The sequence below is a fragment of the Aegilops tauschii genome, chromosome 7, assembly GCF_002575655.3.
Source record: "Aegilops tauschii subsp. strangulata cultivar AL8/78 chromosome 7, Aet v6.0, whole genome shotgun sequence".
Classification (NCBI taxonomy): Eukaryota; Viridiplantae; Streptophyta; class Magnoliopsida; order Poales; family Poaceae; genus Aegilops; species Aegilops tauschii.
Genome location: NC_053041.3, coordinates 469,609,416 through 469,753,594, shown reverse-complemented (window position 1 = coordinate 469,753,594; position 144,179 = coordinate 469,609,416). Strand labels below are relative to the sequence as shown.

The window sequence follows — 144,179 nt, the reverse complement described above, 5'->3', positions numbered from 1 at the left end:
ATGTTTAAGTACATGGCTACCATTTTTTTCAAATACTTGTTCTGAACATTTTTTTTGAACATGCATTAAAATAATTTTTTATGATACCAAACATTATTTTTCAACTATGTTAACATTTTTATAAATTGGATAAAAAATCTAAACTAAAAATTCACAAATACTTTGTTTCAAACACATGAATATTGTTTCGAAATTTAACTTTTTTTGAATGGTACGAATATTTTTTTCATTTCACGAACATTTGTTTACATCATATAACGTTATTTTTAAATTTCATGTATATTTTTTGAAACAAGTGATGATTTTTCTAATGTCATATACTTTTTTAATGGCAAACATAGTTTTAAATGTTGAGCGAACGTCATTTGACAATACATCTACATTTTATAATGTGCGATGAATACCTATAAAAAACCAAGAAATATTTTTTTCATAATAAATGTATTTTGTAAAATATTTAATTAATGAAAACAAAAAACAGAAAAAACACGCTTGAGGAGGCCACGTGGTCCTTGGGTCGGCCCTGCTTGCGAACCTCATGTGGGAGTTGCCGCGGGTTGCAAATAGCCCCCTCCCTCCAATGGGCTAGGCAGGGCGGAGCCAGCTGGACTAGGTCGCATTGGATAATGTCGATATAGCCTGCTTGATACGGCCGGACGCGCGATTTTTTTGGAGGAGTGTAACAGGCCGATGCAGATGAGCCAACCGCTTGCTACGACTCAAATTTGGCCGCTGCTGATCTGTTTACAACCTTATTTAGACTAGGTATAAGTTGGTAGGCCATTATTTAGACTAGACATAAGTTGGTAGGTCATCACATGTGGTAGGGGTGGCCGGACCAATCGTGACGAGTGGTCAAAGGCCTGTCTGATGGCCTCGGCGGGCTTGCCGTCGACTGCATTGATTTAGTACATGACGAAGATCGTCCATAGTCATATGCCTCAAAGATATAGCCATGTTGTTGAACCTTGTTAACAAATTTTGATGTCGTTGCTCGTGCTTATGTGATTGCATATTTTCGACGAATTGACCCGCCCACGCTTACACCCACCGGCTTTGGACTCGATCAAACCATGTCTTTGAAGCAATCGTATAAATAAATCACAAATATGGAGAACATATTAGAGCAGTCTGTATTACAGTGGGCATGCACGACAGTATGTCATGAATCATGCGCCTTTGCCCCTTCGGGGCATACATACATGTGAAACGAAAAGCAGGCACCAACCAAAACGAAAGAGATGGGAAGACACGAGACCCTTTTTGGCAATATGCCAACGACCAACGCCTCAACCACCAGCCTAGCTCATGCTCAGCCACAGGCAGGCAGGCAGCAGCGGTAGGGCAGCCACACCCTTTACTCTTTGAGATCCAAACCAAAAAGAAGAAGCAAAGTGTAGGCAGGAGCTCGTAGTAGGAGCACTGTAGCAAGCAAAACACACGACGAAATTAATCAAGACACGCGCGCCACCGTTGGTTCACGGGCTCTTCAGCACTCCGGCGTGAGCGAGCGGTCCCTCCGGAAGTCCTGGCAGTAGTAGTAGACCATGTGGCGCTGCTGCGCCCACCGCATCGCCGCGTACTGCTGCCGCGTGAGCCCCGTGCCGACGGGGGACGCCCGGGCCGGGCGGCAAGAGGGCGGGGCGCCGGGCCCGCACCCGGCGACCACGAAGCGGTCGAAGCGCGCCACGAACGGCTGGTAGCGGTAGTCCGCCCTGTACCTGCCGTGGTCGGTGGCCCAATCGGAGGCGTCCCAGATGGAGCCGTACGCCCACATCGGGCGGTCGGGGAAGGTGAGCTCCGTCTTGCGCTCGTACCGCCGGATGGGCACGTCGTCCACGAAGAAGGTGATGGCGTCCGGGTTCCAGAGGATGGCGTAGTTGTGGAAGCCGGCGGCGGGGTCGAACCAGAGGTGGAACCGCATCTCCCGCCCGATGATCCGCCCGTCGCCGCTGCCGCGGACGTACACGTTGGTCTGCAGCGTGTAGGGCTCGCCGGGGATGGTGCCCAGGAACTCCATGTCGATCTCGTCGTGGAACCCCGGGTGTGCCTCGTTGTTGGACAGCTGTGCGCGCGTATCAATTAACCTGTTACTACTGGTACTAACTAACGCTGCGTTATTTAGAGAATATTTGTAGCAGTGCTTACGTAGAAGGCGGTGTTGGTGCCGGCGGTGTAGCCGGCGGGGAGCTTGATGCGGGTGGCGAAGTAGCCGTTCCTGTACGCATGCTTCGACTTGAACCCGCTCCCTGCATAGATCAGATGTGAGGTGAGGGAATGTGCACCAACATAATCAAGTCCACGGATTAGCATGAGAGTTACCGCATGGGACATGTGGTTAGCAAAATCAAAATTCATATAGATTAGCATGAGAGTTAACAACAGTAATCTATCACTGCTGCCACGTACGTGGGCCCGAACCGCACTGTGTCTATCGCTGCGCGATGCACAGGCCGGGGGCTCCCCCAGTACCAAAAAGAAAAACGCACTGTGTCTGTGTTTCAGATTCGACATAAGTGACACCGACGATTCAACATGGCGCTAGTGATGTCTCTTTCGCTACAACACAAGCCTGAATAGTGAATTCACGTAGTACGTGCGTCGGTGACACTGTTGACAAAAAACAAGAGCCAAGTATATAGGAGTACATGCATATGCATGCACCTAAACTAGAATTAAAAAACAATTCGCAGTCTTTCCAGAGATGCGCAAAGAAAAAAAAATGCACATACCGCAGGTCTTGTCGAGCCAGATGGTGATGGCTGAATGGTCGCCGGAGAGCGTCTGGTGCTGCGGGCCCCACTTGTTGCGGTACCCGCGGTTGAACGCCACTGGCCGGAACCTCGAGCTCGGGTAGTAGCCGGGAGAAGGCTGCGCGTCGGATGAGGCCACCGCCATTGCCAGGAGCAGCAGCGCCATGGCCGGGAGCATGGAGAGGCTGGCCATTGTTGCTCCGCCAAGCAAGCTAGCTAGGACTAGGAGCTAGACTAAATGCTCCCTCCCAATGAGAGGAGATCGAGTGTACACTTGGTAGCCAAGCGAGCTGCTTTGGTGAGAGTGTATGTCCGTGTGGAGACAATATATAGGAGGGCGACAGAGAAAGCAAGTGACCAGATTGGCCCACTCACGCAAGAGGGAGTTGGGTAGTGATGAGGCAGTGTGAGTAAATGATAAATGCGAATGCAGGTCGATCCATGGAAGGTGAATGTACCCACCACGTCTTCTCACCTTAATTTCACCTGACCTGCTGGCGAAGGACGCTGCATTTGGCAAGTGCCAGTACCTAGAGCCAAAGTGCTTTCTAAGGGCAACTCCAACGCCGTGGATCAAAACGCGTAAAAGTCGGAACAACGTGGTTCAAACACTTTTTGTCATGCAATGTCGATCATCGAATGTCCACGGCTTGGTCTAGACCTCCGAATTCCAAAGTTGAGGAGGACTGTGAGCATCCGGACATCACTCATATAGGTGTCCAACACCCTAGACCCAGCCAAACGGAGCCGGAACCCGCACATTCGGACAACTCGAACACCGTCTTCGCGTGAAAGCCTGCCCTTTTCTCACTCTCCTGGCACCGATCGCCGCCGCCCACCGCCCAGTTCTCACCAGTTTCACCGCCCATCAACGCGTTGGAGCCGATCGAGATGTTAGTCATCACGGCAAAGTCAGAAGACCTATTGGTGATGACCACCCGCAAGGCCAACACGGCGTCACACCACGCCCGCTGCCATAAACAGAAGAAGAGGAAGGAAACTTTGGCGGCGGCCAGTCACCTAGTACCTCCTCCGCTGAAGCGTGTGGCCCGGCGGGTCACTGTCATGCAAACATCGACCGCGCAATCGCCGCTGCCTTGGTCGACGTAGCTGTATCCGTCATACTACTACACCACCCAGCATCCCGGTCCACAACTACAGTCCGCATCCACCGTCATCGTCTGCCATCAAGTGTCGTTCATCGTCGACCTCAACGGGGAGTACACCTTCACGGAGCCTCAGTAGTAGTCGTCAGCGCTTGTCCATTTGCGGATGATGGTTGTGCCTCCCTTTCCACTCGATGCGCATTCTCTATTTGCCGGCATCTCTCTGTTGGGGAACGTAGCATGCAATTTCTGAAAATTCCTACGATCACGCAAGATCTATCTAGGAGATGCATAGCAACGAGAGGGGGAGAGTGTCTCCACGTACCCTCGTAGACCGAAACGGAAGTGTTAGCTTAACGCGGTTGATGTAGTCGAACGTCTTCGCGATCCAACCGATCAAGCACCGAACGTACGGCACCTCCGAGTTCTGCACACGTTCAGCTCGATGATGTCCCTCAAATTCTTGATCCAGCAATGTGTCAAGGAAGAGTTTCGTCAGCACGACGGTGTGGTGATGGTGATGGTGATGTGATCTACGCAGGGCTTCGCCTAAGCACTACGACAATATGACCGAAGGAGTAAATGCTGGAGGGGGTCACCGCACACGGCTAAGAAACAATTGATGTGCTTTGGGGTGCCCCCTGCCCCCGTATATAAAGGAGGGAGAGGGAGGGGGCCGGCCTAGGGGAAAGGGGGAAGGAGAGGGAGAGGGAGAAGGAAAGGGGGGCCGCGCCCCTCCCCTTGTCCAATTCGGACTCCCCGTGCGGGGGAGGGGGGGCACCCCCTTGTGGGCTGCCCTCTCTCTCCCCTATGGCCCATGAGGCCCATTACTTTCCCCGGGGGGTTCCGGTAACCCCTCGGTACTCCGATAAATATCCGAAGCACTCCGAAACCATTCCGGTGTCCGAATACTATCGTCCAATATATCAATCTTTACCTCTCGGCCATTTCGAGACTCCTCGTCATGTCCGTGATCTCATCCGGGACTCCGAACAATCTCCAGTCAACAAAACACATAACTCATAATACAAATCATCATGAAACGTTAAGCGTGCGGACCCTACGGGTTCGAGAACTATGTAGACATGACCGAGACACATCTCCGATCAATAACCAACAGCGAAACCTAGATGCTCATATTGGTTCCTACATATTCTACGAAGATCTTTATCGGTCAAACTGTAATGACAACATACGCCATTCCCTTTGTCATCGGTATGTTACTTGCCCGAGATTCGATCGTCGGTATCCTCATACCTAGTTCAATCTCGTTACCGGCAAGTCTCTTTACTCGTTCTGTAATGCGTCATCCCGCAACTAACTCATTAGTCACATCGCTTGCAAGGCTTATCATGATGTGCATTACCGAGAGGACTCAGAGATACCTCTCCGATACTCGGAGTGACAAATCCTAATCTCGATCTATGCCAACCCAACAAACACCTTCAGAGACACCTGTAGAGCATCTTTATAATCACCCAATTACGTTGTGGCGTTTGATAGCACACAAGTTGTTCCTCTGGTATTCGGGAGTTGCATAATCTCATAGTCAAAGGAATGTGTATAAGTCATGAAGAAAGCAATAGCAATAAAACTTAACAATCATTATGCTAAGCTAACAGATGGGTCTTGTCCATCACATCATTCTCCTAATGATGTGATCCCGTTCATCAAATGACAACACATATCTATGGTCAGGAAACTTAACCATCTTTGATTAACGAGCTAGTCAAGTAGAGGCATACTAGGGACACTTTGTTTTGTCTATGTATTCACACATGCATCAAGTTTCCGGTTAATACAATTCTAGCATGAATAATAAACATTTATCATGATATAAGGAAATATAAATAACAACTTTATTATTGCCTCTAAGGCATATTTCCTTCAGTCTCCCACTTGCACTAGAGTCAATAACTAGATTACATAGTAATGATTCTAACACCCATGGAGTCTTGGTGTTGATCATGTTTTGCTCGTGGACGAGGCTTAGTCAACGGGTCTGCAACATTCAGATCCGTATGTATTTTGCAAATCTCTATGTCTCCCTCCTTGACTTGATCACGGATGGAGTTGAAGCGTCTCTTGATGTGTTTGGTTCTCTTGTGAAATCCGGATTCCTTCGCTAAGGCAATAGCTCCATTATTGTCACAAAAGATTTTCACTGGACCTGATGCACTAGGTATTACACCTAGATCGGATATGTACTCATTCATTTGCTGCTTCCGAAGCAGCTATGTACCCTGCTTCACACGTAGATCCCGCCACGACGCTCTGCTTGGAACTGCACCAACTGACAGCTCCACCATTCAATATAAATACGTATCCGGTTTGCGACTTAGATTCATCCGGATCAGTGTCAAAGCTAACCATTTACGACGAGCTCTTTGTCACCCCCATAAACGAGAAACATATCCTTAGTCCTTTTCAGGTACTTTAGGATGTTCTTGACCGTTGTCTAGTGATCCATTCCTGGATTACTTTGGTACCTCCCTGCTAAACTTATAGCAAGGCACACATTAGGTCTGGTACACAGCATTGCATACATGATAGAACCTATGGTTGAGGCATAGGGAATGACTTTCATTTTCTCTCTATCTTCTGCAGTGGTCAGGCATCGAGTCTGACTCAACTTCACAGCTTGTAACACATGCAAGAACCATTTCTTTGACCGACCCATTTTGAACTTCTTCAAAACTTTATCAAGGTATGTGCTTTGTGAAAGTCCAATTAAGAGTCTTGATCTATCTTTATAGATCTTGATGCCCAATATATAAGCAGCTTCACCGAGGTCTTTCATTGAAAAATTCTTATTCAAGTATCCTTTTATGCTATCCAGAAATTCTATATCACTTCCAATCAACAATATGTCATCCACATATAATATTAGAAATGCTACAGAGCTCCCACTCACTTTCTTGTAAATACAGGCTTCTCCGAAAGTCTATATAAAACCATATGCTTTGATCACACTATCAAAGCGTATATTCCAACTCCGAGATGCTTGCACCAGTCCATAAATGGATCGCTGGAGCTTGCACACTTTGTTAGCATCTTTAGGATCGACAAAACCTTCTGGTTGCATCATATACAACTCTTCTTTAAGAAATCCATTAAGGAGTGCAGTTTTGACGTCCATTTGCCAAATTTCATAATCATATAATGCGGCAATTGCTAACATGATTCGGATAGACTTAAGCATCGCTATGGGTGAGAAGGTCTCATCGTAGTCAACTCCTTGAACTTGTCGAAAACCTTTCGCAACACGTCGAGCTTTGTAGACAGTAACATTACCATCAATGTCAGTCTTCTTCTTAAAGATCCATTTATTCTCTATGGCTTGCCGATCATCGGGCAAGTTAACCAATGTCCATACTTTGTTCTCATACATGGATCCCATCTCAGATTTCATGGCCTCAAGCCATTTCGCGGAATCTGGGCTCATCATCTCTTCCTCATAGTTTGAAGGTTTGTCATGGTCTAGTAACATGACTTCCAGAACAGGATTACCATACCACTCTGGCGCGGAACGTACTCTGGTTGACCTACGAGGTTCGGTAGTAACTTGATCTGAAGTTTCATGATCATCATCATTAACTTCCTCACTAATTGGTGTAGGCATCACTGGAATTGATTCCTGTGATGAACTACTTTCCAACTCGAGAGAAGGTACAACTACCTCATCAAGTTCTACTTTCCTCCCACTCACTTCTTTCGAGAGAAACTCCTTCTCTAGAAAGGATCCATTCTTAGCAACAAATATCTTGCCTTCGGATCTGTGATAGAAGGTGTACCCAACAGTTTCTTTTGGGTATCCTATGAAGACGCACTTCTTCGATTTGGGTTCGAGCTTATCAGGTTGAAGCTTTTTCACATAAGCATCGCAACCCCAAACTAAGAAACGACAGCTTACGTTTCTTGCCAAACCACAGTTCATATGGTGTCGTCTCAACAGATTTAGATGGTGCCCTATTTACGTGAATGCAACTGTCTCTAATGCCTAACCCTGAAACGATAGTGGTAAATCGGTAAGAGACATCATAGATCGCACCATATCTAATAAATTACGATTACAACGTTCGGACACACCATTACGCTGTGGTGTTCCAGGTGGCGTGAGCTGCGAACCTATTCCACATTGTTTTAAATGAAGACCAAACTTGTAACTCAAATATTCGCCTCCGCGATCTGATCGTAGAAACTTTATTTTCTTGTTACGATGATTTTCCACTTGACTCTGAAATTCTTTGAACTTTTCAAATGTTACAGACTTGTGTTTCATTAAGTAGATATACCCATATCTGCTCAAATCATCTGTGAAGGTCAGAAAATAACAATACCCGCCGCGAGCCCAACACTCATCGGACCGCATACATCAGTATGTATTATTTCCAGTAAGTCAGTGGCTCGCTCCATTGTTCCGGAGAATGGAGTTTTAGTCATCTTGCCCAAGAGGCATGGTTCACAAGCATCAAGTGAATCATAATCAAGTGATTCCAAAAGTACATCTGCATGGAGTTTCTTCATGCGCTTTACACCAATATGACCTAAACGGTAGTGCCACAAATATGTTGCACTATCATTATTAACTTTGCATCTTTTGGCATCAATATTATGAATATGTGTATCACCACGATCGAGATTCAACAAAAATAGACCACTATGAAGGGTGCATGACCATAAAAGATATTACTCATATAAATAGAACAACCATTATTCTCTGATTTAAATGAATAACCGTCTCGCATCAAACAAGATCCAGATATAATGTTCATGCTCAACGCTGGCACCAAATAACAATTATTCAGGTCTAAAACTAATCCCGAAGGTAGATGTAGAGGTAGCGTGCCGACGGCGATCACATCGACCTTGGAACCATTTCCGACGCGCATCGTCACCTCATCCTTAGCCAATCTTAGTTTAATCCGTAGCCCCTGTTTCGAGTTGCAAATATGAGCAACAGAACCAGTATCGAATACCCAGGCGCTACTACGAGCATTAGTAAGGTACACATCAATAACATGCATATCACATATACCTTTGTTCACCTTGCCATCCTTCTTATTCGCCAAATACTTGGGGCAGTTCCGCTTCCAGTGACCAGTCCCTTTGCAGTAGAAGCACTCAGTTTCAGGCTTAGGTCCAGACTTGGGCTTCTTCCCGGGAGCAGCAACTTGCTTGACATTCTTCTTGTAGTTCCATTTCTTTCCTTTGCCCTTTTTCTTGAAACTAGTGGTCTTGTTAACCATCAACACTTGATGCTCCTTCTTGATTTCTACCTCCGTAGCCTTGAGCATTGTGAAGAGCTTGGGAATTGTCTTGTTCATCCCTTGCATATTATAGTTCATCATGAAGCCTTTATAGCTTGGTGGCAGTGATTGAAGAACTCTGTCAATGACACTATCATCCGGAAGATTAACTCCCAGCTGAGTCAAGTGGTTATGGTACCCTGACATTCCGAGTATTCACTGACGGAACTGTTCTCCTCCATCTTGTAGCTATAGAACTTGTTGGAGACTTCATATCTCTCAACTCAGGCATTTGCTTGAAATATTAACTTCAACTCCTGGAACATCTCATATGCTCCATGACGTTCAAAACGTCTTTGAAGTCCCGATTCTAAGCCGTAAAGCATGGCACACTGAACTATCGAGTAGTCATCAGATTTAGTTGCCAGACGTTCATAACGTCAGCAGTTGCTCCTGCAGCAGGCCTTGCAGCTAGCGGTGCATCAAGGATGTAATTTTTTTTGTGCAGCAATGAGGATAATCCTCAAGTTACGGACCCAGTCCGTGTAGTTGCTACCATCATCTTTCAACTTAGCTTTCTCTAGGAACGCATTAAAATTAAAGGGAACGGTAGCACGGGCCATTGATCTACAACATAGATATGCAAAAACTATCAGGACTAAGTTCATGATAAATTTGAGTTCAATTAATCATATTACTTAAGAACTCCCACTTAGATAGACATCCCTCGAGTCATCTAAATGATCACGTGATCCATATCAACTAAACCATGTCCGATCATCACGTGAGATGGAGTAGTTTTCAATGGTGAACATCTCTATGTTGATCATATATACTATATGATTCACGTTCGACCTTTCGGTCTCAGTGTTCCAAGGCCATGTCTGTACATGCTAGGCTTGTCAAGTTTAACCCGATTGCGCATGTACAAAACTGTCTTGCACCCGTTGTATGTGAACATAGAGCTTATCACACCCGATCATCACGTGGTGTCTCGGCACGATGAACTGTTGCAACGGTGCATACTCAGGGAGAACACTTATACCTTGAAATTTTAGTGAGGGGTCATCTTATAATGCTACCGCCGTACTAAGCAAAATAAGATGCATAAAAGATAAACATCACATGCAATCAAAATATGTGACATGATATGGCCATCATCATCTTGTGCCTTTGATCTCCATCTCCAAAGCACCATCATGATCTCCATCGTCACCGGCTTGACACCTTGATCTCCATTGTAGCGTCGTCGTCGTCTCGCCAACTATTTCTTCTACAAGTATCGCTAATGCATAGTGATAAAGTAAAGCAATTACATGGCGATTGCATTTCATACAATAAAGCGACAACCATAAGGCTCCTACCAGTTGCCGATAACTTTTACAAAACATGATCATCTCATACAATAACGTATATCACATCATGTCTTGACCATATCACATCACAACATGCCCTACAAAAACAAGTTAGACGTCCTCTACTTTGTTGTTGCAAGTTTTACGTGGCTGCTACGGGCTTCTAGTAAGAACCGTTGTTACCTACGCATCAAAACCACAACAATGTTTCGTCAAGTGTGCTGTTTTAACCTTCAACAAGGACCGGACGTAGTAAAATTTGATTCAACTAAAGTTGGAGAAACAGACACCCGCCAGCCACCTTTATGCAAAACAAGTTGCATTTATGTCGGTGAAACCGGTCTCATGAACGTGGTCATGTAACGTTGGTTCAGGCCGCTTCATCCAACAATACCGCCGAATCAAAATAAGACGTTAATGATAAGTAGTATGACTATGATCGCCCACAACTCTTTGTGTTCTACTCATGCATATCATATACGCATAGACCAGGCTCTGATGCCACTGTTGGGGAACGTAGCATGCAATTTCAAAAAAAATTCCTATGATCACGCAAGATCTATCTAGGAGATGCATAGCAACGAGAGCGGGAGGGTGTGTCCATGTACCCTCGTAGACCGAAAGCGGATCCGTTTGCTTAACGCGGCTGATGTAGTCGAACATCTTGGCGATCCAACCGATCAAGCACCGAACGTACGACACCTCCGAGTTCTGCACACGTTCAGCTCGATGAAGTCCCTCGAACTCTTGATCCAGCAAAGTGTCGAGGAAGAGTTTCGTCAGCACGACGGTGTGGTGACGGTGATGGTGATCTGATTCGCACAGGGCTTCGCCTAAGCACTACGACAATATACCGGAGGAGTAAACGGTGGAGGGGGGCACCGCACATGGCTAAGAAACAATTGATGTGCTTTGGGGTGCCCCCTGCCCCCGTATATAAAGGAGGGAGAGGGCCGGCCTAGGGGGCGCGCCAAGTGGGAGGAGTCCCACTTGGACTCCTAGTCCAATTCGCCCCCCTTCCTTCTTTCAAAGGGGGAAAGGGGGAAGGAGAGGGAGAGGGAGAAGGAAAGGGGGCCGTGCCCCCTCCCCTTGTCCAATTCGGACTTCTCATGGGGAGGGGCGCCAACCCCTTGTGGGCTGCCCTCTCTATCCCCTATGGCCCATGAGGCCCATTACTTTCCCCCGGGGGCTCCGGTAACCCCTCGGTACTCCGATAAATATCTGAAGCACTCCGATACCATCCCGGTGTCCGAATACTATCGTCCAATATATCAATCTTTACCTTTCTACCATTTCAAGACTCCTCGTCATGTCCGTGATCTCATCCGGGACTTCGAACAATCTTCGGTCACAAAAACACATAACTCATAATACAAAACCTCATCCAACGTTAAGCGTGCAGACCCTAAGGGTTCGAGAACTATGTAGACATGACCGAGACACATCTCCGATCAATTACCAACAGCAGAACTTGGATGCTCATGTTGGTTCCTGTCGGAGTAAATGGCCACGGGTAGCCTAACCGACTGCCCCTGGTTCTTCTGAAAAATTATCAGGCCTTTGGGCCTCCAAGCACTCCAACTATTGGACCACCTCCCCTGGCCGGCTACCCCCGAAGCCGACTCACGGGAGGCGGCTCAGCCTCAGCAACCTCCCCCCCAGGATATCCGCGGGGTGGCCGACTCCAGGAAGCCGGCCTCGAAGAGCGCCGACTCCAAGAAGCCGACCGAGACCACAACCACCAAAGCTACACCCACATAACGGTGACAAAACGGGGTGTGGCCACAGTGCGGCCCACTACCCCCGAAGCCCGAGGCAGGCATGGCCACAGGAGGCCGTACGGGACGGCCGTCTCCCGTTCGGCTCGGCACTGTAGCCATGCTAGCCTCAACGTCATCCACAACAGACTCCCGTACGGCCCACGGGCGGCGGGTCCCCTCGGCCAGAGAGAAGCGCGGAGGCGGCCCGGCCTCCCCCAGTCGGCCAAGGGCATAGCCGCCCCCAGAGGCCGGCTACTCCCTTCCTCGAAGCAGGAGCCACATTAAGGAGACAAGACGAGGTAAGGCTACAGTGAGAGCCCTCGAGGCGGCACACTGTAGCCACGCTTACCTCGACGAAGCCCTCGTCATCAGAGGCGAGGCTACAGTAAGCAGCCGCCGACAAGACCCTAGGCGGTGGGGCCGGCCTGTCGACCAAGAGGCCGGCAGCCGGCAGGACCCACCAGTCGGTGGGCCCCAACGGCCGGCGGAGAAGCCGGCGAGCTTAGACACTGACGGCTGGGACCAGTGCCCAGCCGGATTACCATTGTACCCCCGGGGGGTAGGCCTATATAAACCCCCCAGGACACCCATGCAAAGGGTTGGCTTCTGAGCATAGCACACACACCATAGAGAGAGAGAGAAGTGAGAGCTAGCCTTGTTCTTCTTCTCCCTTGAACCCAAAACAGCTCTAGGAGCGATTGTAGCTACTTTTACTGATCTAGTGATCATGCGGAGACCCCGCAGAGCAGGACTAGGGGTGTTATCTCCTCGGAGAGCCCCGAACCTGCTAAGATCCGCCGGCGTGCATGTCTTCGCCTCATCCCGTTTCCAGGCACCGGCGACGTCTTATTGGCACCCACAATGATAAGTCACCCGTTGGCATATGTCGCACCAACCACCCGACAGTTCCTATGTATTCTATGAAGATCTTTATTGGTCAAACCGTAATGACAACATACGGCATTCCCTTTGTCATCGGTATGTTACTTGCCCGAGATTCGATCGTCGGTATCCTCATACCTAGATCAATCTCGTTACCGGCAAGTCTCTTTACTCGTTATGTAATGCATCATCCCGCAACTAACTCATTAGTCAGATTGCTTGCAAGGCTTATCATGATGTGCATTACCGAGAGGGCCTAGAGATACCTCTCCGATACTCGGAGGGACAAATCCTAATCTCGATCTATGCCAACCCAACAAACACCTTCAGAGACACCTGCAGAGCATCTTTATAATCACCCAGTTACGTTGTGACGTTTGAGAGCACACAAGGTGTTCCTCCGGTATTCGGGAGTTGCATAATCTCATAGTCAAAGGAATATGTATAAGTCATGAAGAATGCAATAGCAATAAAACTTAACGATCATTATGCTAATCTAACGGATGGGTCTTGCCCATCGCATCATTCTCCTAATGATGTGATCCCGTTCATCAAATGACAACACATGTCTATGGTCAGGAAACTTAACCATTTTTGATTAACGAGCTAGTCAAGTAGAGGTATACTAGGGACACTTTGTTTTGTCTATGTATTCACACATGCATCAAGTTTCCGGTTAATACAATTCTAGCATGAATAATAAACATTTATCATGATATAAGGAAATATAAATAACAACTTTATTATTGCCTCTAGGGCATATTTCCTTCACTCTCAACCAGGAGTGACGACGGATGAGGAGGAGGCACTGATGAACATGACCCACGACGTGGCGGCCATGAAGACGGACAAGTGGAGGAATCCGCTAGGATAATAAAAACCGGGGTACCCCGAGCTCACTGACAGATGGGCCATCCCAAGATCCACATCGGTATACAGATAGGGCACCTCGGAATACTCCTCCCCTCAAAATACTACAACATCTTGTTGGGAATCGTTGCATGGAAAACAATTTTTTTTTCTACGCACACGCAATGATCTATCCATGGAGATGCATAGCAACGAGGGGGAGAGTGTGTCTACGTACCCTCGTAGACCGTAAGCGGAAGCGTTTGACAACGCGGTTGATGTAGTCGAACTTCTTCTAGCTTTGACCGATCAAGTACCGAACGTACGGCACCTCCGAGTTCTGCACACGTTCAGCTCGGTGACGTCCCTCGCCTTCTTGATCCAGCAAGACGTCGAGGTAGTAGATGAGTTCCCTTAGCACGATGGCGTAGTAACGGTGACAGTGAAGTGATCTCCGCAGTGCTTCGCCTAAGCACTATGAAAATATGACCAGAGGCGTAAAAGGTGGAGGGGGCGCCGCACACGGCTAGGCAATTGTCTGGGGTGTGCAAGGGGCACCCCCCTCATATATATATGTGGGAAGGAGAGGGGAGTGATACGTCTCCGTCGTATCTACTTTTCCAAACACTTTTGCCCTTGTTTTGGACTCTAACTTGCATCATTTGAATGGAACTAACCCGGACTGATGCTGTTTTCAGCAGAATTGCCATGGTGTTATTTATGTGCAGAAACAAAATTTCTTGGAATGACCTGAAACTCCACGGAACTTATTTTTGGAAAATATTAAAAATACTGGCGAAAGAATCAAGGCCAGGGGGCCCACACCCTGTCCATGAGGGTGGGGGCGCGCCCCCTGCCTCGTGGGCCCCCTGGAGCTCCACCGACCTCAACTCCAACTCCATATATTCGTGTTCGGGGAGAAAAAAAATCAGAGAGAAAGATTCATCGTGTTTTACGATACGGAGCCGCCGCCAAGCCCTAAACTCTCTCGGGAGGGCTGATGTGGAGTCCGTTCGGGGCTCCGGAGAGGGGAATCCGTCGCCGTCGTCATCATCAACCATCCTCCATCACCAATTTCATGATGCTCCCCGCCGTGCGTGAGTAATTCCATCGTAGGCTTGCTGGACGGTGATGGGTTGGATGAGATTTATCATGTAATCGAGTTAGTTTTGTTAGGGTTTGATCCCTAGTATCCACTATGTTCTGAGATTGATGTTGCTATGACTTTGCTATGCTTAATGCTTGTCACTAGGGCCCGAGTGCCATGATCTCAGATCTGAACCTATTATGTTTTCATGAATATATGTGAGTTCTTGATCCTATCTTGCAAGTCTATAGTCACCTACTATGTGTTATGATCCGGCAACCCCGAAGTGACAATAATCGGGACCACTCCCGGTGATGACCATAGTTTGAGGAGTTCATGTATTCACTATGTGTTAATGCTTTGGTCTGGTACGCTATTAAAAGGAGGCCTTAATATCCCTTAGTTTCAATTAGGACCCCGCTGCCACGGGAGGGTAGGACAAAAGATGTCATGCAAGTTCTTTTCCATAAGCACGTATGACTATATTCGGAATACATGCCTACATTACATTGATGAATTGGAGCTAGTTCTGTGTCACCCTATGTTATGACTGTTACATGATGAACCACATCCGGCATAATTCTCCATCACCGATCCAATGCCTACGAGCTTTTCACATATTGTTCTTCGCTTATTTACTTTTCCGCTGCTATTGTTACAATCATTACAAACCCAAAAATATTACTTTTGCTACCGTTACTTCCATACTACTTTGCTACTAAATACTTTGCTGCAGATACTAAGTTATCCAGGTGTGGTTTAATTAACAACTCAACTGCTAATACTTGAGAATATTCCTTGGCTCCCCTTGTGTCAAATCAATAAATTTGGGTTGAATACTCTACCCTCGAAAACTGTTGTGATCCCCTATACTTGTGGGTTATCAAGACTATTTTCTGGCGCCGTTGCCGGGGAGCATAGCTCTATTCTTTGAGTCACTTGGGATTTATATCTCCTAGTCACTATGAGGAACTTGAAAGACAAGAAACAAAAATTTATCCCTCAACTACGAGGGGAGGTAAGGAACTGCCATCTATCTCTGCACTTGATTCACCTTCTGTTTTGAGTAAGCTTGCGACACCTAAACCTGCTTCTGCTATTAATTCTGATATGTCTCATGTTATTGATGATGCCACTTCTGCTATGCATGATACTTATGATGAAAATGCTTGATACTACTGTGCCACTTGGTGAATTTCTTGATGAACAACTTGCTAGGGCTAGAGAGAATGAAATTACTGAAACTGATAATATTGATGAAAGTGATGATGAAGGCTCTCCCAATAAATATGAATTGCCTGTTGTGCCTGAGGGCTATGTTATGGATGAAGAAACTAAAAGAGACTTTCTTGCTTGCAATGATAGAAGTGATCTTAAGAAATTATTAGCTAAGCTTAAACAAAAAACTCTGAATGCTAGAATGAAATATGATCCTGCTTATGCTACTTCACCTATCTTTGTTACTGATAAGGATTATGAATTCTCTATTGATCCTAATATAATTACTTTGGTTGAATCTGATCCTTTCTATGGCTATGAATCTGAAACTGTTGTGGCACATCTTACTAAATTAAATGATATAGCCACCCTATTCACTAATGATGAGAGAACTCGCTACTTTTATATCCTTAAAATATTTCCGTTCTCATTAAAGGGTGATGCTAAGATATGGTTTAATTCTCTTGATCCTGGTTGTGTGCATAGTCCCCAGGATATGATTTATTACTTCTCTGCTAAATATTTCCCTGCTCATAAGAAACAAGCTGCCTTAAGGGATATATATAATTTTGTGCAAATTGAAGAAGAGAGTCTCCCACAAGCTTGGGGGAGGCTTCTCCAATTACTTAATGCTTTGCCTGATCATCCTCTCAAGAAAAATGAAATACTTGATATCTTTTATAATGGACTAACCGATGCTTCCAGAGACCACCTGGATAGTTGTGCTGGTTCTGTTTTCAGGGAAAGAACACCGGATGAAGCTGAAATTCTATTGAATAATATGTTGACAAATGAAAATAATTGGACACTTCCTGAGCCAGCTCCTGAGCCTATTCCTAAACCAACTCCGAAGAAAACAGGTGTTCTATTTCTCAGTCCTGAAGATATGCAAGAGGCAAAGAAATCTATGAAAGAAAAAGGTATTAAAGCTGAAGATGTTAAGATTTACCTCCTATTGAAGAAATACATGGTCTTAATTTACCGCTTGTTGAAGAAATATATGATCTTAATCCATCACCTATTGAAGAAACACATGGTCTTGATAACCCGACACAGGTAGTAAAGGTAAATTCTCTCTATAGATATGATAAAGCTGAAATCCCTCCTACTAAGTTTGCTAGCCAATGTTTGGATGAGTTTGATAACTTTATGGTTAAGCAAGAAGATTTTAATGCTTATTTTGGTAGACAATTAAAACAAAATGCTTATATGATTGAACACTTGGGTGATTATATGTCTAGAGTTAAAGGTGAACTTAAACTCATTAGTAAACATGCTTCTATGGTTACCACTCAAGTAGAACAAGTACTTAAAGCTCAGAATGATTTGCTCAATGAATTGAATAGTAAGAATAATGATTATGCTGTTAGAGTGGCTACTAGAACTGGTAAAATGACTCAGGAACCTTTGTATCCTGAAGGCCACCCTAAGAGAATTGAGCAGGATTCTTAGAGAAATAATATAGAAGCACCTAGTCCTTCTAAAAAGAAGAAAAAGAAAAATGATAGGACTTTGCATGCTTCTAGTGAACTTGTTGCTGACACACCTGAGAATCCCAATGATATTTCTATTTCTGATGCTGAAACACAATCTGGTAATGAACATGAAACTAGTGAAAATGTTAATGATGATGTTCATGTCGATGCTCAACCTAGCAATGATAGTGATGTAGAAATTGAACCCGCTGTTGATCTTGATAACCCACAATCAAAGAATCAACGTTATGATAGGAGAGACTTTGTTGCTAGGAAGCACGGTAAAGAAAGAGAACCATGGGTTCAGAAACCCATGCCTTTTCCTCCCAAACCATCCAAGAAAAAGGATGATGAGGATTTTGAGCGCTTTGCTAAAATGATTAGACCTATCTTCTTGCGTATGCGATTAACTGATATGCTCAAAATGAATCCTTATGCTAAATATATGAAAGAAATTGTCACTAATAAAAGAAAGATACCGGAAGCTGAAATTTCCACCATGCTTGCTAATTATACTTTCAAGGGTGGAATACCTAAGAAACTGGGAGATCCAGGAGTACCAACTATAGCATGCTCCATTAAAAGAAACTATGTTAAAACTGCTTTATGTGATCTTGGAGCCGGTGTTAGTGTTATGCCTCTCTCTTTATATCGTAGACTTGATTTGAATAAGTTGACACCTACTAAAATATCTTTGCAAATGGCTGATAAATCAACTGCTATACCTGTCGGTATTTGTGAGGATGTGCCTGTTGTGGTTGCAAACGTTACTATTTTAACGAACTTTGTTATTATTGATATTCCCGAGGACGATAGTATGTCTATTATTCTTGGAAGATCCTTTTTGAATACTGCAGGGGCTGTTATTGATTGCAACAAAGGAAATGTCACTTTTCATGTTAATGGTAATGAGCATACGGTACACTTTCCGAGGAAACAACCTCAAGTCCACAGCATCAATTCTATTGGAAAAATTCCATCGATTATTTTTGGAGGTTTTGAATTTCCTCTTCCTACTGTTAAGAAGAAATATGATATTCTTATTATTGGGGATGTGCATATCCCCGTTGAGGTAACATAGTGTTATTTGAAATTTCTCTGGTTTCATGTTACTCGAAATGAGTTTGTTAACAAGACTTGATCAACCTTGTTAGTGGATTCCTTTTGATGAGCATGAGATGGATGAAGTTAGAATGCACAACCTTCTGTACCCTCTCTCTACTTTCTGTTATATAGTTGAAATAAAGTAAAAATAGTATTTTCTGTCTGTTTTCTGAATTATCGGTGCATTATAAAAATACCCCAAAAATAAAAGTTCTCCAAATGCCCCGAAATTGAAATATGATTTTTTTCTGGAATATTTGAGAATATCTGGCACTGAGAACACAGCAGGGGGAGCAAGCACCTGGCCACGAGGGTCCAGGGCGCGCCCCCTGCCTCGTGGGCCCACGGTGGCTCCCCTCCACTTATTCCTGCACCCACACACTTCTTCTTCCTCCCAAAAAAATCACCATCCAGGTCAAGCACGAGTTCTAGCTCATTTTGCTGCGATTTTCGATCTCCTTGCTCAAAGCACCTCTCACAAAACTACTTTGGGGGGATTGTTCCTTGGTATGTGACTCCTCCATTGGTCCAATTAGTTTTTGTTCTAGTGCTTTATTCATTGCAAATTTGTGCTGCCTAGGTGACCATGTTCTTGAGCTTGCATGTCAAATTTATATGGTTCCAAGTAGTTCTAATGCATGATATAGGCTCTAGGCACTTGTAGGAGTAGTTGCTATCAATTTTGTTGAGTTTGGTTTACTTTTATTTGAAGTTACTAAAAATTTCAGAAATTTTTCAGAGGAAGAAATATGTTTAGGAAAATGTACCAAGGTGTCCCTTCAAGGAAGCAAGGACTCAGGCTCGCAATGTGCGATGCCGATGATGAACCACCAAGGGATGCTCTAGTGCGGCCTTGTGAATGGCCTTCAGAAGACTTTATGGATCGAGTGGGAATCAAGGAAGAATTTAACGCATATTTGCGTAACGCTGATCTTGTGAGCTTCGAGGCAGAAAAGTGCCGTCAGTACCACTATCTCACTAGTTCCTTTGTGAGGAGGTTTGAATTTTCATCTTCACGCAATTCTCAAACTGTCCTGTTTGATCTTTATGAAAATTCTTATACTATGGACTTAGATGATTTTACCACTACTTGCAAACTTCCACAATGGGGTAGTACTAGTGAACCTCGCAAATCTGAATTTATAGATTTTCTTGCTAGTATAACTGTGGGGGAATCTAGAGATATAGCACAAGCTACCATAGGGAGCATTCATTTTCCTGCTATACATTATTTTGCTCTTTTTATAGATAGGTGCATAAATGGTAAAGATGAAGCATGTCATATGTGTGTCCCTGACCTCAGTGTTCTCAGGAGCGCTGTGTTAGGAGATAAACGTTATAATTTGGGAGCCATTGTTGCACGTAGGTTGCATAATAATAGATTTAATGGAGATTTCTTTGGTGGAATTTATGCAACCCGCTTAGCTGATTTTCTTGGTGTAACCATACGCGATGATGATATTGAATTGCCTCCTACTTATCTAGACTTTAATGCTATGGTTCACCATCAGGTTGTCGAGAGGAATGAACCACCTCTCCAGTACCGACTAGTCTTTGACAGGCGTCACGCCGTCAATATTGTTCTCCCTGCCCCTACTCTCTTTGACTTTCAGGAAAAGGGGAGACATTTTATAACTAGGGAGGAGGCAAATGAGTACGAAAGGAGGATGAGGGCAGCTCGTCTCCAAGCTGCAGCCCACGATGCGATAGCCGATGCATCTCAGTACGACCCCAGTTATAACTTTGGATATCCGCCAGGCCATCCGTGGCAATAGACCAACTTAGGCCAAAAGCCTAAGCTTGGGGGAGTACGTATTTCCCACCGACATTACATTTATGTTCACACACTCATGCTAGTTGTCGGTGCTCATACTCTTTCATTGTACTATCCATGCTAGTTTATTTTCTTTTTCTTGCTTTCTTCTTGTGTGTTTGAAAAACATTAAGAAAAAAATTAGTTGTAGCTTTTAGTTAGTTTACCTTTCTTGCTGTAGTAATGATTAAAAGAAAACCCAAAAAGATTTCCCGTTCTACTTTTGCTTGTTGGGAGCTTTCCCGTGTAAATAGTTTTATTTCTTTTCTTTTCTTTGGGGGTCGATAGGAGAAGACCATGATTACATTGTTGAAGTGGCTCTTATATGCATTATTGTTGATTTAACCAAGAGCCCATATTGCCTTGTCTTCTCCTGTTTATTGAATGCTCGCAGATTCCAGCTTAGTCCAATGCACGTGCACTATTATTATTATTCACATCGTTCGGTCATGCAAGTGAAAGGCAATTATGACGATATATGATGGACTGATTGAGATGAGAGAAGCTGGTATGAACTCGACCTCTCTTGTTTTTGTAAATATGATTAGTTCATCGTTCCTAATTCAGCCTATTATGAATAAACATGTTTGCAATGACAATTAGATATTATAGTTGCTTATGCCATGCTTAATTAGCTAGGAATTTTTAATGGTTTATCTTGTGTGCCAACATGCTATTAAAATGGTTGTGATGTGGTATGATAAGGTGGTATCCTCCTTTGAATGATTCAAGTGACTTGACTTGGCACATGTTCACACATGTAGTTGAAACAAATCAACATAGCCTTCATGATATTTATGTTCATGGTGGATTATATCCTACTCATGCTTGCACTCAATGTTTATTAATTTTAATGCATGTTCATGACTGTTGTCGCTCTCTAGTTGGTCGCTTCCCAGTCTTTTGCTAGCCTTCACTTGTACTAAGCGGGAATACTACTTGTGCATCCAATTCCTTAAACCCCAAAGTTATTCCATATGAGTCCACTATAGCTTCCTATATGCGGTATCTACCTGCCGTTCCAAGTAAATTTGTATGTGCCAAACTTTAAACCTTCAAATGAAATTCTATTTTGTATGCTCGAATAGCTCATGTATCAACTAGGGCTGTTCGTATCTTCCATGTTAGGCGGGTTATTCTCAAGAGGAGTGGACTCCTCTCCTCACTCATGAGAAAATGGCTGGTCACCGGGATGCCCAGTCCCATGCTTTATGCAAATCAAATCAAAATAATTGCAAACAAAACTCCCCCGGGACTGTTGTTAGTTGGAGGCACTCGTTGTTTCGAGCAAGCCATGGATTGATGCTTGTTGGTGGAGGGGGAGTATAAACTTTACCATTCTGTTTGGGAACCGCCTATAATGTGTGTAGCATGGAAGATATCGCCATCTCTTGGTTGTTATGTTGACAATGAAAGTATGCCGCTCAAAATATTATTTATCTCTACTTTAAAACCGAGCTCTGGCACCTCTACAAATCCCTGCTTCCCTCTGCGACGGGCCTATGTATTTACTTTTATGTTGAGTCATCACCCTCTTATTAAAAAGCACCAGCTAGAGAGCACCGCTGTCATTTGCATCCATTACTATTAATTTATATTGGGTATGACTATGACTGGATCTCTTTTACCATGAATTACAATGTTTAGTCAGTCCTTGATCTTTAAAGGTGCTCTGCATTTATGTTTTGCGGTCTCAGAAAGGGCTAGCAAGATACCATCTTGTTATATCATATTATGATTGTTTTGAGAAAGTGTTGTCATCCGAGATTTATTATTATTGCTCGCTAGTTGATTATGCCATTGATATGAGTAAACATGAGACCTAAGTGTTATTGTGAATATGGTTAGTTGTAATCTTTGCTGAAAACTTGAATGCCGGCTTTACATATTTACAACAACAAGAGCAAACAGAGTTTGTAAAAGTTTTTCTTTATCACTTTCAGTTTGTCAACTGAATTGCTTGAGGACAAGCAAAGGTTTAAGCTTGGGGGAGTTGATACGTCTCCGTCGTATCTACTATTCCAAACACTTTTGCCCTTGTTTTTGACTCTAACCTGCATGATTTGAATGGAACTAACCCGGACTGACGCTGTTTTCAGCAGAATTGCCATGGTGTTATTTATGTGCAGAAACAAAAGTTCTTGGAATGACCTGAAACTCCACGGAACTTATTTTTGGAAAATATTAAAAATACTGGCAAAAGAATCAAGGCCAGGGGGCCCACACCCTATCCACGAGGGTGGGGGGCGCGCCCCTGCCTCGTGGGCCCCCTGGAGCTCTACCGACCTCAACTCCAACTCCATATATTCGTGTTCGGGAAGAAAAAAATCAGAGAGAAAGATTCATCGCGTTTTACGATACGGAGCCGCCGCCAAGCCCTAAACTCTCTCGGAAGGGCTGATCTGGAGTCCGTTCGGGGCTCCGGAGAGGGGAATCCGTCGCCGTCGTCATCATCAACCATCCTCCATCACCAATTTCATGATGCTCCCCGCCGTGTGTGAGTAATTCCATCGTAGGCTTGCTGGACGGTGATGGGTTGGATGAGATTTATCATGTAATCGAGTTAGTTTTGTTAGGGTTTGATCCCTAGTATCCACTATGTTCTGAGATTGATGTTGCTATGACTTTGCTATGCTTAATGCTTGTCACTAGGGCCCGAGTGCCATGATTTCAGATCTGAACCTATTATGTTTTCATGAATATATGTGAGTTCTTGATCCTATCTTGCAAGTCTATAGTCACCTACTATGTGTTATGATCCGGCAACCCCGAAGTGACAATAATCGGGACCACTCCCGGTGATGACCATAGTTTGAGGAGTTCATGTATTCACTATGTGTTAATGCTTTGGTCCGATACTCTATTAAAAGGAGGCCTTAATATCCCTTAGTTTCCACTAGGACCCCGCTGCCACAGGAGGGTAGGACAAAAGATGTCATGCAAGTTCTTTTCCATAAGCACGTATGACTATATTCGGAATACATGCCTGCATTACATTGATGAATTGGAGCTAGTTCTGTGTAACCCTATGTTATGACTGTTACATGATGAACCACATCCGGCATAATTCTCCATCACCGATCCAATGCCTACGAGCTTTTCACATATTGTTCTTTGCTTATTTACTTTTTCGTTGCTACTGTTACAATCATTACAAAACCCAAAAATATTACTTTTGCTACCGTTACCGTTACTTCCATACTACTTTGCTACTAAATACTTTGCTGCAGATACTAAGTTATCCAGGTGTGGTTGAATTGACAACTCAACTGCTAATACTTGAGAATATTCTTTGGCTCCCCTTGTGTCGAATCAATAAATTTGGGTTGAATACTCTACCCTCGAAAACTGTTGCGATCCCCTATACTTGTGGGTTATCAGGGAGGCATACAGAGTGCGCCCCAAGTAGGATCCGAATCCTACTTGGGGTTTCCCCAAGTAGCGCCACCCCCTTCCATAAAACACCAGAGAGAAAAGGGAAGGGGGAAGAGAGAAGAAGGGGGTGGGGAGCCCCCTCTTTTCCTTCTCCCAATCGGCCTCCTGCAATAGGGGAGGCGCGCCTCCCCTTGTGGGATGGGGTGCTCCACACTCATGGCCCATATATTCCCTAGGGGGTGTCCGGTAACCCCTCTGGTACTCCGATAAATACCCGATACCTTCCGGAACGCTTCCGGTGTCCGAATACCATCGTCCTATATATATATATATCAATATTTACCTCTCGACCATTTCGAGACTCCTCGTCATGTCCATGATCTTATCCGGGACTTCGAACAACATTCGGTCACCAAATCACATAACTCATATAATACTATATCGTCAACGAACGTTAAGCGTGCGGACCCTATGAGTTCGAGAACTATGTAGACATGACCGATACACCTCTTAGGTCAATAACCAATAGTGGAACTTGGATGCTCATATTGGCTCCTACATATTCTACGAAGATCTTTATCGGTCGAACTGTTATTACAACATACGTAATTATTGGGGAACGTAGCATGGAATTTTAAAAAAATTCCTACGATCATGCAAGATCTATCTAGGAGATGCATAGCAACGAGAGGGGAGAGTGTGTCCACGTACCCTCGTAGACCGAAAGCGGAAGCGTTAGCTTAACGCGGTTCATGTAGTCGAACGTCTTCGCGATTCAACCGATCAAGCACCGAACGTACGACACCTCCGAGTTCTGCACACGTTCAGCTTGATGACGTCCCTAGAACTCTTGATCCAGCAAAGTGTCGAGGGAGAGTTTCGTCAGCACGGCGGCGTGGTGATGGTGATGGTGATGTGATCCGCGCAGGGCTTCACCTAAGCACTACGACAATATGATCAGAGGAGTAAACGGTGGAGGGGGGCACCGCACACGGCTAAGAAACAATTGATGTGCTTTGGGGTGCCCTCTGCCCCCATATATAAAGGAGGAGAGGGGAGGAGGCCGGCCCTAGGAGGCGCGCCAAGTGGGGGGGGAGGAACCCACTAGGACTCCTAGTCCTAGTCGATTTCCCCCTTCCTTCTTTCGGAAGGGGAAAGGGGAAAGGAGAGGAGAGGGAGAAGGAAAGGGGGGCCGCGCCCCCTCCCCTTGTCCAATTCGGACTACCCATGGGGGGGCGCCACCCCTTGTGGGCTGCCCTCTCTCTCCCCTTATGGCCCATGTGGCCCATTAGTTTCCCCGGGGGGTTCTGGTTACCCCTCGGTACTTCGATAAATATCCGAAACTCTCCGAAACCATTCCGGTGTCCGAATACTATCGTCCAATATATTAATCCTTACCTCTCGACCATTTCGAGACTCCTCGTCATGTCCCTGATCTCATCCGGGACTCCATGAAGGAAATATGCCCTAGAGGCAATAATAAAGTTATTATTTATTTCCTTATTTCATGATAAATGTTTATTATTCATGCTAGAATTGTATTAACCGGAAACTTAGTACATGTGTGAATACATAGACAAAACAAAGAGCCCTAGTATGCCTCTACTTGACTAGCTCGTTTATCAAAGATGGTTATGTTTCCTAACCATATACATGTGTTGTCATTTGATGAACGGGATCACATCATTAGGAGAATGATGTGATCGACAAGACCCATTCGTTAGCTTATCATTATGATCGTTGCAGTTTCATTGCTACTACTTTCTTCATGACTTATACATGTTCCTCAGACTATGAGATTATGCAACTCCCGAATACCGAAGGAACACCTTGTGTGCTATCAAACGTCACAACGTAACTGGGTGATTATAAAGATGCTCTACAGGTGTTTCCGATGGTGTTTGTTGAGTTGGCATAGATAGAGATTAGGATTTGTCACTCCGTGTATGGAGAGGTATCTCTGGGCCCTCTCGGTAATGCACATCACTATAAGCCTTGCAAGCATTGTGACTAATGAGTTAGTTGTAGGATGATGCATTACGGAACGAGTAAAGAGACTTGCCGGTAATGAGATTGAACTAGGTATGAGGATACCGACGATCGAATCTTGGGCAAGTAACATATCGATGACAAAGGGAACAACGTATGTTGTTATGCGGTTTGACCGATAAAGATCTTCGTAGAATATGTAGGAGCCAATATGAGCATCTAGGTTCCGCTATTGGTTATTGACCGGAGATGTGTCTCGGTCATTGATACATCTCCTCATATCTATAATTTTTGATTGTTCCATGCCAATATTCTACAACTTTTACGTACTTTTGGCAACATTTTATACTATTTTTGGGACTAACATATTGATCTAGTGCCCAGTGCCAGTTCCTGTTTGTTGCATTTTTTTGTTTCACAGAAAATCCATATCAAACGGAGTCCAAACGGGATAAAAATTGACGGAGATTTTTTTGGAATATATGTGAATTTTGGGAAGTAGAATGAACGCGAGACGATGCCCGAGGGGTCCACGAGAGTGAGGGGGCGCCCCAGGAGGTCAAGCGCGCCCTGGGCCCTCGTGGCCACCCTGTAAGGCGGTTGGTGCCCTTCTTTCGCCGCAAGAAAGCTAATATCCGTATAAAAATCGTGTCCAAATTTCAATCCAATCGGAGTTACGGATCTCCGGGAATATAAGAAATGGTGAAAGGGCAGAATCAGGGAGGCAGAAACAGAGAGAGACAGAGAGACATATCCAATCTCGGAGGGGCTCTCGCCCCTCCCATGCCATGGAAGCCAAGGACCAAAGGGGAAACCCTTCTCCCATCTAGGGAGAAGGTCAAGGAAGAATAAGAAGGGGGCCCTCTCCCCCTCTCTCCCGGTGGCGCTGGAACGCCGCCGGGGCCATCATCGTCACCGCGATCTACAACAACACCTCTGTCATCTTCACCAACATCTTCATCACCTTCCCCCATCTATCTACAGCGGTCCACTCTCCCGCAACCCGCTGTACCCTCTACTTGAAGATGGTGCTTTATGCTTCATATTATTATCCAATGATGTGTTGCCATCCTGTGATGTCTGAGTAGATTTTCATTGTCCTATCGGTAATTGGTGAATTGCTATGATTGGTTTAATTAGCTTGTGGTTAAATTGCTGTCCTTTGGTGCCCATCATATGAGCGCGCGCGTGGATCACACCATAGGGTTAGTTGTATGTTGATAGGACTATGTATTGGAGGGCAAGAGTGACATAAGCTTCAACCTAGCATAGAAATTGATGCATACGGGATTGAAGGGGGACCAATATATCTTAATGCTATGGTTGGGTTTTACCTTAATGAACGTTAGTAGTTGCGGATGCTTGCTAATAGTTCCAATCATAAGTGCATAGAATTCCAAGTCAGGGATGACATGCTAGCAGTGGCCTCTCCCACATAAAACTTGCTATCAGTCTAGTAAAGTAGTCAATTGCTTAGGGACAGTTTCGCAACTCCTACCACTACTTTTCCACACTCTCTATACTAACTTTATTGCTTCTTTATCTAAACAGCCCCTACTTTTTATTTATGCGCTCTTTATTATCTTGCAAACCTATCCAAAAACACCTACAAAATACTTATAGTTTCATACTTGTTCTAGGTAAAGCGAACGTTAAGCGTGCGTAGAGTTGTATCAGTGGTCGATAGAACTTGAGGGAATATTTGTTCTACCTTTAGCTCCCTTGGGTTCGACAACTTATTGAAAGAGGCTACAATTGATCCCCTATACTTGTGGGTTATCAAGACCTTTTTCTGGCGCCGTTGCCGAGGAGTTATAGCGTGGGGTGAATATTCTCATGTGTGCTTGTTTGCTTTATCACTAAGTAGTTTTAATTTTGTGCTCTTGTTTTCTATCTTTAGTTATGGGTTGGAAACGCAAAATACCAAAAAAATTAGTGGTACCTACTGAACCAATGGTTGAAGAACCACTCAAAATCTATCACACTACTGAAGCTTTTTACTTGGATCATCTTCGATCCCTATGTGCTCGGGCTGAAACCCCAACTAGCTTAGTTGAGGGCAAATCTTTAGATGAGCATGCTTGTTATGTGCGACACCGCATATCTGAAAAAGGGAAACTTTTACTGGATCAAATTCATTGTTTGCAATGCTATGCTTGGAATTTATGTGAAATATATGATTTTACTTGTTGTTCTGAAGACCCTAAGAAACACCTTCCCTACCAATGTGAGTTTAGTGATAATGGAATCGTATCTTCGTATGCTAAGGGTGTTTATAATTACTATGATGTTCAACAAATTGAAGAATTTGTTGCTTTTAAGGGTGCTTATGAAATTGCTTCTTTGATTGGAAAGTATGATGCTACTCTTTATAAATCTGAAAATCTTGAGTTATCACTTTCATATACTAGTGGGAATTTTCATTATAGAACTTGGCTTGTATATTCCGATGATGGGCTTCCTGAAATGCCCGAGGTCTTCATGAGCAAGCAAGTTGGATGCACACCCACTTAGTTTCCAGTTTGAGCTTTCATACACTTATAGCTCTAGTGCATCCATTGCACGGCAATCCCTACTCCTCGCATTGACATCAATTGATGGGCATCTCCATAGCTCGTTGATTAGCCGCGTCAATGTGAGATTTTCTCTTTTTGTCTTCTCACACAACCTCCATCATCATATTCTATTCCACCCATAGTGCTATGTCCATGGCTCGCGCTCATATATTGCGTGAAAGTTGAAAAGGTTTGAAAAGGCTAAGTATGAAACAATTGCTTGGCTTGTCATCGGGGTTGTGCATGATGGGAGCATTTTGTGTGACGAAGATGAAGCATAGCCAAACTATATGATTTTGTAGGGATGAGCTTTCTTTGGCTATGTTATTTTGAGAGGACATAATTGCTTGGTTAGTATGCTTGAAGTATTATTGTCTTAATGTCAAATGATAGACTATTGCTTTGAATCACTCGTGTCTTAATATTCATGCCATGATTAGATTACATGATCAAGATTATGCTAGGTAGCATTCCACATCAAAAAATATCTTTTTTTATGATTTACCTACTCGAGGACGAGCAGGAATTAAGCTTGGGGATGCTGATACGTCTCCGTTGTATCTATAATTTTTGATTGTTCCATGCCAATATTCTACAACTTTTACATACTTTTGGAAACTTTTTATACTATTTTTGGGACTACCATATTGATCCAGTGCCCAGTGCCAGTTCCTGTCTGTTGCATGTTTTTGTTTCGCAGAAAATCCATATCTAATGGAGTCCAAACGGGATAAAAACTGACGGAGATTTTTTTTGGAATATATGTGAATTTTGGGAAGTGGAATCAATGCGAGACGATGCCCGAGGGGCCCACGAGGGTGAGGGGCGCGCCCCAGGGGGTCACGCACGCCTTGGGCCCTCGTGGCCACCCCGTAAGGCGGTTGGTGCCCTTCTTTTGCCGCAAGAAAGCTAATATCCATATAAAAATCGTGTCCAAATTTCAACCCAATCGGAGTTACGGATCTCCGGGAATATAAGAAACGGTGAAAGGGCGGAATCAGGGAGACAGAAACAGAGAGAGATAGAGAGACAGATCCAGTCTCGGAGGGGCTTTCGCCCCTCCCATGCCATGGAAGCCAAGGACCAGAGGGGAAACCCTTCTCCCATCTAGGGAGAAGTTCAAGGAAGAAGAAGAAGGGGGCCCTCTCCCCCTCTCTCCCGGTGGCGCCGGAACGCCGCCAAGGCCATCATCGTCACCGCGATCTACACCAACACCTCCGTCATCTTCACCAACATCTTCATCACCTTCCCCCATCTATCTACAGCGGTCCACTCTCCCGCAACCCGCTGTACCCTCTACTTGAACATGGTGCTTTATGCTTCATATTATTATCCAATGATGTGTTGCCATCCTATGATGTCTGAGTAGATTTTCATTGTCCTATCGGTAATTGGTGAATTTCTATGATTGATTTAATTTGCTTGTGGTTATGTTGTTGTCCTTTGGTGCCCATCATATGAGTGCGGGCGTGGATCACACCATAGGGTTAGTTGTATGTTGATAGGACTATGTATTGGAGGGCAAGAGTGACAGAAGCTTCAACCTAGCATAGAAATTGATGCATACGGGATTGAAGGGGGACCAATATATCTTAATGCTATGGTTGGGTTTTACCTTAATGAATGTTAGTAGTTGCGGATGCTTTCTAATAGTTCCAATCATAAGTGCATAGAATTCCAAGTCAGGGATGACATGCTAGCAGTGGCCTCTCCCACATAAAACTTGCTATCGGTCTAGTAAAGTAGTCAATTGCTTAGGGACAATTTCGCAACTCCTACCACCACTTTTACACACTCTCTATACTAACTTTATTGCTTCTTTATCTAAACAGCCCCTAATTTTTATTTATGCGCTCTTTATTATCTTGCAAACCTATCCAAAAACACCTACAAAGTACTTATAGTTTCATACTTGTTCTAGGTAAAGCGAACGCTAAGCGTGCGTAGAGTTGTATCGGTGGTCGATAGAACTTGAGAGAATATTTGTTCTACCTTTAGCTCCTCATTGGGTTCGACACTCTTACTTTTGGGTTATCAATCATGTCTACATAGTTCTCGAACCTGTAGGGTCCGCACGCTTAACGTTCTGTGACGATTTGTATTATGAGTTATGTGATTTGATGACCGAAATTTGTTCGGAGTCCCATATGAGATCGGGGACATGACGAGGAGTCTCAAAATGGTCGAGATGTAAAGATCGATATATTGGAAGGCTATATTCGGACATCAGAAAGGTTCCGAGTGATTCGGGTATTTTTCGGAGTACCGGAGAGTTACGGGAATTCGTATTGGACCTTAATGGGCCATACGGGAAAGGAGAGGAAGGCCTCAAGGGTGGCCGCGCACCTTCCCCATGGACTGGTCCGAATTGGACTAGGGAAAGGGGGCGCCACCTTCCTTCCTTCTCCTTCTCCCTTCCCTTTTTCCTATTCCGTGTGGGAGGTGGAATCCTACTAGGACTAGGGAGTCCTAGTAGGACTCCACACTTTGGGCGCGCCCTATGAGGGCCGGCCTCCTCCTCCCTCCATCCTTTATATACCTTGCCAGGGGGCACCCCATAGACACAGAAGTTGATCATTGATCTCTTAGCCGTATGCGGTGCCCCGCTCCACCATAAATCCACCTCGGTCATATCGTCGTAGTGCTTAGGCGAAGCCCTGCGCCGGTGGATTCATCATCACCGTCATCACGCCGTCGTGCTGACGAAGCTCTCCCTCGACACTCTGCTAGATCGTGAGTTCGTGGGACGTCACCGAGCTGAACGTGTGCAGATCGCGGAGGTGCCATACGTTCGGTACTAGGATCGGTCGATCGTGAAAACGTACGACTACATCGACCACGTTGTCATAACGCTTCCGCTTTCGGTCTACGAGGGTACGTGGACAACACTCTCCCCTCTCGTTGCGATGCATCACCATGATCTTGCGTGTGCGTAGAATTTTTTTGAAATTACTACGTTCCGCAACAGTGGCATCCGAGCCAGGTTTATGCGTATATGTTATATGCACGAGTAGAACACAAGTGAGTTGTGGGCGATAATAGTCATACTGCTTACCAGCATCTCATAATTTGATTCGGCGGTATTGTTGGATGAAGTGGCCTGAACCGACATTACGCGTACGCTTACGCGAGACTTGTTCTACCGACGTGCTTCACACACAGGTGGCTGGCGGGTGTCAGTTTCTCCAACTTTAGTTGAATCGAGTGTGGCTACGCCCGGTCCTTGTTGAAGGTTAAAACAACACATACTTGACAAAAAATCGTTGTGGTTTTGATGCGTAGGTAAGTTCGGTTCTTGCACAACTCGTAGCAGCCACGTAAAACTTGCAACAACAAAGTAGAGGACGTCTAACTTGTTTTTGCAGGGCTTTTTGTGATGTGATATGGTCAAGACGTGATGAGATATAAGTTTTTGTATGAGATGATCATGTTTTTTTGAAGTTATCGGCAACTGGCAGAAGCCTTATGGTTGTCTCTTTATTGCATAAGATGCAAGTGCCAAATGATTGCTTTACTTTATCGCTATGCGATAGCAATAGTTGCAAGAGCAATAGTTGGGAGACGACCATGTGACGACACGTTGATAGAGATCAAGATGATAGAGATCATGGTGTCATGCTGGTGACGATAGAGATCATGACGGTACTTTGGAGATGGAGATCAAAGGCGCAAGATGATCATGGCCATATCATGTCACATATTTTGATTGCATGTGATGTTTATCCTTTATGCATCTTATTTTGCTTAGTTCGGCGGTAGCATTATAAGAAGATCTCTCACTAAATTTCATGGTATAAGTGTTCTCCCTAAGTATGCACCATTGCGACAGTTCGTCGTGCCGAGACACCACGTGATGATCGGGTGTGATAAGCCCTACATTCACATACAACGGGTGCAAGCCAGTTTTGCACACGCGGAATACTCGGGTTAAACTTGACGAGCCTAGCATATGCAGATATGGCCTCGGAACACTGGAGACCGAAAGGTCGAGCGTGAATCATATAGTAGATATGATCAACAGAGTGATGTTCACCATTGAAAACTACTCCATCTCACGTGATGATCGGACATGGTTTAGTTGTTTTGGATCACGTGATCATTTAGATGACTAGAGGGATGTCTATCTAAGTGGGAGTTCCTAAGTAATATGATTAATTGAACTTTAATTTATCATGAACTTAGTCCTGATAGTATTTGCATAACTATGTTGTAGATCAATAGCTCGCGATGTAGCTCCCCATTTATTTTGATATGTTCCTAGAGAAAAACTATGTTGAAAGATGAGAGTAGCAATGATGCGGACTAGGTCCATGATCTGAGGATTATCCTCATTGCTGCACAGAAGAATTATGTCCTTGATGCACCGCTAGGTGACAGACCTATTGCAGGAGCAGATGCAGATGTTATGAACGTTTGAAAAGCTCGGTATGATGACTACTTGATAGTTTAGTGCACCATGCTTTACGGCTTAGAACTGGGACTTCAAAAATGTTTTGAACACCACGGAGCATATAAGATGTTCCAAGAGTTGAAATTGGTATCTCATACTCATGCCCGTGTGAAGAGGTATGAGACCTCTGACAGTAGTTTGCCTACAAGATGGAGGACAATAGCTCAATGAGTGAGCATGTGCTCAGAATGTCTGAGTACTACAATCACTTGAATCAAGTGGGAGTTAATCTTCCCGATAAGATAGTGATTGACAGAGTTCTCTAGTCACTATCACCAAGTTACTAGAACTCCGTGATTAACTATAATATGCAAGGGATAACGGAAACGATTCCCAAAGCTCTTCGCGATGCTGAAATCAGCGAAGGTAGAAATCAAGAAAAAGCATCAAGTGTTGATGGTTGACAAGACCACTAGTTCCAAGTAAAAGGGCAAGGGAAAGAAAGGGAACTTCAAGAAGAATGGCAAGCAAGTTGCCACTCCCATGAAGAAGCCCAAAGCTAGACCCAAGCCTGAAACTAAGTGCTTCTACTGCAAAGGAAATGGTCACTGGAAGTGGAACTGCCCTAGATACTTGGCGGATAAGAAGGATGGCATAGTGAACAAAGGTATATTGGATATACATGTTATTGATGTATACTTTACTAGTGTTTATAGCAACCCCTCGGTATTTTATACTGGTTCAGTTGCTAAGAGTAGAAACTCGAAATGGGAGTTGCAAAATAAACAGAGACTAGTTAAAGGTGAGGTGATGATGTGTGTTGGAAGTGATTCCAAGGTTGATAATGAAAGTGCTAGTTATCGACTAGAGGGGGGTGAATAGGCGATTTTAATGAAAGTCTTAAAAACATGGGAGATTTGAAGACAAACAATAGAAATGAACCTATTGACATGCAGCGGAAGGTAGACTACACTAGACAAGCCATTGTCAATCAAGTAATGAAGCTAAAGCACGAAGACTATTAGCAACTAGGTAGTATGGATCAAGATGGAAGATAGTATGAAGCCAAACAACAATAGTCGTCACATAGTAAACTCAAACAGATAAGGCAAGCAAGCAGATGACTTCACGAAGACAAACTGTAAATAAGTGAGGGAAGAGACAGAACCAGTTGCTTGGTGAGGAGAAGGATTTGTTGGACCAGTTCCAGTTGCTGTGACAACTGTATGTCTGGTTAGGGAGGCTAAGATTCAACTCAGAAGACCGCGTCTTCACCTTATTCCCCTTGAGCTAAGGACACTTAGTCCTCGCCCAATCACTCTGGTAAGTCTTCAAGGTAGACTTCCAAACCTTCACAGACTTCGTTCACCGGCAATCCACAATGACTCTTGGATGCTCAGAACGCGACGCCTAACCGGCTGGAGGATTCACAGTCCTCAAGTGTAACAAGTCTTCAGGTCACGCAGACAGAAAGACTTCAGTGATGCCTAACACTCTTTGGCTCTGGGTGTTTTGGGCTTTGTCCTCGCAAGAATCTTTCTCTCAAAGGCTTCGAGGTGGGTTGCTCTCAAATGACAAAAGCCGTGCACTAACTCTGAGCAGCCACCAATTTATGGTGTAGGGGGTGGGCTATTTATAGCCACTAGGCAACCCGACCTGATTTGTCCGAAATGACCCTGGGTCACTAAGGAACTGACACGTGTCCAACGGTCAGATTACAAACACACGCGGCAGCTTGACTTGGGCTACAAGTAAAGCTGACTCATCCAGCTCTGGATAAGATTTGCTCTCATTGTCTTCGCTCGAAGATTTAGGATTTGGTTGAACATCACTTTAGTCACTCTGACTTTGTTCACTTGGACCCCACTTAACAGTACGGTGGTTCCTATGATTCAACAATGAAGAAAAGGAAACTACAAAATAGCTATGTCTTCGCACTCCATAGTCTTCACGTGAATGTCTTCTCGAGTCATAATCTTCGTTGTGAATATCTTCACATACCACCATTGTCTTCAATGTCTTCACACATTTTTAGGGGTCATCTCCGGTAGGTAAACCGAATCAATGAGGGACTACTACCTGTGTTATCCTGCAATTCTCACAAACACATTAGTCCCTCAACCAGGTTTGTCGTCAATACTCCAAAACCAACTAGGGGTGGCACTAGATGCACTTACAGATAAGATCACCATTGCACTCTCCCTTTACCTTCGGGATTAGTGTTGAACCTAAAATGAATGTTATTTGGTGTTTGCGTTGAGCATGAATATGATTGGATCATGTTTATTGTAATACGGTTATTCATTTAAGTCAAAGAATAATTGTTGTTCTATTTACATGAATAAAACCTTCTATGGTCATACACTCAATATAAATGGTTTATTGAATCTCGTTCGTAATGATACACATATTCATAATATTGAAGCCAAAAGATGCAAAGTTAATAATGATAGTGCAACTTATTTGTGGCACTGCCGTTTAGGTCATATTGGTGTAAAGCGCATGAAGAAACTCCATGCTGATGGGTTTTTGGAATCACTTGATGCTTGCGATCCATGCCTCATGGCAAGATGACTAAGACTTCGTTCTCCGGAACAATGGAGCGAGCAACTGACTTATTGGAAATAATACATACTGATGTATGCGGTCCGATGAGTGTAGAGGCTCACGGTGGGTATCGTTATTTTCTGACCTTCACAGATGATTTGAGCAGATATGGGTACATCTACTTGATGAAACATAAGTCTGAAACATTTGAAAAGTTCAAAGAATTTTAGAGTGAAGTGTAAAATCATCGTAACAAGAAAATAAAGTTTCTACGATCTGATCGCGGAGACGAATATTGAGTTACGAGTTTGGTCTTCAATTAAAACAATGTGGAATAGTTTCACAAATTCATGCCACCTGGAACACCACAGCATAATGGTGTGTCCGAACGTCATAACTCTACTTTATTGGATATAGTGCAATCTATGATGTCTCTTACCGATTTACCACTATCGTTTTGGGGTTATGCATTAGAGACAGCTGCATTCACGTTAAATAGGGCACCATCTAAATCCGTTGAGACGACACCTTATGAACTGTGGTTTGGCAAGAAACCCAAGTTGTTGTTTCTTAAAGTTTGAGGCTGCGATGCTTATGTGAAAAAGCTTCAACCTGATAAGCTCGAACCCAAATCGGAGCAATGTGTCTTCATAGGATACCCAAAAGAGACTGTTGGGTACACCTTCTATCATAGATCCTAAGGCAAGATCTTTGTTGCTAAAAATGGATCCTTTCTAGAGAAGGAGTTTCTCTCAAAAGAAGTGAGTGGGAGGAAAGTAGAACTTGATGAGGTAACTGTACCTGCTCCCTTATTGGAAAGTAGTTCATCACAGAAATCTGTTCCTGTGACTCCTACACCAATTAGTGAGGAAGCTAATGATGATGATCATGTAACTGCAGATCAAGTTAGTACCAAACCTCGTAGGTCAACCAGAGTGAGATCCGCACCAGAGTGGTACGGTAATCCTGTTCTGGAGGTCATGTTACTTGACCATGACGAACCTACGAACTATGAGGAAGCGATGATGAGCCCAGATTCCACGAAATGGCTTGAGGCCATGAAATCTGAGATGGGATCCATGTATGAGAACAAAGTGTGGACTTTGGTTGACTTGCCCGATGATCGGCAAGCCATAGAAAATAAATGGATCTTCAAGAGGAAGACGGACGCTGATAGTAGTGTTACTATCTACAAATCTAGACTTGTCAAAAAAGGTTTTTGACAAAGTTCAAGGTGTTGACTATGATGAGATTTTCTCACTCGTAACGATGCTTAAGTCTGTCCGAATCATGTTAGCAAATTGCCACACTTTATGAAATATGGCAAATGGATGTCAAAACTACATTCCTTAATGGATTTCTTAAAGAAGAGTTGTATATGATGCAACCAGAAGGTTTTGTCAATCCTAAAGGTGCTAACAAAATGTGCAAGCTCCAGCTATCCATCTATGGACTGGTGCAAGCATCTCGGAGTTGGAATATACGCTTTGATGAGTTGATCAAAGCATATAGTTTTATACAGACTTGCGATGAAGCCTGTATTTACAAGAAAGTGAGTGGGAGCACTACAACATTTCTGATAAGTATATGTGAATGACATATTGTTGATCGGAAATAATGTAGAATTTTCTGGAAAGCATAAAGGAGTATTTGAAAGGATTTTTTCAAAGTAAGACCTCGGTGAAGCTGTTTACATATTGAGCATCAAGATCTATAGAGATAGATCAAGACACTTGATAAGTTTTTTCAATGAGTACATACCTTGACAAGATTTTGAAGTAGTTCAAAATGGAACAGTCAAAGAAAGAGTTCTTGCCTGTGTTACAAGGTGTGAAATTGAGTAAGACTCAAAGCACGACCACGGCAGAAGATAGAAAGACAATGAAAGTCATTCCCTATGCCTCAGCCATAGGTTCTATAAATTATGCCATGTTGTGTACCAGATCTATTGTATACCCTACACTGAGTTTGGCAAGGGAGTACAATAGTGATCTAAGAGTAGATCACTGGACAGCGGTCAAAATTATCCTTAGTGGAATAAGGATATGTTTCTGGATTATGGAGGTGACAAAAGGTTCGTCGTAAAAGGTTACGTCGATGCAAGTTTTGACACTGATCCAGATGACTCTAAGTCTCAATCTGGATACATATTCAAAGAGGGAGCAATTAGCTAGAGTAGCTCCATGCAGAGCATTGTTGACATAGAAATTTACAAAATACATACGGATCTGTATATGCAGACCCATTGACTAAACTGCTCTCACAAGAAAAACATGATCACACCTTAGTACTCTTTGGGTGTTAATCACATGTCAATGTGAACTAAGATTACTGACTGTAGTAAAACCCTTTGAGTGTTGGTCACATGGCGATGTGAACTATGGGTGTTAATCACATGGTGATGTGAACTATTGGTGTTAAATCACATGGCGATGTGAACTAGATTATTGACTCTAGTGCAATGGGAGACTGAAGGAAATATGCCCTAGAGGTAATAATAAAGTTATTATTTATTTCCTTATTTCATGATAAATGTTTATTATTCATGCTAGAATTGTATTAACCGGAAACTTAGTACATGTGTGATAAATAGACAAAACAAAGTGTCCCTAGTATGCCTCTACTTGACTAGCTCATTTATAAAAGATGGTTATGTTTCCTAACCATAGACATGTGTTGTCATTTGGTGAACGGGATCACATCATTAGGAGAATGATGTGATGGACAAGACCCATTCGTTAGCTTAGCATTATGATCGTTGCACTTTCATTGCTACTGCTTTCTTCATGACTTATACATGTTCCTCAGACTATGAGATTATGCAACTCCCGAATATCGGAGGAACACCTTGTGTGCTATCAAATGTCACAACGTAACTGGGTGATTATAAAGATGCTCTATAGGTGTTTTCGATGGTGTTTGTTGAGTTGGCATAGATCGAGATTAGGATTTGTCACTCCATGTATCAGAGAGGTATCTCTGTGCCCTCTCGGTAATGCACATCACTATAAGCCTTGCAAGCATTGTGACTAATGAGTTAGTTGTAGGATGATGCATTACGGAACGAGTAAAGAGACTTGCCGGTAACGAGATTGAACTAGGTATGAGGATACCGACGATCAAATCTCGGGCAAATAACATACCGATGACAAAGGGAACAACGTATGTTGTTATGCGATTTGACCGATAAAGATCTTCGTAGAATATGTAGGAGCCAATATGAGCATTCAGGTTCCGCTATTGGTTATTGACCGGAGATGTGTCTCGGTCATGTCTACATAGTTCTCGAACCTGTAGGGTCCGCACGCTTAACGTTCTGTGACGATTTGTATTATGAGTTATGTGATTTGATGACCGAAGTTTGTTCGGAGTCCCGGATGAGATCGGGGACATGACGAGGAGTCTCGAAATGGTCGAGACGTAAAGATCGATATATTGGAAGGCTATATTCGTACATCGGAAAGGTTCCGAGTGATTCGGGTATTTTTCGGAGTACCGGAGAGTTACGGGAATTCGTATTGGGCCTTAATGGGCCATACAGGAAAGGAGAGAAAGGCCTCAAGGGTGGCCGCCCCTTCCCCATGGACTGGTCCGAATTGGACTAGGGAAAGGGGGCGCCCCTTCCTTCCTTCTCCTTCTCCCTTCCCTTTTTCCTATTCCATGTGGGAGGTGGAATCCTACTAGGACTAGGGAGTCCTAGTAGGACTCCACACTTTGGGCGCGCCCTATGAGGGCCGGCCTCCTCCTCCCTCCATCCTTTACATACGTGGCCAGGGGGCACCCCATAGACACCGAAGTTGATCATTGATCTCTTAGCCGTATGCGGTGCCCCCCTCCACCATAAATCCACCTCTGTCATATCGTCGTAGTGCTTAGGCGAAGCCCTGCGCCGGTGGCTTCATCATCACAGTCATCACGCCGTCGTGCTGACGAAGCTCTCCCTCGACACTCTGCAGGATCTTGAGTTCGTGGGACGTCACCGAGCTGAACGTGTGCAGATCGCGGAGGTGCCGTACGTTCGGTACTAGGATCGGTCGATTGTGAAGACGTACGACTACATCAACCGCGTTGTCATAACGCTTCCGCTTTCGGTCTACGAGGGTACGTGGACAACACTCTCCCCTCTCGTTGCTATGCATCACCATGATCTTGCGTGTACGTAGGAAAATTTTGAAATTACTACGTTCCGCAACAGTGGCATCCGAGCCAGGTTTATGCGTAGATGTTATATGCACGAGTAGAACACAAGTGAGTTGTGGGCGATAATAGTCATACTGCTTACCAGCATGTCATAATTTGATTCGGCGGTATTGTTGGATGAAGCGGCCCGGACCGACATTACGCGTACGCTTGCGCGAGACTGGTTCTACCGACGTGCTTCGCACACAGGTGGCTGGCGGGTGTCAGTTTCTCCAACTTTAGTTGAATCGAGTGTGGCTATGCCCGGTCCTTGTTGAAGGTTAAAACAACACATACTTGACAAAAAATCGTTATGGTTTTGATGCGTAGGTAAGATCGGTTCTTTCACAACCCGTAGCAGCCACGTAAAACTTGCAACAACAAAGTAGAGGACGTCTAACTTGTTTTTGTAGGGTTTGTTGTGATGTGATATGGTCAAGACGTGATGAGATATAAGTTGTTGTATGAGATGATCATGTTTTGTTGAAGTTATCGGCAACTGGCAGAAGCCTTATGGTTGTCTCTTTATTGCATAAGATGCAAGTGCCAAATAATTGCTTTACTTTATCGCTATGCGATAGCAATAGTTGCAAGAGCAATAGTTGGCGAGACGACCATGTGACGACATGTTGATAGAGATCAAGATGATGGAGATCATGGTGTCATGCCGGTGATGATAGAGATCATGACGGTACTTTGGAGATGGAGATCAAAGGCACAAGATGAACATGGCCATATCATGTCACATATTTTGATTGCATGTGATGTTTATCCTTTATGCATCTTATTTTGCTTAGTTCGGCGGTAGCATTATAAGAAGATCTCTCACTAATTTCAAGGTATAAGTGTTCTCCCTGAGTATGCACTGTTGCGACAGTTCGTCGTGCTGAGACACCACGTGATGATCGGGTGTGATAAGCTCTATGTTCACATACAACTGGTGCAAGCCAGTTTTGCACATGCGGAATACTCGGGTTAAACTTGTCGAGCCTAAGAACCAATTCATTATTTGATTCATAGGTACATATGTTCAAACAACCAATGCATTATTTGATTCATAGGTACATATGTTCAAGAATTGCATAAGAACGAAATAAAGAATGATGAACCACAGTTGTATACTTGTACTATTAAAGACGGTAAAGAAAGAGGCGAAATACATTCTGGTTGCTGAACAAGGTGAAGCGGAATGCCCATATTGTGCCCTCCTCCATGCAGAAGGCACGCACGACTCTAATCCAACCCCTTGTGATGGCCGACCGCCCATACTTCACAGTCTTCATGACAACATCTAGATAATCATCGTGTTCTGGTAGAAATACTTTAACCTATGCATGCCCACCAATCATGTAGTTTGAGAGGTAATGTTGAGTAAACTGCTTTGGCAACCACTGCAAAGAAAAAGATTCAGACATTGTCTCTAACACAACTCATTATGGCCGGTAAAAAGAAGGCTGCAGAGTTCTTACTTACCATCCTGTAGTTCACTATTGTCTTGGATAAAGTGTAAACAAATAGTTTAATTGCCATCCTTGGACCCATTTTACTAACAATCTTTATCAGCTTCCTCACTTGATGCTGGTTCATCGATATCTCATTGCCCCATACGCAGAAAGGGTCGAAGCGTGGATCTTTACCAATGACATATGTACCTAAAAGCACCAAGTTAATATTAGAAGCTAAACAGCAATTGCACAATGATGTAGTACAACACTCTTTTATAATAGTCCCTCCATTCCTAAATATTTGTCTTTCAAGCGATTTCAACAAGTGACTACATACGGAGCAAAATGAGTGAATCTACACTCTAAGATATGTCTATATACATCCGTATGTGGTAGTCCATTTGAAATCTCTAAAAAGATAATTTTAGGAACAGAGGGAGTATCTTATAACATCCAATATACTCACATATTAGATGAATTAACATATTATATTATGGGCCGGAAGGAGTTTAGTGCATTCTTACAAATTATCGGCTGATTAACTGCTGCTGTGTCCATGGGTTACAGTTAGTTTGAGCTAGTTCGGGCTCAAATAGCCCTAAAGTATATCTAAACATGAGGGCTAGTTTGAGCTAGTTGCATCTATAACCCACCCAAAAAAACTATCCAACCCAAGAGGTGCTAATTGGAGCTAGTTCTCCTAGTGCATTTATTGTCAATCTAACCCTGCCATCCAAACAACTCTTTGGATGGAGTTAGTTCAGGGTTAGTCATGAGCTAGAAACTAACTCTAACCTCTAGCTAAGTTGAGTATCCAAACATGGTTGTGCTATTGTTGTTGTTGTTGTTGTTGTTGTTGTTGTTGTTGTTGCTGCTCTTCTACATATATCTAGACATCATTAGAACATTAATGTAATACTCTTCCTTGTTGCTATGTAGCCTAGGATTGCATATTTAGACATTAAGTACAGTGCATGTTGCTATGTAGCCTCAGATATATTACATATGGCCCTAGTTAACCCAACGATAAATGGGTTGCAGATATGTATAGTTAAAAGTCCGATTCACCGATTAGTCCCTTATCAGCCCCCGGCCTATATAGTACCAGCTACCGATATCCTGAACAGTGAGTAGATATAAGCCATGGGATGAAACTAACCTCGATGGAAAACAGCAGTCGTTCCCAAAATTGTCCTGTGTAGGTACATCGAGAAGCATGTTAAGCACAACAGGCTAAACATCAACCAAAATTATCCATGGCAGACAAAATAATCTCCAAAAGATAGCTTCAGTGTGCAGGTTTAAGCACGCTAGTAAAGCAAAACAAGTGGAAAGGTGTGTTAACTGCAACAGGCCTAACATTTAACAACAAGCAAACATAGTCATTCAAACTGGTATTGTGCCAGTCTAAGTACACTGGTTATTGTTAAATAAAAATGGAAAGGCGTGTTAACTACAAGATGCAGCAACCAAATGTAGTCATTCATAGTGGTATTGTTGAAACTGGTACTGATGAAATTGAACTGCACAGTTCATACTTGCACATATAGAACATCACGTTGTGAATAACTGGAACAAACAAGGCATACTACGAACAACCAAAGATAGCATTTGAAACTGGACATATGCTAACTACAAACAATCGAACAATCAAAAAACTTTAAAAGAGGCATATGCTAGCTATAACAGGCTTAATGGCAAGCAAATATATGCATTCCAATTGGTATGTTTACAACTGGATTGATGAAATGTACTGCACAGTAAATAATTGCACATATAGAGCATCACATTGTGAACAACTGAAATAAACAAGGCATACTGCAAACAACCAGATATAGCAATTAAAACTGGACATATTCTCATGACACTACAAAAGGGACTCGACAAAACAAATCATGGATTCCCCCTGTGAAGAGGCATGGCAAAACAAACCATGGGTTTCCTCACTTCTCACAGATGGGCTCGTTCCTGTGGGAAGAGCACGGACCCTGGATGCGCTCCATGTTGTCGCAGATGGGCTCCTTCCCCTTGGAAGAGCACAGTTGTAGGGTGCCCTCCCTGATGTCTCAGACGGGTGCTTTCCCCTTGGAAGAGCCGGAGAGGGTGCCCTCCTCGTGGTCGCCGTCGATGAGGTCTGACTTGGAAGCTGTGGATCCCAAGCCAGTGTCGCAGATCGTGTCCTTCAGAAATGACAAAAGGGGCTCGATGGCGATGTAGGCTGGCAAATTGTTGAGAACGAGCCAGAGGAGATCAGCGGCGGGGCCATGGATGAGATCGACGTTGGTTGAACCCGAGGGGTTGGGGGTGGGCCACTTAACCTGTGACATAGTGATACGTCCATTTTGCATCATGTTTCCTTATTGTTATTTATAATGTTTTATCAATAATAAAGCTTTTTGGAGTAATTCTAATGCCTTTTCTCTCATAATTTGCAAGGAACACACCAAGAGGGAGAATTCCGGCAGCTGGAAATCTGGACCTGGAAAAGCTACATCAGGTCACCTATTCTGCACAACCCCAAATTAGCTGGAACTTTACGGAGAATTTTTATGGATTATTTGAGGAATATTTGAGCCAATAAACACCAGAGGGGGGCCACCAGGTGGGCACAACCCACCTGGGCGCGCTAGGCCCCCCAGGCGCGCCCTGGTGGGTTGTGGCCTCCTCGGCCCACCTCCAGTGCCCATCTTCTGGTACACAAGTCATTTGACCTAAAAAAATAAGGGGGAGACTTTCGGGATGGAGTGCCGCCCCCTCGAGGCGGAATTTGGGCAGGAGCACTTTTGCCCTTCGGCAGAGCGATTCCGCCGAGGGAACTTCCCTCCCGGAGGGGGAAATCATCGTCACCATCATCACCAACAAATCTCCCATCTTGGGGAGGGCAATCTCCATAAACATCTTCAATAGCACAATCTCCTCTCAAACCCTAGTTCATCTCTTGTGTTCAATCTTGTTACCGGAACTATAGATTGGTGCTTGTGGGTGACTAGTAGTGTTGATTATATCTTGTAGTTGATTACTATATGGTTTATTTGCTGGAAGATTATACGTTCAGATCCATTATGCCATTTAATACTCCTCTGATCATAAACATGTTTATCATTTGTGAGTAGTTACTTTTGTTCTTGAGGTCACAGGAGAAATCATGTTGCAAGTAATCATGTGAAGTTGATATGTGTTCGATATTTTGATAGTATGTATGTTGTTATTCCCTTAGTGGTGTCATGTGAACGTCGACTACATGACACTTCACAATATTTGGGCCTAAGGGAATGCATTGTGGAGAAGGCATTAGATGGTGAGTTGCGAGAGTGACAGAAGCTTAAACCCCAGTTTATGCGCTATTTCATAAGGGACCGATTGGATCCAAAAGTTTAATGCTATGGTTAGAATTTATACTTAATACTTTTCTCGTAGTTGCGGATGCTTGCGGGAGGGTCAATCATAAGTAGGAGGTTTGTTCAAGTAAGAACAGCACCTAAGCACCGGTCCACCAACATATCAAATTATCGAAGTAGCGAACACAAATCAAACCAACATGATGAAAGTGACTAGATGAAATTCCCGTGTACCCTCAAGAATTTTTGCTTATCATAAGAGACCGTTTTGGCCTGTCCTTTGCCTCAAAAGGATTGGGCTACCTTGCTGAACTTTTGTTCCTACTACCATTACTTGCTCGTTACAAATTGTCTTGCTATCAAACTACTCTGCTACTTACAATTTCAGCACTTGCAGACATTACCTTACTGAAAACTACTTGTCATTTCCTTCTGCTCCTCGTTGGGTTCGACACTCTTACTTATCGAAAAGAGCTAAAATTGAACCCCTATACTTGTGGGTCATCAAGGCTATTTTCTGGCACCGTTGCCGGGGAGTGAAGCGCCTTTGGTAAGGAAACATTTATATAGTGTGCTGAAATTTATTGTCACTTGTTACTATGGAAAACAATCCTTTGAGGGGTTTGTTCGGGGTATCTTCACCTTGTCCGGAACCATAATTAGCTACCCCTCAACCTACTGCACCTACTGAAAATATTGAATATGAAATTCCTTCGAGTATGATAGAACAACTACTAGCTAATCCTTATGCAGGAGATGGAACCGAACATCCTGATATGCACTTGATATATGTGGAAGAAATTTGTGGATTGTTTAAGCTTGCAGGTTTACCCAGGGATGAAGTGATGAAAAAGGTTTTCCCTTTATCTTTGAAGGGAAAAGCATTGGCATGGTATAGGCTATGTGATGATATTGGATCATGGAATTGGAATCGTTTGAAATTGGATTTCCACCAAAAAAATTATCCTATTACTACAAAAAAAAGACACATCCGTGACATTTTGGGCCGAACGAATTTTTTTTCTGTCATACATATGACACTTCTATGACGATAATTGTGACAAAACCCGGTATCATCATAGATGTGGTGGGCTCCTACTTCTATGACAAAAAATCATGACAGAAAATGGGCTTTTCGTCCTGGGCGGGCCGGAGACGCAGCTGCATGACATTCTTTGGGCCGTCCATGACGGAAAAAAACGTGGTAGAAGCAAGGGCGAGGAAAATTTCGGGGAGTTCCCGGTTACGGTGGGAGGTCGGGGGCCGAGCGATGCGCGTTTCTCTCGTACACGTACGCGCGTGTGTGCGAGGCGTTGGATCTAACTGAACCCGAGCGAGGCGTTGGGCTCTAACTGAACCCGAGTGATTGCACTGCAGGCTACGCGTTACTGAACCCGAGCGACCGATCGATGGCTGTTAACTGAACCCGATCAAGCGATTCCTTCGCTACTGCTGCTAACTGAAGCCGATCGATGCTGCCTCTGGATGAACAGTGAGCGTTGCTGGGGGGGGGGGGGGTTTGGATGAACAGTTCCCGGTGGGGGTGGATGAACAGGACCCCGTGGTGTTGCCTCTGGATGAACAGGACCCCGATCGATCGAGCCGGTTGGGGCTGGATGAACAGGACCCCGTGGAGGGCAGGATGAACAGGACCACCCCGTGGAGGGGTGGTTGAACAGGAGCCCGTGGAGAGGGCTGGTTGAACAGTAGCCGGTGGAGTAGCGCGTGGTGGAGGCTAGATGAACAGGAGCCTGTGGATGAACAGTCGTAGGTGGAGGTCGACGGTGGATGAACAGTAGCCCGTGGAGGCTGGAGGGGGTCGACGGTGGAGATGAACAGTGTCCCGTGGAGTCCCGTTTTGCGGTACGCCACACCCCTCCCGATGAACAGGACTCCCGTTTTGACCGTAGCGCTCCAACACAAGTCCGTTTCCTCCGTTTTGCGGTATGCCACACCCCTCCCGATCAACAGGACCCCCGTTTCGACCGTAGGAGGTCCGTTTCCTCCGTTTGCGGTACGCCAGACCCCTCCCGATGAACAGGATCCCGTTTCAAACGTGGCCGGTCGAACACAAGGCCGTTTCCTCCGTTCTGCGGTACACCAGGCCTCGTTTCCATCGGCTGTTCCGTCCAAGCCCTCCCGATGAACACGACGACGCATTCCATTCCGACCCAGCCGGTTGGCTCCCCATGAACACGACGACGACGCTGTTTCTCCGTTCCGACCCAGCCGGTTGGCTCCCCATGAACACGACGACGACGCTGTTTCTCCGTTCCGACCCAGCCATGTACACGAGCCCTGGCCGTACGTATGCGCGAGTAGGCATTCGAGACCCTGCCCGTATGTACGTACGTGGCCGTATTTTCTTTCTTGCACACTGGCCGCTGTACATACGTGTAAATGCTACGTGCGTGCCTCTACTACGACACGTGCGCGCCTCTACATCGACCAATATGTACGTACATGTTCGTGACCAGAATGACAATGCTACGTACGCTTCGACCAGGTGGGTCCCAACTGTCAGGCACTTCCTTGCCTGCGAAGATGTAGCTGGTGGGTCCCAGCAGTCAGGGGGGCAAATCGTTTTTTTGCCCGGACGCACTTCCTTGCGCGCGAAGATGTAGCTGGTGGGTCCCCGCAGTCAGGGGGAAACGTTTTTTCGCGAAATACGGTGGCCCGTCCGATGGGTCCCCGATGTCAGGTGAAGGAACCATTATTTTCCACGTAATAAGGAGGCACTTCCTTGCTGCGGCCGTGGACCCAGCTGTCAGCCTCTCCACGTACACTCCACGTCCGATGGAAGTCGTTCCTTGACCACGTTGACCACGCCGCGCCGAGAGCACCAGGGCTGTGGACGACGACGAGGCCTAGGAAGGGGACGACGGGGAGCCGGGGAAGACGCGACAGTGGAAGCCCGCGCGGAGAGGAGTACGAGGGTTCACTGGTTCGGATGCGCTGTGAGGCTGCCGTCGTCGCAGGGCGTGGCCAGCGGTGGGAATAGTAGGGGGCGGTGACGCCTCCGCGGCAGCACAGCCGGCCACGGGAGGCAGGAGCATGCGGCACGACCGGCGCTGCTTTGGGCGGCTGGAGCAAGAAGACCAGAGGTTGAAGAAGCACTACGGCCGTTGGATGGACATCGTACGGTCACTGGAGCTAGAATCGTTCATATTGACTAAAGTTGACAAAGGCCCCCGTCCCAGTCAACTTAGTAGGCCCACAAGTCAGCCTCCCACCATGGTGGGTCCCAGCTAGCAGGGGGAGTATTCATTTTTTTGTGCGTAATAAGGAGGCACTTCCGGTGGGTCCGAGCTGACAGCGGGGGGAACGTTTTTTTCGCGAAATACGCTGGCCCGTCCGGTGGGTCCCAGCAGTCAGGGGGAAATGTTTTTTCGCAAAATAAGGTGGCCCGTCCGGTGGGTCCCTGCTGTCAGGTGGAGGAATAATTATTTTGCGCGTAATAAGGAGGCACTTCCTTGCGGCCGCCTGGACCCAGCTGTCAGCCTCTCCACGTACAGTACTCTTTCGATGGAAGTCGGTCGTTGACCACGTTGACCACGCCGCGCCGAGAGGACCAGGGCGGTGGTCTGGACGACGGCGAGGCCTAGGAAGGGGATGACACGGAGCCGGGGAAGACGCAGCAGTGGAAGCCCGCGCGGAGAGGAGTATGAGGGTTCACTGGTTCGGCTGTGGTGTGAGGCTGCCGTCGCCACAGAATAACAGGGGTGTGGGTGAGTAGAGGGATGGCCTGGCCAGCGGTGGGAGTAGTACGGGGCGATGAGGCCTCCGCGGCATCACAGCCGGCCACGGGAGGCAGGAGCACGCGACACGACCGGCGCTGCTTTGGGCGGCTGGAGCAAGAAGACCAGAGGTTGAGGAAGCACTACGGCCGTTGGATGGACATCGTATGATCACTGCAGCTAGAATCGTTTATATTGACTAAGTTGACAAAGCCCTTGGTACGCGTCAACTTAGTAGGCCCACAGCTCGGATTTGGCAGAGAACATATAGCCCATTTGCGATTTGTAAGAATGTACAACCCATTTTTAATTCTAATGGAATTTACTACAGCCCATTTACAGTCTGTTAAAAGTACAGCCCAACTTCTAGCTAGGACAACGATTAATAATTTCAAACAACTGCTCAAAACAGAATTAAAAAACAATTCCCACATTTTGATGGGATCCGAAATATGTTTATCCGAAATTTCTAGTCAGGTTAAATATAATTTCAAAATAAAGTTGTATTACGTTAAAATCCAGCGAAATATTGCGCGCGCAACAAGTAATGAAATTAAAAATTTCAAGTTCCAAAAATAATATATTTTTCAAACTAATTACGTGTTTGGTGCATAGTAACTGTCCAGTTATTATAATTACATCCCATTTATTATTTCTTAAAGTCCATATTCTTGTTAAGCCTAATGCATACCTCCTAGGAAAGTTTGCAGCCCAGCGGGGCGGAGAATAACAAGTTGACCCGGATATTGTGTACAACTGTCGGCCCAGTTGCATTGCTGATGTTGAAAAAAGGCCTGTGTAGTAAAGTACAACCTAACATGGTTACTCAGGCCACATTCAGCGACGCCGGAAAGGCCCAAACAAGGCTTCTGTACAACTTTTTGAAGTCACTGAGCTCAATTAATAACTTAAGAAAAAAGTTAGATTACAGTGGAACCTAATTAAAAGCTGTCACGAGCAAATAAATAATTCAACGGGTCCCACTTGTGCGTGTGCGCGCGCGTGTGTGTGTGTGTGTGAGAGAGAGAGAGATAGAGAGAGACCCATCGGTCGATGCTCGTAAATACATCTTTCAGCCATATGCATTGCTGATGCTCAGTAAAAACTTATATAGTTGACACAATCATATAGAACATCATAGCACACTGAACTTGCATACAAAAATTTCACGCAGGCGGCACAATCAGGATGGAAGCAGTGGATCGCTACGGGAAGGGCTATGTTGAAACCAACGAAGTTGTACATAACGGTTCATCGTCTTTATCAATGACGGGGAAATATCTTGAATGTTGTGCAAAGAAAACAGACAGACAACACAATAAGTTCTGCTAGCACATTAAGTTGACGTACAGCCCTTTCTAAAAAAAGTTCAGGTACAAAATTAGAACAGGTCACAATCAAATGTACTGGCATATCAGTGCTTCACAACCATAGCTCGGATTTAACTAGTATCTGACAAGATTCAGTTGTTACCTCAAATTAGAGCACACAGGCAGCCAGCCCTGCCTCTTCTCCCAAAGAAGCAGTGGCCTCCGCCGCGCGATGGAGTAGGCCCTGTGCCATTCATCATTCCGAGCAACACGGGGAAAGTCTGGCGTTGACTCCTGTAATGGACGTCGTCGACGGACCCTGGCACCAGCGGCGGCAGCAGGACTTCGATTGATGGATTGACCACTTCTTCGACATGCATGAACACTCGATATAGGTACATCCCTAACGTGGTCCGCGGCGGCCTTGGTGGCGATGAATAGTACAACCCCGGTTCCTGCACCGGTGTCTCAACACCAATCACCTTCGGTATGGTGGACGGCTTCTTCATCCATGCCATAACCGTCAGAGCCCAGCAGTCTGGAGGAACAAACATACTTACGAGCTCACATCCAAGGTTGTTGATAAGCTCGTTCATGGACTCGCTGTTCCAAGCACGTCGAGGCATGCCGTGGAAGGTAAGCTTTGTTAAAAACTCAAGCTCAGAGGGCACCGAGCCCCATCCTGGGTGCCACCGATCAAAGCTCACCAGCGCGCCATCGCAGAACAAACGCCGGGAAGATTCGAACACACGACTGCATTCGAAAGTTGTCCGGAACCTGACGAAGAAATCAGCCGGTGGCGGACAAACTTCGACGAGCAAGTCACTTATTTGGATGCCGTGCGCAATGCCAAAAGCTTTGACAAGGTCGTCCGGCGAGACGGGAGGCCGGTCGCCGTTGATGGTTACCATCAGCACTTTGCCGGCAAACTGGTCGTCAAGCGCCGCCATGCCACTGTTGAGCGACAACACGCAGCGACCAAAGGCAGGACGGACCTCAGGATCTCCGGCTCGAAGATCCGCGTTGACCGGCGACATGATAGTGCGCTTGAGTACAGGGAGTGCAGGAGGGGGATTTGGGGGAACTGGAGTAGGAATCAAGATTCCAGAGGTGGGGGAGGGGCGGGAGACTGGGGATGAAAAGGTAGCATGAATTTCGAGCACGCGCCAATATGCTCTCGGCGTGCAAGCGCACGAAAACACCGGTGGCGCCCACATGTCGGCCTAAGAGTCCTTATTCTTTCTTTTTTGGAGAGCCTGACCTCTTTTTTTTCAGGATCTTTTGAGAGCCCGGCCTGAGAGTCACAATTGACCTGTTTGGCATTGCGTTACTACTCGGCCCATATTCAACGACACCTCACTGGCCCAAACCAGTGTACATCATCGAAAAGACACCGAGCTCAAATTATATAACTTGAAAAAAGGAGATATACTCTGAACACTGGAGAATGGTGATGCCCTCATTTAGCCCACCAGTAGTTCGAGACAATAAACAGTTCGAAACAACGATATATACAACATTCAAACACTGACTAGTGACTACTACTGACATAAACAACAAGACATGATAGTTCATAAGAAGTCTTGCTACATGATCGGAGGCGACGGAAAGGAACGCGCGGGAGGCGCGGGAGGAGCAGGAAGCGCGGGAGGCGGAGGTACGAAGGGCAGCCGCCGCCCAGGCAGCTCGGGAGGAGGAGGCGGCGAAGGCGCTCGCCGAGGCCGCAGCCAAGGCCCAGGCAGAGGCCGAGGCCGAAGCGGCGGCAGGGGAGGCTTTGATGGTCACCCCCCTGCGCACCATGGCGCCCGGGGACGTGGATCCCTCGCCAGGGGGAGCCAGCGGTTCCCAGCCGGGGCTGGGAGGAAGCGGCGACGACGTCGTCATCTTGGGGGAGGCGCCGGGGGCGACTCCTCCGACTAGGGCGACCCAAGGCCGCCAGCCTGAGCCTGCGCCCGCACAGTCGGCGGAGGGCGAGCCGGCCGAGGGGGCTGAGGTGGCGGTCCGGGTTCCGCCAAGCCGGCGTGCAGGGAAGGCCGCGTCTGAACCGCAGAAGGCTGCGTCGGAGCCACAGCCGGCCGTGGGCTCCAGCTCGTCGGCCCGAGACGCGGAGGCGGCCAGCGCTACCTCGGGGTGGACACCAGGCGGAGGGACAGCCGTGGTGAACGTCGCTGCACAAGACGTCCGGACCCGGCTCCAAAGCCAAGCCGCGGCGCTGAGGCAGTTCACCGACGAATTCCTCGCCACGCGGGCAGCCATCCGGGTTAGTATTCTCATCTTGTTCTTTCTTGATCTTGATTTCTCTCGTGGGGGCGCGTCAACGCACCCACTGGGTGTAGTCCCCGAGTTCCGAGTCGGCTGATGAGCAGGCGGCTTGGAACTTCTTGGAGATTTTGTTTTTGCTGCTTTTGTTCTCACTTCGGTCTTCTGTCCGTCTTGCAGGACTACCACAACCTCCGAGCGGCCGCCTTCAACTCCCAGGCTCGGGAGCTGACTCAGAAGACCGCCGATCTCACTGAAAGCCGAGGTATGTGACTTGATCTTTATCTCATGTGGGGGCGCGTCAGCGCACCCACTGGGTGTAGTCCCCGAGATTCGGGTCGACTGCTGAGCAGTCGGCTCGGATCTTCCTTGATGATTTCTCATTGTTCTTCTTCTTCTTCTTCTTCTTCTATCTCTGCAGCGGCCAACGCCAGTCTGAGGGCACAGCTGGGGGAGTCCCAGACTGCTCTTCGTGCCAAGGAGGCGGAGCTCGCCGCCTTGGTGCAGGAGCGCGACCGCCTGGTCAAGAAGTTGGCCGACCAGGAGGAAGACCACCAGGCGGCGCAGGATTGCGAAGCCACCCTCCAGGCCGAGTTCGAGACGGAGGCAGCCGGCTGGGCAGAGGCCAGGCAGACTCTGGTCTCCGGCTATGGCCAGATCAAGGATCTGGTTGCCGGTAAGTCGTCTACCCCTTCGTCCTTTCTTGCCATCTGCCATTTTGACTCGTTTTTCTGATTTTGGTGTTTTTCTTTCCTTTTCTTCTTCGCGCAGAGTACTTCCCGGCTATTCCACTGCCGCCAGCCAGGCCATCAAAGCCCGTCGCCAGGCGAAGAGGCAAGCCGGCTTCGAGATCTCTCCAACCGCCGGCCGCTCGCTGGAGGAACAGCTTCTGGCGATCCAGGCTCGCATCCAGCCGGCTCACAGGCTGCTCCGCCGGCTTCAGCGCGCGGGATCGCAGGTCTTGGCCGCCCTCTGGCCCGGCCAAGTGGTCCCTCGCACCCCCAGTCGGACCGCCGACTGGCTGGAGGTGGCAGTCGGCCGCTTCGAGGCTTGGAAGGCGTCAGTGGCTCGCTCCGGCGCCAGGGCCTGGTATCCCGGCCTGAACCTGGACCAGCTGGCGACCTGGCGGCAGCAAGCCGACACGAAGCTGGAGCCGGCGCGGCCGGCCATCATTCGGCGGGCTTCAGCGATCGCCGACTACACCGACACCAACGTCTTCGCCCCCGAGGTGGACGACAATGGAGTCGCCCAGCCGGAAGATTGGTTCGGGCTGGACCCGGCGTACGGCGAGGACTCGGCGGAGGAGATCGACTCCAGCGACGAGGGCGAAGAGGAGGAGGAGAAGGGTGAAGACGCCGAACCGGCTTGTGGAGTAGCCGGCCAGCCTGACAACGCCTCCAGCACTACGTCGCGTGCGAGTGCGTCTCCTGCCGCGGGAGGTGGTCAAGCCGGGACCAGCTAGGCGGCCACTCCTTCAGCCGGCGAGCTGCCTTCACCGACCAGCTCGGCCTCCAAGTCGCGCCTTAGTCTTCTTTCTTTTGTTTTCCTGTCTTGTTACTTTTGAACAATGTTTGGTTAAGTCTGCACAATTCCACCCACTGGGTGTATTCAAACTTAAGTCTGTTGCCGGCCTGTGGGCGGCTTTATGTATATAAGTTATGCAATCGGTCTTTCCTTGTACTTTTGCTTTTTGTCCTTCTGCTTTTTTTCCTTTGCCGCCCTCCCTTGGTTGCCGCCTCCCTAGTCAAACAGTTGCTCTACAATCTGTAGCCGGGGAGTGCCTGGCCGATTGGGGAGGGGGAAGTACTTTTAGCTCTGCCGGACTTAAGCTAAGTTTTTTAGGAAGCCGGCCAGCCGGCTGCTGTGACAGCCGGCAGGCATATATGGAGGCCGTCTTTTTGCCATATAGGTTAGTTGTTCCTTAGCCGTTTTTCGTGTGGGCGTCCTTTCTGTCTTCTCTCTTGCTAGTCGGACAGTCAGTTCTTTGAGCTGCGACTTTCAACAAGAGAGGACTTGGGAGCCGGCGCACTACTTTGCTGACTTCGGGAAGAACTTAGAATATAGCTCAAGGCGGCCAGTCCCCGGGCCGACTAGTCGGACCCGGTGCCGGACAAGAATTCAAAATGTAATAATACATTCATGGATATGACACTCGTCATTCATAGATAAATAAAAGGCAGTCCTCGAGTACTGTTCGGGGGGCCTGTTGGTTTGTAACTTAATACAAAAGGGGTAGCGTGATACATACTGCTTTTCAGCTGTAAAATCGTCTTAGGAGGTTTGTGTTCCATGGTCGCTCCGACTCCTTGCCGGAGTCGTCTCTCTTGCGTGCTCTTGGCTTTTGCGCGTCGATCAAGTAGTAGGAGTCGTTGCCGAGTGCCTTGCTGACGACGAAGGGGCCTTCCCAAGGGGCCGAGAGCTTGTGCTGGCCGGCTGTTCGCTGGATCAGTTGGAGCACAAGGTCGCCCTCTTGGAAGGATCTTGGCTTGACCTTGCAGTTGTAGTAGCGGCGCAGGCCTTGCTGGTAGATGGCGGACCGGCTGAGGGCTAACAGCCGGCCTTCTTCCAGTAGGTCGACGCCGTCTTCTCTTTCTTCTTTGGCTTCCTCCTCCGTGTACATGGTGATCCGAGGCGAGTCAAACTCGATGTCTGTTGGGATGACAGCCTCGGCACCGTACACAAGGAAGAATGGAGTGAAGCCGGTTGACTTGTTGGGTGTAGTGCGCAGACTCCAGAGGACAGCCGGCAGCTCTTCGAGCCAGCAACCGGCCGATCGCTCCAGTGGTACAACCAGTCGGGGCTTGATGCTGGAGAGGATAAGTCCATTTGCTCGCTCGACCTGGCCGTTTGACTGCGGGTGGGCAACGGACGCTAAGTCCAGTCGGATGCCCTGTGTCGCGCAGAAACGTGCCAGTGCGCCTTTGGCGAAGTTCGTGCCGTTGTCGGTGATGATGCTGTGCGGCACGCCGTACCGAGTAGTGATGTCGGTGATGAATGTCACGGCAGTAGGCCCGTTCAGCTTCTTAATTGGCTTGGCTTCAATCCACTTTGTGAACTTGTCCACAGCAACGAGTAGATGTGTCAAGCCACCGCGGGCTGTCTTGAAAGGGCCCACCATGTCCAGTCCCCAGACGGCAAAAGGCCAGGTGAGGGGAATGGTGTTGAGGGCAGAAGCCGGCAGGTGTTGTTTGGAACTGAAGACTTGACATCCTCTGCAGCTCTTGACTATTTCTTTAGCATCCTCCAAGGCAGTCGGCCAGAAGAACCCATGGCGGAAAGCCTTGGCCACGAGGGATCTTGAGGCGGCGTGATGGCCGTATTCACCTTGGTGGATGTCTTTGAGGATTGCCACTCCTTTTTCTGGCTCGACGCAATGCTGGAAGACTCCAATGATGCTGCGCTTCACAAGCTCCCTGTTGATTATTGTGTATGCTGCGGCTCGTCGTTGCACTAGTCTTGCTGCGATCTCATCAGCCGGCAGCTCTCTACTGACTAGGAACTTGAGGATGGGCTGGGCCCATGAGGGAGCTGTGACTTCTTCTGCTGTTAATGTGGCCACCATGACTCGGGTGGGTGGGTTGGGTGTTGCATTGGAGTCGACCACCGCTTCTTGTGTCGTTGCAGTCCCCGGGCCAACTGCTGCAGTCCCCGGGCCGGGTTCTGAAGTCCCTGGGCCGGGTGCGACTATGTTAGTCCCCGGGGCAGTCGTCGAAGTCCCCGTGCCGCCTGCGGGATTTCTTGAGCCGGATCCGGCTGTTTCTGGCGCAGGCGGTACGAAGATGGAATCCGACTCTGGAGACGGCTTGATGGACGGCTTGAGGAGGCGCTGGAGGGAGACGCCAGTCGGTATGGCTTGTCGGGTGGAGCCGATCCGTGCTAGGGCATCTGCTTGGTCGTTGTCGGCCCTTGGCTCGTGAAGGAACTCGCACCCTTCGAAGTATCCGCTCATCTGCTGGACGAGGAAACGGTAGCTTGCCATGTTTGCGTCCTTGGCGTCCCAGTCGCCAGATGATTGCTGGACCACCAAGTCTGAGTCTCCGTAGCACAGGATCCGGCGTATGCCAAGATCTTTGGCTAGCTGGAGCCCATGTACGAGCGCCTCGTACTCGGCCACATTGTTGGAGGCGGCGAAGTGGATCTGCAGCGTGTACTTGAGCTTGTCGCCTTTGGGAGAGGTGAGGACGATGCCGGCTCCCAAGCCGGTGCGCATCTTGGACCCGTCAAAGTGCATCCGCCAATGGGTGGAGTCGGGAGCCGGCGGTAAGTACTGGGTCTCGGCCCAGTCGACGAGGAAGTCGGCCAATGCTTGCGACTTGATGGCGGTGCGGGGTTGATAGAAAATCATGTAGGGCGCCAAGGCAATGGCCCATTTGGCCACCCGGCCGGATGCATCCCGGCTGCCTATGATCTCGGCGAGCGGGGCAGTGCACACGACCGTGATGGGGTGCTCTTGGAAGTAGGGCTTCAATTTCTTGGCAGCGAAGTACACCCCATAGCACATCTTCTGGTAGTGCGGGTAGTTTTGCTTTGAGCTGGACAGTACTTCACTGAGATAGTAGACCGGCCTCTGGACCAGCTGGGCTCGGCCTTCCTCCGGGCGCTGGACCACAACAACAGTGCTGACGACTCGGCTTGTCGCGGCGATGTAGAGGAGCATGGGCTCCTTCTCAGTCGGCGCAACCAGGACAGGCGGAGTGGTCAACATTTTCTTCAACTCATGGAAGGCTTGGTCGGCTTGATCATTCCACTCAAAGTGAGTGGACTTCTTCATGAGTCGGTACAGGGGGAGAGCCTTCTCTCCTAGTCGGCTGATAAAACGGTTCAGGGAGGCTAAGCAGCCAGTGAACTTCTGCACATCTCGCAGCTTGGTGGGAATCTCCATCCTCTCGATGGCCTTGATCTTGACAGGGTTGCACTCAATGCCGCGTTCGGAGACCAAGAAGCCTAGCAGCTGGCCGGCTGGCACTCCGAACACGCACTTCTCGGGGTTGAGCTTGATCTGGAATCGGCGCAAGTTGGCAAATGTTTCCTTCAGGTCTTCCAGCAAGGTACCGCGCTTCTCTGTCTTCACCACAATGTCGTCTACGTAGACGTGAGCATTTCTGCCGAGTTGTTTCAAGAGACATTTCTGCATGCAACGCTGAAAAGTGGCACCGGCGTTTCTCAAGCCGAATGTCATTGTCAGGTAGCAGAAAGCTCCAAAGGGTGTGATGAAGGCAGTCTTCAGGCGGTCAGCCGGGTCCAACTTGATCTGATGATACCCTGAGTATGCATCCAAAAAACTTAACAGCTCGCATCCGGCTGTGGAGTCTATCACTTGGTCAATCCGTGGCAAAGCAAACAGATCCTTTGGGCATGCCTTGTTCAAACTTGTGTAGTCTATACACATGCGCCACTTGTTATTCTTCTTCAAAACCAGAACTGGATTGGCAAGCCATTCTGGAAAGAACACTTCCATGATGAAGCCGGCTGCAAGGAGCCGGGCTATCGCTTCTCCCATGATTCTTCGCTTCTCTTCTGATAGTCGGCGGAGGGGTTGCTTGACCAGCTTCGCATCAGCTCGGACATGTAATTTGTGCTCGGCGAAATCCTTCGGGACACCCGGCATGTCCTTTGGGGACCATGCAAAGATGTCTCGATTCTCACGGAGGAAGTCGACGAGCTTGCCTTCCTATTTACTGTCCAAGTTCGCCCCAATCACAGCGAACCTCTCCGGGTGCTCCGGGTCTAGAGGTATCTTCTTGGTCTCTTTGGCAGGCTGGAAGGAGCCCTGCGCATCACAGTCCTTGGGGTTGGGGGACAAGGCCGGCTGCTTGCCGGCCATGGCCACAACCCGTTCCAACATATTCTTCTCTTGTGCCACCACGAGGGACTCGGCCAGCCGGCTGCTGGCCATGGCACACTCGATGGACTTCTTGTAGTCGCCGGCTACCGTGATGATCCCCTTCGAGCTCGGCATCTTCATCTTCAGGTAGGCATAGTGGGGCACAGCCATGAACTTGGCCAAAGCAGGTCGGCCAAGTAGTGCATGATAGGGGCTCTCCAAATCCACCACCTCGAACCATATTGCTTCTCGGCGAAAGTGATCTTTGTCTCCGAAGAGAACATCCATTTTGATCTTGCCGATTGGAGAGCAAGATAGGCCGGGTACGATACCATGGAAGACGGTGCGGCTCGGCATGAGCTGCTTTGCTTTGATGTTCAGCTTGTACATGGTATCGCGGTACAGTATGTTGATACTGCTTCCGCCGTCTATCAGGACGCGGGAAAATCTGGCAGCTCGCCTCTCCGTCGCAAGGGTGACGTCCAAGACCGTAGCATAGGAGCCAGGCGAAGGCATCACCTCTGGGTGGTCGGCCTGGCTCCAGCTGATGGGCTTTTCCGACCAGTGCATGAACTCTGCGGTGCTAGAGGCGACTGCGTTTACTTCTTGGTGCTGCCGGCGTCGGCTGCGCTTGTCGTCGACTTGACTTGTGAAGACGACGTAGGCGTCGTGCGCTTCGGGGAACTCGTCTTGGATGGCGCCGACTGCCGGCCGGGCCGCCGGCTGCTGGGGAGCTGGAGGCGGCGGGCCGGGAGGCGGAGGCGGCACCATCCCTTCGCCCTTGGTGATGCGGGTGAGCCAGTGGCATTTCCGTGTCGTATGGTTGGATGGCTTCGCGCCGCTGTGGAACTTGAAGGGAGCATCGAGTGCTTGTTCGTAGGAGAAAGACGGCTGCCAAGGCGGCCGGCCACCCTTCTTCTTGGGAGCGGGCCGCTCTTCGGGCTGCTCGTCTTCAATGGTGGCCACCTGCCGACTGGAGGAAGTCGGCATGGGGCCCTTGCGCTTGTGGTCGTTCTGGTAGGGGCGCCGGTTAGGGTCGCCAGGCGGCGTCTTGGGAGCCGGAGCAACTACTTTCCCCGAGGCGTCCACTCGGAGCTCGGTCTTCATGGAGGAGTCGGCAGTGGCATACTTGTCGGCGGTGATCAGCAACTCATCGAGGGTAGCCGGCTCGTCGCAGAGGAGTCGGTGCTTGAGGAGGGTGCCCTCTCGGCACCCGGCGGTGAAATACTCGATGGCCTGGACCTCGCGCACTCCCTCGCAGGAGTTGCGGAGCTCGGCCCATCGCGTGAGGTAGTCGCGGGTCGACTCGTTGGGCCCTTGGATGCAGAGGGAGAGCTGGCGAGGCTTGGGAGGCCGCTTGTAGGTGCTGGTGAAGTTGTGGACGAAAGCTTCGGTGAAGTCCAGCCAGCTGTTGATGCTGTAGGGCTTGAGGCTGTTGAGCCACGTGCGCGCCGTGCCTTGCAGCATCAAGGGGACGTACTTCACGGTGACGCGCCGATTGCCGTTGGCGATGCTGACGGCTGTGGAGTAGTCGATGAGCCAATCTTCCGGCTTCACTGAGCCGTTGTACTTGGGCGTGTCTCTGGGGAGCGAGAACCCCTTGGGGAAGGGCTCGTCGCGGATGCGGGGGCCAAAGCATGGCGGGCCGACATCGTCTTCTTCTTCTAACGCCAAGGATCGAGTAAGGCGGTCGATCCTGTGGCGGGCGTCATTCTCGCCGACTCCTTCTCGGCGGCCGAGTCGGTCGCCAAGAGTCGGATGGGTGACAGGCGGTGGAGTGAGGCGTCTTTCTCTTCGAGGCGGGGGAGGAGGCAGGTTTCCCTGGTGCTCTACAGCTCGAGGGCGGCCATCCGCGTCGCGCTTGATGGTAATGCGAGTCCGGCTGCGGCTGGCAGCCGGCTCCTTGTCTTTCTTCTGGCGCGCACCGCTCGCAGTCGGCGAGCGGGACGTCGCAGCGTGCTCCCGGCGCGGGGGATGGCTATCAGCTCGGGCGCCGGCTTCGTGCCGTTCTGCAGCCGCGTCGATCAGCTGCTGGATCCGTCTTGTCATGTAAGGGAGCTCGTCGGCTCCCAGCACATTGAGCTCCTCTGCAGCCGCCTGAGCAGCTCGCAGGTTCTCAAGCGGGGTGGCGTAGACGGGGCGATCCGCGCCCAGCATGCTGGCAACGGCTGCGCCGCGCTTCTGGACGAAGCCGGCTCGGCTCGGGCCGCTAGGCGGCGGCGTCCCGAAGGCAGCGCGGTCGACTTCGTGCTGGTGGGCCTCGGTGAGGCGTCTCATCGAGGCTATCTTCTTGCTCTCCGCGATGAGGGCAAGGCGGCGTGCCTCCAGGGTCTCGGCGTCGGTGTCGGTCGGGATGGGGACGGAGAGTTCGTGCATCGCCGCTTGCTGAGCGTCGCGGGCGTTCTCGCCCGAGTTGGAGACGTGGCTGATGACCAGCACTTCGGTGATAGCGCTGCTGCCGCTGTCAGCTCGAGGGAGGGGGTCGTCGAAGACCACCACGTCGGAGGGGTAGGCGTCGAGCGACGCGGTGTCGGAGTCGACGAGCATCGGGTCGGTGGAGCCGACCGACTCCATGTCCGCAGCGGGCTCGCTGGAGACGTGAAGTTGGTCGAGGAGGCTGACGAGGCGGCTCTCAGGGTAGTCGGTGCCTGCGTCGGACGCAGGCTCGTCGGAGATGCGAGTCGGGGCAAACGCCATCGGGCGCAGCAGGCTGGCTGCGCTCGCGGGGAAGGAAGAGGGTTCCCGTCCAGAACAGGTCTCCGGATGACGGTGCACCTCGCCCCACGGTGGGCGCCAAATGTCGGGTGGTTGGTGCGACATATGCCAAGGGATGGCTTATCATTGTGGGGGCCAATAAAACGTCGCCGGTGCCTGGAAACGGGATGAGGCGAAGACATGCACGCCGGCGGATCTTACCCAGGTTCGGGGCTCTCCGAGGAGATAACACCCCTAGTCCTACTCTGCGGGGTCTCCGCATGATCACTAGATCGGTAAAGGGTAGCTACAATCGCTCCTAGAGCTGTTGGGATCAAGGGAGAAGTAGAACAAGGCTAGCTCTTGCTTCTCTCTATCTATGGTGTGTGTGCTATGTGTGGGTGTTAACCTAGAATCCAACTATGCTCAGTGGCCAACCTAGAAGCGAACCCTTTGCATGGGTGCTCCGGGGGGTTTATATAGGCCTACCCCCCGGGGGTACAATGGTAATCCGACTGGGAACGGGTCCGAGCCGTCAGTGTCTACGCTCGTCGGCTTCTCCGCCGGCTGCTGGGTCCCGCCGGCTGGTGGGTCCTGCCGGCTGCCGGCTACTTGGTCGACAGGCCGGTCCCACCGCCTAGGGTTTTGTCGGCGGCTGCTTACTGTAGCCGCGCCTCTGATGATGAGGGCTTTGTCGAGGTGAGCGTGGCTACAGTGGGCCGCCTCGGGGGCTATCACTGTAGCCTCACCTCGTCTTGTCTCCTTAATGGGGCTCCTGCTTCGAGGAAGGGAGTAGCCGGCTTCTAGAGGCCGGCTATGCTCTTGGCCAACTAGGAAAAGCCGGGCCGCCTTCACGCCTCTCTCTGGCTGAAGGGGCCCGCAGTCCTTGGGCCGTACAGGAGTGGGTCGTGGACGACGTCGAGGCTAGCGTGGCTACAGTGCCGAGCCGCACGGGAGACGTCCCTCCCGTACGGCCTCCTGTAGCCATGCCCGCATCGGGCTTCGGGGGTCGTGGGCCGCACTGTGGCCACACCCCGTCACGTCGCCGTCATGTAGGAGTGGTTGTGGTCTTGGCTGGCTCCTACGAGTCGGCGTCCTTCTTGGCCAGCTTCTTGGAGTCGGTGAGGCTGGGTCGCCTTCTGGGAGTCGGCTTTAGTGGTAGCCGGCCGGGGAAGGCGGCCCAAATGCTTGGAGTGCTTGAAGGCCCAAAGGCCTGATAAATTTTCTGAAGAGCCAGGGGTAGTCGGCTAGGCTACCCGTGGCCATTTACTCCGACACTACACCACCAAAACGTACCCATCTGCAGCGCTCAGACTCTCGTGATCCAGACGAGAATGACATTCTAAACAGAAGCAACTATTACATAGTAAGAGTGACATAGACGAGGATGACCAAATGACAAGGAATATGCATAACAAAAGAAAGAACTACCCATCCAGAACCAGCAGCAAAGACAACAAAGTCATTCGAAGAGATGATCCAACACCATCATAATTTGCAGCCCCGCTTCAGCGACTAGTGATCCGGAGACACCAGTACTCCACCCTTTCGATGCAACAACCCAATTACCTATCAACTTGAAGGCTTGAACCACATCACTGTCTGTCGTAATTGAGACATCCAAGGATCAAAGTTAATCTGGATGCCTTTGTCATTCTCACCTTCTTTTGGCTGCAGGCTGTATCGTTGACAATCAGGGGAGTTTGCTCCCGAACTCCTAGGGCTCGCCGTGTAGACACAGTTTTCCATAGCAAACAGAGCCTCTCTGCCATCAAGGTCCTTGCCAATGGTGATCTCCTGGTTAATCGGATAATTGAGTTCGAGAAACAGAGAGTGTGAACCAAGGCTGTTTACCCGCCTCCAACTAAAAAAATCCTAAAGGCCCCAACAAGCTGGTATCCTACTCATAGACGTAACAGCCACTGTCCGGATACTCACGTATTACACGGTGCTTGTATACAGTGGGGTTTTTTCAATATAACTTTTCCAGCTCATGTGTTTGAATGATCATCAGTCTTTTGCCATCGTCTCATCGAGCGAGGAACCAGTTGTGCTTCCCTGTTTTTGGCAAAGGTGGTGTGATTACAAAGGGCAGTAACTATAGGGACACTGCATCATATCAAAAAGGACAGGATTGTTAATGTAAGATCAGCATTGTTCAGAGTATGAGTAGGATAATGCAAGAAACAACATTGATATGTCCCTGTTAGAACTGGGAGGAAAATACAGGGAAATGTATACTGGGTTCGAAAATATAGAAGTGCCATGCATGGTTATACTCATGTTATCTCGCAATCGATTCTTCACAGGAAACTACCATGTCACGCATGTTATGTACTCCCTCCGTTCCTAAATATTTGTCTTTCTAGGCATTTCAAATAGACACAACATACAGATGTATGTAGACATATTTTAGAGTGTAGATTCACTCATTTTGCTCCGTATGTAGTCACTTGTTAAAATATCTAGAAAGACAAATATTTGGGAACGGAGGGAGTAATCATGTTCTGTCCTCACAAACAAATTCTTCAAGGTAACTAACAGACCATGCATTGTTATATACTCGTGTTCTGTGGGCAAAAATTTTGTGAGGATATTATTCTAGTGCTGAAGGGCGAATATAGGTATGTACACATGGTAAGCATTGCAGGATTTCACTACTTCCAAATATAGAGTTCTCCATATGCACATTTACTTCCCTAATGTATGGTTAGATGAAACCAACAGTGTGGTGCATGTTTCTACATCATGAAAATGAGGAAACCAACATGGCCATTGATACACACTCATATTTAGTAGTAGTATATAGATTACTGTAAAACAAGGATAATATCCATATATTCCTAACCGTTTGAGTATTCAAGGTACAAATTGGCTGTAATGACATGCTCACAATCGCATGAATTAACTCATTCCAAATATAGCTGATTTACGGCGTCTCTAATACATTGCCATAGTTCTACTCAAATTCTGCTCAAACAGGGATATGCCAATCATCACAAAAAGTTCAAACAGTGTCATGGCATCATCATTAACATGAGACGGAAACAACTTACACGCGCCGTCCCAACAATACGTGGTGCCATCTGCTTTGTCGATCGCGTAGATGATGCCATTGTGTTCAATAGCATCACAGAAGTGTGTATCAGCTTTGACGATGATCCACTACGAGCCGAGTTGTCTCCAGCTAAAGAAGGCACCGGCATAAAGATAGGCGAGTCCGCGGTCGAACAAGGCAATTAGCTTGAAGTCTGCGTAATGCGCATGTCGTGTGGGCACTTGGCAGATTACAATCTTCTGCAAAACAAGGTCCGTCCAACTGACGTAGTAATCTAGATGACTTGGACCGCGATGGTAATACTCTATATAATCCAACGGAGGAAGGATAATCACATGGGAGGCCTGGAAGTTTACGAGTACCAACTTTTTACCGTCTTCTCTGAAGGCAGCCATCCAGTGGGAGTTCATGCCGACCCAGTACATACCTGCCAAGAAGTTTCGGGCGATGGTGATCAGATCGATGTCGAGGGAAATGATGTACGGTGACCCACTACATACCTGCAAAGAAGTTTCAGCTAATGGAGATCGGATTGAAGTCGAGGGGCATCATGCACGCCTCCGTATCATGGTGAGCCAATCTCGCAAGACCAGATAGCAACAAGCAGGGTGTCTTGAAAAGCTTAGGCCTCGCTTCGACGATGGTCGCGTGCATGTCCCTCGAGCATGCAGCCAGCCGCAGGGCACTCAACATATCCATACACGAACAACGGAGGTCGAGGATGTCACTGGGGAGATTGCTCCAATCGCGGCTCATATGGATGCTGCACGGTTCGCGTTCGGCCATGGTGGAGTTTGGAAGGGGGCTTGATTTACGGGGGAGAAGGATGTCGGTGCTGGAGCGGCTAGCGAGGGAATAGTGGTACTGGGGGAGGCGAGTGAGGCGACGGTACACGGGTGCACAGTGAGATGGAGACGGGGACGGAGACGGAGAAGGAGATGGAGATGGAGTGGTGCTATGGGAGCGGAGAGGGAGACGAGGCGAGGCGCCAATGTGCTGTACAGCGGCGGTGACAGACTGCACAGTGCACAGGGTGAGGCTGACTTTGGTAACCCGAACACGCCGCTTGGACTAGTGTGAGGCGCAGGGTGTTGTCACTTCACTGTGAGGACCGGATGAATAGTATTTTGACCATCAAGTGTACCACAGTTGTACTACTACTACTACTACTACTACTACTACTACTACTACTACTACTACTACTACTACTACTAGTAGGAACATGAGTACTCCAGTATTGTATAGCGGAAATAGGTCTCCTGTGCTAGCATGCCTGTTCACTTCATCGTTCAGGTATCATCCATATTGCGAGCAGAACCAAATTCTCGTGCATGCCCAATCAACGCCCTACCGTGATGCATGCAGTGGTCGTTCTGGTGCATCAAGGACGGCATGCAGATCGTTCCACACTTGAGAAGAGGAAAAATGGAAAGGTAGAACACGGCAGCAGAGGAAGAGAATGCTGGCTAACGAGGCTGGGAGGGGATCGAGCAGGATGTTAATGCTCCACGCCTAAAGGTTTTGGGAAAACCTGATTTTCATAAGGTGACTTATACTCACCTAAACGGAGGGAGTATTCCTTAACCAGAGAATGTTGTGTCTCCCACTCACGCGCTCAAAAAAAACTACGACACATTTTTTATCTGTTTGCATAGGTCCCACCTATCAGGAATGATGGGCACGTACACGAACAGGTACGACTCATCAGTCTACCCACATAGCCTTTTCGTTTAGTCTACCTAGCCGTCTAATCAACTGCCTGCACGCCACTTCTCCCATTTACTTCTCCATCGGGAACCAATTCTCCTCGGCTTCTTCACCTCCCCTTCGTCTTCATTTGCATCCAAACCCCACTGTGTTCACATTGTTTTAACCTCTTTAAATAATCATCTACTACTTCAGTTAGACTAGCCATCTAATCCTAATTCTCCAAACCATAGCCCTCCGTTCCAGCGGTTCCAAATGGTGAAAGAGATCGAGATGCAGGTTTTTAGCGTCCAACATGTCCTCGTCGAAGGCTCGATGCGCATCGTTGCCACCATCACCGTCCACCCAAGGGTTGTTCGGCAGTGGATCAACAATGTATCCAACTCCCTCAAAAAGGTAGAGACGAGGGTCATCGGTCTCGACACAGAGTACACGGAGCGTGCCCCTGGGAAGATCCAGCGCGCCGCCGTCCTTCAGTTGTGCCTCGAAGATGATGTTTTGGTGTACCACATCATACACTCGACCTCCATACCAGGTGAGCTTCACGATTTCTTGTCTCGGGAGGATGTATACTTCTGTGGGGCAGCCATCGAAGGGGACAAACAGAAGCTGGAGCCGTACAACCTTGATTTGAAAAGCATCGCTGACCTACAAACCAGAATCAAAATTCCTGTAGAAGATTGTGATAAACAGACACCATCCCTATTCGACATAGCAAATTTTGTGCTCGGTACAAATCTTCAGAAGGGTGACGAGACGGTGGCATTAAGGTCGTCTGGATGGGAGAATTATCCCTTGATGTACGAGCGGATAAAATATGCTGCCCTCGATGCCCGTGTGAGTTTCGAGATAGCTGCAAGGTCCAAAGAGCTTGTTGCGAAGCCGTCTCCCATAGAGAATGAGAACAAGAAGAAGAAGAAGAAGAAGAAGAAGAAGAAGAAGAAGAAGAAGAAAAGGCTGCACCAGCAGGAGGGCATTATGGATGGATGAACTATTTCCTCTCTTGTAAAAAAATTTATTCCCTCTCGGTGTATATTGATATAGATGGACTATTTCGATGGTGTGCATGTCTTTGGAACAGAGTAGTAGCATGGGTCCGCTTGACTATAAGGAACTATTTATCTGCATATATAGCTTTCTCTGCTACTCCTTCCAGTGATCGGTATGCAGTGCATGTGTCCGCAGACATGACAGCTTGTCCATGGAAGTTCAACTACGACGACCATCACATTTCATCTCGCGATTCCCACGACGCCTCTCCAACCCACGACACCACGCCCCCCAACGTGCGCCTCACCCCTCTCGGCCGCACCGCCCCTCTGCCTTTGTGTGCATGACATGTGGGCCACCTAAAATGCGGCAGGCATCAATTTTCTACCACAGCCACCCGCGATTCCCACGACGCCGCTCGAACCCATGAAACCACACGTCCCCCGACCTGCGGCTCACCCCTCTTGGCCCCACTGCCCCTCTGCCTACGGGAGCATTACATGTGGACCAGTCACCTATCGGGTCCACATGTTATTGACTCAAAGGTAGGTGTAGTAAGGCGCTGAAGCTCAGTCCCGACGGCCCTGAGAGGGAAATGTAACTCCTGCGCCAGGGCTTGTGGTGCTCCCGCAGCACGAACTCGTGCCAAACTCGAGATTTGTATATTTACTATACATGCACGCAACGATTTAATGGACATTGTAATCTCAACATGGGATGGGGAGCTCTAAATTTGAATTTGAAACTTATAAAACAAAAAGATTCAAAACAAATAAACTGGGAGAGAGGGAGTATATCGTAGGATGTGTCCCATACAAAATAAGTCCCCTAGTTTGTCACCGCGAAGATGCGGTTAGAAAGGAGCACAACGTCTTCCTACTCGTACGACAACAAATCAGCCGCAGACAGCATGGTCCGCCTTTGACCGCCATGTGTAAGGTTCATGCTATCTTATTCAATCTCACCGTGGTTCCATCGTACCAATTCATGCGGTGGCCCGTTGCATGGATGATCCCAATGTTGGACAAAGGTTCTACGGGAACGGTGTCACTGTTGTAAATGTTGTGCAAATTGATGTTGGTACCCTCCCATACATGTGCAAGCCAATCTCCACTCGCACCGAGCCTAACCTGTGAAACAGTGGGCAGGGGGAGAATTAGGAAATGGACACGGAAGTAGTCTTTAGAATGCATTTACTACGTGATCAAACTCAACTTACCTGCTCATCGGAGGAAATCCGAGTGCCCCTCAACGTCGGCATCTCAAGGGGCGTCAACTTGCAACTACGGCCACGCTGCGCTGGAGAGACCCCCAAGGAAACATCCTCGTGTGTTCCATGGAACGTCAAGATGCATTTGTATGAGTAGTTTATCTTGTGAGAGAAAAGGATGAACGAGGGAAGGCCTCTAGAGATAGAGATGGACACTACTACTACCAATGTGCTGGCCAGTGCGTTGCAATGGATCCAAAGTAGTAGAATAATACTTGTTCACGTGCTTGAAATATAAACACTCTAGTTTTGATATACATGTGTCAGCAGACATGACAGCTTGTCCATGGAAGTTGAACCACGGCGACCATCACGTTTCTTGTTTCTACCACTGCCACACCCACACGCGATTCCCACGACGCCGCTCCAACCCACGGCACGATGTCCCCCGACGTGGACATGGATCCTCTGACATGGCTATCACTGCCTTGCCCTGCCTTTCCTTCGCTGACAGGTGGGACCCACGCTTATGGGTCCCACATGTCAGTGACAGAATGGTAGGATTGTTCGCGTCAGGGGATCCTCATCCCCCCGACGTGCCCCTCATCCCTCTCGGCCCCACCGCTCCTCTGCCTTTGTGTGCATGACATGCGGGCCAGCTGAACTGCGGCGACCATCAACTTTCTACCACAGACACACCTGATTGGACGCGGTTTGCCTGCTCCGCTGCTGTGCTCCGATCCGTACTCCCGCGCCATCGAATTTTCATCCAGCGGCTGTGACACATTTCGTCCCGGTCATCAATCCTCAGCTGGAGTACTTATGTACTACAGGTAGTACCTGCCAGTGTGGCCATCTACGCCTCGTAACGCCCCGACGCCTAGCTGTGGCACCCTCGCCACGGCCACGCCACCACCGGCCGGTTCATCTCGAACGAGTGAGTCTCGAACCATGCCACCACCATGAGAATGACATGTGGGCCAGCCGCATTTAAGGTCCGCATGTCATTGACTCATAGGCCGGGCACTAAGCCACTGAAGTTCGGTCCCGTGGGCCCCGAGAGGGAAATTTAACTCCTGCAGCAGGCCTTGTGGTGCTCCCGCAGTACGAGCTCGTGCCAAAACTGGAATTTGTTTCTTACTACTACCAACTAGAACTAGTAAGGTACACGTGCATTGCACGCATGAGATTCTGGTGGTTTGTGCATTATGCTTCTACATGTGGAGCTTTCTGGATTCTAACATGTGGCAAAATCCGGTGGAATGTAAGGTTAGGCAAGTTTGATTAACTTAGGTGAGTGTTTGGTTCAAGCCACACCTTAGGCAAGCCACACTAAGGCCCCACATGAGATACACACACAAAATGTGGCAAGATTCCCTTAGGCTTGCCAACTTGTGGCTCTCATTTTGAAGAACTAATAACTTTGCCTAAGCTTAGTTGTGGCAAAGTTAGTCATGAATTAAGTTCAACCATGGAGTCTTCTAGATTATACATGTGGCAGAATCTGGTGGATGATATCCAACGGCCAGTAGTGCTCGGATTTGCCATCTTTGTACCGTCGGATTGGCTTCATCCAACGACCAACTTTCAAAGTTTTTCACACACTATATAGGGGGTATAGATATAGATGTGCCGGTCCGTTGCAATGGATCCAAAGTATATCTATTTAGTGGAGTGCACTCTAAACACATTATCTATTTATTTTTCTCTAACCTTCCGTAGCCATGCAACCAAGCCACATAAGCTTCATGGGTGCCCCCCACATCATATTATTCATACTACGTTGATTGAAAAAAAGATAAATCACCCAAAACAAGATCTTCCCGTTTTTTGTTCCTACGATGTTGTGCCGTGCATGTACCTACTAGTTGTATAGTGGTAGTACTAGTAATATAGTATTAGGAGTACAAACTTGGTACTAGTAGGAGTAGTACTAGTAGGGAATGCTCCTACTCTATCAACGAGCCCCGTCTGACACCAAATTTCCTGGCTTTCGTGCTACAGCTAGATCTTCCCCTCGTTTCTGTTTTCCAACCTGGCGGCGGGCGGGGTGTTGGTTTGCTCAACGGCGATCCCACATGAAAGTGAAAATGCTAGGCAACACGCCTTCCCTAAGCTATGTGTCGTGCCGGACGGGCCGTGTTGTACTCCCGATTCCCGGGCGTGTGGGGGTGCGACGCGAATGCGGCATGCCTTTTCCTTTTACCAGCAATGTGCCCGTGCATTGCGACGGATCCAAAGTAGTAGAATAGTAGTATTTGTTCACAAACTTGAAAGAAATCACTATTGTTTTGATATACTCCTAATATATTACTCCCTCCGTACCTAAATATTTGTCTTTTTTGAGATTTCAAATGGACTATCACATACGGATTATATAGACATATTCTAGTGTTTCTAGCAAGATGCCCGCGCTTGCACGAAGTTGATGGAAAAGGTAAGCACAACTTATAAATTGACGGATGGAGTACTAGTTACAGTGATGCATATAATTAAGCAAAGGGAACGCACATGTCGGTATTGACTGGAACGAGAATGCAACAACACAATAAGAATTAAGGCCACGATGATGCGATCGCAGTGGTGGTTACAGAAGGCAAGAAGAAAGATGGATCCACGAACGTACGACCTCCTCCTCCTCAACTTAGTGCGCCGGGCCACCGACCGGCGGCTAAGGAGCGGCGACTTTTGTGGCGAGGTCGAGGTGCTTCTCAGCAAAGGCATCCAAGGCTTCCAGCCAGTTGAGGAAGGCCAACGTCGTAGCGTCCTCACTGGCCTTGTAGATACCTATGTACATGATTTGCTCGTACACGTGGATGTGTAGGTCGACGAATTCTTGCAGGGCGAGGTGCCTCGCGGCGAGCGCGACCTCCAGGTGGACATTCTTCGTGGCATCGGCGGGCAGTCGTAGGGCCACCAGTGCTTGAAAGAGGTTCCGGCCATGGAGGCCGATTAGGGTGGCAGACAATGAGGAGCCCGGGCGCGCGGGCTGGAGGAGTACGGCGATGTCGTCCGCGAGCTTCTTGAGGATGGTGAACTTGTTGCTGGTGGCAACGATCATCTGGTCCAACTGAGAGTCGTAGTTGGCGTCGACGGCGGCCATCCACCAGCCGGTCTCCAACACCGTCTGGAGACGATCCTCGGCGGCATGCAGCAGGCCGGCGTCATGGACCATCTGGTGCAGCCGCTGGCTGCTCACGCGCATCGCCGCCATGGGTCTGGAGTGAGCTCTTTTGCGCTTAGTGTAGGTGCTTAGGCAAATGCTTAGGTGCGTACGATGTGGTAGATGCATTGGAATGGAGGGGCGCCTTTATATGAGGGCAATGAGGGCAAACTGCGTTGCATTCACATCGTGCAGCCTCTTTTCCCGGACATCCTCCCATTACTTCCCTCATGCATTAATTGAAGGAGGATGCATTGGCCGTTCAACATATCGGGAACCGCTACTCCCTCCCTCGTCTGCATTAAAGTCGTATCGGGAACTACGCCGCCCGCTGTCAAATCGAATACTCCCTCCGTCTAGGTGAGTATTAAGTCATCTTACGAAAACCAAATAGTAAACACATAGGCGTGGTGCATTAACTCTCACGTTGTTTCTTATTTTTTGACATAAATAGAGGAATCAACCAAGAAGAGATGTGGGGCTTGTATGCTTTTAATGACTTGAGACTATCAAACATGACATGCAGTGGTCAGTTCGTTGCACAAGAACAAATACAACCCACGTCAGCACACACGCATCTTATATAGCATCACATCCAATGGCTATAAAAGATAAATGAGACCAAATTATATCTCATCTAGATGAGTTCTAGAAAAACTGTATTAATAATACTTAGTACTCCTGCGCCATGTATCATATATTAGTATCATGTAGTACTTTATTTATTGCCATGTATGACACATAGTACTCAACTCTCTCTCATTCTTCATTTAATTCTATGATACCTCATCAAAATTGCTAAGGCTAGTACCATTACAACCAGCCTTAGCAAATACTAAACATTAAGTTCTCTCGTTTTCCTCTCCACCTTGGTCACCTAGATGGAGAGAGTATACTGCGCGGGCTTTTCCTGCGCGGTAGGCGGGGCAGTTCCGCCTAGTCGGTTCGACAGAGACGCGAGAAGACGAGGGAGTAGGCTGCTGCAAACGTAGGGCTGTGTGATTTGACAGCGAGTTACTGCTGGACAGGTGGGGACCCGTGATTTGACTTGCCATTATCATTTTAACTGCGGTGCTACGACCGGCGTGAGTCTCCTGATTCCTGACCACCTCCATACAGGTGCCTCTCCCAATGCTCCACCATGTAGTAGAGGCTGGCTCTTGCATGAGAGCCCACTTCTCCACTTTTTCCTTGCCTCTCTTTCCTCCACATATGCAAAAATGCCATGTAAAGCGCACTATTGTACTTACTTGCTCCTACAGGTGCATAAGCTTGCCACATAGGCATAAAGTCTGATGTGGCAAGTTAATCAAGAAGAGAGAGACTAGTTTGGTGACCCAAGGAAGAAACGGTGCTAAGCGCGTGTACCTAGGTGAAAAGACAATTTTGAGTCTATAGCTAATTAAATGAAGCAAACATAGCAACACCATTTCATTGGAAGAGGTCACTCCTTGGCAATGAAATAAATACTAGTACTCCCTGTGTCCCATAATATAAGAACGTTTTTGGCACTACACTAGTGTCAAAAACGTTCTTATATTATGGGACGGAGGGAGTATATAGAAAGAGATAGAGAGAAGTAAAAAAAAATACACTTATAGCCAACCTTATAGCCAAAACCTTGTTGTAGTATGAGTGACTAAGTGATGACTATGTATGACATGCCAACATCAGATAGCCTAACGCACCGTGTTAAATCTCCAAGGGCGCGACCGCACGAGCGACGCGACGGTCGTGGTAGGCGCGACCACGATACGGGCTGCTGGCAGCCCTTGGATCTGAGATCAAACGGTCGCATGCTAAGTTGCTGAAAATTTGCAGAATAACCCTCCAGGATAGGATATTCACCCATAGGACTAGAATCACGCCATGCAACCGTTCGATCTCAGATCCAAGGGCTCTCGGAAGCCGTATCATGGGAGAATGAAAAGCCACTACCCTGCCGTTCGCACGCTGGCAGTTCGCTCCTACTCGTCCCCGCACGTCCTTCAATACTACGACGATTCGCTCCTAGTCGTCCCGTCCATTCACATTACGGCAGTTCCACTAATCCTAACCCTCCTCCCAAATCCATGGCGTCCCAAATATCCCCGACCGGCGGTGAGTACAAGGTTAGAACCATCACCAGCGATGAGTTCGACGTCATCTACACCCATTCTTCCGCGACGGTGAAAGGATGCCTTTCTCGCTTCAGACGCATGTTTGAAGACTCAGATGATGAGTGGGTCGCTGGGCTAGATGTTGAGTACACCACAGTCCTGGGACGAGAGAAGGATCTAAAGGACGAAGAGAGGAAGAAGCCCGCCGTGATCCAGGTTTGCGTGCATGACTTATGCTTGGTCTACCACATATGCCATGCCGACGTTGAGTGCCAGGATTTTAAGGACTTCCTCGAGAGCAACCTTGTCAAATTCGTTACTGTAGACTTTGGTAACGACAAAGAAGTCCTGCATCGGATAGGCCTCGTTGTAGGCAACACCTTCGACCTCCAGAAGAATCGCCTGGTGTCCTCTCGTCAGCCTTCAATGCTGACCCTGGCAGGAGCCATGGTTCATCCTTCGTACGGTAAACTGGAGAAACCTCCATACATGTTTCATCGTCATGCATGGCAGCGGAATGTACTAGATATAGACCACATCCACTACGCTGCAATGGATGGCTACCTTTGCTTCAATATCTACAAGGGTTGGATGAAGAGCAACAGCCAAGTGTGCGGTTCAAGCAATGAAGTATCAGCCAAGAGGAAGAGGGACAAGCACGAAGTCGAGGACGTGGACGAGGACTCCGAGTAAGGTGGCAGTGTCGTTGCTCATGGTGGTTCTAATGCAGTGTCTACCGGAATAGTTGCAAAGTTTAATTTCAGGCGTGCTTAATTTAATTCGAGGGGTGTGTTGTGCTGAGCCCCCAGCAGAACTATGTTATGTTTCTTCTTGTTACTTTAGCTCTTCAGTACGTACATACTAGTATTTCTTACATTTCATCTTTTAGTTGGTATAGTACTACCACTCGTTTCTTCACATTATATACGTACAATATATATGGCCAACATCATATAGCCAGCAGTTTAGTTGTCAAAGAATTTTAGGGTGCTTAGTTTTGTCAAAGAATACCAGGGTGCTTAGTTTTATTTGAGGGGTGGGTTGTGCACTTGTGCTGGACACCATTATTGTGACAAGCCTTTTTAATAGTACTATATGCATAATTTGGCGACGAGCGCTCTCTATATGTACCACCTTTTTTGTAATTTCAAGTTTTGCTCCATGGCGCAATCCATCGATACTACTACTGTACAAAGTGGAGTATATACATTTTTTTAAAGGCTAGAGGGCGGGGCAGTCTAGCTCGGTCGGTTTCATGAGAGGCGAGGGCCTTTGCGATTTGACGGCTCATTACTGCTGTCAAATCGAATAGTACTGCGCCGCCCGCTGCACGCCCGGTGCCTCCATTAAACCCCTCCGTTAAACCCGCATGCAAACCGAGAATCCTACTCCTGCCACACGTCTGTTCATGAGCAGGCCGGAATTAAGCGCAACACCGGCCGAGCTCCTCCCGTCCGCCCTCAGTTTAAACGAGGCCAGACGCCGGCCAAGCTCCTACCGTCCGCCCTCTATTTACACGAGGCCAGACAGACGGCAGGCAAGAATCGCACCCCTCTGCCGCTCCCCCATCTCCTCCTTCACCATTTTCTCCACTCTTCCGATGGCTTCCGATGAGCCGTTCTCCGGCATATTACCCGGCTGGGTGGCCCGCCGAGCCCTCCGGATACGGGCGAGGCAGCTCGGTGCTTCACCAACCTCGCTTGGCCCGACGGAGCCAGTTGCCGCCCCAAGCAGGCGCGTGGTTCAGCAACTCCCGCTCCAGTTCAGCTCGATGAGGAGTGGCGAGTTGCTCCACGCCGGCACGGCGGCTAGCACGCCGGTACGGGCGTCGTCGCTGCCGCGTCATACCGCGCCACCTGTGTCAGCGGTGGCCCTGCCTCCCGTGTCTGTGGGCGCGGCTCCCGTGCCTACGGCAGCGCCATGCAGGCAGATACAGAAGCCGGGTGCGTGGAGAGCAATGAGTCGGTGGCCAGCTTCTCCATGTCCGCCGCCATCATCGAGGAGAAGTAGAACACGGGAGGCCGCCGCCACTTGGGACCCATGAAGGCCACCGCCGAGGCGACGACCGCGGATTCAGGTGGTTTCTTTGCTGCTTCGTCTCTTCCGAGGACCTTCGTCGACCTCGCAAGTGTCTGACGGACATGAGGAAGACAAAGGGATCCGCGGGCGGTCATTTAGAACTAAAATAAGTCTAGATACATCCATTTCTAGGACAAGTATTTCCGGACGGAGGGAGTATTAATTATACAAGAGAGCCGGATTGGCACCTCTTAGTTCATGTAAATGTAATGAAATCCATCATGTTTATATGAAGATCCGGCTTTTTTATACGAAATCCTTCATGCTTATATGAAATCAGTCCGTGTTTGCACGAATTTCATCTGGTTGGTTAGAGTTGTAAAAATGTATGCCGCTGGCGTTTGATGTCGTCCTCCGCTTAAGGAAGCGGGAGGAAATTTGCTGGCTGCCATTGGAGATGCTCTTTATGCTAGAAATAATAGAGTGACATCCAATCCATTTGAGTTAATTGCCTGTATGATTGTCCCTCTATAAAAAGTTAATTGCATGTACAGTGTACACATGACTTGCAGGGTGGCTACAGCTTCGTACAGAAAGTTTAAAAGAAACAAGTCCATCCTTAATCTTGTATTCTAAGTACTCTGTGGGTTCCACTATCAGTACAGTAGCGAAAGAAGTATATATTAAATAAGTAGAGTAATATATAATATAAAAATATAAAGTTAAAAGACATAATTCGAACTCATGTCATCGCGTTGCGAGCATCCGGCGCTAACCAGCCCAGCACATTTTTGTTGTAGACCATGCTGGAGATATATCTCCATGTCTACTCTTATATATACTCCATTCATTCCTAAATATTTGTCTTTTTCAGATTTCAAATGGACTACCACATACGGATGTGTATGTAGACATATTTTAGAGTGTAGATTCACTCATTTTGCTCCGTATGTCTTTTCAGGAAGGGGTCAGATTTGTCCTTGATTTATTTATGAGGTATCCAGATGGCACTTCACCGCCAAGAAAAGAGGGTAACATCAAAATTATGGACTACTTTTTTGAGTATGTTGGTAAGGTCCGGTCATAGTCACTTGTTGAGATCTCTAAAAAGACAAATACTCCCTCTGTCCGGAAATACTTGTCATCAAAATGGATAAAAGGAAATGTATCTAGACGTATTTTAGTTTTAGATACATCTCTTTTTATCCATTTTGATGACAAGTATTTTCAGACGGAGGGAGTAGAAAACAGAGTTGGTGATGATGGTGTGCGTGCCATCCTGCAATATAGGCCGTCGGATTTATATCTAACGGATAGGAAAGAAACTATGGCAATTTTGCAAAAATATACCCACACGTCTCTCCACGTTCGCAAATAAGGCCTTCCCTCGTTCAACCTTTTCTCTCACAAGATAAACTACTCATACAAATGAAGGAAATATGCCCTAGAGGCAATAATAAAGTATTATATATTTCCTTATATCATGATAAATGTTTATTATTCATGCTAGAATTGTATTAACCGGAAACGTAATACATGTGTGAATACATAGACAAACAGAGTGTCACTAGTATGCCTCTACTTGACTAGCTCGTTAATCAAAGATGGTTATGTTTCCTAGCCATAGACATGAGTTGTCATTTGATTAACGGGATCACCTCATTAGGAGAATGACGTGATTGACTTGACCCATTTCGTTAGCTTAGCACCCGATCGTTTAGTATGTTGCTATTGCTTTCTTCATGACTTATACATGTTCCTATGACTATGAGATTATGCAACTCCCGTTTACCGGAGGAACACTTTGCGTGCTACCAAACGTCACAACGTAACTGGGTGATTATAAAGGTGCTCTACAGTGTCTCCAAAGGTACTTGTTGGGTTGGCGTATTTCGAGATTAGGATTTGTCACTCCGATTGTCGGAGAGGTATCTCTGGGCCCACTCGGTAATGCACATCACTATAAGCCTTGCAAGCATTGTGACTAATGAGTTAGTTGCGGGATGATGTATTACGGAACGAGTAAAGAGACTTGCCGGTAACGAGATTGAACTAGGTATCGAGATACCGACGGTCGAATCTCGGGCAAGTAACATACCGATGACAAAGGGAACAACGTATGTTGTTATGCGGTCCGACCGATAAAGATCTTCGTAGAATATGTGGGAGCCAATATGGGCATCCAGGTCCCGCTATTGGTTATTGACCGGAGAGGTGTCTCGGTCATGTCTACATAGTTCTCGAACCCAAAGGGTCCGCACGCTTAAAGTTACGATGATAGTTATCTTATGAGTTTATGTGATTTGATGTACCGAAGGTTGTTCGGAGTCCCGGATGTGATCACGGACATGACGAGGAGTCTCGAAATGGTCGAGACGTAAATATTGATATATTGGACGACTATATTCGGACACCGGAAGTGTTCCGGAGAAGTTTCGGATTAAACCGGAGTGCCGGAGGGTTACCGGAACCCCCCGGGGAAGTATTGGGCCTTGGTGGGCCTTGAGGGGAGAGAGAGGGCAGCAGCCAGGAGGTGGCGCGCCCCCTCCCAAGGGGAGTCCTAGTTGGACTAGGAGAGGGGGGCGCAGCCCCCTTTCCCTTTCCCTCTCCCTCTCTTTCCTTCCCCCCTTCTTTCCTAGTAGGACTAGGAAAGGGGAGTCCTACTCCTACTAGGAGGAGGACTCCCCCTCTCTCCTTGGCGCGCCTAGGGCATTCGGCCTCCCCCTTGCTCCTTTATATATGGGGGCAGGGGGGCACCTAAGAACACACTTGATATACGATATTTTAGCCGTGTGCGGTGCCCCCCTCCACCAGATTACACCTCGATAATACCGTTGCGGAGCTTAGGCGAAGCCCTGCATCGGTGGAACATCATCATCGTCACCACGCCGTCATGCTGACGAAACTCTCCCTCAACACTCGGCTGGATCGGAGTTCGAGGGACGTCATCGAGCTGAACGTGTGTAGAACTTGGAGGTGCCGTACGTTCGGTACTTGATCGGTTGGATCGTGAAGACGTACGACTACATCAATCGCGTTGTGATAACGCTTCCGCTGTCGGTCTACGAGGGTACGTGGACAACACTCTCTCCTCTCGTTGCTATGCATCACCATGATCTTGCGTGTGCGTAGGAATTTTTTTGAAATTACTACGTTCCCCAACAGTGGCATCCGAGCCTGGTTTTATGCGTTGATGCTATGCATGAGTAGAACACAAGTGAGTTGTGGGCGATATAAGTCATACTGCTTACCAGCATGTCATACTTTGGTTCAGCGGTATTGTGAGATGAAGCGGCCCGGACCGACATTACGCGTACGCTTACGCGAGACTGGTTTCACCGTTGCGAGCACTCGTTGCTTAAAGGTGACTGGCGGGTGTCTGTCTCTCTCACTTTAGTTGAACCGAGTGTGGCTACGCTCGGTCCTTGCGAAGGTTAAAACAGCACCAACTTGACAAACTATCGTTGTGGTTTTGATGCATAGGTAAGAACGGTTCTTGCTAAGCCCGTAGCAGCCACGTAAAACATGCAACAACAAAGTAGAGGACGTCTAACTTGTTTTTGCAGGGTATGTTGTGATGTGATATGGTCAAGACATGATGTGATATAATGTGTTGTATGAGATGATCATGTTTTGTAACCGAGTTATCGGCAACTGGCAGGAGCCATATGGTTGTCGCTTTATTGTATGAGATGCAATCGCCATGTAATAGTTTTACTTTATCACTAAGCGGTAGCGATAGTCGTAAAAGCAATAAGTTGGCGAGACGACAACGATACTACGATGGAGATCAAGGTGTCGAGCCGGTGACGATGGTGATCATGACGGTGCTTCGGAGATGGAGATCACGAGCACGGTGCTTCGGAGATGGAGATCACAAGCACAAGATAATGATGGCCATATCATATCACTTATATTGATTGCATGTGATGTTAATCCTTTATGCATCTTATCTTGCTTTGATTGACGGTAGCATTACAAGATGATCTCTCACTAAAATTTCAAGACAAAAGTGTTCTCCCTGAGTATGCACCGTTGCGAAAGTTCTTCGTGCTGAGACACCACGTGTAAATCGGGTGTGATAGGCTCTACGTTCAAATACAACGGGTGCAAAACATTTGCACACGCGGAATACTCAGGTTAAACTTGACGAGCCTAGCATATATACAGATATGGCCTCGGAACACAGAGACCGAAAGGTCGAGCGTGAATCATATAGTAGATATGATCAACATAGTGATGTTCACCATTGAAACTACTCCATCTCACGTGTTAATCGGACATGGTTTAGTTGCTTTGGATCACGTAATCACTTAGATGATTAGAGAGATGTCTATATAAGTGGGAGTTCTTAAGTAATATGATTAATTGAACGTAAATTTATCATGAACTTAGTACCTGATAGTATCTTGCTTGTCTATGTTAATTGTAGATAAATGGCCCGTGCTGTTGTATCGTTGAATTTTAATGCGTTCCTTGAGAAAGCTAAGTTGAAAGATGATGGTAGTAATTACACGGACTGGGTCCATAACTTGAGGATTATCCTCATTGCTGCACAGAAGAATTACGTCCTGGAAGCACCGCTAGGTGCCAGGCTTCCTGCAAGAGCTACGCCAGAAGTTATGAACGTCTGGCAAAGCAAAGCTGATGACTACTCAATAGTTCAGTGTGCCATGCTTTACGGCTTAGAACCGGGACTTCAACGACGTTTTGAACGTCATGGAGCATATGAGATGTTCCAGGAGTTGAAGTTAATATTTCAAGCAAATTCCCGGATTGAGAGATATGAAGTCTCCAATAAGTTCTATAGCTGCAAGATGGAAGAGAACAGTTCTGTCAGTGAGCATATACTCAGAATGTCTGGGTATAATAATCACTTGATTCAACTGGGAGTCCAACTTCCGGATGATTGCGTCATTGACAGAATTCTTCAATCACTGCCACCAAGCTACAAGAGCTTCATGATGAACTATAACATGCAAGGGATGGATAAGACGATTCCCGAGCTCTTCGCAATGCTAAAGGCAGCGGAGGTAGAAATCAAAAAGGAGCATCAAGTGTTGATGGTCAGTAAAACCACTAGTTTCAAGAAAAAGGGCAAAGGGAAGAAGAAAGGGAACTTCAAGAAGAACAGCAAGCAAGTTGCTGTTCAGGAGAAGAAATCCAAGTCTGGACCTAAGCCTGAAACTGAGTGCTTCTACTGTAAGCAGACTGGCCACTGGAAGCGGAACTGCCCCAAGTATTTGGCGGATAAGAAGGATGGCAAGGTTAACAAAGGTATATGTGATATACATGTTATTGATGTGTACCTTACTAATACTCGCAGTAGCACCTGGGTATTTGATACTGGTTCTGTTGCTAATATTTGCAAGTCGAAGCAGGGGCTACGGATTAAGCGAAGTTTGGCTAAGGACGAGGTGACGATGCGCGTGGGAAATGGTTCCAAAGTCGATGTGATCGCCGTCGGCACGCTACCTCTACATCTACCTTCGGGATTAGTTTTAGACATAAATAATTGTTATTTGGTGCCAGCGTTGAGCATGAACATTATATCTGGATCTTGTTTAATGCGAGACGGTTATTCATTTAAATCAGAGAATAATGGTTGTTCTATTTATATGAATAATATCTTTTATGGCCATGCACCCTTGAAGAGTGGTCTATTTTTAATGAATCTCGATAGTAGTGATACACATATTCATAATGTTGAAGCCAAAAGAAGCAGAGTTAATACTGACAGTGCAACTTATTTGTGGCACTGTCGTTTGGGTCATATCGATATAAAGCGCATGAAGAAACTCCATACTGATGGAATTTTGGAATCACTTGATTTTGAATCACTTGGTACTTGCGAACCGTGCCTTATGGGCAAGATGACCAAAACACCGTTCTCCGGAACTATGGAGAGAGCAACAGATTTGTTGGAAATCATACATACAGATGTATGTGGTCCGATGAATATTGAGGCTCGTGGCGGATATCGTTATTTTCTCACCTTCACAGATGATTTGAGCAGATATGGGTATATCTACTTAATGAAACTTAAGTCTGAAACATTTGAAAAGTTCAAAGAATTTTAGAGTGAAGTTGAAAATCATCGTAACAAGAAAATAAAATTCCTACGATCTGATCGTGGAGGAGAATATTTGAGTTACGAGTTTGGCTACATTTGAAACAATGCGGAATAGTTTCGCAACTCACCCCACCCGGAACACCACAGCGTAATGGTGTGTCCGAACGTCGTAATCGTACTTTATTAGATATGGTGCGAACTATGATGTCTCTTACTGATTTACCGCTATCGTTTTGGGGTTATGCTTTAGAGACGGCTGCATTCACTCTAAATAGGACACCATCGAAATCCGTTGAGACGACGCCTTTTGAACTATGGTTTGGCAAGAAACCAAAGTTGCCGTATCTTAAAGTTTGGGGTTGCGATGCTTATGTGAAGAAACTTCAACCTGATAAGCTCAAACCTAAATCGGAGAAATGTGTCTTCATAGGAAACCCAAAGGAGACCGTTGGGTACACCTTCTATCACAGATCCGAAGGCAAGATATTCGTTGCTAGGAATGGATCCTTTCTAGAGAAAGAGTTTCTCTCGAAAAATGTGAGTGGGAGGAAAGTAGAACTTGATGAGGTAACTGTACCTGCTCCCTTATTGGAAAGTAGATCATCGCAGAAATCAGTTTCTGCGACACCTACACCAAGAAGTGAGGAAGTTAATGATAATGATCATGAAACTTCAGATCAAGTTATTACTGAACTTCGTAGGTCAACTAGATCAAGATCCACACCAGAGTGGTACGGTAATCCTGTTCTGGAGGTCATGTTACTAGATCATGGCGAACCTACGAACTATGAAGAAGCGATGGTGAGCCCAGATTCCGCAAAATGGCTTGAAGCCATGAAATCCGAGATGGGATCCATATATGAGAACAAAGTATGGACTTTGGTTGACTTGCCCGATGGTCGGCAAGCCATTGAAAACAAATGGATCTTCAAGAAGAAGACAGACGCTGATGGTAATGTTACTGTCTATAAAGCTCGACTTGTTGCAAAAGGTTTTCGACAAGTTCAAGGGATTGACTACGATGAGACCTTCTCACCCGTAGCGATGCTTAAGTTTGTCCGAATCATGTTAGCAATTGCCGCATTTTATGATTATGAAATTTGGCAAATGGATGACAAAACTGCGTTCCTGAATGGATTTCTGGAAGAAGAGTTGTATATGATGGAACCGGAAGGTTTTGTCGATCCAAAGGGAGCTAACAAAGTGTGCAAGCTCCAGCGATCCATTTATGGACTAGTGCAAGCCTCTCGGAGTTGGAATAAACGCTTTGATAGTGTGATCAAAGCATTTGGTTTTATACAGACTTTTGGAGAAGCCTGTATTTACAAGAAAGTGAGTGGGAGCTCGATAGCATTTCTGATATTATATGTGGATGACATATTACTGATTGGAAATGATATAGAATTTCTGGATAGCATAAAGGGATACTTGAATAAGAGTTTTTCAATGAAAGACCTCGGTGAAGCTGCATATATATTAGGCATTAGGATCTATAGAGATAGATCAAGACGCTTAATTGGACTTTCACAAAGCACATACCTTGACAAAGTTTTGAAGAAGTTCAAAATGGATCAAGCAAAGAAAGGGTTCTTGACTGTACTACAAGGTGTGAGATTGAGTAAGACTCAATGCCCGACCACTGCAGAAGATAGAGAAAGATGAAAGATGTTCCCTATGCTTCAGCCATAGGCTCTATCATGTATGCAATGCCGTGTACCAGACCTAATGTGTCCCTTGCTATAAGTTTAGCAGGGAGGTACCAAAGTAATCCAGGAGTGGATCACTGGACAGCGGTCAAGAACATCCTGAAATACCTGAAAAGGACTAAGGATATGTTTCTCGTTTATGAAGGTGACAAAGAGCTCATCGTAAGGGGTTACGTTGATGCAAGCTTTGACACTGATCCGGACAATTCGAAATCGCAAACCGGATACGTATTTACATTGAACGGTGGAGCTGTCAGTTGGTGCAGTTCCAAGCAAAGTGTCGTGGCGGGATCTACGTGTGAAGCGGAATACATAGCTGCTTCGGAAGCAGCGAATGAAGGAGTCTGGATGAAAGAGTTCATATCCGATCTAGGTGTCATACCTAGTACATCGGGACCAATGAAAATATTTTGTGATAATACTGGTGCAATTGCCTTAGCACAGGAATCCAGATTTCACAAGAGAACCAAGCACATCAGAAGACGCTTCAATTCCATCCGGGATTTAGTCCAGGTGGGAGACATAGAAATTTGCATGATACATACGGATCTGAATGTAGCAGACCCGTTGACTAAGCCTCTTCCACGAGCAAAACATGATCAGCACCAAGACTCCATGGGTGTAAGAATCATTACTATGTAATCTAGATTATTGACTCTAGTGCAAGTGGGAGACTGAAGGAAATATGCCCTAGAGGCAATAATAAAGTATTATATATTTCCTTATATCATGATAAATGTTTATTATTCATGCTATAATTGTATTAACCGGAAACGTAATACATGTGTGAATACATAGACAAACAGAGTGTCACTAGTATGCCTCTACTTGACTAGCTCGTCAATCAAAGATGGTTATGTTTCCTAGCCATAGACATGAGTTGTCATTTGATTAACGGGATCACCTCATTAGGAGAATGACGTGATTGACTTGACCCATTTCGTTAGCTTAGCACCCGATCGTTTAGTATGTTGCTATTGCTTTCTTCATGACTTATACATGTTCCTATGACTATGAGATTATGCAACTCCCGTTTACCGGAGGAACACTTTGTGTGCTACCAAACGTCACAACATAACTGGGTGATTATAAAGGTGCTCTACAGGTGTCTCCAAAGGTACTTGTTGGGTTGGCGTATTTCGAGATTAGGATTTGTCACTCCGATTGTCGGAGAGGTATCTCTGGGCCCACTCGGTAATGCACATCACTATAAGCCTTGCAAGCATTGTGACTAATGAGTTAGTTGCGGGATGATGTATTACGGAACGAGTAAAGAGACTTGCCGGTAACGAGATTGAACTAGGTATCGAGATACCGACGATCGAATCTCGGGCAAGTAACATACCGATGACAAAGGGAACAACGTATGTTGTTATGCGGTCCGACCGATAAAGATCTTCGTAGAATATGTGGGAGCCAATATGGGCATCCAGGTCCCGCTATTGGTTATTGACCGGAGAGGTGTCTCGGTCATGTCTACATAGTTCTCGAACCCAAAGGGTCCGCACGCTTAAAGTTACGATGACAGTTATATTATGAGTTTATGTGATTTGATGTACCGAAGGTTGTTTGGAGTCCCGGATGTGATCACGGACATGACGAGGAGTCTCGAAATGGTCGAGACGTAAAGATTGATATATTGGACGACTATATTCGGACACCGGAAGTGTTCCGGAGAAGTTTCGGATTAAACCGGAGTGCCGGAGGGTTACCGGAACCCCCAGGGAAGTATTGGGCCTTGGTGGGCCTTGAGGGGAGAGAGAGGGCAGCAGCCAGGAGGTGGCGCGCCCCCTCCCAAGGGGAGTCCTAGTTGGATTAGGAGAGGGGGGCGCAGCCCCCTTTCCCTCTCCCTCTCCCTCTCTTTCCTTCCCCCCTTCTTTCCTAGTAGGACTAGGAAAGGGGAGTCCTACTCCTAATAGCAGGAGGACTCCGCCTCTCTCCTTGGCGCGCCTAGGGAAGCCGGCCTCCCCCTTGCTCCTTTATATACGGGGGCGGGGGGGGGGGCACCTAAGAACACACTTGATATACGATATTTTAGCCGTGTGCGGTGCCCCCCTCCACCACATTACACCTCGATAATACCGTCGCGGAGCTTAGGCGAAGCCCTGCGTCGGTGGAACATCATCATCGTCACCACGCCGTCGTGCTGACGAAACTCTCCCTCAACACTCGGCTGGATCGGAGTTCGTGGGACGTCATCGAGCTGAACGTGTGTAGAACTTGGAGATGCCGTACGTTCGGTACTTGATCGGTTGGATCGTGAAGACGTACGACTACATCAACCGCGTTGTGATAATGCTTCCGCTGTCGGTCCACGAGGGTACGTGGACAACACTCTCTCCTCTCGTTGCTATGCATCACCATGATCTTGTGTGTGCGTAGGAATTTTTTTGAAATTACTACGTTCCCCAACAACAAATGCATCTTGATGTTCCGTGCAACGCACGGGCAGCTAGCTAATTTCTTTTAAAATAGTTGCTGCGATAATTGGGTTGAAGTGATATATTTTATGTCTGCCCCGAATGATTTCAGATTCACTAGTAGTAACAAAGAAAAGGTTGCCTTGTTAACTAACAGAAAACAGGGTGAAAACTATCACATGAGGCCGGTAAAAACAAGGCACACCGGGTTCAGCGTCATCGTCACTACAACTGTGCGCGTGCGAGAAGTCTACATATCGAGGGGGCTACCGAGCGAGGCACCGAGACACAATGTTTGAGAGAGAAACCAATTGACAGATTATGATCAGATCGAGTTGTCACCCTTCTGCTGTCATTGTTGGGGGGGGAGAGAAAGACGTATCGAGAGTGTGCGCGGTAGGCACAGAGGCACAACTAGCGAGTGTGTGTGTGTGTGTGTGTGTTTGAAAGAGGAGTAGATAGATTATTATCAAGATCGATGTGCCACCCTACTCCTTCGGTGCCGGGTAGTGTGTGTGTGTGTTTGAGAGAGAAGCCAGTCGATAGATTAGTATCAAGATCGAGGTGTCACCCTACTCCTTCGGTGTTGGGAAGTGTGGGTGTGTGTGTGTGGGGGGGGGGGCAGTGACACTCACATATCTCTACTCTTATAAAAAAACAGAGTTGGTGATGATGGTGTTCCTGCCATCCTGCAATATAGGCCATCCGATTTATATCCGACGGACAGGAAGGAAACTATGGCAATTTTGCAAAAAGATACCCACACCCCTCTCCGCATTTGCAAATAAGGCATTCCCTCGTTCATCCTTTTCTCCCACAAGATAAACTTCTCATACAAATGCATCTTGATGTTCCGTGCAACGCATGGGCATCTTGCTAGTAGGGAGAAGGAGTTTGTGTGACACATATCTAGCTATATTAAGGGATAGGTAGATAGCATATGTGTGAGAGACGTTATTATACTTTGAGACATTAGTGGCTGTGGGTGGGCGGAATTAAAGGGGTGGGCATGTTAGACATAGAGAGCGTGTGTGTTTCTGTGTGAGAGACTTGTAGGATGGGGTAGAAAGACGAATTTAACCCTGACGGAGGGAGAGAAATACACGAAGTGCGCGTGTGTGATTCCGATGCCCACGGGGAAATGAGATATGTATGCGTGTGAGAGAGATTGCACAATTCATTCACGTATCACTATCTAGCGACCGTGGACGTGCATCGCTTGAACATAAGTCAATATCTACTTCGTATCGTGGCCAAAGGTACAATATCGATTCAACGCTATAAAGATTGGACACTCACATATCACATTTTTTTTCTATTTAAATAAACCTTTTCAGTTGTGCATGCCAAAGTTACAGTGATGTTTCTTCAAACAACCAATGTACCTATCATGTATATGCACCATTGTTACTCTTGCATTCAAATTCATTAGTCTTGGATGATTTAAGTTTCTATTTTGAAGTAATATATGTAATATTCATATATGAATTCAACGGGTACGCAATTTATGAAATGGAGGCTATGTAATCATATGAGGTAACACTTTTAAGTAGCTGACTACAATATCCATTTCTTTTTGTACGCCTCTACACTAACACGTCAATGCATTATGTTTAAAGTAAATAACCAATGGCACTAAATTATCTATTTACACGAGAAATACATAGGCTGAGCGTTTGATCCCTTTTTTGTGAACGCGCCACTACACCCGTACGATTGGCCGCGCCCGTGTGAACGTCCAAGTTATCGGCGCATCATCCCGAGTTATTGTCTTTTTTTTCTGGGGTGGACTTCACACCAGTTATTAACTGCTGACGCGTGCCCCGTGTACACAGTCTAGCATGACCTTCCCGCTAGCACGGTCCAAAATTAGTTGAAACTGGATACGACGATCCCGCGGGTGGCAAAATCTCCCGCCTCCTTCTAAAATTTCTGCCACCTTAGTCTTTAGCATGCGAAATGCCCCTTTTGTCCTTGGTGCACGGAGACCAACAGTTACAATACCGCTCTCATCTACATGATAGGTCGGGGCTGCTTTGGTAACTTTCGGTTCCCCCACTACACGGCACCCCCATTTCCTCTCCCCCTCCCGCAAAAACGACTAACTGCACAGCACCAGAGCATCTTACATCACGCCGTCCGTACTTCATCGCCCTTTCTCCCCTCCCCTCTCGAAACCCTAGACCGCTCATCCACCGACGTACCATAGCCCATTCACTGCCAGCGGCGTCCACCTCGCCGGATCTGCTTCTGCGGCCGCATCTACCCCTCCCACCTCCCCTAGAAACAATTAGACTGCTCATCCACCACTGTACCACAGCCCATTCAGTGCCGGCCTTGTCCACGGTGCCGGATCTGCTCCGCCGGTACTCTCGTCAACCGTCGCGCATCTGCAGCGGCTCATTCGTACTCCCCACCGAAGACGCTTCGTCCACACCCCCCGGAGCCGCCCCACCGACGCCCCAGTGGATGGCCTCTGATCCTCTTCGCCGACACCTTCCTCAACCCTACCGGAGCCGCTTCGCCGACACCTTCCTCAACCCTACCGGAGCCGCTTCGCTGACACCATCGTCAACCCTACCGGAGTAGCTTCGCCTATACCAGTCTCAACCCTACCGGGGCCGCTTTGCCAACTCACAAGTCCACGACCTCAGCACCGCTTCCTCGCACCCTCATCCAACCTACTGGAGCAGCTTCTGACGCCCCGTCCACGGCCGCAGATCCGCATCGTCGACACCACCCTTAACCCAACCACCGGAGCAGCTTCTGACGCTCCGTCCACGGCCGCAGATCCGCATCGTCGACACCACCCTTAACCCAACGACCAGAGCAGCTTCTGACGCCCCGTCCAGGGCCGTAGAACCGCATCGTCGAGACCATCCTTAACCCAACAACCGGAGCAGCTTCTGACGCCCCGTGCACGGCCGCAGATCCGCGTCGTCGACACCATCCTTAACCCAACCACCGGAGCAGCTTCTGACGCCCTGTCCACGGCCGCAGATCCGCGTCGTCGACACCATCCTTAACCCAACCACCGGAGCAGCTTCACCTACGCCCTCGTCCACGGCCACAGATCCGCTTCGCCCACACCATAGTCCACCCTACCGGAGCCGCTCCACAAACACCCTACTCGACGGTTCTAGATCTCCTTACCGGACCCCGACAGCCAGTGCAACATCATCATCCTCAACGTTTCTAACCTGATTCCCACCGTCTGGAGAGGTGCCAAGCACCCGCCACGGCCTAGGTACTTGTCACCTTTAAACCCGTCCAGCATCACCTGCCCGATGTACTTCAAATATACTAACCGGTCGCTGTTACCTGTTATGCAGCTGGCAAAAACTACAAGGACGATGTTTCTTCTGGATCTAACCGCTTGGCCAACCAAGATCCTGGACTGAGGCATTGCTATGATCTTGTAAGCGCGTCTCTCTCTCTCTTGTATTGTTCTGTGCCTGCCAGCGTGCTTTGCTAGGATTTTCGACCAGTAATCCCTTTGTGCAGACAATGATTTCTACTACTGGCTGCTAAATTAGATATGTAGATGTCATACATGATACTACCTCGTACCTCCGTTCCTAAATATAAGTCTTTCTAGAGATTCCACTATAGGCTACATACGGAGCAAAATGAGTGAATCTACACTCGAAAATGCATCTATATACATCTGTATGTGGTCCATACTGGAATCTCTACAAAGACATATATTTAGGAACAGGGGCAGTACATTACACAAAATCGTAGGTGGCATGTAGGAATTCCAGTGCACTACATTAGGCTCCCTTAGAGTGCCTGCTAGTCCAGCATACAAAGTCATGGCTAGTTTATGGTACACACACAATCGTTAATTGGTGGTTTAAATATGCGCAAGGGATATGCAATGTAGTATCATGTAGAGATGTCTGAAATTAGCCGTGTCAACTTGCAGATAGGGTTACACAATGAAAAAGTACAAGATGTATGTGGCAATTTCATGGAACATCGCAAAAAAAAGGAGAGGCAGCGGTGAGCCTATACAGTGTGCTATGGTACGTCACTCCTCCATTGCAATCATCGTGACATGTTATTTGTATGCCAGTTCTATTAGCCAAGTTTCTTAGGGACAGTTATTACGAGTTATCCTAAGAAAATAAGCACCTGTGAATATAAGCTCCATGTAATAAGCCAACCAGTTCTTTTCATTGTGTTTTCAGCTTATCTTTGGTATGATCAGTGGAAAGTCTAGATTGCATTATATTTTTTTCATTTTGCTGCCCATATGGAAATTAATTTGACTTGTAAACATCACAAATTGAACCCAGTGCAGTAATTAATATGATAGGAAAACAGACCATCACTATTTGCTCAAAATGCAAATACAAAGATACCATCTACTTGGCACAATCTACTTTGGTCAATGTTTTCCATAGAGATCCCATTGCCTAATTTAAACGAAGAACGCATGACCCACATTTAAATGAAGAACAATTATTTATTGAAATTCGATGGTCCAAGTGGCTGGTTATTATCGTATAGCAGCACCACCTGAAAGCATCATATAGCAACAGCAGCAGCTCATCGCAACTCATCATACAGCAGCAACAGTCTGCAATTCATCATATACCAGCAGCAGCTCATAGCAATTCATCATATAGCAGCAGCAGGAGCAGCTCATAGCAATTCATCATATAGCAGCAGCAGGAGCAGCTTGTAGCAACTCATCATATAGCAGCAGCAGCTCATAACAATTCATCATATAGCAGCAGTAGCAGCTCATAGCAACTCATCATATAGCAGCAGCAGCTCATAGCAATTCATCATATAGCAGCAGCAGGAGCAGCTCATAGCAATGCATCATATAGCAGCAGCAGAAGCAGCTCATAGCAATTCATCGTATAGTGGATCAGAATGAAAATTTGGCAAAAAATCAGAGGAGATCCTCACCTTGTTGGATGAGCTCATCCTTCAATAGCACCTCAAGGCCATGGCCTGGGAGGAGGGGAGGGGAATAAGGTGCCTTCTGCTGCAGTGTGGCATCAGCCGTAGTTGTGCAGTGCCCGCTGGAGTAGTGCGTTGGACGAACCACAGTGGAGCAGCTGCTGGAGACCATGAGAATGAGGGGCAGCGCCAGAGGGAGGAGCAGCCAGGGAGATTTGCCCCTACCCGCCGGCCATGTAGCCTAGCTGGACATAGCATCGTCCAGGACCAGGCCAGATGGGACCAGTGGCAACGGCTCGCTGGAGGAACCCTAGTGCTGCAGGCAGGGGGTCGAGGTAGAGGGAAAGGGGAGAGGAGATGCAAGCGGGCAGGGCAATGAATGCTTGCTTATTTGTTTTTACTTGAGGGTAAAGTGTGACACGGGCGTCAGCAGTTGCACTTTGAGTGTAATATAGGCAGACAACAGAGTCATTTCACTAGTCCCCTTCCCTTCAATTTTTAGTGAGGTTCTACCCGAAACACCCCCCTCCAAAGCAAAATTAGTTAAGCCCAAGCCCATAACTCAAAAATGACTTCTTTACATCTTTTATGGCTTATTTTGACAATATGCCCTGAAAAGGCGGAATCGAACTGGCCCTTAACCTGCAATTCAATTGTGCGTGCAATGATGAATCACTCCTGCCTGCTATCTGTACATTTAGGCATCATCATACATGGCATAACCTAATACATGTGCATTCCATTGTAGAATCTGGAATATGCAATGTTTATGTTAGTTCATACGTTGCACATGATGTTTAAATGCCCCTTAAATCTGGTCAGTCAAGTGATGGTCTTTAAGCCTCCTTCTTTGCTTCTTTTCTTGATATGTAAGATTTGCTCACACATCTGTTCAATTGCTTGTTTGCATCAGCCAGCCATACCAGGACTGTTTGCTTTGATTACTTGTTGTTCTTGACCTAACACTCTAACAGAGCTTGTCAACGATTTAAACACTAAGGGCTGCTGTAGTGGGGCCTTGTCTAACTCATAGGTGACATAAAGGTTTGGCTGTACACTACAGTAGGCTCTCCAAGAGTACCTAGAGATCCAGTTCGAAAGTATCCCTAGTTTTTACATAGTGCAGACATAGTAAATGCTCATTTCATTGTGTGCAAGTGCAAGAGATGCGGCATGTTTCATTATGTGGTGTTGTTTTGTTATAATCTCTTCCTTTTGTGTTCACAGACTGGAAAGTATGCATATTTATCTTCCAAGGAGACGAGTAACTAGTCTGTGTCACCTTGCAGAGGGGGTGCAATGAAGATAAGATTGAGGATTTCCAAGTACAAGATGTTAGGAAGGAGCCTTGCAAGAGAAGTAGGAGCTGCGCTGAGCCTCTTCAACGTGCTAAGGTAAGTCACTGTATGCAACTCAACAGTTCAATTCCTTGTTTGTTTCAGGCATAGTTAATTTTCTCTTTTCAATTGCTTTATTTGTCCTCAATTGATGAGATGCCCAAATAATCATGCCTGATGTTTGGTACTTGTATCACTATTAGTTGACATAATTAAAGGCCTTACCATTTAATTACTCTGCCGAAGTGTGCCTGAAGCTTTGAAGTCTATTAACCAACTATTATTGCATGAGGCTCACAATCTAGTTTATACTACGCTAATGATTGCATAGTTTTGCCTGCTGTAGTATGTTTGTATGAAACCCTCTGCTGTTCATTATGCTCCCTAAGACTTTAATTGAGGCACAGAGTGGCCAACTGCTTGCTTACTTATACGCAACGTGCTGTCTAAATTTGTAACTTGTCTGTGTTTTCGATTGGGCCCCAACATCATGCTCCTCTGGTGAGCTAAGAGGGATTTCTGTATGCAGGCTGCACAGACTATCTTTTTTATAATTTTTAAAATATCACCTGCTTATGCTTCATGACGTGTAACATTTTTTTTGAAAGTGACGTGTAACATTATTGTTAGTCCTGTTTTGCCATGCAGTACAAAATAGTGTCTTGTTCGCTTCACTGTTGTAACTATACTTTTGCCCTAGCCATGTGTACTTACAGAAACATTTCAGGATGAAGTGACATCAACACAAAGATCTGCGAGCAGTGCGGCATGGCCGTTACCAAATGATTATGGATTGGAATTGGAATGTGCTGATGTTCTCGAGCATCAACTAGAGGTGGCAAGACAACGTGTACATGATTGTCAACGTATAATCAACAAGTTGAGACTGGACATGCAGGTATTAGATGCAGGAGTAAAAAAATGAAACAAGACACTGAGGTAACCATGAAGGAATTGGAGATTTTGCAGACTGAAATTTGTGCTATCTGAATCCGGCCAATCCTATTTTCTGAAGAGATTATAGTTCAAATGGAGTGAAGTTGATGCGCGTCCATGATGTATGAGCTGTATTTGCCTAGTGTATGTAATTTGCTGTTTGTGTATGCTTTATTATCACCTGTGCCGAACCATAATGCCCAGTGGGTATAATCGGCTATAATTTCTTTATTGTATAGTGTAGGATTATTCTACCTTTCTATTCCTTGATCTCTTTGTTGTATAGTATTGAGTAGGATAATTCTTTGAATATGCTATATCGTTCAAACGGGGGCCAACTCGCCCGACCATGGCCCTTCACGGGCAGTCGGATCCATGGGCCTTCTACGTCTCGTAGGATCCATGGGCCTTCTACGTCTCGTAGGATCCATGGGCCGTCGACTCATTTATGGGTCTTGTACGGGCCTTTAATGGGCCGTAGATGGGCCTTTAATGGAAATCGTACGTTTTATGGGCTGACCATAACAGGCCGTTAATAGGCTGTATTTGGTGATGCTATGAAAATGGCCCAATAGACTAACGGTCCACAAACGGGCCGACTGTAACGACGGGCTGAATTTGGCCCACAAGTGGAAAATGACAGTAACAGGCCGTAAGTAACCGAATGCTGCAAATGAGCCCAAGAATAAATGGGCCCTCAGAAGGCCGAAAGTTAACTTGGGCTAGAAACGGCCCAACGGAATAACGGGCCGTTAATGGGTATAAAGTGATACACTGTTCATTACGGGCCAGTTTCACCACGGGCCGTTAATGGGTGTAAAGTAATACAATGTTCATTACGGGCCAGTTTCAGCACGGGCCGCTAATGGGCCAAGAGTTACAAAGGGCCTCATATGGGCCGAAAGACGTCATGGGCTATACATGGGCCATAAGTGAAAACGGGCTAGAATCATATTGGATGGCCCAGATGACGCTACTGGGCCTAATTCGGATAGGGCGTAACGGGCCTTGGGTTAGCGGGCTGTAAATGGGCTATATGCGAACATGCCGTTAACAGGCTTTCCATGGGCTGGGCCGCCAGCTTTTGACCAAGTCAAACGGGCCGGCCTTTACACAGGAATGGGCCACTGTTGGGTTGTGCCACGTGTCGACGTATCATAGGCGCCTTCTGTCCAGTGAGTGGATGACATCTGTCCCAACGATGAGCCGACACGTGTTTCCTCTAGCCAATGATGATTTTACACGTGGAAAATCCCCATTGGTCGGGGCTGCTAACGGGTTATCGGAACCAAAACCCGACCCGATAGCTTAACGGCGTTCCGTTACGGTGGATGCCACGTGTCGGTCACTCTTGACGAAAGCACTTCTGTGACGCGCGATTTATCGTCATGGAAGTGGACACTTCCGTGATGATAATTTTGGTAATGTCATGGAACACTTCTACGACAGCACAGGTATGACTATCTTGATTCTGTCATAAATTTGTCATGGATGTACATGCATGACAAAAAATGCGACCTACTGTGACAAACACGTATCATCACGGAAGTGCATTTTTTTCTAGTGATATGCATCTAGTTCATCGTGATCAGAATTATATATATAATTTTTGGCCTCGTGATGGAGAAAGTATCGCTCTAGCTTGGGGGAGGCTTAAGTCAATGTTATATTCATGCCCCAATCATGAGCTCTCAAGAGAAATTATTATCCAGAATTTTTATGCTCGGCTTTCTCGTAATGATCAAACCATGCTTGATACTTCTTGTGCTGGTTCATTTATGAAGAAGACTATTGAATTTCGGTGGGATCTTTTGGAAAGAATTAAAGGCAACTCTGAAGACTGGGAACTCGACGAAGGTAAAGAGTCACGTATTAAGCTTAAATATGATTGTGTTAAATCTTTTATGGATACCGATGCTTTTCAAAAGTTTAGCACTAAATATGGACATGACTCTAAGATAGTAGCCTCCTTTTGTGAATCATTTGCTACTCATGTTGAACTCCTTAAGGAGAAGTGGTTTAAATATCACCCACCTATTAAAGAAGAAATTAAAGAACCAGTACCAGTTAAAGAAGAAACAATACTTTATAATGTTGATCCAGTTGTTCCTTCTGCTTATATTGAGAAACCACCTTTCCCTGCTAGGATTAAGGAACATGCTAAAGTTTCAACTGTGGTTAACAAAAGCTATATTAGAACACCTAAACCTGATGAATTAAAGTAGAACCTAGTATTGCCATTGTTAAAGATCTCTTGGAAGAAGATATGGATGGGCATGTTATTTACTTCTGTGAAGAAGCTGCTAGAATTGTTAAACCTGATAAAAGAGATAAACATAGACCTGTTTTTTGCATGCATGTTATTTCAGTTAAAATAGGAGATCACTGTTACCATGGTTTATGTGACATGGGTGCTAGTGTGAGTGCTATTCCTTACACTTTATATGAAGAAATTATGAAAGACATAGCACCTGCTGAGATAGAAGAAATAGATGTTACTATTAAACTTGCTAATAGAGACACCATATCACCAGTTGGGTTTATTAGAGATGTTGATGTCTTGTGTGGGAAAATTAAATACCCTACTGATTTTCTTGTCCTTGGTTCCCCACAATATGACTTTTATCCCATTACCTCGGGTAGACCTTTCTTGAATAAAGTTAATGCTAAGATAGATTTTAAGAAACAAACTATTGGTGTTAGCTTTGGTGATGAGTCTCATGAGTTTAATTTTTCCAATTTTAGTAGAAATCATCATGAAAAAGAATTGCCTAGTAAGGATGAATTAATTGGTCTTGCTTCTATTGCTATTCCACCTACTGATCCCTTGGAACAATATTTGCTAGACCATGACAATGATTTACATATGCATGAAAGTAATGAAATAGATAAGGTTTTCTTTGAACAACGTCCTCTGTTTAAACACAATTTGCCTATTGAAACTCTAGGAGGTCCTCCTCCACCTAAAGGTGATCCTGTGTTTGAATTAAAACAATTGCCAGACACTTTGAAATATGCTTATCATGATGAAAATAAAATATATCCTGTTAATATTAGTGCTAACCTTTTAGAACATGAAGAAGAAAGATTATTGAAAGTTCTAAGGAAGCACCGGGCAGCTATTGGATATACTCTTGATGATTTAAAGGGCATTAGTCCCACTCTATGTCAGCACAAAGTTAATATGAAACCTGATGCTAAACCCGTTGTTGATCACCAATGTCGGTTGAATCCAAAAATGAAGGAAGTGGTAAGAACGGAAATCTTAAAACTTCTGGAAGTAGGTATAATCTATCCTATAGCCGACAGTAGATGGGTAAGTCATGTTCATTGTGTCCCTAAGAAAGGAGGTATTACTGTTGTTCCTAATGATAAGAATGAACTTATTCCACAAAGAATTGTTACAGGCTATAGAATGGTGATTGATTACAGAAAATTAAACAAAGCAACTAGAAAAGATCATTACCCTTTGCCTTTTATTGATCAAATGCTTGAAAGATTATCTAATCACACACACTTTTGCTTCCTAGATGGATACTCTGGCTTTTCACAAATACCTATTTCTCAACCTGATCAAGAAAAGACTACTTTTACTTGTCCCTTTGCAACTTATGCTTATAGACGTATGCCTTTTGGTTTATGTAATGCACCTGCTACCTTTCAAAGATGTATGACTGCTATCTTCTCTAAATTTTGTGAAAAGATTGTTGAGGTTTTCATGGATGATTTTCTGTTTATGGGAAGTCTTTTGATGATTGTTTAAGTAATCTTGAGCGAGTTTTGCAGAGATGTGAACAAACAAACCTTGTCTTGTATTGGGAGAAGTGCCATTTATGGTTAATGAAGGCATTGTCTTGGGTCATAAAATTTCTGAAAGAGGTATTGAAGTGGACCAAGCTAAGGTTGATGCTATTGAGAAAATGCCATGTCCTAAGGACATCAAAGGTATTCGTAGTTTCCTAGGTCATGCTGGTTTCTATAGGAGATTTATGTAAGACTTTTCTAAAATTTCTAGGCCTCTTACTAATCTTTTGCAAAAGGATAATCCTTTTGTTTTTATGATGATTGTCTTGAAGCCTTTAAAACACTCAAGAAAGCCTTAATATCTGCACCTATTGTTCAACCACCTGATTGGAACTTGCCTTTTGAAATTATGTGTGATGCTACTGATTATGCTGTTGGTGCTGTTCTAGGACAAAGAGTTGATAAGAAATTGAATGTTATTCATTATGCTAGTAAAACTCTAGACAGTGCTCAAAGAAATTATGCTACTACTGAAAAAGAATTCTTAGCAGTGGTGTTTGCTTGTGATAAATTTAGACCTTATATTGTTGATTCCAAAGTAACTGTTCACACAGGCCATGTTGCTATTAAATATCTTATGGAAAAGAAAGATGCTAAACCTTGACTTATTCGTTGGGTTCTCTTGTTACAAGAATTTGATTTATATATCATTGATAGAAAAGTAGCCGAGAACCCAGTAGCTGATAACTTGTCTAGGCTTGAAAATGTGCTTGATGACCCACTACCTATTGATGATAGTTTTCCTACTGAGCAGTTAGCTGCAAATGTTGCTAATAGTACTCCTTGGTATGCTGACTATGCTAATTACATTGTTGCTAAATATTTACCACCTAGCTTTACATACCAGCAAAAGAAAAAATTCTTCTATCATTTAAGACATTACTTTTGGGATGACCCACATCTTTATAAAGAAGGAGTAGATGGTATTATTAGACGTTGTGTACCTGAGCATGAACAGGGACAAAGCCTACAGAAATGTCACTCCGAAGTTTATGGAGGGCATCATGCTGGAGATAGAACTGCTCACAAGGTATTGCAATCTGGATTTTATTGGCCTACTCTCTTCAAGGATGCTCGTAAGTTTGTCTCTTCTTGTGATGAATGTCAAAGAATAGGTAATATCGGTAAGCGTCAAGAAATGCCTATGAATTATTCACTTGCTGTTGAACCATTTGATGTTTGGGGATTTGATTACATGGGACCTTTTCCTTCCTCTAATAGGTATACACGTATTTTGGTTGTTGTTGATTATGTTACTAAATAGGTAGAAGCTATTCCAACTAGTAGTGCTGCTCACAACACCTCTATTAAAATGCTTAAGGAAGTTATTTTACCAAGGTTTGGAGTCCCTAGATATTTAATGACTGATGGTGGTTCACACTTTACTCATGGTGCTTTCCGTAAGATGCTTGCTAAGTATGATGTTAACCATAGAATTGCATCACCCTATCATCCTCAGTCTAGTGGTCAAGTTGCACTTAGCAATAGGGAAATAAAATTAATTTTGCAAAAGACTGTTAATAGGTCCAGGAAGAATTGGTCTAAGAAATTAGATGATGCACTTTGGGCTTATAGAACAGCTTATAAAAATCCTATGGGTATGTCTCCTTATAAAATGGTTTATGGAAAAGCTAGTCATTTGCCTCTTGAGTTAGAACATAAAGCATATTGGGCAGTTAAAGAACTCAACTATGATTTCAAACTTACTGGTGAAAAGAGGTTATTTGATATAAGCTCTTTAGATGAATGGAGAACCCAAGCTTATGAAAATGCAAATTTATTCAAAGAAAAAGTTAAAAGATGGCATGACAAAATAATTCAAAAGCGTGAGTATAATTCTGGAGAATTTGTTCTTTTGTACAACTCTCGTTTTAGATTTTTTGCAGGAAAGCTCCTCTCAAAATGGGAAGGCCCATACATCATCGAGTAGGTTTACCGGTCTGGAGCCATCAAAATAAATAACTCCGAAGGTACTAACCCGAAGGTTGTCAATGGGCAACGAATAAAGCATTATATCTCAGGTACGCCTATTAATGTTGAAAGTAATATTATCCAAACTTTAACGCCGGAAGAGCACATTAAAGAGTCCTTCCAGAACACTCAAGAATCATGAAAATAAAGAGGTATGTGATACGGTAAGTAAACGGACTCCGAAAAGTCCGCAAAAATATTTTTTATCAGTTTTGGAATATTTTAAAATTTAGGAAATAAAGAAACTTCCACGAAGCGTCCCCTTGTGGGCACAAGACACCAGGGCGCGCCAGGCTTGCCTGGCGTGCCCAGGTGGGTTGTGCCCACCTGGGACACCTTCCGCACTCTGTTTTTCTTCCGTATGCTTGTCCTTCAAGATAAAAAATATATATATACTTCCCGAACCTGTTAACCACCATATCGCGAAGAAATCCTCTATTCTCTTTTCTTATTGTTTTCTGACAGATTCAACGAGACCAACGTCATGTCTTCCTCACCCTTCAACAATGGAGAAGGAGACATAGGGTTGGTTCAGGAAGATCTAAGGAGGGATGAAGCTGGAGAGGTTGCCATGGAAGAAGAGGAAAGTCCCTTTGGGATTCACCTTCCGACCTCTGAGAGGGGTACACTAGCTGGCATCTCCACTCATCCTAATCCTCATCAAGCCATGGGATCATCAAACAATCAAGCGAGCCTAGATGCACAAGAAGAGCTCCAACCAAGGAGGCCCTTACACAGGTTACATCGCAACAATTTTCATAATTTGATTCATAATTATGGGTTCGAGAACACTCCTCGTAGGTACATACCGTCCAACTAGGACATACCTAGGTAGAGAGAAAACAGTATAGGAACCAAACCGTGGGGCCCTGAGAATAAACACATAATGGCTGAGGTGAAGAAAAACAATGAATTAATTCATCAAGCCCTTCAGGAGATTCAAGGGTTGAAGGACCTACTTATGGTTATATTGGAGAATACTTCATCACCACCATCATTCTCTTCACCACCAAAGGAGAATTGAGTATCGGGTATGGGCACTCCCCTTGGCTTCCGCCAAGCTTGGGGGAGGTGCCCCGGTATCATATCATCCCACTATCTTTTTGCTTTTACTTATCCTAGTTCGATCATTTGCTTTTAGATGAAATAAAGTTTAGTTCGATCTTTTCTTCTTTGAGAGTTTGCTTAGTGATCTATCCTTGTAATCGTGTGCGAGTTATATAATAAAGTTAGTTTGAGTTTTTGCTTTCTTTACTTTCATGTTGCAAATAAAGAAAAGAAAGAAAAAGAAAGAAAATAAATCAATAAGATTATATACTAATCCTATGGTAGGTGATAGCACCACATAAAGAAATTTTTATTAGAGATTGACAAACATAGCATTAGTCAATGATGCAACTCATGAAAGAATTAATAAGGGAAGAGAAGATTCACATATAGATATACTATCCTAGAAATCTTTTGTGATTGTGAGCCCTCATCAAAATATTATATGCCAAAATTGCTGACGCTGGATAAGGAAGACAACTTAAGGGTTTATGTTTTTTTATATTCACATAGAAGTCATATTGTCATAGATCCTTTAACATGTGGTGCTTGCCCCTATCTTTGCTAGCCAAAAACTCTGCACTAAGTAGAGATACTACCTGTACATCCAAAAACCCTTAAACCCAAATCTTTTTCAAGTGTCCACCATACCTACCTAGGGATTGAGCAAGATCCCTCAAGTAAGTTGTCATCGGTGCAAAAAGGCAATAAAAATTGCTTCTAAAAGTGTAAGCTCATTTAGTGTAAGAGAAAATTGAGCGTTGTACGAACTTGGATGACAAAGAATAAAAGCGACAGACTGCATAATAAAGGTTGTCATCTTAAGGGACAATACAACGTGACGTTCTCTTGCACTAAGGGATTGAGCATACAAACAAATAAGCGCATGGCAACCTCTGCTTCCCTCTGTGAAGGGCCCTTCCATTATTTTTATGCACTTACTTTTATGCAAAGAGTCAAAGTTTTCCTTCTATTCCTTTTATTCTTCTCCTTTGCCAAGCATCATGTGGCGAGGAAAGATCTAGGCACATATGTCCTGTTGAATATAGATAGCATGAGTTATTATTGTTGACATCACCCTCGAGGTGAGTATGTTGGGAGGCGAAACTATAAGCCCCTATCTTTCTATGTGTCCGGTTGAAACGTTTTGCTCATGGGTAAGAGGTGAGTGTTAGCAATCATAGAAGAATATATGATGGTTGAGTATGTGGACTTGCCTAAAGGCTCCGGCACGTGACCCTTCCTGAAAAGATGATAAATTGCAGTTGCAAAGTTGACTAAGAACATAGTTTGTTGGTTTCTAACAGATTTTTTGCTTTATACTTCGATTTATGAAGAACTATTACTTATTCATGAGAAGTATATGATAAAAGCTCTATGATAAAAGTCCTATATTTAATTTTGTTGTTGTTACAATAATCAACATGATGCTTCTATGTCCATATTTTGTTTTTATCGACACCTCTCTCTCAAAGCACGTGGACATGTTTTTCGATTTCGGTTTTCGCTTGAGGACAAGCGAGGTCTAAGCTTGGGGGAGTTGATACGTCCATTTGGCATCATGTTTCCTTACTGTTGTTTATAATGTTTTTATCCATAATAATGCTTTTTGGAGTAATTCTAATGCCTTTTCTCTCATAATTTGCAAGGAACACACCAAGAGGGAAAATTCCGGCAGCTGGAAATCTGGACCTAGAAAAGCTACGTCAGGCCACCTATTCTGCACAACTCCAAATGAGCTGAAACTTTACGGAGAAATTTTTATGGATTATTTGAGGAATATTGGAGCCAATAAACACTAGAGGTGGGCCACCACGTGGACACAACCCACCTGGGCACGCCAGGCCAACCAGGCACGCCCTGGTGGGTTGTGGCCTCCTTGGCCCACCTCTGGTGCCCATCCTCTGGTATATAAGTTATTTTGACCTAGAAAAAAAATAAGGGGAGACTTTCGGGACGGAGCGCCACCGCCTCGAGGCGGAACTTGGGTAGGAGCACTTTTGCCCTCCGGCGGAGCGATTCCGCCGGGGGAACTTCCCTCCCGGAGGGGGAAATCATCGTCATCCGCCGGTTACGACATTGAGGTCATCGACAGCGACGGCCTGAGGCGGGCTATGTGATGACCCACAAGTATAGGGGGTCAATTGTAGCTCTTTTCGATAAGTAAGAGTGTCGAACCCAACGAGGAGCAGAAGGAAATGACAAGTAGTTTTCAGTAAGGTAATGTCTGCAAGTGCTGAAATTGTAAGTATCGGAGTAGTTTGATAGCAAGATAATTTGTAACAAGCAAGTAACAATAATAGTAATAAAGTGCAGCAAGGTATCCCAATCCTTTTGAGGCAAAGCACAGGCCAAAACGGTCTCTTATGATAAGCAAAACGTTCTTGAGGGTACACAGGAATTTCATCTAGTCACTTCCATCATGTTGGTTTTATTTGTGTTCGCTACTTTGATAATTTGATATGTGGGTGGACCAGTGCTTTGGTGTTGTTCTTACTTGAACAAACCTCCTACTTATGATTAACCCTCCCGCAAGCATCCGCAACTACGAGAAAACTATTAAGAATAAATTCTAACCATAGCATTAAACTTTTGGATCCAATCGGTCCCTTACGAAATAGCGCATAAACTGGGGTTTAAGCTTCTGCCACTCTGGCAACCCACCATGTAATTGCTACTCCACAATGCATTCCCTTAGGCCCAAATATGGTGAAGTGTCATGTAGTCGACGTTCACATGGCACCACTAAGGGAATAACAACACACATACTATCAAAATATCGAACACATATCAAGTTCACATGATTACTTGTAACATGATTTCTCCCGTGAGCTCAAGAACAAAAGTAACTACTCACAAATGATGAACATGTTCATGATCAGAGGAGTATTAAATAGCATAATGGATCTAAACATATAATCTTCCACCAAATAAACCATATAGTGATCAACTACAAGATGTAATCAACACTACTAGTCACCCACAAGCACCAATCTATAGTTCCGGTAACAAGACTGAACACAAGAGATGAACTAGGGTTTGAGAGGAGATGGTGCTGTTGAAGATGTTGATGGAGATTGCCCTCCCCAAGATGGGAGAGTGGTTGGTGGTGATGATGACGATGATTTCCCCCTTCGGGAGGGAAGTTCCCCCGGTGGAATCGCTCCGCCGGAGGGCAAAAGTGCTCCTGCCCTAGTTCTGCCTCGAGACGGCGGCGCTCCATCCCGAAAGTCTCCTCCTTATTTTTTCTAGGTCAAAATGACTTATATACCAGAAGATGGGCACCGGAGGTGGGCCGAGGAGGCCACACCCACCAGGGCGCGCCTAGGGGGCCTGGCGCGCCCAGGTGGGTTGTGCCCACCTGGTGGCCCCCTCTGGTGTTTATTGGCTCCAGTATTTCTTAAATAATCCATAAAAAATCGCCATGAAGTTTCAGCTAATTTGGAGTGTGCAGAATAGGCGGCCTGACGTAGCTTTTCCAGGTCTAGATTTCCAGCTGCCGTAATTCTCCCTCTTGGTGTGTTCCATGCAAATTATGAGAGAAAAGGCATTAGAATTACTCCAAAAAGCATTATTATTGATAAAAACATTATAAATAACAGTAAGAAAGCATGATGCAAAATGGACGTATCAGGCTAGCTCGCCAATAATCACGCAAGTAGCTAGTCCCCAAAGACAACCACTACATGCGTGTGGCCCAAACATATGTATGAAGAGGTGTGTTTTTGAGTAACAATGGAACAACTTTGATGTGGCACCATGATTTCGAACTAGATATCCCCACACCGAGTGAGGGTTAGGTTGACGATGCATATGTATGTTACACCACACTTCAATCCAACGACGGGGATTCACGCATGCATGCGTGCATAGTATATGCGCTCAAACTTAAGGTCTGAATCTCACCGTGACCTATACTACGATAACACGAACCAAATGAAGAATCCGCCATGGTAACCTATCTTGTTGTTGGTCAAGGTGATCATGGATGTCGACGCGGGCCCATGAATATATAGGCTTGTCGCCGATAACCACGCGAGGGAGTGTATCGTTCGAAGGCAACCACTACATGCATATGTATGGAGGTGATGCGTGCATGCATGTTTGAATACCATTTCACAACATTGATGTGGCGCGTGCGTCAAAAATCGTACATTAGCTCCCCACACAGAGCGAGATCGGTTCATGATGTGTCATTGTACTAGCCACTTCGACTCGATGGGAGGGATTCATGCGTACACATGCATTTGTGTGTGCTCAAACTGTATCATGCATGTCATCCCAGAGCATGACCCATATATATATACCGTATTACAAGCAAAAATAATAATCCCCTCCTAAGTCAAATTAACCTCACTTGTTGTCAGGCAAAAAGTAGTGGTGGACCAAGCGGGCCGACAGATGGAAAGCATCGATATCGCTGATAACCGCTTAAGTGGGTGCGAGAGGACAACCACCACCGCTTTGCATGTGGGCCAAACTTATATATGTTGAATACCCAAAATGCACAACTTTGATATGCCACATGCCTCAAAAACCGTAAACCATGCACCCACACAGAGCAAGGTTCATGAAGCGTACTACATATGACGGTCCCCTTCCCCCCTCTTCACTGCATACTATATGCTCCTGCCGTAATATGTACAACCCAAAAGAATCCTCATCGATGGTGAAATTAATTAACCTCTCCCGATGTAGGTCAAAGTGATGCATGCATGCATCGACGATGGCCTCGTGGGCCCATAGATGGAAGCGTCACACGTGAGTGTCCTAGCTAGGATAACCACCGCGTGCATGCATGTGGCCCAAAGAGGTGTTGTGTGATGTTTGAATAGCCAATTTCACAATTTTGATGTGGCACGTGCCTCGGAAACCAAAAAGTCCCGACACTGAGTGAGGTGTACTTGTTCACGGACGCGTATGCATAGTATATATGCTAGTCCCCTCCTACCTCTTCGACGCGTACTATATACCACCATAACATAAACAAAAAAGATTCCACCGGGCTAGTCAAATTAACCTCACTGGCGGCTGTTCATCAAAGTGATGGACGACGACCTCGCGGGCCCACAGAAAGCGTCACACGCGAGTATCGAGTGACGTGTTGGACAACCACCGACTGCATGTGGCCAAAACATGTATGTATGAAAGGGTTGTGTAATGTTTTAAATAACGATTTCACGACTCTGATGTGGCATCGGCCTGCCTAACAAAATGGCCAACCCACACGGTGGCTCACAACTCGTAGTGTACTGTGAGCCACCCGCCACCCGCAGACGCACACACCCACACACACACCGCGAATCCACCGCAACTACGATGCATGTTAAATTAATTATCCCGCGGTGAACATATATTACCAAAGGAGGGACACTTTAATTTCAAAAATATCACAGAGATCATTAAGACGTTTTAGTACATTAATTGATTGATTTTCTATGGGTATAATGTGCAAAAATCAAATTTGAGCTACATGCACACGTGACAGTGCACCTAAATGGATTGCAAAAACACATGTGTCTCACTGGGTCCATGTTTACTCCCCGTGCAACAAATTTCAAACATTGAGAATCTTGATTTTTAAATTCTAGTACATCAAAAACTTATTTGAACTTCATGTAAGTTATCATGTTGTCATATGGACACCAATACAAAGTGGCATTGTACTTTTTTGGGTCAAATTTGAGACCAGTTTTGATGTAATCTTTATCTAATTACAAACGGGAGATTATTAATAATTGGGAACCAATATCCCAAATGGATTATTTATTCGAACCGTGAGCATTAGACAACAATGGATACGTGCCATGCTTCGGTTAAGCAATAAAGCGGCAGCATTAATAATCCAAATAGAAAAACAATATACGTGCCGCCGCGTGACCCGTGTGCCGTGCGAGCAGGCGTGAGTTGACGGGACGCATTCGAGCAGTTCGCTGCACAGGGAGACGGGGAGGCATGCGTGAAGGTGTGTGAATTGACGGAGGCGTGCTCGCTGCGTAGTGTCATCGGGAGGCATGCGAGTAGCTGTGTGAAACTTTGGTAGGCATGCCAGCAGTCCGGTGCCCAGGCTCACCGGGAGGGGAGCCATCGGTTTGACCGCCGCCGGCCTCTCTCCTACAACTCCAACTACTCCATATTAATGGTGCGCCCGAGCGGCCGCACCCCCATCCTCGCCACACACACAATCCGCTCTCTCCGCTTGCATCCTCGACGCCGCTCTCAGTCCTCAAAGCCGTCAGTGTATGAGGATGACACGGAAGCGCTCCATCGGAGGGAGTGGTGACACTGGGGCTGCTAAAGCACCCGAGCACGGCATGGAGATGGAGACAGAGGTTGCCGTCACCGCCGGTGAGTTATCGCTGCACCCTAACGTCGTCGACGGCGTCGAGCTTCCACAGCCGGAGGCGGAGTTCCAGACCGACTCTGGTGACGACCCCGAGATGACTCCGACGACCACTCCGGCGACGGCTCCAACGATGACGGACAACTGGTTAGTCATCTATACCCATTTATGTGTCAAGTAGATCATAGGGTTTCTCTAGTTACTCCTGCCTCCCCCTTTTTGGAATATAAATCCTATGGTTATGTTTTTCCCAATCCATGAAATCTGAGTAAGTTTCGTTAGATCCGTGCAGTGTATTGATTGTTTGAATGGTACAAGTGATAAGTGATTAGTTGTTTCATTTGTGCAAATGATTTCTGCTAGTAATCCGACTAGGGTTAGTGTTCGTGCTAATAATTCCTAGCCAGGACTTGACAATTGATTTTGAATGACCTACATATGTTTGTGCCATTATTTTCTTCAATATTGGTCTGTACATAGACGATTGTGCTTAAAAATGGATATGTATAAATAAATAGCCATAAATTCCTAATCCTACTTCACGGCATGTAATAATTGATTTGATGCCAAATTTCTTTTACTATTTGTATAGGTGCTGTCTGATGATGTGGACAGCGAGGATGAAGATGGCCAGAGGAGGTACAAGAGGCAAATCCTAAGGGAGCTTTATGCGGGAATGCATAACAGGCGTATTAGGACCTGGAACGGGGACTATCGATGCCCATTTTGCAACCACAAGCTTCATGACGTGTATCTAAGTGTTCGGGCACATGCAAGAGGATGGGCCGTTGGCTCCTTCAAGCAGAATTATTCTCGCAGGGTGGTGCACAGTGCGTACGCCGAGTACCTGGAGAAGCTTCAGGATCGTGCCGGCATGTGAGATGAGATGTGGGATGGATCGAACTATGTATGCTTGACGGCTTGAGTATGCTTAATGACGGTTCAACTATGTACTTATGGTTGAACTATGCTTATGTACGTGTATGCATATTATCTATGTCTGAGTATGTTAAATATTTGGTCAAAATTTGGTAAAAATTACAAAGGGGGGACCAATAAACCAGGACGGAGGTAGTACGTCAATCACACATGGTTCCCAAAATTGGAACCGTGTGCAATGACTTTCATTTTGCCTGTTGTGTCAATCACACATGGTTTGCTCTAGCAAACCGTCGCCTCCAAAATTCTTTGTGGGACAGAAAAACCTCACCACCCATTTCAAAAAAGAAAAAAGAAAACCCTCACCATCCCCACGTCACAAAAACCCTCACCCGCCCGCCACCCCCTCCGGTCCCCATTCACACATGCACAAGCTCCTCCGCGTCTATGCCATGGCACTGCCTATCGCGGCGGTAAACACTTAGCTCGACGCCTGCCGCTGCCGCAAGGCTGCCAGCAAAGCCCACCACATTTCGCCACTTCCGCTTGCCGACGCCTATCGCCATCGACTTTCTTGACGCTGCTCGCAGTCGACCTAGCTCCGCTCAGTTGGGGAATCTGCCGTACTGAGGGTTCTTTCTCATGGACGACAAGGTAACTAATTGAATGAGATATTATCTCATCTATTATCCCAGTTCTTCTGCCTCCTTTAATCACCAGGCGGAAATCGCCGTGAATTCATTTTTATTCGAGCTGATTTGAGGGTTTTCTTTCATTCATAGAATGTATAGTGTGCCGACACATCAGGACTTCGCGATCTCCGCCAGAGATTCCATCTCACCGTACCAAATCACTTGAGGACGCGCGCGGTATGTTCAATCTCACCCTAAATCGATTGGCATGGCCTACTTTCCTGAACATATTCTAAATATTGCTACATTTGGATAAAAGGTGCCACATGCACCATGTACGTCAAAGGGGATTTTCCCCTCTTCTTTCTATATTAGGCAAATTAATGATGTATTGTTCTTTCGATTACTCTCATATTTCCATGACATCATGTTTACCCTATCTATTTAATTATATACTTTTGTCCTTCGATTTCAACTGTTGTACAGTTCTTTCAATTTGGGCCCATATTTGCATGTTACCATATTTTCTTTAACAATCCTACCATTTTCTGCAGCGCATCCCTTGCTACGCAACAGATTATGTAGTGCACAATCTTTCCCTTTAAATAGATCAAGACTACACGGATGTCATACTGCACACAAACCATGGATTTACAATCGTTGCTACTATAAGACTTGATGAACATGGTGACTCCTATTTTGACACTAGCATTTGGAAAGAAATTTCTAAGTTTTATGTATTGAAAGCTGGCACTAAAATTGCACTGCCCATAAAAGGGCCTAGTCATGAGATATATGCTAACTTCCCAGACAAAATCATCCGTCTAGACTTTGTTCGAAGTAAGTTTTGTTTTCAACTATCTGCATGTTGACTTACCCATCAATGTCAAATGAATTGTGTAGTATTTAAGCAACCAATTGTTATTCCCTTTTCTTACTATATTCCTACCTAATAACTTCTACTTACCAACACACTTTTCTATTGCCTTGTTTTAACTAAATATTCCCTGTACTCCCATTTCTATCAGAAAGCGCCGCTGACAAGGAGACTCCGGAGGTGGAGAACGGGTTGCCAACAAGAGGAGGCGGGGCAATCTAGAACCACAAGCGACTCCAGCAGGCCTAGACTTCATCAGCAACCTCCCCGATGATATGTTGACAGTCATCATCTCCCTCCTCCCAATCAAATATGGGGCGCACACAACCGTCCTTTCTCGACGGTGGCGCCCCCTATGGAACTCCAGCCGTCTCGACCTCATTGTCGGTGTCAAAATTGGCGGATCTCGGGTAGGGGGTCCCAAACTATGCGTCTAAGGTTGATGGTAACAGGAGACAGGGGACACGATGTTTACCCAGGTTCGGGTCCTCTCTATGGAGGTAATACCCTATTTCCTGCTTGATTGATCTTGATGAATATGAGTATTACAAGAGTTGATCTACCACGAGATCATAATGGCTAAACCCTAGAAGTCTAGCCTCTATGACTATGGTAATGAGTCTCCTCCCTTCCGGACTAAGTCCTCCGATTTATATAAACACCGGGAGGATCTAGGGTTACACAAGGTCGGTTACAAAGGAAAAGAATCTACATATTTGGTCGCCAAGCTTGCCTTCCACGCCAAGGAGAGTCCTATCCGGACACGGGTGCAGTCTTTGGTCTTCGTATCTTCACAGCCCATCAGTCCAGCCCATGGCTAACAGACCGGACGCCCGAGGACCCCTTATTCCAGGACTCCCTTAGTAGCCCCTGAACCTGACTTCAATGACGAGGAGTCCGGCTCGCAGATTTGTCCTCGGCATTGCAAGGCGGGTTCCCTTCTTTCCGAAGTCTTCGGATGTGATGATTGTATCCGGACCTGTAACACACACCACACATAACCGCAGAGAGAATATAATATTCCACGGGTCCAACCCGCTGACAACTTTTTACTACGTGACATCACGCCTGCCCGGTCATAATTTCGGACCGTTTTGCTCTGCTGTTCCTCGTTCCAAAAGGTGGTTGTCATTGACACGTCTTATCCAAGCAGAGATCGTGTCCCCTTATTAAGGGATTCTTTTATCGAACGGACGTGGGTAATCCAACCGCCCGTAAGGTACAACTCCTCGGGAATAGTCTAATTTTAAGGCCCGGGAGGAGGCGTTCGATATTCTTGGCCTTTATAAAGGGGCATAGACCCGCCTTTCCTCTCCACGCTTGCTTCTTCCTCGACTCTTACTACCTCGAGTTCCAACACCCAGGTTTCACCCTCCGTAAGCCTCAGTCATGTCCGGATCCAGCCGTCAAGGCCGGTGGGTGGCTTCTTCCGTTACAGAGGAGGATATCGCAAAGCTTCAGGCGGCAAGATATCTGACCGCAGAAATCCTCCATCGGCTTCCGGCGGAGGGGCAGGTTATCCCTACCCCTACATCCGGCGAGAGGATCATGTTCGTTTCTCACTTCCTCCAAGGATTAGGGTTTGCCCTCAATCCGTTTATTCGGGGGCTCATGTTCTATTACGAATTAGATTTTCACGACCTCGCCCGAACTCTATTCTTCTCATCTCGGCATTTATCGTTACGTGCGAAGCCTTCCTCCGAACTCCTCCACACTTCGGCTTGTGGCTCAAGACCTTCAATGTGAAGCCGCAAATGATAGAGGGGGAGCAAGCGGAGTGCGGTGGCGCCTTAGTGAGCAAGCTTGCCAACGCTGTCTGGATAAAAGGATCTTTCAAAGAATCTCCCGACTTATGGCAGCAGGAGTGGTTCTATATCACCGAGCCCCGCGGTTCCAAGTGGGCAGCTGCGCCTGCGTTTCGATCCAGCCCCCCAATTCAGCTTGCGTCGTGGATTAATAAGGGGTTGGACTGGGGATCAGTTGATGAGGTGCGGACTCTGCAAAGTCGCATCGAAGCCTCATTGAAAAGGACATCAATATTGTCAACGTTATTCAGGTAGTGTTGGTCCGCCGGACCCTGCCGTGCCAGCGACGGCCTCTCCGCCTGTGGGAGTTTAACCCAGAAGGGCCGCGGACTCTTCAACACTTCTTCGGCCTACGCACGAAGGAATGTGGAAATTATTCTTCGGGAGGCGAAAACAGTGGCCGGACGCCACCGAAGATACTGGCCTAGACTGTAACCATCCAGACACCTTGGTAAGTACTCATCCACCGAACACCTCATAGTTAGATATTCTGTGGTAAGATGCTAAGCCAACCATCTTCTTCCAGGGCTGGATAAAGAAAGCGGAACGGATTAGGTGTCCGGCCCCTCTTCCCGAAGACTCAGCGGATTCCTTGTTAACAAGGATGCTGGCACCGACAGCGCATCAGGCACCAGCAGGGGAGGGCCAGGTGGAGAGTGTGAAGACTCAGGATGACCTTCGTTCTGGAGGTAAATCAGATACTGAGTCCGGAGAAATCAACATTTCCTCGCCCGAAGACGAAGGCGAAAGAGAAGCCAGTATCCCTTCTCCATTCAGGAGGAAAAGGGCCGCCTCCGAAAGTTGGGAGGGGCGGTCTCCTAAGAGAGGCAAGATGCCACCGTCGAGCGGCTCGGGATCGAAAGGCGACGCCGGTGAACGGCTCCATCATGAGGACAAGCCCTCAACCAAACCGTAAGTGAATCCGGGATACTTTGATAGCGTCCCGCTTCTTTCTTGTTACCGAAGAGATATGTAACGTGCCTGTGTATTTTTTACAGCCCAGCACAGAGTTTTTCTAGGCAATCCTCTTCTTCGGGAGATCTCCTCCTCGAGATGATGGAAAGCGAGATGCCTCCCCCGACCTCCTCGCCCAATAAGGCGGATGACTCCGAAGTGTCATCTCGGAGGGTTGTTTTTGATCAACAAGCTGTGCAGGGGATGAAAGAGGCAGTACCCAAAGGCGGACCTCCGATCGTCCGAGATTCGGGGGCCAATAATGAAGGCCCCGGACTGTCCGGCTTTCAGCCAATGATGATTCCGAAGACGGGTGAACGGGTTCCTTCAAAGGATGGACGTGCTCCCAGAGCGACTTTCGGAGACCCGGCGACGCTGGATATATTGCGGGATAAGCTGCGAAACACATCTGTCTCGGAGGAACATCGTACCTTGATGGGTACGGTGGTTGAGAAGATTCTGTCCGCGAAGAGCGGGTTGAATGAAGCCTTAATGAGCCTGCTAAAAGGCTTCGAGGTTTGTGATGTAGTTTTTTAAACTATATTTTATTTGCAAAGATGCACCTGTGTATAGGTAGTAGCCCCCAAGACTCGGGTTGGCTTCCCATGGGAGGCGAACAGAGGATCGAGAAGAAACATTCAAGGACTAATCTAATTAACTTGAACACAGGCTGCTTCCCCCTGGCTACTTCCCAGACTACGGAAATTGCCGAGCTGCAGCGGAAGCTTGATGTGGCAGGGGATGACATTGCGTTAATCAATATGCGTCTTGATGAGTCGCAAGGTATGTATCCGGGGCAGTCCCTTCACATACTTTTTGTGATATAAGCATGACGCAGAATGTTATATACTGGAATATGCATGACTGCAGATGGTGCCGCCGCCGTTGAAATTCTTCGGGCGGAGCTGGCTCGGGCCAAGGAGCAGGCCCGGTTTAGTAATGCGGCTGCCGAGAAGGCATCGGCTGAGTTAGAAGCGGAACAAGCTGCTCGGCGCCAAGACGAAGGGAAGATATCCACGATGGCGCTCGAATTAAAAAAAGCTGCTAGCCGCTGTGAACTTCTTGCGAAGGAAAATGAAGCCAAAACGGCTGAACTTGACAAAGCCTTACGAGAGGCGAGAGAAGCGCGGTCTGAATCCAGGGCAGCCCGTGAGGAGATCCGGCAAGCTGGGGAGATTGCGGCTGGTAAGCCCTTTTTGCTGCAGACTAAGTTCGGCGATCCGAACTATGCTCAGCTTAACCAAGTGTGGAGTTCTCCGGATGAGTTTTTAGACTTGCCGAAGAGTTCTTCCGATGCGGCGTAGTTTTATCAAGCGCGAGAGGGATACGCAACGGAGAAGCTTTTCTGGTCACAATTTGGTGCGTCAAAGCGCCCTCTGTTGCTGAATGAACAAATGTCTCAATGGGCCGAGCTTCATAGGATATCCGGTGCGGCCATGTAGAACGTCATAATCCAGCTGTGGCCGACTAAGCCTGTTCCGAATAGCTACTTCGGCTTGGTGCAGCGGCTCATTGATGCGGTGCAACATATCGACGATGTGAAGCGGTCGGCGTGCATTGAGGGTGCACGGATGGCCTTCGCCCGAGTCAAGACATTCTGGGAGAAGATGAAGGCCATCGAAGTTGCGGCGAAGAGTCCACCCAAGGGCAAGGACCGTTATGCACCGGAGCATTATTTTGAAAACATCTTAGAGGCCGCCCGCTTAATAGAGGGTCAATGCTCGAAAGACATAATATTCGAGTGAGGTGTATGAGAATTGTAAAACATAATTTTATAGTAAATCTATTTTTATGTTTTGCCCGAAAGCTTATGTTCCTCTTGTGCGTCCGTTTTAATATAATCTGAAAGTTTTCCAGTCGTCGGCTTCAGCCCCCTCGTAGGAAGTACGGGGGTGTTCATGAAAGCATTTAACCACTCTTGATCCAACGTCTTGGTCCATGAAGGAGGTGATGATGCGGCTAACCAGGCAATCAGACTATAGGGCGTTAACACTTTCACTTAGCCATAGGAGTTTTACAGGGGGACTACGATATAGCCCCTAGTATATGTACAGCTTATTCCAATATGGTGCGCTACATATATGACCTGAAAAAAGGTCCTTCGTGTAATACGGAGGGAATCGCGACAGATTCTGATAAGTCATCGAGTGGTTGACCAGCTCTCGCAGCATCATGACAGTCGGTTTTCGGCTTTCTCTACTGAGGTGCTTGACCAGACGAGCTGGAAGCACGATGGCAGTAGTTCTCCCTTTACTACCCTAGTCGATAGAGCGGAACGTAAGGTAGCAAGCACAGGAGCCGGGCAACCCAACCATTGACCCAAGACATGATTCGGAGCTGATGCATATAAGGCCAAACTCGCGACGCCGAAGTACGTTGTGAAAGCTGTTCGGACTTTTTTGCCAACTCATTTGTTCCCATACCGAGCCCCTAGCAGGTTATGCCGAGGTATATCTGTGAGACAACCATGAGAGCCACGTTCATTGGCGAAAAGACACGAATGATTAATTCGGATAATGTTTACTGGGACCCGAGCGATATGCCGATGATTACTTTATATATATATAAACCACAACCCCGGCTATTTGACATGCCCGGGGTCGAAGGCGGAGGAAAAAGGCATATTACAGGCTCAAAATATAGAGTGCGGTCTACAAAAAGTTATTTTGGACCTCCCGTCGCACGTCTGCGCTGCCTATCCTCGGCGAGAGGGAATCCTTGACGGAAGTAACCCCTGAGGTGAGTGTACGGATCCGAACTCCGATAGAGTCGGTTTGGATTTTTGTCCTTTGTATCACGTGTTTTTAAGAGATAAAAAAGAAAGAAAAAAGATAGTAGATAAAAATGTTACGGGAATACTTGCAGGCTTGTCCGTATTGTGCTTCCGCCTATGCCCATGGTATCTTGGGTGCGTAGTGATGTATGCGCGGTACACTTTCTGCAGGTATACGCAGTGGGCGGCGGAAGCCGAACTGCTATTTCTGCTCCGGGATGGGTTGATCCTCTCCGTCGTCCCTATCGCTTGGTGGCCTCCTCCCCTTGTGTTCGGCATTGAGCTTGCCGGCCTGCTTGAAGACCCAACAGTTTCTGTTGGTATGATTAGCTGGTTTATCGGGGTGGCCGTGAATCTGGCAGGGTCAGTCCAATATCTTGTCTAGGTTGGATGGTCCATCTTGGTTTTCCTTAAGTGGCTTTTTCCGTTGACCGGGTTTGGGATTGCTAAATCCGGCGTTGACTGCTGTGTCGCGTGATCTGTCATTGCGACTGTTGTGTTTGCTTCGTTGTGGCTTGCCATTGCCGTCCCAGGTTTCGGAAGTGCCCGAGTCGCTGGCGCTGTTGCTTCTACGAGTGAGCCAGCTACCTTCTCCCGCGCAAAAGCGGGTCATTAGAGCAGTAAGGGCTGTCATGGATTTAGGTCCTTCTTGACCGAGGTGGCGTGCAAGCCATTCATCCCGGACGCTGTGTTTGAAGGCCGCGAGGGCTTCCGCGTCCGGACAGTCGACGATTTGGTTCTTTTTAACTAAGAACCTAGTCCAGAGTTCCCTGGCTGACTCTCTGGGCTGCTGGACAATATGACTTAAGTCATCGGCATCCGGTGGCCGGACGTATGTTCCTTGGAAGTTGTCGCGGAAGGCGTTTTCCAAATCTTCCCAGCTGCCAATAGAATTTTTGGGCAGACTGTTTAACCAGTGCCGAGCTGGTCCTTTGAGTTTTAATGGTAGGTATTTGATGGCATGAAGGTCGTCTCCACAGGCCATGTGGATATGGAGGAGGAAGTCCTCGATCCATACCGCGGGATCCGTTGTTCCGTTGTATGATTCGATATTTATGGGTTTGAACCAGTCTGGGAATTCATGCTCCATTACTTTGTCTGTGAAGCAAAGAGGGTGTACGGCGCCTCTATGTTGGGCCACAATGCGACGTACCTCCGATGGAGTCCATTTGTGGTTTTCGGCCCGGGTGTGGCTAGGTTTACCACGTCCAAATAGGTAGCCATCGTTGCGTGTCGAGGCATGTCCTCGCGATCCGTAGAGCGATCTTGCGTGTCCTGCTCTACTGTCCAAGTCCTGTCGAAGGTCGTATGTACGACCCCGACCTGTTTTATTCTTGCTTTTACAGCGGGGTGGGGTGGTCTAGTGTTCGGCCTGAGTTGCCGCTTTATCCGGACCAAGTTGTGGTCGGCCTGCCGCATTGTGCGATGATGGTACGGGCTCCAGCGCCTCGCCATCGAACTGGGGTAGCAATCTACGCTTCGGGTAGCTTTTGGTTGGGCCACTAAGGCCGTATTCTTCGGCGGTCAGGACTTCGGTCCACCTATCATTGAGCATATCTTGGTCCGCTTGAAGCTGCAGCTGCTTCTTTTTCAGGCTTCTTGCGGTGGCTATTAGTCGGTGTTTGAAGCGCTCCTGCTCGAGAGGTTCCTCGGGCACGATGAAATCCTCGTTGCCAAGGCTTTCCTCCTCCTCGGAGAGCGGAAGATAGTTACTGTCCTCCAAGTCTTCGTGTATGGCTTGTTCATCCTGTTCGGAGGTTGTTCCCACAGGGTCTTCATTGTCTTCGGCGTCGTCCGGAGTATTATTTTCTCCGGTGGCGGTGTTGTTGTCTTTTGTACGACGTGACTTAGAGCGGCGCCGCTGACGTCGGCGACCGAGCTTTGTCTCAGTAGGTTTGTCTTCAACTGGGTCCTCTTTGTCATCGTTGTTAGTTTCTTTAGGCGTATTCACCATGTATACGTCGTAGGAAGAAGTGGCCGTCCATCGCCCGATGAATGGCGGGTTGTGGCCCTGCTCCTCGTCGGCATCGTCGTCCGTACTGACGATGTCTTTGGAGCCGTAATCAAGCATGTCGGTTAAGTCCTCGACTGTGCCTATGGAGTGGGTCGCGGGTGGGGAGCAAAAATCCCCATCATCAGCCCCTAGTTCGAACCGTACGTAGTTCAGCTATGAGTCCCCCGACAAGGACAAGTTCTTTACTGAGTTCAGCGCATCGCCCAAAGGCGAGTGCTGGAAGATGTCTGCGGCGCTGAACTCGAAGATCGATAAACGATCATGCTCGGTATCCGCGGACTCACGTGGTTCGGAACTTATACCTGGAGAAGAGTCCGGAGTTCCGGTGACACATGCATTATGTGAGGTTAAGTCCATGTGCGGCTCCAACGTCGGGGAATCCGTGGCCTCCATGGTGGGGTCCAGCCTCCCATCCTTGGATGCCGCGGTGTGTTCTGGATCTAAGGCCAGAGTTGTTGCAGGCGCTATCTCCTGGATGCGGTCTGACGACAGATTTATGTCATGCTCGTCAAGGTGACCAGGAGCGGTTGCCGCGGTCTCGAATCCGGCGAAGATCAAATATCCATGGATGTACGCAACGTAATTCAAGCTCCCGAACCTGACCTGATGGCCAAGGGCATAGCTGTCAATCTGCTCCAGGTGGCCAAGCGAGTTGGCCCGCAGTGCGAAGCCACCGAACACGAAGATCTGTCCGGGAAGGAAGGTTTCTCCTTGGACAGCGGCACTATCGATGATTGAAGGGGCCATCGAACCTTTTTGTCGACGGCACAGTGGAACTCTCAATGAAAGCACCAATGTTGGTGTCAAAACTGGCGGATCTCGGGTAGGGGGTCCCGAACTTTGCGTCTAAGGTCGATGGTAACAGGAGACACGGGACACGATGTTTACCCAGGTTTGGGCCCTGTCTATGGAGGTAATACCCTACTTCCTACTTGATTGATCTTGATGAATATGAGTATTACAAGAGTTGATCTACCACAAGATCGTAGTGGCTAAACCCTAGTAGTCTAGCCTGTATGACTATGGTAATGAGTCTCCTCCCTTCCGGACTAAGTCCTCCGGTTTATATAGACACCGGGAGGATCTAGGGTTACACAAGGTCGGTTACAAAGGAAAAGAATCTACATATTTAGTCGCCAAGCTTGCCTTCCACGCCAAGGAGAGTCCTATCCGGACACGGGTGCAGTCTTCGGTCTTCGTATCTTCACAACCCATCAGTCCGGCCCATGGCTAACAGACCGGACGCCTGAGGACCCCTTAGTCCAGGACTCCCTCACTCATCGACACCCACGAGCTCTGCCATGGCTATCGCAAAAGCATGGATGCGTTCTCCAAGATCCTCGGCAGTCACCTTGGCCCAAGCAGAGGCCTTAGAATGGGCAAGTTCCTTTCCTATGGCAAGGACCGAGCCAAGCTTGACGACTGGTTCCGATCCCCCACCCTAGATCAGCTCGAGGAACTCACTTTTGATGATGGCATATGCGGTCGCTGCCAACGTTTGCACTCCGCCTCGCGCCCACGCTGCACGTCGCCAAGTTCAGGAACTACCACCCCCCCTTAATGACGCGCCCGCGCTTATTCTACCACGACTGAAGCACCTCGAGCTTGTCACCATCTGCCTCTCAACGGTGACATGGAGCGCCTGCTCCGTGGTTGTACTGCACTCGAGTACCTTCGTCTTTCGGCGATCAATGGGTTGAGTACCTTCCACATCACCTCCATGACTCTCTGGACCATTTACGTGTGTTGCTATTACGGCAGGAAGACATCACAAGATGTGTACCATGGTATGGTCATTGAGGATACACCTGCACTTGAGATATTACTTGTAGTTGATAAAGAAGGTCAAACAAGAATCAATGTACTGAACTTGTTTGACAAATACTCCGAACTTGTTATTGGATCCACACCCGTTCAGGTACAACAGCCGCCTTCTACATCTCCTTCTACACATTAACATTATTTCTAATTTTGAAGATGTTTGTTCATCTGTCTTTCAAAAAATGATTCCGACAAGCTTGACCCCGAAACTGCGCACAGTGAAGGTCTTGGCACTAGAATCTATCGGCCCCAACCTGGAGCAAGTTGTCAGTTTACCGAGATGCTTTCCGTGCCTGGAGAAGCTATATATCGTGGTGATGTTCCTTTCCTGTTAAATGTTAACCGTAAGGGAGTTCAATTTGTGACACCTTTTTCCAAGTTTACAATGACAATGTACTATGATTTCTGAAGGATTCTTTTGGAGGATTTCAATACATACATGTTCCACCCCCCCATATTGGTTGCTTGATCCATATGGTTACAATCAATAAGCACTTCTCCTTTGGATTCATCTGTACTAGTTTTCTTAGGGAAATTTTCATCCACTCCAACCTCTTGTGAAGAAGGCTACATTTTTCTAGAATGTAATCAAATGCCCATGTTAATCATATCAGATCGAAGATGGCATGTTAGTGCATTTTACAAATCCTGCAAACCAAATAGGTCTGTAGTAATGTTCAAAACTGCATGTAGGCACTAACACGTTTTCTTGTTTTGCAGATAAGATTAGGCCAGTGGTGGATAATGTGATACAATATAACAATCACGTCAAATGCCTAGATCTGCATCTCTCAGAAATTACTTTGAACTCCTACCGAGGGATCTCACCGGAGATTATATTCGCCAGGTTCCTTGTTCTCAGAGCAAGGGTGCTAAAGGAAATGAGGTTTGCCCTACATTTTTTCGCAAAAATGAATGGTTTGTTGATCAGCGCCGGCGCCTGTGGCAAAATGGAATAGGCTCCAAAAATACTGAATTTCATTTTGGAGCTTCAGATGACAGAGTAATCGGAAGTCATCGTGTCAACCCCATACATGACTTCTCAGTGGCTGACCCCTTTGCAAAAATTGTGAGGTTTCGAAACCACACTTAGAAGTGGTAATATTAGTTTGAACCTCTCTGATATCCATGTTCAGCGGATCAACGTGAGTGTTTGCAGCTAATTAGCTGAATTTCATTCTAATATCAGTTTTGAACCTTGTAATCTTCGAATTTGAGCCATATAACTCTGGAATTTGAACCTTGTAATATTTCAAGCTTTTGTGGTACAATCGTTGAAATGGCATCGTATGAGACTCGCATACTGGTAGCTAATGGTCTTAGATTTTATTAACCATTCTCGAATCTGTTTACCTTGTCGATCTCACAACACATGATCTGTATAGCTAACTCGACTGCGATCTTCGACATTATTGCACACAGTTGGTTTCTTCCATCGTGTGCCCTGTAGAGCGCAGAATTAATTATCGCACTCGAGTGTCCATCATCACCCTTCTGTGTAACTTTGACCTTATCACCCACGGGTAAACTTATGACCGAAGTCATTCCACACACTTCGTTTTTACAAAGATTTTTGCCAATAAATGCCCATGATTTGTCCCTCTTCTAGCCGACGCGTGGCCAAACTAGCCGGGCGGGAACCTTGCGCGGTAGCGCGGGAACAGGCTCACTGATGATACATTTGGCGCCTCTTCGAGCCCACGCGTGCGGTGCGGTGTTGTCAAGCATGCACTGGAATCCTCCGCTATGAATGCCGTGACAAGACGTGACGATTACAGGCCGGCCGGCCCCCATTAATTATAGCGGGCAACCTTTCGATCGCGCCTCACCATTGCAAGAAGCACACCCACCACGAGAAAATCTTAGAGGGTATCCTGCGCGGCTCCAATGGCGCTCCGAGCGGCTGCCGACGACAAGCAACAGTTCACCATGCGTGCCGTGGTGGACAACCACAGAAGGTGCATGGACCTCTCGGTGGTGTACACGAACGACCCGGTGTGGGTGGAGCACTCCATCCACATCATGGAGCTGTTGCTTGCCGAGAAGTACAAGGTGGTCGGGTTCGACCTCGAGTACACCCGAGCTCATGCCGGGTCTCGTCCCAAGGTCGCCGTCGCCTAGATGTGCGTGCCCCACCACGTCCTCATCTACCACTACTGCCTGGCCAGAAGGCCTTGTGAGTGTTTCGCCAGGTTTGTCAACAGCCCCCACTACATGTTCGTTCTGGTGGACATCACCAACGATGTAAAGGCGCTCGAGAATCCGGGCATCGCCTGCCAGAATCTTGTCGACATCTAGGGCCAATACAAGATCTGGGGCAGCAAGAGCATCAGAAGGACTCACTGGTTCACCTCGCCGAGGCCATCATCGACCCCTACTACAGAGACATGAAGGATTCGTGCAACAAGGACAAGCATGCCTGGCACTCGGCCTGGATGGAGAAACTCGACAAAGCTCACGTCGTGTACGCGGCCAAGGAGGCGTACACGAGCTACGACATGTACAGGGGATCGTTGACATGAGGAAGTGCCTCCTTCCCCAAAACAGCCAGGGATCCAGCCGGAAGCAGAGCAATGGCAAGCATCATCGCAACCAGAAGTAGATGATTAGATCCTCGTTTCTCCTACTTTCGTATGCATGTAATTGCTTACTTTGGTGTGCGGAAATGTTATGTGTGTAGTCACTTGTGTAATTGTATGCTTAATTTGGTTACCCAATGCAATCTTTTTAAGTATATATATGTTGATGCTTTGTAGACAAAGCGTAGATGTTGTGCGGACAAAGAAAATCACATTGCACATGGACTAAACAATGGAGCCCGTCGGTGATGTTTTCATCAATCACTCACAATTGTATACCAACAATCGTTTGCTCACAACACACACGGCTTGTTAGCAGCAATTGTCTGTGTTGTTATCGGTCTTCGCACACGTTTCCGATTATAGACCTGTTTGCCCCGTATCACACACATCTTGTTAACTTGAACCATTTCTGTTCTCATGTCTCAAGGCGAACAGTTCATCCGAGTGAACCGCATGCCATATATCGCACACACCTTGATCTGGCTGACCATTTCTTTTGAGTTGCCTAATCACAAACAGTTCATCCGAGTGAACCGTATGCTGTATATCGCACACACCTTCATCTGGCTGCCCGTTTCTTTTGTTCCTCCTCATCGCAAACATTTAATTGAGTTGAACCGTATGCCCTGCATCGCACACACAACTAAAATCTTAACTATGTTTGATGCATCCTCCATCGCAAACGTTTTGCACATTTCTTGACAGGTTTTTTACACCACCATTTGCGATTATGGCATCGCACACAGTTTCGTTGAAGGGTCTCTGATCGTAGTGTCGCGTTTGCAGCATCCTGCAGTAGTGATGTATAAGTCATGAAGAAAGCAATAGCAATAAAACTTAACGATCATTATGCTAAGCTAACGGATGGGTCTTGTCCATCACATCATTCCCCTAATGATGTGACCCCGTTCATCAAATGACAACACATGTCTATGGTCAGGAAACTTAACCATCTTTGATTAACGAGCTAGTCAAGTAGAGGCATACTAGGGATACTTTGTTTTTGTCAATGTATTCACACATGCATCAAGTTTCCGGTTAATACAATTCTAGCATGAATAATAAACATTTATCATGACATAAGGAAATAGAAATAACAACTTTATTATTGCCTCTAGGGCATATTTCCTTCAGTCTCCCACTTGCACTAGAGTCAATAATCTAGATTACATTGTAATGATTCTAACACCCATGGAGTCTTGGTGCTGATCATGTTTTACTCGTGGAAGAGGCTTAGTCAACGGGTCTGCAACATTCAGATCTGTATGTATTTTGCAAATCTCTATGTCTCCCTCCTTGACTTGATCGTGGATGGAGTTGAAGCGTCTCTTGATGTGTTTGGTTCTCTTGTGAAATCTGGATACCTTCACTAAGGCAATTGCTCCAGTATTGTCACAAAAGATTTTCATTGGACCCGATGCACTAGGTATTACACCTAGATCAAATATGAACTCCTTCATCCAGACTCCTTCATTTGCTGCTTCCGAAGCAGCTATGTACTCCGCTTCACACGTAGATCCCGCCACGACGTTTTGCTTGGAACTGCACCAACTGATATCTCCACCATTCAATATAAATATGTATCCCGTTTGCGATTTAGAGTCATCCGGAGCAGTGTCAAAGCTAGCATTGACGTAACCCTTTACGACAAGCTCTTTGTCACCCCCATAAATGAGAAACATATCCTTAGTCCTTTTCAGGTATTTAAGGATGTTCTTGACCGCTGTCCAGTGATCCACTCCTGGATTACTTTGGTACCTCCCTGCTAAACTTATAGCAAGGCACACATGAAGTCTGGTACACAACATTGCATACATGATAGAACCTATGGCTGAGGCATAGGGAATCACTTTCATTTTTCTCTATCTTCTGCAGTGGTCGGGCATTGAGTCTGACTCAACTTTACACCTTGTAACACAGGCAAGAACCCTTTCTTTGACTGATCCATTTTGAACTTCTTCAAAACTTTATCAAGGTATGTGCTTTGTGAAAGTCCAATTAAGCGTCTTGATCTATATCTATAGATCTTGATGCCCAATATATAAGCAACTTCACCGAGGTCTTTCATTAAAAATTCTTATTCAAATATCCTTTTATGCTATCTAGAAATTATATATCATTTCCAATCAACAATCACCACAGGAAACAGCTACTTTGCCGTCTGCCACAGCGGACGGCAAAGGCTCGAACGGCGGACGGCAAAAGGCTCCGGCAAAGAAGGCTACGGTAAACAGCTGCTTTGCCGTCTGCTTCCTGGCGGCGGACGGCAAAGGCTCTTTGCCGTCTGCTGCGGACGGCAAAGAGGGCGGACGGCAATAATTGCGCTGTCAGTCTGTTAAGTGGCTAACGGCAGACCTTTGCCGTCCGCCGCTGACGGCAAAATTTCTCTGGTCTTTGCCGTCCGCCGTATGATGTCATCTACACGTCACTAGATGGCAGGTTCTTTGCCGTCTGCCGCTGATGGCAAAGTGTAGGTTCTTTGCCGTCTGCCACGGATGGCAAAGACTTTGCCGTCTGCCACTGTAGGCAAACTGACCAAATGGGTCAGCTCCCAGGAAGCACAGTTGGCTGCCACGTGGCTTCTTTGCCGTCCGCGGCAGACGGCAAAGAGGCCGTTGCCGTCTGTGGCAGACGGCAAAGAGCCTGCATATTGGGTTTTTTTCTTCTGTTTTTTTATTAAATCCCACAATTTTCACAGAAAATATATATGACATATAGATATATTTGACAGGCATTCATAAGCAAGTTCATGTATTTCACAGGCATTCATAAGCAAGTCCATAAGCAAGTTCCATCCGTACATATTACATAAGCAAGTTCCATCCATCATTTCATACATAAACAAGTTCCATCCATACATAAACAAGCACTCCATAGCTAAGGTGACTAGAATGAGAAGACAAGAGTGAGAAGACAAGAACAAGAAGAGTAGAACAAGCACTCCATCCAGCACATAATGAAATCTGCAAAATGGCAAAATAAGAAAGTTAGAAATGGATCATTTTTAGCTCACTGAGGTGAAATGGATCGTTTTTTAGGTAACTAAGGTGAAATGGATCGTTTTTTAGCTCACTTAGGTCAAATGGATCGTTTTTGAGCTAACTTAGTTGAAATGGATCGTTTTTGAGCTAACTTTGTTGAAATGGATCATTTTTGAGCTAATTTAGTTGAAATGGATCGTTTTTGAGCTAACTTAGGTGAAATGGATCATTTATGAGCTAATTTAGTTGAAATGGATCTTTTTGAGCTAACTTAGGTAAAATGGATCATTTAAGAGCTAATTTAGGTGAAATGGATCGTTTTTAGCTCACTTAGGTCAAATGGATCGTTTATGAGCTAAATTAGTTGAAATGGATCGTTTATGAGATAACCTAGGTAAGATGGGTCATTTTGGAGTTAACCTAGGTGAAATGGGCCATTTTAAAGCTAACGTATGTAAAATGGATCATTTAGGAGCTAATCTAGGTAAAATGGGTCATTTTTGAGCTAACTTGGATGAACTGCATCATTTATAAGCTAACCTAGGCAAAATGGGTCATTTTGGAGGAAAAGAAGCTAACTCTAGGTCATTATGGTAAGCATATTGGAGGAAATAAAGCTAAGTCTTGGTCTTTATGCATTTGTTAAGCAAAACACTAGAGAAACTTACCGTGATCAGGGAGGTGTAGGAGCGGGGTGGCTAGTGCCGCTACCTGGAGAAGGATCGTGCGATGCGTTTCTGGAGTTAAGCTGCACCAAAGATCATTTCCAATGTCTCGTTAGCATTACGACACTCAAATGTTAAGACTAGCAAGTAATGTCCATTCAAATTAAACTCACCGTGCTCCCAGGAGCAATCACTGGCATCGGCGGAGCGGGCTGACCGGACTTCTCGCACACAGACTGCACATTTGGTTTTCAGAACAGAGTCATACTAGTTAGTAATGAGACTCAAATGTTAAGACTAGCAAGTAATCTGCAGAAGAAACTTACCACATGTCGGGTGGTTGGTGCGACATATGCCAAGGGATGGCTTATCATTGTGGGAGCCAATAGAATGTCGCCGGTGCCTGGAAACGGGATGAGGCGAAGACATGCACGCCGGCGAATCTTACCCAGGTTCGGGGCTCTCCGAGGAGATAACACCCCTAGTCCTGCTCTGCGGGGTCTCCGCATGATCACTAGATTGACAAAGGGTAGCTACAATCGCTCCTAGAGCTGTTGGGGTCAAGGGAGAAGAAGAACAAGGCTAGCTCTTGCTTCTCTCTATCTACGGTGTGTGTGCTATGCGTGGGTGTTAACCTAGAAGCCAACTAAGCTCAGAGGCCAACCTAGAAGCGAACCCTTTGCATGGGTGCCCCGGGGGGTTTATATAGGCCTACCCCCCGGGGGTACAACGGTAATCCGACTAGGAACTGGTCCCAGCCGTCAGTGTCTACGCTCGCCGGCTTCTCCGCCGGCTGCTGGGTCCCGCCGGCTGCCGGCTAGTTGGTCGACAGGCCGGCCCCACTGCCTAGGGTCTTGTCGGCGGCTGCTTACTGTAGCCGCGCCTCTGATGATGAGGGCTTTGTCGAGGTGAGCATGGCTACAGTGGGCCGCCTCGGGGGCTATCACTGTAGCCTCACCTCGTCTTGTCTCCTTAATGGGGCTCCCGCTTTGAGGAAGGGAGTAGCCGGCTTCTGGAGGCCGGCTATAATCTTGGCCGACTAGGAAAAGCCGGGCCCCCCTCGCGCCTCTCTCTGGCTGAAGGGGCCCGCAGTCCTCAGGCCGTACAGGAGTGGGTCGCGGATGACGTCGAGGCTAGCGTGGCTACAGTGCCGAGCCGCACGGGAGACGTCCCTCCAGTACGGCCTCCTGTAGCCATGCCCGCCTCGGGCTTCGGGGGTCGTGGGCCGCACTGTGGCCACACCCCGTCAGGTCGCCGTTATGTAGGAGTGGTTGTGGTCTTGGCCGGCTCCTAGGAGTCGGCGTCCTTCTTGGCTGGCTTCTTGGAGTCGGCCACCCCGTAGTCGTCCTGGGGAGGAGTCGGTGAGGCTGGGTCGCCTTCCGGGAGTCGGATTTAGTGGTAGCCGGCCAGGGAAGGCGGCCCAAATGCTTGGAGTGCTTGAAGGCCCAAAGGCCTGATAAATTTTCCGAAGAGCCAGGGGTAGTTGGTTAGGCTACCCGTGGCCATTTCCTCCGACAGTAGTCCCCGAAGCTGATTGGGCTTCGAGGTGGAGTGGGGTTCAAGAAGCTCGATCAGCTTCCTATCGTGACAAGCCGGCAGCTGGGAGCCGGCCTTGGTCAGGCGCGCCGCCTTAGTCGAAATCCTCTGGAGTCGGGGGCCGGGAACCCGCGGGCACGTGCACCGGGCCGCGGGCCGGCCTCGGGCCGTTGGCGTGCCACGTGGCCGGAAAGCCTACCAGCCCACGCGCGTGACGGGACGTCGCCGTAGGGAGGGGGCCCGCCACGTCCGTGCCCGGGCCCAGGCGCGGATCCTTTGTATCCCGAAACCGCCCGCACGTTCCGTTCGGCAGTTTCGGCTCGCACTTATGCGTAATAAACGCGAGACGTGGGGGGAGTGGGCGCAGTTAATCCCACGTCTCCCCCCCACGTCCAGCCTCTTCGGCCGCGTGAGGCTATAAGTAGGGGGAGGTGGAGGGCGGCAGGCCCTCGCACGCTCCTCCTACTTCCACCGTCTTCTTGCCTTGCTCGTTCTCGCGACAGCTCTTCGCCGCCGCGCTCTTCCTCCGCACGCTCCTCCGCCGCCGTGCTAGCTTCCGCTATGCCTCCCCACGTAGAGCAGCTTGGCGGGGATTGGGACGGCTCCATCGTCCATAACGATCACATCGACTTCCTCCGCGACACCCGGCGTCTGCCTAGCGCGGACAAAGTGGAGGTCCGCCTCGCGCCGGAGAAGGAAATCAGGCCGGCGCCGCGGGAGGGCGAGCGGGTGGTCTTCCGCTCGCACTTCCTGCGCGGCTTCGGCCTGCCAGTGAGCGCCTTCTTCCGCTCCTGGCTGGAATTCTATCAGCTCCAGCCGCACCACCTCACCCCCAACGCGGTGGTGCTGTTGTCGGCCTTCGTCACCCTGTGCGAGGGCTATCTTGGCGTCCTCCCCACCCTCGAGCTCTGGGGGGAGTTCTTCCAGTCGAAGCTGGGCACGCGCGTGCGGGGCGTGCCCGCTCAGACCGGCGCCTTCATCGTGTCGCGGAGATCAGGCGCCGACAACCCCTTCCCCATCATCACACTGATCTAATCGGTGAAGAAGTGGCAGAAGTCATACTTCTACGTGCGGAGCATCGCTCCCCGGGGCGACTATCTCAACTTGCTGGCCTACGTGGCCGGCCCACCGGCGGGCAGGCTGTCCCAGTGGTCCTTCCGGGCCGTGACGCTGTCGCAGGGAGGGAACGCCGCCATCGCCCGCCTGCGGGTGATGGTCCAGTCGGAGGGCCTGACGGGGCCCGACCTCCTGGCCGCGTTTGTCACGCGCCGGGTCCTTCCGCTCCAGAGCCGGCCTCATCTGATCTGTCAGATGAGCGGCCAGCTCGATCCAAGCTGAATGTGCACCAAGGAGATGCCGCAGCCCGACGCCGCCGACATGGTGAATTACCTCGCCAACTGCCAACTTTCCGAAGACTAGCAATTCGGCAAGGAGCCATACAGCCGCGCCAATCCTCCGCCTACGGTACGCTCCCCTCGTCTCTTTTTCTCTCTCTCTCTCTCAGCTTTGTCGCCGAGTTCCTCTGGGCTGACTCTAACTCAGTCGGCTTGCTCTTTTGACAGAGTCCTCTGCTTCGGCCGGCCGGCGGGGCAGACGTGGAGCGCCGCTTCGTCCCCGACCGGACCGAACACAACCAGGAGGACCCCGACCTGGGGGCGGTCCATATGGAGGATGCCGTCGAGCCGGCCGGCGGCCAAGCCGGCGGCGAAGCAGGCGGCTCCGGGTTCACCGCTACCTTCGACGACTGGCCGGACGAGGACGAAGCCGAAGCCGTCCCGCATCGCCAGCCGGCATCCGGACGTGGCGCGGGCTCCTCCGGCGCGCAGCCTGCTCGGGGTAGAGGCCAGAAACGTCGCGCCACCCAGGGCATGTTCGGTAGCCGGACGAAGAAGCCCAGGGGTGGGGCGGCAGCCACCAGGCGGGAAGAGGCGGCCGCGAAGGCGGCTCGCTTCCACAAAGTGGTGAAGCAGCCGCAGACTGTGTCAGCATAAGTTCTCTCTTTCTATGTACTGTCCTTCTTTCTTTTGGTGGTTCTTGAATCTTCGTCTTCTTTTTCAATGGTCAGAGCTCCGCTGTCACTTGAGCGGGCGGCCGCCGGCTCCGTCGTCGAGTCGCCAGGGGCTCTGGGAGCACCACCCGCCGCGTAGATCCCCGCGCCGCCCTCCTGGAGGCGACGGAAAGGAATGCGCGGGAGGTGCGGGAGGAGCAGGAAGCGCGGGAGGCGGAGGCACGGAGGGCAGCCGCCGCCCAGGCAGCTCGGGAGGAGGAGGCGGCGAAGGCGCTCGCCGATGCCGCAGCCAAGGCTCAGGCAGAGGCCGAGGCCAAAGCGGCGGCAGGGGAGGCTTTGATGGTCACCCCCTGCGCACCATGGCGCCCGGGGACGTGGATCCCTCGCCAGGGGGAGCCAGCGGTTCCCAGCCGGGGCTGGGAGGAAGCGGTGACGACGTCGTCATTTGGGGGAGGCGCCGGGGCCGACTCCTCCGACTAGGGTGACCCAAGGCCGCCAGCCTGAGCCTGCGCCCGCACAGTCAGCGGAGGGCGAGCCGGCCGCGGGGGCTGAGGTGGCGGTCCGGGTTCCGCCAAGCCAGCGTGCAGGAAAGGCCGCGTCTGAGCCGCAGAAGGCTGCGTCGGAGCCACAGCCGGCCGTAGGCTCCAGCTCGTCGGCCCGAGACGCGGAGGCGGCCAGCACTACCTCGGGGTGGACGCCGGGCGGAGGGACAGCCGTGGTGAACGTCGCTGCACAAGACGTCCGGACCCGGCTGCAAAGCCAAGCCACGGCGCTGAGGCAGTTCACCGACGAATTCCTCGCCACGCGGGCAGCCATCCGGGTTAGTATTCCTATCTTGTTCTTTCTTGATCTTGATTTCTCTCGTGGGGGCGCGTCAGCGCACCCACTGGGTGTAGTCCCCGAGTTCCGAGTCGGCTGTTGAGCAGGCGGCTTGGAACTTCTTGGAGATTTTGTCTTTGCTGCTTTTGTTCTCACTTCGGTCTTCTGTCCGTCTTGCAGGACTACCACAACCTCCGAGCGGCCGCCTTCAACTCCCAGGCTCGGGAGCTGACTCAGAAGACCGCCGATCTCACTGAAAGCCGAGGTATGTGACTTGATCTTTATCTCATGTGGGGGCGCGTCAGCGCACCCACTGGGTGTAGTCCCCGAGATTCGGGCCGACTGCTGAGCAGTCGGCTCGGATCTTCCTTGATGATTTCTCATTGTTCTTCTTCTTCTTCTATCTCTGCAGCGGCCAACGCCAGTCTGAGGGCACAGCTGGGGGAGTCCCAGACTGCTCTTCGTGCCAAGGACGCGGAGCTCGCCACCTTGGTGCAAGAGCGCGACCGCCTGGTCAAGAAGCTGGCCGACCAGGAGGAAGGCCACAAGGCGGCGCTGAAGGCTGCGCAGGATCGCGAAGCCACCCTCCAGGCCGAGTTCGAGACGGAGGCGGCCGGCTGGGCAGAGGCCAGGCAGACTCTGGTCTCCGGCTATGGCCAGATTGAGGACCTGGTTGACGGTAAGTTGTCTACCCCTTCATTCTTTCTTGCCATCTGCCATTTCGGCTTATTTTTCTGATTTCGGTGTTTCTCTTTTGTTTTCTCCTGCGCACAGAGTACTTCCCTGGCTACTCAACTGCCGCCAAACCAGGCCATCGAAGCCCGTCGCCAGGCGAAGAGGCAAGCCGGCTTCGAGATCTCGCCAACCGCCGGCCGCTCGCTGGAAGAACAGCTCCTGGCGATCCAGGCTCGCATCCAGCCGGCTCACAGGCTGCTCCGCCGGCTTCAGCGCGCGGGATCGCAGGTCTTGGCCGCCCTCTGGCCCGGCCAAGTGGTCCCTCGCACCCCTAGTCGGACCGCCGACTGGCTGGAGGTGGCAGTCGGCCGCTTCGAGGCTTGGAAAGCGTCAGCAGCTCGCTCCGGCGCCAGGCGGGCGCTGGAGTTCGTCAAGGCCTGGTATCCCGGCCTGAACCTGAACCAGCTGGCTACCTGGCGGCAGCAAGCCGACACGGAGCTGGAGCCGGCGCGGCCGGCCATCATTCGGCGGGCTTCAGCGATCGCCGACTACACCGACACCAACGTCTTCGCCCCCGAGGTGGACGACAATGGAGTAGCCCAGCCGGAAGATTGGTTCGGGCTGGACCCGGCGTACGGCGAGGACTCGGCGGAGGAGATCGACTCCAGTGATGAGGGCGAAGAGGAGGAGGAGGAGGGTGAAGACGCCGAGCCGGCTGGTGGAGTAGCCGGCCAGCCTGACCGCGCCTCCAGCACTACGTCGCGTGCGAGTGCGTCTCCTGCCGCGGGAGGTGGTCAAGCCGGGACCAGCTAGGCTGCCACTTCTTCAGCCGGCGAGCCGCCTTCACCGACCAGCTCGGCCTCCATGTCGTGCCTTAGTCTTCTTTCTTTTGTTTTCCTGTCTTGTTACTTTTGAACAATGTTTGGTTAAGTCTGCACAATTCCACCCACTGGGTGTATTCAAACTTAAGTCTGTTGCCGGCCTATGGGCGGCTTTATGTATATAAGTTATGCAATCGGTCTTTCCTTGTACTTTCGCTTTTTGTCCTTCTGCTTTTTTCCTTTGCCGCCCTCCCTTGGCTGCCGCCTCCCTAGTCAAACAGTTGCTCTGCAATCTGTAGCCGGGGAGTGCCTGGCCGATTGGGGAGGGGGAAGTACTTTTAGCTCTGCCGGACTTAAGCTAAGTTTTTTAGGAAGCCAGCCAGCCGGCTGCTTTGACAGCCGGAGGCATATTTGGAGGCCGTCTCTTCGCTATATAGGTTAGTTGTTCCTTAGCCGTTTTTCGTGTGGGCGTCCTTTCTGTCTTCTCTCTTGCTAGTCGGACAGTCAGTTCTTTGAGCTGCGACTTTCAACAAGAGAGGACTTGGGAGCCGGCGCACTACTTTGCTGACTTCGGGAAGAACTTTGAATATAGCTCAAGGCGGCCAGTCCCCGGGCCGACTAGTCGGACCCGGTGCCGGACAGGAATTCAGAATGTAATAATACATTCATGGGTATGATACTCATCATTCATAGATATATAAAAGGCAGTCCCCGAGTACTGTTCGGGGGGCCTGTTGGTGTGTACTTAATACAAAAGGGGAGCGTGATACATACTGCTTTTCAGCTGTAAAATCGTCTGAGGAGGTTTGCGTTCCATGGTCGCTCCGACTCCTTGCCGGAGTCGTCTCTCTTGCGTGCTCTTGGCTTTTGCGCGTCGATCAAGTAGTAGGAGTCGTTGCCGAGTGCCTTGCTGACGACGAAGGGGCCCTCCCAAGGGGCCGAGAGCTTGTGCTGGCCGGCTGTTCGCTGGATCAGCCGGAGCACAAGGTCGCCCTCTTGGAAGGATCTTGGCTTGACCTTGCGGTTGTAGTAGCGGCGCAGGCCTTGCTGGTAGATGGCGGACCGGCTGAGGGCTAACAGCCGGCCTTCTTCCAGTAGGTCGACGCCGTCTTCTCTTGCTTCTTTGGCTTCCTCCTCCGTGTACATGGTGATCCGAGGTGAGTCGAACTCGATGTCTGTTGGGATGATAGCCTCGGCACCGTACACAAGGAAGAATGGAGTGAAGCCGGTTGACTTGTTGGGTATAGTGCGCAGACTCCAGAGGACAGCCGGCAGCTCTTCGAGCCAACAGCCGGCCGATCGCTCCAATGGTACAACCAGCCGGGGCTTGATGCCGCAGAGGATAAGTCCATTTGCTCGCTCGACCTAGCCGTTTGACTGCGGGTGGGCAACGGACGCTAAGTCCAGTCGGATGCCCTGCGTCGCGCAGAAACGTGCCAGTGCGCCTTTGGCGAAGTTCGTGCCGTTGTCGGTGATGATGCTGTGCGGCACGCCGTACCGAGTAGTGATGTCGGTGATGAATGTCACGGCAGTCGGCCCGTTCAGCTTCTTGATGGGCTTGGCTTCGATCCACTTTGTGAACTTGTCCACCGCAACGAGTAGATGTGTCATGCCACCGCGGGCTGTCTTGAAAGGGCCCACCATGTCCAGTCCCAAACGGCAAAAGGCCAGGTGAGGGGAATGGTCTTGAGGGCAGAAGCCGGCAGGTGTTGTTTGGAACTGAAGACTTGACATCCTCTGCAGCTCTTGACTATTTCTTTAGCATCCTCCAAGGCAGTCGGCCAGAAGAACCCACGGCGGAAAGCCTTGGCCACGAGGGATCTTGAGGCGGCGTGATGGCCGCATTCGCCTTGGTGGATGTCTTTGAGGACTGCCACTCCTTTTTCTGGCTCGACGCAACGCTGGAAGACTCCAGTGATGCTGCGCTTCACGAGCTCCCTGTTGATTATTGTGTATGCTGGGGCTCGTCGTTGCACTAGTCTTGCTGCGATCTCATCAGCCGGCAGCTCTCTGCTGACTAGGAACTTGAGGATGGGCTGGACCCATGAGGGAGCTGTGACTTCTTCTGCTGTTAATGTGGGCACCATGACTCGGGTGGGTGGGTTGGGTGTTGCATTGGAGTCGACCACCGCTTTTTGTGTCGTTGCAGTCCCGGGGCCGACTGCTGCAGTCCCCGGGCCGGGTTCTGAAGTCCCTGGGCCGGGTTCTGAAGTCCCTGGGCCGGGTGCGACTACGTCAGTCCCCGGGGCAGTCGTCGAAGTCCCCGTGCCGCCTGCGGGATTTCTTGAGCCGGATTCGGCTGTTTCTGGCACAGGCGGTACGAAGATGGAATCCGACTCTGGAGACGGCTTGATGGACGGCTTGAGGAGGCGCTGGAGGGAGACGCCAGTCGGTATGGCTTGTCGGGTGGAGCCGATCCGTGCTAGGGCATCTGCTTGGTCGTTGTCGGCCCTTGGCACGTGAAGGAACTCGCACCCTTCGAAGTATCCGCTCATCTGCTGAACGAAGAAACGGTAGCTCGCCATGTTTGTGTCCTTGGCGTCCCAGTCGCCAGATGATTGCTGGACCACCAAGTCTGAGTCGCCGTAGCACAGGATCCGGCGTATGCCGAGTTCTTTGGCTAGCCGGAGCCCATGTACGAGCGCCTCATACTCGGCCACGTTGTTGGAGGCGGCGAAGTGGATCTGCAGCGTGTACTTGAGCTTGTCGCCTTTGGGAGAGGTGAGGACGATGCCGGCTCCCAAGCCGGTGCGCATCTTGGACCCGTCAAAGTGCATCCACCAATGGGTAGAGTCGGGAGCCAGCGGTAAGTACTGGGTCTCGGCCCAGTCGACGAGGAAGTCGGCCAATGCTTGCGACTTGATGGCGGTGCGGGGTTGATAGAAAATCATGTAGGGCGTCAAGGCAAAGGCCCATTTGGCCACCCGACCGGATGCATCCCGGCTGCCTATGATCTCAGCGAGCGGGGCAGTGCACACGACCGTGATGGGGTGCTCTTGGAAGTAGGGCTTCAATTTCTTGGCAGCGAAGTACACCCCATAGCACATCTTCTGATAGTGCGGGTAGTTTTGCTTTGAGCTAGACAGTACTTCGCTGAGATAGTAGACCGGCCTCTGGACCAGCTGGGCTCGGCCTTCCTCCGGGCGCTGGACCACAACAACAGTGCTGACGACTCGGCTTGTCGCGGCGATGTAGAGGAGCATGGGCTCCTTCTCAGTCGGCACAGCCAGGACAGGCGGAGTGGTCAACATCTTCTTCAACTCATGGAAGGCTTGGTCGGCTTGATCATTCCACTCAAAGTGAGTGGACTTCTTCATGAGTCGGTACAGGGGGAGAGCCTTCTCTCCTAGTCGGCTGATAAAACGGTTCAGGGAGGCTAAGCAGCCAGTGAACTTCTGCACATCTCGCAGCTTGGTGGGAATCTCCATCCTCTCGATGGCCTTGATCTTGACAGGGTTGCACTCAATGCCGCGTTCAGAGACCAAGAAGCCTAGCAGCTGGCCGGCTGGCACTCCGAACACGCACTTCTCGGGGTTGAGCTTGATCTGGAATCGGCGCAAGTTGGCAAATGTTTCCTTCAGGTCTTCCAGCAAGGTACCGCGCTTCTCTGTCTTCACCACAATGTCGTCTACGTAGACGTGGGCATTTCTGCCGGGTTGTTTCAAGAGACATTTCTGCATGCAACGCTAAAAAGTGGCACCGGCGTTTCTCAAGCCGAATGTCATCGTCAGGTAGCAGAAAGCTCCAAAGGGTGTGATGAAGGCAGTCTTCAGGCGGTCAGCCGGGTCCAACTTGATCTGATGATACCCTGAGAATGCATCCAAAAAACTTAACAACTCGCATCCGGCTGTGGAGTCTATCACTTGGTCAATCCGTGGCAAAGCAAACGGATCCTTTGGGCAGGCCTTGTTCAAACTTGTGTAGTCTATACACATGCGCCACTTGTTATTCTTCTTCAAAACCAGAACTGGATTGGCAAGCCATTCTGGAAAGAACACTTCCATGATGAAGCCGGCTGCAAGGGGCCGGGCTATCTCTTCTCCCACGATTCTTCGCTTCTCTTCTGATAGTCGGCGGAGGGGTTGCTTGACCGGCTTCGCATCATCTCGGACATGTAATTTGTGCTCGGCGAAATCCTTCGGGACACCTGGCATGTCCTTTGGGGACCATGCAAAGATGTCTCGATTCTCACGGAGGAAGTCGGCGAGCTCGCCTTCCTATTTACTGTCCAAGTTCGCCCCAATTACAGCGAACCTCTCCGGGTGCTCCGGGTCTAGAGGTATCTTCTTTGTCTCTTTTGCAGGCTGGAAGGAGCCCTGCGCATCACAGTCCTCGGGGTTGGGGGACAAGGCCGGCTGCTTGCTGGCCAGGGCCACAACCCGCTCCAACATCTTCTTCTCTTCGGCCACCACGAGGGACTCGGCCAGCCAGCTGCTGGCCATGGCACACTCGATGGATTTCTTGTAGTCGCCGGCTACCGTGATGATCCCCTTCGAGCTCGGCATCTTCATCTTCAGGTAGGCATAGTGGGGCACAGCCATGAACTTGGCCAAAGCAGGTCGGCCAAGTAGTGCAAGATAGGGGCTCTCCAAATCCACCACCTCGAACCATATTGCTTCCTGGCGAAAGTGATCTTTGTCTCCGAAGAGAACATCCATCTTGATCTTGCCGATTGGAGAGCAAGATAGGCCGGGTACGATACCATGGAAGATGGTGCGGCTTGGCATGAGCTGCTTCGCTTTGATGTTCAGCTTGTCCATGGTATCGCGGTATAGTATGTTGATACTGCTTCCGCCGTCTATCAGGACGCGGGAAAATCTGGCAGCTCGCCTCTCCGTCGCAAGGTTGACGTCCAAGACCATAGCATAGGAGCCAGGAGAAGGCATCACCTCTGGGTGGTCAGCCTGGCTCCAGCTGATGGGCTTTTCCGACCAGTGCATGAACTCGGCGGTGCTAGAGGCGACTGCGTTTACTTCTTGGTGCTGCCGGCGTCGGCTGCGCTTATCGTCCACTTGACTTGTGAAGACGACGTAGGCGTCGTGCGCTTCGGGGAACTCGTCTTGGATGGCGCCGACTGCCGGCCGGGCCGCCGGCTGCTGGGGAGCTGGAGGCGGCGGGCCGGGAGGCGGAGGCGGCACCATCCCTTCGCCCTTGGTGATGCGGGCGAGCCAGTGGCATTTCCTTGTTGTATGGTTGGACGGCTTCGCGCCGCTATGGAACTTGCAGGGAGCATCGAGTGCTTGTTCGTAAGAGAAGGACGGCTGCCAGGGCGGCCGGCCACCCTTCTTCTTGGGAGCGGGCCGCTCTTCGGGCTGCTCGTCTTCAATTGTGGCTACCTGCCGACTGGAGGAAGTCGGCATGGGGCCCTTGCGCTTGTGGTCGTTCTGGTAGGGGCGCCAGTTAGGGTCGCCAGCCGGTGTCTTGGGAGCCGGAACAATTACTTTCCCTGAGGCATCTACTCGGAGCTCGGTCTTCATGGAGGAGTCGGCAGTGGCGTACATGTCAGCGATGACTAGTAGCTCGTCGAGGGTAGCCGGCTCGTCGCAGAGGAGTCGGTGCTTGAGGAGGGTGCCTTCTCGGCACCCGGCAGTGAAGTACTCGATGGCCTGGACCTCGTGCACTCCCTCGCAGGAGTTGCGGAGCTCGGCCCATCGCGTGAGGTAGTCGCGGGTCGACTCGTTGGGCCCCTGGACGCAGAGGGAGAGCTGGCGAGGCTTGGGAGGCCGCTTGTAGGTGCTGGTGAAGTTGCGGACGAAAACTTCGGTGAAATCCAGCCAGCTGTTGATGCTGTAGGGCTTGAGGCTGTTGAGCCATGTGCGCGCCGTGCCTTGCAGCATCAAGGGGACGTACTTCACGGCGACGCGCCGATTGCCGTTGGCGATGCTGACGGCTGTGGAGTAGTCGATGAGCCAATCTTCCGGCTTCACCGAGCCGTTGTACTTGGGTGTGTCTCTGGGGAGCGAGAACCCTTTGGGGAAGGGCTCGTCGCGGATGCGGGGGCCAAAGCATGGCGGGCCGACATCGTCTTCTTCTTCTAGCGCCAAGGATCGAGCAAGGCGGTCGATCCTGTGGCGGGCGTCGTTTTCGCCGACTCCTTCTCGGCGGCCGAGTCGGTCGCCAAGAGTCGGATGGGTGACATGCGGTGGAGTGAGGCGTCTTTCTCATCGAGGCGGGGGAGGAGACAGGTTTCCCTGGTGCTCTACAGCTCGAGGGCGGCCATCCGCGTCGCGCTCGATGGTAATGCGAGTCCGGCTGCGGCTGGCGGCCGGCTCCTTGTCTTTCTTCTGGCGCGCACCGCTTGCAGTCGGCGAGCGGGACGTCGCGGCGTGCTCCCGGCGCGGGGGATGGCTATCAGCTCGGGCGCCGGCTTCATGCCGTTCTGCAGCCGCGTCGATCAGCTGCTGGATCCGTCTTGTCATGTAAGGGAGCTCATCGGCTCCCAGCACATTGAGCTCCTCTGCTGCCGCCTGAGCGGCTCGCAGGTTCTCGAGCGGGGTGGCGTAGACGGGGCGATCCGCGCCCAGCATGCCGTCAACGGCTGCGCCGCGCTTCTGGACGAAGCCGGCTCGGCTCGGGCCGCTAGGCGGCGGCGTCCCGAAGGCAGCGCGGTCGACTTCGCGCCGGTGGGCCTCGGTGAGGCGTCTCATCGAGGCTATCTTCTTGCTCTCCGCGATGAGGGCAAGGCGGCGTGCCTCCAGGGTCTCGGTGTCGGCGTCGGCCGGGATAGGGACGGAGAGGTCGTGCATCGCCGCTTGCTGAGCGTCGCGGGCGTTCTCGCCCGAATTGGAGACGTGGCTGATGACTAGCACTTCGGTGACAGCGCTGCTGCCGCTGTCAGCTCGAGGGAGGGAGTCGTCGAAGACCACCACGTCGGAGGGGTAGGCGTCGAGCGACGCGGTGTCGGAGTCGACGAGCATCGGGTCGGTGGAGCCGACCGACTCCATGTCCGCAGCAGGCTTGCTGGAGACATGAAGTTGGTCGAGGAGGCTGACGAGGCGGCTCTCGGGGTAGTCGGTGCCTGCGTCGGACGCAGGCTCGTCGGAGATGCGAGTCTCGCCGAGCATATCGGCGAGGCGGCTCGCTGCGCAGGCGTCGTCGACGCCTTGCAGCGCGTCGAGGCAAACGCCATCGGGCGCAGCAGGCTGGCTGCGCTCGCGGGGGAAGAAGAGGGTTCCCGTCCAGAACAGGTCTCCGGACGACGGTGCACCTAGCCCCATGGTGGGCGCCAAATGTCGGGCGGTTGGTGCGACATATGCCAAGGGATGGATTATCATTGTGGGAGCCAATAGAACGTCGCCGGTGCCTGGAAACGGGATGAGGCGAAGACATGCACGCCGGCGAATCTTACCCAGGTTCGGGGCTCTCCGAGGAGATAACACCCCTAGTCCTGCTCTGCGGGGTCTCCGCATGATCACTAGATTGATAAAGGGTAGCTACAATCGCTCCTAGAGCTGTTGGGGTCAAGGGAGAAGAAGAACAAGGCTAGCTCTTGCTTCTCTCTATCTACGGTGTGTGTGCTATGCGTGGGTGTTAACCTAGAAGCCAACTAAGCTCAGAGGCCAACCTAGAAGCGAACCCTTTGCATGGGTGCCCCGGGGGTTTATATAGGCCTACCCCCCGGGGGTACAACGGTAATCCGACTGGGAACTGGTCCCAGCCGTCAGTGTCTACGCTCGCCAGCTACTCCGCCGGCTGCTGGGTCCCGCCGGCTAGTGGGTCCCGCCGGCTGCCGGCTACTTGGTCGACAGGCCGGCCCCACCGCCTAGGGTCTTGTCGGCGGCTCCTTACTGTAGCCGCGCCTCTGATGATGAGGGCTTTGTCGAGGTGAGCATGGCTACAGTGGGCCGCCTTGGGGGCTATCACTGTAGCCTCACCTCGTCTTGTCTCCTTAATGGGGCTCCCGCTTTGAGGAAGGGAGTAGCCGGCTTCTGGAGGCCGGCTATAATCTTGGCCGACTAGGAAAAGCCGGGCCCCCCTCGCGCCTCTCTCTGGCTGAAGGGGCCCGCAGTCCTCAGGCCGTACAGGAGTGGGTCGCGGATGACGTCGAGGCTAGCGTGGCTACAGTGCCGAGCCGCACGGGAGACGTCCCTCCCGTACGGCCTCCTGTAGCCATGCCCGCCTCGGGCTTCGGGGGTCGTGGGCCGCACTGTGGCCACACCCCGTCAGGTCGCCGTTATGTAGGAGTGGTTGTGGTCTTGGCCGGCTCCTAGGAGTCGGCGTCCTTCTTGGCCGGCTTCTTGGAGTCGGCCACCCCGTAGTCGTCCTGGGGAGGAGTCGGTGAGGCTGGGTCGCCTTCCGAGAGTCGGCTTTAGTGGTAGCCGGCCAGGGAAGGCGGCCCAAATGCTTGGAGTGCTTGAAGGCCCAAAGGCCTGATAAATTTTCCGAAGAGCCAGGGGTAGTCGGTTAGGCTATCCGTGGCCATTTCCTCCGACACCACAAGGAGCTCGTACATGGCCCTTGCCTGCATGTCATTCCGTGCCCTCTCCTCCTCCATCATCTTTCTCGTCCTCTCCTCCATCTCGCGCTGCCTCTCCGCCGCCTCCGCCAGAAGTTTCTCCGTTCTATCTCTCTCAGTCTGTATAGTAGCCTGCAACACCACTCACATGACCATTTGTAATCATTGATGGAAGCGCACACAATGTAATGGAGAAAGATAACTGAGTACGTATCACTAACCTTGATGGCGAGTTGCACTGGCCGTTCACGAGGCCTTATCTCAGGAGCGGAGCTCGACTGGCGCGCCTTGATCTCCGGGAGAGTGCTAGGACAACGGATAAGTCCATCTCCAATGGCTATGGAGCCATGGGACCTCCCGCCACCAGATATCATCACCAGCTCTGGATCAATGGGACCCTGGCTCGGGTTAAAGTCCTCCCCTTTCCTCGCCTTCCCCTCATCTCTATATCTCACGAGCTTGTTGTGGGAGGAGATGTTGGTGAAGTTGTTTGCATCATCGAGGTTAGACTGAGAGAAAGCCTTGACTTTCTTGAAAGAGCCAGTGTGGGCCATGGCATACAGGTCGTACACCTCTGGCACCTTATCCGCCTTATTGTAGCGTGCCTGAAAGAGAGAAACAATGAAAATTAGTAATTAAAGGGCTCAAGCTAGCATGATGAATGAATTGCATGAATCATGAAGCAAACCACATACCCAGTTGCGCCCGAACTGATATAAGTTGGAGCTGCCTTGATGGTGTGGCACACCTTCCATTTGGGCACGTTTGTCCTTGGCCTGGTTGTGGAGGGCTAGCCATTCTTTTGAGCACCACTCATCGACCAACACCTCCCAACAATCCATCCGATCCGCACACCATCTCGGAGACGCCTAAGTTAGCAAATAGAAACTTGAGCACTACGGCTAAGAATTACTAAATGAAGGAACTTAAGTAGAAGGCCTTAAGAATTACCTTCATGTACTGCTCCTTACTCAGGAACTTATCGCGGCACGCCGGCTTGGTCTTCTTGATACCACGCAAGGCGTAGTAGTCTCGAACAGCCTGCACCCGAGCCTCGTGCCGTAAGTTCTGGAGTAGGCGCTTGCAGACGTTCTGGATAACATTTGCGCTGTCCTCCTCGTATCCCTCTTCACACCTGTAGAATGTCTGCAATCAAATGAGACAATATTGATTAGTACAATTAATAACTAGCTAGTTGAAGATTGTGAAATGTGTAAAGGAGAAATTACCCAGAACGTCCTGATCACCATGTCTGCCCTCGTGTCGCACACGACACTGTCGATAATGACATCCGGCGGGGCCGGGGCAGCCACGTAGTGCTCCCAGCTCAACCCAAGCTCTGGAAGCCGACCCTCACCAGGCAACGTGACAAACCCCGGGAAGTTTTGCCGGCAAAGAACTCCAAGGACGGAGTTGGGCCGGCGGACACTATGATGGTGGTCCCAACCCCTGCAGCATGACAAGGCCAACGCATTAGTTATTTGAAGAAACGTGAGTGCAGAAGGTACAAAAATATTAAATGCACTTACGTACCTCTCCCCATCAGGGAAGATCAACCACCTCTGCTCGCGGGTCGCCGGCACGGACGGGAGCCGTGTAGCACCACGCTGGTAGACGGTGCCACCCTCCTCCTCAAGATCAGTCGGCTCCCCGCCATTATCAGCATGGCCACTCGGCTCCTCGGGCTGATCCGGCCAGTGTAACACCCAAAGATTTTTTGGCCTTGTTTTATTTATTAAAATGATGCCAGGAAATAAAAACTTTTCCAATTGTCAAGCTTTACCCTTTTGTGATTTTGGATTTATGCCTCTTGTGGGAAAAATCTTCAAAGTGTATCTTTGACTTGTGTGCCCTCTTTATAAAATCAATCCTTTATCAGTGGGTTTATTTGCATAATTGTTTTTCATAAGTTTTAATTCTTTTAAAGTGATCTTTCTTAAATTTGGAGCTCCTTTTTGCACTATAACCATTTGATAAATGCTTCTAAAAATTCCACCAAAATTTGGGGATGTCATGTGATGGTTCCACATCACTTTTATGCAAAAATACCTTCTGGCCAATGGAGATTTTGAGCTTTTCAGCAACTTTTCCAATCTGGTCCAGTAGGCACTTTTGCACTACAACCCATTTAAATATTCTTCTAAAAATTCTTCCAAGTGTTTGGAGATGTCAATGGATGTATACAATTCATCTTCAAGCAAAAACCCAGTGATGTTCCTTGAAAAATTTGAGTGAATCAACCTCTTTTGCTTTCTGGTCCAAATTGGTGATTTGTACTGCAAACATGTTTTCCTTTGCTCTAATAACCCTGAGCTTTCTCCTACTTGTAGCCCCCCTACCAAACTCTTAAGTCCAGGAGATTGGGCTCATTGGAGATTTTGAAGTGCATGTTCTAAACCCCTTTTCTTTCTGCCCAAAACTGGAGTTTTGCAAAACTTGCACTATCAACTTTCTGTTTTTGCCAAACTGACCCTACCACCATCTCCTGTGTCTAAGGAGGCACTGATCTGGAGTTTTTGGCCACTCCAAGAGTTGCCTATGTGCATCTGGCATTCTGTCGAACACCTGGTGTGCACAGCCACTTTTGGCAAGCTGTCTGGTTTGCACTGTGGACTTGAACCCCTGACCTATCCACCTTGTCCACTAAGTGTCTTGCTTCCCCCACCGTCATCCTGTGCAGTGCCAGCTCCACCCTCAAGCTCTAGAGCGCGCTGGCATTGCGTCGAACAGGTGCCGTGCGTGCTCTGGGCGCGCCCAGAGCGCACGTTTTGCACGCGCGCGCACTACGCCGACACGCCGCACTGCCGCACGCGACGCGACCCGACCCTGGCCCCCTCTGCATCGCTGAGCCGCGCACTAGTCGCCCCCTGCTCCACGATCTCTCTGGCGCCCTGCTACGCCGCTGGCCGCGCCCTTGGCGGCACGCCGGCGTCGGCAGCGGATTCCGCCGCGGACGGCGCCGCCCAAGCCACCAGCGCACGACAGCTGCCCCGGAGCACAGGCCGTGCTTATCCTCCCGCTCGTCGAAACGCGTTCGTCGCCGCCACGATGCCCTGCAACTACAGGAAAGCGGTCGCTGGCGATCTTATCTGCTGCCATCACGGAGCCAGCCTCGTCACGCTATATAAAGGGTCCCCGAGCCCCTCCGAGCACTCATGCGACTTCAGACACTCCTCGTAGAGCTTCCCGCGTAGTGAATCGAACTGTAGTGGCCGTCTCCCTCAACTCCGGCCAGCCCGGCCGCCGCCAAGCTCCGGTGCGATTTGTCGCAACCGGCCACCCTCTCGCCCAACCAGCAGCACCAGTCGCTCCCTCTGGTCCTTGCGGAGCTGCCCAGCTACTCATCTTCGATCAGAGACCACCGGAGCACAAAAAGCACTTCACCACCGTAGCTTTCCCCCGCCGCGGAGCTCGCCGCCGGCGATTCCTTCCACCTCCAACGACCCTTCAACCACCCAAAGGACCGCCTCGGTCTAGCCGTTCCATCCCCGCCCGCAGATGCCCTCGAGGAGCCGCCGTCCGTCGCCGGCGATCGCCGGAGCCCCGCTCCCGTCGGGCAGAAGAGAAGAGAAAGAGGGAGACCAGTCAAATCCGACTAGTGGGCCCTCTGGACCCACTGTCAGTGACCCACGCAGCGCCCTCTCTCTGTTTAAGTGGAGGCGCAAACTCCCGAGTGCGTTTCTCTGCCGCGTAAGCGTATTTCCCTCAAAACGTTTTCCTTTTTTCTGGTTTTATTTAAAAACAGAGTTGACCAAACTTTGACTGGCTATAACTTTTAAAATAAAACTCCAAATGAGTTGATTCTTTTTCCTAACTCTCTCAAATTTTATCTAGTTTATTTTAAGATTTATTTCAAAAATATTTGAGACAGGTTTTGGTACTGTGTTTGAAATATTTGTATTTGTGCGTTTTGCAAAATAGGATTTTTGGAGGAAAAGGAAAGCTTCCAATAAGTGCATCCTTTGCATACTCTTGAAGGCAAGCATTTCTGAACTCTGGCATAATATTTGTTGTGGTGTTTGGATACGATCACAGCACCTTTTGTCTTGGAGTATGTGATAGCTTTATGTATCGATATAGTCTCGTGCATGAGTGCACTTTGGAGTTGTTTTGGGGTCAGCAATGGATACACTAATGATTTGGATCAACCTCGTGAGCTTCTCTTGCACACCGGTAGGAAGCCGGGAAAGTCATGGTCTTGGGTAGACACGAGCTTGTCCCTAATCCCTCGTCGAGATGAGTATGCCCGGCATAGCATGGTGAGGCTCGAGGAGTGGTGATTTATTTCACTAGTGGTAATATTGTTGGTGGATACTTGGACCACCTGAGTCGGTTGTAGACCGAGTCTTGATCAATAGCTTCCTTCTTTGTCGGTACCACCACTTGTCCCTGCAGGGGACAGGGTATGGTTCAGTAGGTTGTCAACCCCTTTCCAAAGCACACACCGTACAGAGAGGCCGTGATGAGGGTCCCATGGCCATGGATTAAAGCCAGTCATCCGGTCCGAGGGCATGGGTGTTTTCGGTTGTAGCCGAAGGGGATAGCTTCCCCAGTTTGCGCGCGGTATAAATTTTGTGATCCCATGCTACGTCGAGGTTGTAGCCTCCCCACTTAGAGTTTTGCTTGGCAGGTGTCGTGGGTGATTCCAGGCACTGGTGAGTTAAGCTGGTGTGTGCAGGTCAGGCGTGTTTTCAATCAAAAGACCGTAGACGGAATTAGTCCCGAGGGACTGAGTAATCCCGTTACTCGTGGAAAATGGTACTCCCTCTGCAGAGGATACATCCTGTTGGATAGTCATGTTCTTGAGTAAGGACCACAGTCTGGGTTAAATCTTGATAACGGTATTCGGATGGAGAACGATTTAACTAGAACTCTGCAACGGTATTCGGATGGAGATACGACTTGACTGATTTATCGATTTTCGGATGGAGGAACGACTGTACTTTAATATTATTTATGAATGTGGCACGTATTGGATTGTGATCTTTATTATTCTAGACTAACCTTTATTTTATGTATATGATTGAGTATCCCTGGGACGGTTCTACCCCCTGGATATTCACCGTGATTATTCTCTTATAAGCCCTTTCTGTGGTGTCGCTCAGACGCCCGACTGCGGCATGCCTGTTGTTCTTTTATCTTTTATAAGCCCTTTATGTGGTGTCGCCCCGACGCCCGACCGCGGCATTATTATATTCTGCATTTTCCGCTCGAGGAGTCTTTCAGACACTCGTTTGGCACCTGTATTACTATTCCGCATTTTCCGCTCGAGGAGTCTTTCAGACACTCGTTTGGTACCAGTATTACTATTCTGCAGTTTCCGCTCGAGGCGTCATTCAGACCCTCGCTCGGCACCCAGTATTTTACTTTGAATCATTTTAACCACACGTGTGCGTTATGGTTTTTGGTATCTTTTCGTGACAGACGTGTGATGACATAATATTCTGGAGCATGTTTGATATTTATTATACCCGTGTTCTTAATGTTTGCGAGTACATTCAAACGTACTCACTGGCTTGTCCCTGGCTATTGTCTTGGCCAGATTCCTTGCTTGGAGATAAGCATCGCGGTGACAACCTCAGAATCCACGCGTTGACGTTTGCAGCCTCGCGAAGATAGGAGTTATCCTGGTCAGCTGTTCTTGTGGGAAATGGAGTCCCATAGACGCAGATGTACCACAGACCGCTTCCGCCATCAACCACTAGCAGCCAAATGTTGTACCCCTAGGCCTAAATGGTCTTGTACTACATATTTTAGTACTTGCTTGGAATTCTTGTATCAAGTTGGTACCTCATCGGCTAACAGTAATCCTGGGGCTGATGAGCGCACAGGCCGTTTTTCTGGGAATTTATATCCCAAAAATCCGGTTGTGACAGACTTGGTATCAGAGCCAGGCTGACCATTGGCTAATCCTATCTTAGCCAGGTCAATAAAACCCAGGTTATCCCAAACCATCAGACCTTAGCCTAACCCCGGTCAAGCTTCCCGCGTAAGATAGCTCCACAGTGACCCGACGCCCTTTTCGGCGGACGGTGCCCAACCTATCAACCTAGCCCGTCGATCACGCGCCAGTGACCGACATCCAACCCGTCTCTATCGCAAGCGTGCGGAGGAAGACTCCGTCCCCTTTTCCTATAAAAAGGGCACGCTAGCCACGACACAGCACAGCCTCTTTCCCCCAAACCCAGCCACGATGCCTGGCCCCATTGTTCACAATGAGACCACAGCGACCAACCTTGGAGGTTTTGTGACCCTGCTCGCAAACCTCACCCGCCGTGCCTATGCGTTAGAAGAACCTCCTGAGTATGTTGTGTACCAAGGACCCATGTACGGTGAAAGCCGTCAGTATTGGGCCACTGTGCACATCTACGGTAGGAGTCTGTCGCCAGAACGCCCCTACAGGTTCACTGGAAGGACAACTCCCTTCGAGCCACAAGCCATCCAACTGGCAGCCCGAGAAGCTATAGTTCAACTCCGGCACTTGCCGCCCAGAGTTAACTGTCGCTCGTTCTACTACTACCCCAGTCGTGACGGGTATGGTAGGCCGCCCCAGGTTGCCAACGGAGACCACGAGACGGATCCTGCGCTGCTGCATCTGGTGCGCTATGTAAGCGCACTAGAGCAACTGTTCGACCAGGTCACTCTGGATCTGATCGCAGCTCGTGGAGAGCTGGTTCGCCGAGCCCCGGCGAGGAGAGAAGCGGAGCCCGACACCGACAACCCAGTCGTGCTGTTCGGACACCCGATCGATCCCTTGAGGTCTGTGCCAGCCCTCAACCAGAGCACTTT

The 144,179-nt window shown here is 48.3% G+C and overlaps 1 protein-coding gene across 1 annotated transcript; it reads right to left on the bottom strand.

The window, feature by feature from the left end:
- Positions 1–1,093: 1,093 nt before the first annotated feature.
- Positions 1,094–3,073, bottom strand: LOC109756034 (xyloglucan endotransglucosylase/hydrolase protein 31). The gene is made up of 3 exons (XM_020314903.4): positions 2,733–3,073; positions 2,149–2,249; positions 1,094–2,065 (listed from the first exon to the last, which is right to left on the bottom strand). Exons 1-3 carry the CDS (start codon positions 2,944–2,946, stop codon positions 1,490–1,492), a joined length of 891 nt encoding a protein of 296 aa, XP_020170492.1. The 5' UTR covers positions 2,947–3,073; the 3' UTR covers positions 1,094–1,489.
- Positions 3,074–144,179: the final 141,106 nt, after the last annotated feature.

Bases quoted from the DNA above. Each gene is read 5' to 3' on its own strand.
- LOC109756034 (XM_020314903.4), bottom strand. From the start codon at position 2,946: ATGGCCAGCCTCTCCATGCTCCCGGCCATGGCGCTGCTGCTCCTGGCA. The intron at 2,250-2,732 runs GTATGTGCATTT...TGATCTATGCAG, and splicing joins CTGGCTCGACAAGACCTGCG to GGAGCGGGTTCAAGTCGAAG. The intron at 2,066-2,148 runs GTAAGCACTGCT...ACGCGCGCACAG, and splicing joins GCACCAACACCGCCTTCTAC to CTGTCCAACAACGAGGCACA.